At 45.1% G+C, this 128,612-nt stretch overlaps 2 protein-coding genes across 7 annotated transcripts; one reads left to right on the forward strand and one right to left on the reverse strand.

Moving 5' to 3' along the window:
• Positions 1–5,733: 5,733 nt before the first annotated feature.
• On the forward strand, positions 5,734–34,641 carry GDI2 (GDP dissociation inhibitor 2). Its single transcript, XM_005311850.5, has 11 exons — positions 5,734–5,937; positions 18,244–18,351; positions 19,488–19,587; positions 21,215–21,349; positions 25,919–26,117; positions 26,595–26,726; positions 28,304–28,403; positions 31,645–31,816; positions 32,959–33,103; positions 33,522–33,576; positions 33,664–34,641. The coding sequence occupies exons 1-11, from the start codon at positions 5,893–5,895 to the stop codon at positions 33,817–33,819; spliced, it is 1,347 nt and encodes a 448-aa protein (XP_005311907.1). The 5' UTR covers positions 5,734–5,892; the 3' UTR covers positions 33,820–34,641.
• A 3,572-nt stretch (positions 34,642–38,213) lies between these two features.
• TASOR2 (transcription activation suppressor family member 2) lies at positions 38,214–115,297 on the reverse strand. 6 transcript variants are annotated; one of them, XM_042859493.2, is made up of 24 exons: positions 115,061–115,297; positions 97,891–98,036; positions 93,409–93,504; positions 92,527–92,599; positions 89,493–89,584; positions 86,893–87,030; positions 86,625–86,749; positions 86,497–86,516; positions 86,294–86,393; positions 83,140–83,240; positions 81,804–81,907; positions 78,688–78,760; positions 78,506–78,580; positions 72,110–72,898; positions 70,376–70,612; positions 67,422–68,334; positions 64,819–65,362; positions 57,417–61,154; positions 54,503–54,628; positions 51,662–51,815; positions 50,071–50,176; positions 45,834–46,015; positions 44,133–44,247; positions 38,214–39,027 (listed from the first exon to the last, which is right to left on the reverse strand). In XM_042859493.2, the coding sequence occupies exons 1-24, from the start codon at positions 115,290–115,292 to the stop codon at positions 39,024–39,026; spliced, it is 8,283 nt and encodes a 2,760-aa protein (XP_042715427.2). In that variant the 5' UTR covers positions 115,293–115,297; the 3' UTR covers positions 38,214–39,023. The 6 variants fall into 6 exon arrangements, with proteins under 6 accessions (XP_042715427.2, XP_065408738.1, XP_005311903.2 ...); XM_065552666.1 differs by lacking the exon at positions 115,061–115,297 and adding an exon at positions 114,177–114,725 and having other exon boundaries at positions 70,442–70,612; XM_005311846.5 differs by lacking the exon at positions 115,061–115,297 and adding an exon at positions 114,177–114,725.
• Between the last annotated feature and the right edge of the window lie 13,315 nt (positions 115,298–128,612).

The raw sequence follows: 128,612 nt of genomic DNA on the forward strand, positions 1-128,612 counted from the left end.
ATGCACGTATATATTCACTACACACCCTTTATCCATGGGCCATATCATGCTTTACCCGGTCCGTGACTCATGTGGCTTGGAGGTGCAGGCTCCCCACAATTTATCTAGGAAGCCTGGAGGGGGGCATCTTGCTTCCGTCATGCAGCTGAATAGTTATTCCATGGGTGTCCTGGTCCTCTCATCCAAAACAGCTCCAGGAAAATACAAATCTTACACTGTGTGCAGTTTATCCTCCTCCTCCTCCTTTTTCTTCTATTGTGGTAACACCTAAAGGCCACCTAGGTTAGGCCCCATTATTCTCAGCGTTGTATAAAATATTGAAAACGACAGTCCCTGCCCAAAGAGCTGACAATCTCAAAGACAAGGTGGATGAGACAAACAAGGGGGTGAGAATGTGAGCAGAGACAAAAATAATTGAAGGTGCTCAACTCTTATCCAGTCAGGAGCTGTAATTACCACAGAGATAGATGTTTAAACTCATTCAACAAAGCAAGGGGGGGAGGGAAATTTATGTTGCACTATAATATTATTATGTAACAATACACCTAGAGGCTCTAACCAAGATCAGACTCCATTGTGCATGCTAGACACTGTACACACATCGTAAGAGACAGCCCCTGCCCTGAAAAGCTTACCAGCTAAATAGACAAAAGAAGCATTTATTATCCCCCTTTAACAGACAGGGAACTCAGGGCATGTCTACACTTACCTCCGGAGTGATCGATCCTGCAGGGGTCGATTTATCGCATCTAGTGAAGACACGATAAATCGACCGCCGAGCGCTCTCCTGTCAACTCCGGTATTCCACTGGAGCGAGAAGCCAAATGAAATTAATGGGCAGCAGGTTTAAAACAAATAAAAGGAAGTTCTTCTTCACACAGCGCACAGTCAACGTGTGGAACTCCTTGCCTGAGGAGGTTGTGAAGGCTAGGACTATAACAGCGTTTAAAAGAGAACTAGATAAATTCATGGAGGTTAAGTCCATTAATGGCTATTAGCCAGGATGGGTAAGGAATGGTGTCCCTAGCCTCTGTTTTTCAGAGGGTGGAGATGGATGGCAGAAGAGAGATCACTTGATCATTACCTGTTAGGTTCACTCCCTCTGGGACACTTGGCATTGGTCACTGTTGGTAGTGGGCTGGATGGACCTTTGGTCTGACCCGGTACGGCCATTCTTATGTTCTTATGACCTACTGCAGGGAAGACACCGTGGTAAGTCGATCTAAATACGTCGACTTCAGCTACATTATTCACGTAGCTGAAGTTGCGTAACTTAGATCGACCCCCCCGCCAGTGTAGACCAGGCCTAAGAGACTGAATCACTTACCGAGAGTCACACGGGGTGATCGACCCTACATCTTCTGAGGGCCAATCAAGTGCCTTTCCCCACAAGACCTTACTGTTGATGTCTTACAGCAGAAACCTTATTTTTATTTTAGTGCCAACCTCCACCAATCACCGGAACATTTTCATAATGATTCCCGAAGAACATCTATCACGTTGAAGTGAAAATCCCCTTTGGCTTATTCTGTGGAGAGATCAATTAATACATCAAGCAAAACCCAGGCCCAATAGTCCCATTAATATTTTTTGGTACAGAATTTGCTTCTCCACTATCCCTGCCTCAGTGAGACATAAAGCAGTGATGAGCCTTGCCACCACTTTCCATTCTTCTAGGATACTGATTGTTTAATTTATATGGGCTGCATTTCTGTCATATTTCTTAGCATCCAGGTTTGCCGCTGTTTATACTGTAAAGAAAAAAAGAGAGGGGTGGGGGTGTCTTAAATTACAAACAACATAGGACTTTCCTGGATCTGCATTGGATGACTCATGATAGTAGAAGGTATTTCTCTAATTTAAGGTCAGTCTTTAGAGGAAACTGTTGCAACAGCTTCTCACAACTGACTAACTTTTGCATAACGATAAGCACAATAAACTAACTTTTGCATCATCAATTTTGCAACAGCTAAATCTCTGCTACCTCTGTTTATGCTGCACAGCACAGCCACTCATAACTGCATTGTGACTGTGGGATTGAACCCAAAAACTTTGAGCCTCTAAAGGAATATCTTTAGCACAGGGGTTCTCAAACTGGGGGTTAGGACCCCTCAGGGGGTCGCAAGGTCATTACATGGGGAGTCCCGACCTGTCAACCTCCACCTCAAACCAGCATTTATAATGGTGTTAAATATATTAAAAGGTGCATTTAATTTATAAGGGAGGTCGCACTCAGAGGCCAGTGATGTGAAAGGGGTCACCAGTATAAAAGTCTGAGACCCGCTGTTTTAGCAGGTATTAGTAGTATAGGGTCTATAACACACGCTTAAGTAGATGACTCCATCCAGCAGTGACGAGTGGTGTACACGTACACTAAGACGAGTGGTGTACACGTACACGAGACACTTTCTTGTGAGGACACCAACATGCTTTACGAACACTAATTAATAAGTTAAGCCCCACAGACCTCCTGTGAGGGAGGTAAGTGTCACTGTTTTCAATCAAGACTTTGTCTACTCTTTTGACCTGAGTATTTTGTATTTCAGAGCTCCCTGTATCTCTGCCATGTCTTATAAATAGTAACCGTTGTACAGATTAGTACTGTATACTGAGGCACCATTGGTAAGACTAACATTTTCTAAAATTGTTACCTGGAGACACCCTGTGTTTTAGCAGCAATGAGCACCCAAAGTTTGTGCTATTGTCATTTAGAGTTGTGGGTGGTCAGCACCCACGACTGTCTGGCCCAAGGTGCCCCACTGGACACAGAAACAGAGGCACCAACATTTTGAAAAATTGGGGCTAAGGAACTTCCTCAGAGTCACCCAGAAAGCAGGTAATAGAAACAGGGGTCTGGATTCCCAGTCTTGTGCTCTAACCATTTCTTCTACTCAATATAAATCACACAGGAAATAAATGTTTGTGCTGTTGACCATGCCAGGAGCTGGAAGCAAGATTTATGATAAGGGAAGTTCTAGGCCAGAGATTTTTATACCGTAATACAGGCTAGACTAGCTGAGGTGCTGAGCTCTTCAACAGGGAAGTATAACTAAGCACAAGGGGGTATTTTTTGTTTGTTTGTTTCTTTTGCTTTTTCATACTATAACTTCACACAAGGATAGGCAAATTTGCAAAACTAATTCTGATTATTCACCATATGGTTATACTTTTGCCATGTCCTCAGCAGAAATAACCTGTCATTGCCCCCACTGCAGCTGTTTCCTATAAAAAAAAACAACCCACTCCACAAAGCACATCTATGTATGCAGAAAACAGACAAAAAAACAAAACAAAAAAAAACCCTGAGCAGATGAGTTCAGACCCAGCAAAACCGTGCAGTCAGATATCAGTCAAGTCTTGCAGTTACCAATGATGTAAAAATGTGTGAATGGCTAGATAGACTGGTTTGATCTAGACCTGGGTCCTGAATCAGCAAAGGACTTAAGCATGCATTTAATTTTAAGTGCATGCTTAAGTCATATCCAGTTCAACAGGATTTAAGCACATGCTTCAAGTTAAATACATGCGAGTGTTTTGTTGATTTGGACCGTAGTTCTGTCTGTCCAACTGTAGAACAAGTGCGAGTAAATCAAAGGTGTCAGTCACATTGTAATCACTTAACAAATCATAAATAATATCTAGCTAAATATATCTGTCCATGTAGCCGTCATTTGTGAAATAGCAAATGCGTCTGTCTTTCTAGATCTGGGTGCCTGTCCATCTCAAAAAAAAGGATTGTCTCATCTTTTTCTCTCAGAATAGCTGATGGCTGGGGGTATCTTTGAAGCTACAGATAATATTTTGCAGTCTGCACTTAATCTGTAATCTGCAGAATTGGTTGATATTTTTTTCTGGTCCCAAATTTCTGAAAATTTCAACCACTGGTCAAAAACAAATGTTTTTGCAAAAAAATTTCTTTGCAATTTTGAAAAATGTCGACCATCTGTAAATATCAGCCTTTACACTACAGCCAAAGCCGAATTTACGCACAAACGAGTCCCTGAATGGGGAGTTGCAGTCAAGAATTGTCTATTATTCCACTTTAATTTCACCAGGTGATGGTTGTTAATATACTGTACACTCAAAATATACACAGTTTAAGTCCTGCTTTCATATTGATTTTAAAAGTCCCAGGATTTAGCGTCCATCATCTCCCTTCGACTTTCAAATACCCAACCTGTGTTCTTTACTTATGGCTCTAGATGTTGCCCAGTAAAAATTATATGAAGAAAAAAATTAAAATGAAATTCTCTGAATTGACTCTTGCAGTTTCATTTGCCACTTTATTTTAATTGTATGTGTTTGAGACTTTTTTAAAATGGCTATTTTCAGCATCTTTAATCTTGATAAAAGAAGTTGGAGGGAAGACCTGATAACATTCTTCAAATATGTTAAGGGTTGTTATAAAGAGGACTGTAATCGATTGTTCTCCATGTCCACTGAAGGTAGGACAAGATGTAATGGGCTTAATCTGCAACAAGGGAAATTTAGATTAAATGTTAGATAAAACTTTTTAACTATAAGGATAATTAAGCTCTGGAATAGGTTTCCAAGGGAGATTGTGGAATCTCCATCATCGGAGGTTTTTAAGAACAGGTTGGACAAACATCTGTCAGGGAAGGTCTAAGTTTACTTGGTCCTAACTTAGGTTTTGTCTACACTACCACTTTTGTCGGTAAAACCTTTGTCAGTCAGGGGTGTGAAAAAAAACACCCCCGTGACCAAGGTAAGTTTCACTAGCAAAAGTGCTGGTGTGGACAGCGCTACGTTGGTAGGAGAGGCTTTCCTGCTGGCATGGAGCGGCTACATGGGAGACGTTACAGTGGCACATCTGTAACGGTACAACTGTGCTACTGCAAGATCCATAGTGTAGAGATAGTCCCAGTGCAGAAGGCTGGCCTGGATGACTTTGTGCGGGTTGCAGTCCCTTCCAGCCCTACGTCTGATTCTATAACAAAGCCAGCTACTTCGTGTGGAAAATGGACTCTCCACTTGAGCGAGGATTCTACTATATCGCCAAGGAAGGCATTTCTGATGGGGTAGAGGGGGTGCGTTGCAAAGCCATATTTCAAAGCCAACTGGAACACCTTATCCACCCCAGTGGCGCTTATGAATGGCTGGCCGGTGATCTCAGCGCCCAAGCCGGTATTTCATTCCCGTGGGCTTTGGGATAGGGCGTTTGCAGGGAAGGAGATTTCTGCTTAGGGTGACCAGACAGCAAGTGTAAAAAACCGGGACGGGGGTGGGGGGTAATAGGAGCCTATATGAGAAAAAAGACCCCAAAATCGGCACTGTCCCTATAAACTCGGGACATCTGGTCACCCTATTTCTGCTGGGCCTTGGGAGCGAGACAGGCAGTGCAATCAATATATTGCCAGGCATCCCTGCAAATGCATTGTGCCCCCCCCCCCCCCCCCCCCCAACATGCCTCCGCGGAGCTCGGCTCCGCCCGGCAGCAGCAGGCGGCTCAGGAAGTGCAATTCTGTCTTTGCACCAGCGGCGCCCAGGGCGGCTCGCGCTGCAGCACTCGCGGCGGCTCAGGGTCAGCGCAGCACCCGCCTCCGTCCGCGCAGGCGCACACCCCCAGCACCACGGTGGCATTCCCGTTGGCAAGGCCGGCGTCCCGCCCCTTAGCGACGGGTGAGGGCGGAGCCTCCCGACTGACAGTCGAGCGGCCCAACGGGGGGAGCCGAACGGGCGCGATTGACAGGGGCTGGTGCTCGGCTCCGCCCCCTCGGTTCGTTGCGGCGGCCCCGCCCACCCCCCTGGCGCGGTCTCTTCACGGCGGCGGCGGCGGCGGCGTCTCCATTTTATCCTGCTTCTGTCTCCGCGGCCTCCAGCGCCCGACCCGCCCGAGCCCCGCGACCCGGACCCGCCCGCGACCCCGCCGCCATGAATGAGGAGTACGACGTGATCGTGCTGGGCACCGGCCTCACGGTGAGGAGGGGGCGCCCGGCCGGGCCTCGTCCCCGCTCCCGCCCCCGGGCCGGGCTGCGCTGCGGCGGGCTCCCGCCCCGTCCCCTCTCACCCCTGCCCCGCCCCTTACCCCATTCCCCCCTGATCCCCCCCCCCCGTCCTCCCACTTCTCCCCCTCACCGCTGGCCCCGCCCCTTCTCCCCTCCCCCACAAACCCTCCCGTCTCCGCCCCTCCCCCCGCCTCTTGCCCCCTGCCCCCCCCCGCTCCTGCGCCATTCCCCCCCTTCTCCCTCTGCCCCCGGCTCGCTCCCTCTCCCCTCCGCTTTGCCCCCTTCCTCGCATCTCCCCGTCCTGCTGCCGCTCTCATTCATCCCCCGGCCAGGAGCCGGGGCTGGGTGGGTCCCGCCAGGGGCCTGAGCTGGTGGCTGGTCTCCTGCCCAGCCCCGTTGGTGGGTGGGTGTGGGGGGGTGGGGGTCTCCCGTGCGACTGCGGTGCTAGGATCGGTAGTGGGGTCTCCCTTGCTTGAGGGGGCTTTGAATATTGAACTGGGAAATCAGGTTTCCTGAAGCTGCCTCTAGGAGGCCCCAGGAAATGCAATTGTTAGAAAAAACAATCCAACACCAACAGGGCTTTATTGCCTGGTGCTGATTGCTCCCCTCCCCCCCGAAAAAAATGCACGCGCTGGGGTTTAAGGATTTCCAGTTGGGACTCTGATCTCCGGGGGTTGGAGCTGGAAAGGCACAAGCCTAGCTTTAGGGTGGAGGCAGTCAGTCTTTCTCTCCCCCCCTCCCTTCCTCAATGCAGCGTTCATGCTCTGTCAATCCCTGACTGCAGTAGCAGGGGGTGGGGAAAAGAACAAGCAATTGCGTGACTGAGTTGTAAACAGTCAACCAATCCCTTCAAGGGATTTTTTTTTCTGCTTCTGCTCATAAATTGTCCCTTTTTTCTCCCCTGCTGAAATTTGATTATTGGTAATACTCGGTGCTCTACAAAATCCTTGGTAATCTCTTCCGTCTGGGGTGGAGGAGGATGCTTTGCAGGTTGCAGATGAGACGTAACAATGCTGCTGCTTCAGGGTCTGCTGTTACTGACTTCCTATTATTCATTCTTTGAACTGGGGGGAGAAATCTCCCTTCACCTTAACTTTCGCTAATGCAGGTTTAGTGAGGAAAAAAGTCTGAGATGGATTGTGAGTTGCACAGAATAAGAGAGACATGATTCTTTTCCAGGAATGGAGAAAGAAAATACAATATAGCTGTGAATGAATGCTTCCTTTACTGTTAAAACTGTCTGTCTTGCTCTTGCTAATCTGGACAGAGACACAATTTTGCATTTTGAGGTGGGTGGGCATTCCCCCATTTTCTTTCCCCTGCACCTCAGAGTCAGGGTTGTGATAATACCTTATAAAGAGCTGCATGCACTTCCTACCGTAGGCTAAATGCTGTTGTCACTTACATGCTTTGGGGACTGATGCTTTACCTATGGTGATAAATAGCCATATTTTTGCCATTTGAGATGGCCTATTTGTTCCTGTAGGCCATTCCCTGTTGGTACAGGATGATTCCTACAGTACTTGTGCCTTAGTCTGGCTAAATGTGTGAAACCAAGGCTTTCCACCCCTTTCCCTGGGGGAGATACCTTGACAGTTGCTACTTGTCCCACCTTCTAAAAGTGGTGAGTGAAACTGATACAATCCTAGTTGGTTTCATTCTCCATCTCCCTGACATTCTCCATCTCCCTGTTAGCAAGAGGGGATCATAGCAACACAAGCTGCTCCCTCTATTTTCCTTGGGAAATAGGGCTTCTGTCTTATATTTTGACTGACTTTAGTACTATGTGGTATTAAAAACTAGGGAAATGGCTCAAGTTCCAAATAACTAACAAGAGACTATTCAGAAACACTTCTGTATTCGGTTCTTCCTCCTACAGTAGTTTGACACTACTAATGCCTGAATGCAGCTCCCTGTGATTGTTGCATTTGAAACACAGGATGGTAAAGCTGAGTTGGCAAGCTAAGCACTTAACCTACATATCTAGTGCATTCATTGTGAACTTACATGACTGAGCTACAAGACGAAGTGGATTCTTCTCTTCTGGTTGTTCAGCTGCACCATCCTTGTGTTCATCTTATGAACACACATCTTAAGAGATCACATTGATCTTAATCCATTTAAGAGCTACAGGTGATCAACAGTTTTATTTGAATGGGTATACTTGAGTAACTGGCTGTATTGTTATAAAGTGCTTTGAATGAAACTTAGCTTGTGGTAAACTGTAGAATTTAACTGTTATTTCTTTGTACTGTAGTGCCTAGGAGCTCCAGTCATAGTAGGTATTGGATTTAATTGTGAAAGTTCTTCTAAAAGACTTTCCTCTTCAAAACAATACTATGAAGAGATAAAATTGAGGGTTTTTTTTGTAAGAACAGACTCAAATGTGGGGGAGTGAATGCATGGGAACAAGGGGAGGAATGGTATAGCTAAGGGATTGGGATCAATAAACATACACTGCAACTTTGAGAGGGAAATAGATTCCAGCTTTGATGTTTACCACTACTTTTGGCTGGTAATCTAATTCAGACTTGACTACAGGATTTCTGCTCCCTCAAATAAATGAGGTAACAAACAAGAAGCTTGAAATTGTTGTCCTATGGTCAATGTGGCTTTGAGTCCAGTGACTACTTGGGGTAGAGGCTTAGGGCCTGTCTACACTGGCAATTTACAGTGCTGCAACTTTCTCACCCAGGTGTGTGAAAAAACACCCTCCGCCCCGAGCGCAGCAAATTTCAGCACAGTAAAGTGCCAGTGTAGACAGTGCACCAGTGCTGGGAGCATGGCTCTTGTGGAGTGGTTTTTTTAAGAGTGCTGGGAGAGCTCTGCCGCAAGCGGTGCCAGTGTAGACTAGCCCTTAGAGAGTAAAGCTACAACAGAATGACATGAATAACCTCTTTGCCCTGTTGATCCCAAACCCCTATTGAAACATCACATGTTGGCTGGCCACACCCCCTTAGCCTCAAGGAATCTTCATCTGAGAGAAGCCGGATAGGGTTCCCTTCAGAGGCCGAGGTAGGAAGATGAGTAAGGCATGTTTTCTAAACTTTCTTGAGGAGGGTGCTTTATGGGATGGTTGAGAAGCTGTGTAAGAGTCTCTGGGGGTTCACATTTGGTGTGTGTGTGTTTTGGGGGGAATGGAGAGATGTCAGAGCTCCTAGAGATGAGGAACCTTAATATATTCTACATGGAAATACCCTTAACCTGCTTGTCAGAAGTAAACTGTAGAATAACTTGTATCCCTAGGCACTAGTGAAGTGTGTCAGCACTCGGGTGTCTGTACAGTACAGTGTTGCTATATTGCACCTGTCCTTCGGATTGCCATCATATCAGCACAACTTTTGGTGGTCTTACCTAATGTTGCTGAACTCTCAACACGGTGATGTCAAGAACTTTGACGTTCCAGTCTGTATAAAACAAAATATATAAAATCATCATCTTTGCGTTAATCCCATCAAATGGGATCCGCTTAATGAGTCCTCCCTCCAAAGTACTCTGTTCAATGCCATATCCTCTATCACACCACATGCTAACATGTCTTCCTTTATGACATCCCACCACCTTTTTCTTTTTACTAATTTAAAATCAAATATTGTTCTAAAGGCACTTGTTGCTTCCCCCTTTTGTCACTCACATCAAATGTGAAATAAAATCAATAAGTTGTCAGCTTTAGTATCGCCTAAGCCTTTATACTGGGGCATAAAAACATGCATTGTCTAGTGGTGATCATTCTAGACAGGTCGATAAGTTCACTGTTACATAAATGTGGAGAACTGCTAACCTACTGTATTGTCAAATAGTTAGTTTTGATACTTACTCAATTGAGGTCTTATGTCACATTGGGGGAAAACTTGCTGTACAAATTTTAAATAAGCCTCTCTTATGACTATTCAAAGGCATCACATCACTAACAGTTGAAACATTTAGAAACTGATTACATCCGCTAGTCAATTAAAACAAGCTAATTCCAGAGTTTGATTTTCCAAGGAGCCTGGTGGCATTGGTAGCCTATAAAAAGTAAACCAACACTTATACACTTATGTAAGTCAAATTGGTGGTTCTTTTATTGTTACTTTAGTGCAGGATGGATCAATTGCAATGCTGATTAGTCATGGTATTGATGAAGAGGTGCTGGGATGTTTGTGGAACCCTAAATTACTAGGAAACTTGGTGTTCCTAGAGTTAAAAGTACAGCTGAACATGTGAACACCTCATTCATGACAGGTTTCACAGACCTTTTGTCTGTAGGAATTAAAACTTAGATGCTACTTGTGACCTATCAAATTAAACATGTATGAGGATGGTGGGGGAGAAATGTTGATCCATCTTAAGATGTGGTGCCTTTCTGCCTACATGTGTACCAAAAGGATAGTTTGTATTTTCAGAGCTGACTGCTGCAATCATAGTTTGCAGCACAACACCAGAGCTACCACATGCCCTGCAGTTTTCTTACTATGTCCTAGAAATCCTGGTGATGAATGGCATTTCAAAGTTGCATGTCAGTAGGCCCCTAATAAAATCTAAACCTTAGTTATTGTAGTTAGAAGTTATGTGCTTAGAGTGCATGTTAGATTGAACCTATGTCTTGCTTCCAGCCTGGTATTGGCTGGCATCATGGGGATGGATCGCAGTGTCATTCCATTAAATGAATGTGATAGATCTTCAGAGTGTAAGAGCATGGGTTGAAGTGAAAGAGAGACTAAAGAATGAATTTTTGCTGGCCAGGGTTTGCTGTCAAAAATATTCCCATAGCATGCTTGGTTGAAAAGGTCTAGATAGGCTTATTCTAAACACTACGAAAGAACATGTCTCACTAATGCCTTTCAAGTATCTTGAAAATATTATTTTAAACAAAATTGATCCCAAACATCTTGTTACTAATGTTTTCCTCTCCTTATTTTCTTAGTTTAATCAGAAATTATGTAATGGCTTGAGCTCACTTCAGAAAGTAAAGTGTAGTTGTGGCTGGAGGAGTCTGGTTTGACTGCCTATCAAATCAATATACATTCAAACACTGTACTAGTCATAACAGTATCTCCATATGAGTCTTCACTCTGTGTCATATAGTAATACACCAAATTAGATTATTTTTTTTTCACCTTGGCAAAAATTATAGAACTAAATTGTAACCACAGATTAAATTGCTATACAAACACATCAGTAGATACTGGTCCTATAGAAAACAATTCAAGATAACTCAACTTTTCAGCCTGTCAGTTGATCTGCATCTTGGGGTTGATTTGCAACTGCATAGGTAACAACTTTGGTTTAGATTCCTTGATTAACCTCAATCTACCGTTGAGGGAATGTAATTTCCAAATGGATGGCATACTGTTTTGTGCACGTCACCTCTTCTGGTATCAAGTATCAGGGGGTAGCTGTGTTAGTCTGTATCTACAAAAACAACAAGGAGTCTGGTGGCACCTTAAAGACTAACAGATTTATTTGGGCATAAGCTTTCGTGAGTAAAAATCTCTTCTGGTAGCTGATTATGAGATGGGATATCCCATTAATCAGAGCTTTAAAATTAGCTGACTTAACGCTCTTCTACCTTGATATCCATTGGTTGGAATATATTAATGATAGTGCTGTGAGCTTCCTGGTGATTTTTTGGGGGGCGGGAGGGGAGAGCTTTTAATATACATGCAGCCAGCTAGTATACGTAACTTAAAGATGAGTATTATTTTCTCTAGTAAGTGAAGATCTTCACCTACTGATATACTGCCTGTCAGGATCACCTGGCTTCCAACTTGTTAGGTTAGAACACTTATGCCTCAACGTGTATTTTAGAGTGGATCTTAAAATTAATACGTAATCTTCTAAACTAGAGGCTGTATCACAAGATCACTTGAATACAGAATCTTTTCCCCCTATAGACAATGACACAATTGGCTGAAGTTTCGATCATTCTGGTAGTTTGAGGCTGTTTCTGAACTTGTCATACTTGGCACTAAGCTCTAGGAGAAAATCCATACAAACTCAGACCTTTTTTTTTTTTTTTTCTTGAAGGTTTTCTGTTTGAGAGTGAGACTCCTACCATGTTGGCACCAGCAGAGAGAAGCAAATCCTGTTCATGTAAACAGGGCAGGTCACTTGGTGTCCTTGCTTGTGAAAAGCTGTCACTAGGAAGCTTAGCTCAGAGGCACTGGGGCTTAAGTTATCTTTTTCGGTCCCTGTGTTGATATGGGTTCATATCTTTCCTTGCCTGTTACTGTATCAGACTATGCTGAATCACAAACTGGGCTCTTGGATGGATACTTAAGCATGAGGCCAAAGGGAATCTGCTTTCAGCTATCTGACAACTAGCACCGAAAGGCCCTCAACCTGTTTTGAAACCTGTGTGCCATGCCCTGGACAAACAGTCTATGCCCCAAGGAGCTTGCAGTCTAAAAAGATTTATCACTGACTGACTGCATATGCTCAATGGCACATTGCTGCAATGAGTATGGTTAATACTAACTTTCACTTCTCTGATTGTTCAAACTATCCCTTGGGCGTTCATCCTGATTTATATGCAGAATGAGCGTGCTAAGCCTCTTTCTCATTGCTTATTCATTCTTTTCTTACACTTTAAGATTCCCTGGGCTATCTGGGCCCCTTTCCCTGGCAGAAGCCTTGATGCAGTTTCAGCAATATTTTGTGTTCCAGCAGCCGCTCTAACTTATTTTAAAAACTCCATGTGGCAGGCTGAAGGGCCTGATTTGGTTCTACCAATAAAATGGGTGGAGGGCCACAAACTGCTCCACATCTTCCTCCCTCCCCAGAGGCTGTTCTTATTATGTTCTCTGACTAATTTCCCCATCTCGATTTGTCATATGGGCATAAAGTTTCAGCAGTGAGGTCCCAGGTGTGAACTGCTGCACCTGGGGCATGGATGTGGCCTCAAAAGCCTGGTCAGCCAACAAGTTCGCCTTTGGACAGTCTCTATCTGCAGCTATATTATCAGAGAAAAAGATGCCGTATCAGCCTGATACAGAACACAACAAGGCTTCATACAGTATGTTGCTGCCTCTTTCGCCTTCTCCATCTGACATAGGTTCGTGGCATTTGGGTACAAACTGCTTAAGTTGAACTCCAATGCTGTGTGCGAGAACCTGCTTTTGGTAGTAGTGTAGCAGGCCGTTTGTTGCATGGATTTTAATCTATTACAAATGGATCTTAAATGAAATTGTGTTAGTTCTTAAAGCCTGAACTACAAGAAGAATCCAGGTTAGACAAGTACAGAACTGAAGGAATGAGGCAACTAGAACACTTTCTATGAGTTCTGCCAAACTCCAAATTCATCTTCTGCTGCTTCCTCTTAAGATTATCTTGCTGGAAGTGGCATACACCTGTGAATTGAGAGAGATGAGGCAAAAAATACCTAAAATGTCTATTTGTGTCACTAATGGGGAGAGGAAGTCATCCGGCTTCAGATATGTTAAGTTGACTTTTTTTCTTTTGTTTTGCAATCCTACTCCGCTTTCTCATGGAAATGATCAGTGCTGTACCACCATCTGCCAGACCTGACAAGCCAGCGTTTTGGCAGATTTTAATTTTTCAAATAAGTCAGTGTAGGCACATGGCTGTTGAAGAGCAGCTGTAAAGACAAGCCATTCTGTTAATGAGGACCTGTCAAGCCAAATCCACAAGACTACAAATGAAGACTCTGCAGGTTAATTTAGTGAACCGAGTCCAGGGCTTCAAATCAGCCAGTGAATTAATTGCACTTGGTAAATCCTGTTGTTCACTGTCAGAATACAGCTTGGTGGCACCCTCTCTCAGGTAGGGATCACTAATCTTAAAGAAGCAGAGCTGGCAATCAGTGTGGCTTTTCTTTCTGGATTGAGCAGTAGCTAGGCTAACCCTCCTTCAGGACAAAGGCAATCTAGACATGTAGTTATGCATTCCATTTGGGTGGTATGTAACTAACCAGCAATAACTTCACTTTACTCGAAAGAGATTCACATCTTCCTGAATTCTGGCACTGGTAGGTGCTGAGGAATGTTGCTGCTGCAGTGTTACTGTTCTTAGTGCAACATCAGAGCTCCATCTGCTAGTGTGGCTAACATGTGAATTCAGCAGACCTTGATCTTACTATAAAGAGACCACAGGCTTGATTTGGTGGCGAAGACACTCAGCCGGGTTTATTGTTGACAAAGCACCATACTAGTGTCCTGGCTCCATGGTTACAGATCTAGAAACATGTATGACCACAACAATGGGACCAGCTCAGTGAGTATACCAAGATGCTGCCCCCTTGGCTGGCCAAAGATGCCCCTTCTATGATTTCTCCTTTTATACATTGATACAAACAAGTTACTTACACTCCAGATATTGCTAGTTACCACCTTCTCCTTGTATTGGCTGATTTGAACAGAACATCCTTATCCTGTCATCCCATCCCTATCTTATAAGGGATTGGTATGTTCCTGTACCATCTCTTAAGAATGTTTATGTAGTTACTTGAGAACTCTGGGTGTTCTTGTACCTTCCTCTCCTGTCAGGAATATGCTTACTTGGTTAGCCAAAAATTAGTGTGTGTTGCCAAGGCTGAAGAAAAAAACAACGCGCCCCCCCCCTCCCCCCCCCCAAACCCAACCAACGCAAGCTAGCATCTTAAGAGTAAAGTACCGCTTAACTTGAGCGTGAGACTGTGTATGGGTGGAAGTCCGGTTAGAGGCAACACTCCAGTTACAGCTTGACCTAAAAATGAAGTGAAGATAAGCCCTTAATGTGTTCTAGTTCAACATATCCATGTTCTGTCTACAAGGCTTGTTTAAGAGCAAACAAGGGTTGACTAGCAGAACATTCTAGTTCTGTAACTTTTTTATTTTTTATTTTTTTTGAGAGCCATACACTAAAATGTAGACCCAGAGTGGGCAGATGTTTGGACTGTTAACCAATATGGGTTAACAGGTTCACTTAGCATTGTGGAAGACCAGACTCTGGAAAAAGAGAGAGAGAGCAGTGGACAATGCTGAAAATAGCAAACTAATCACAACATAAGGTGAATGTTGGTGAAAGAGCCTGGCTAGATATGATGGCTTTTGGCTGACAACTACATGCAGCAGGTTTTCAGGAAGTTGGGAGAAGAGGCATTAGTTTCACTAAAGAAGTAAACTAAACCCTTGGCCATTCTAGAGGGCAACGTTTGACATCTGAATGTCTTAAGGATGGATGTTAGCATATCCAGCTCCAGGTCAGATAGCGTTCATCTGCCAAGCTAATAGGCATGGCCAAAAGACTTACCATCACTATTGATGCCTCTGACCGTGGATGTAGAAGTCAAGGATAGAATGTGGAGAACTACCACTTCACTCTGCAAGCTGTGATGGGATAAGAGGGAACGTCCTCTCGTGGATTGGTAACTGGTTAAAAGATAGGAAACAAAGGGTAGGAATAAATGGTCCGTTCTCAGAATGGAGAGAGGTAAATAGTGGTATCCCCCAGGGGTCTGTTCTGGGACCAGTCCTATTCAACATATTCATAAGTGATCTGGAAAAGAGTGAACAGTGAGGCAGCAAAATTTTGAGATGATACAAAACTACTCAAGATAGCTAAGTCCCAGGCAGACTGCGAAGAGCTACAAAAGGGTCTCACAAAACTGGGTGCCGGCAACAAAATGGCAGATGAAATTCAATGTTGGCAAATACAAAGTACTGCACGTTGGAAAACATAATCCCAACTATACATATAAAATGATGGGGTCTAAATGAGCTGTTACCACTCAAGAAAAAGATCTTGGAATCATTGTGGAGAGTTCTCTGAAAACATCCACTCAATGTGCAGCAGCAGTTAAAAAAGCGAACAGAATGTTGGGCATCATTAAGAAAGGGATAGATAATAAGACAGAAATTATCATATTGCCTCTATATAAATCCATGGTATGCCCACATATTGAATACTGCATGCAAATGTAGTCTCCCATCTCAAAAGATATTTTGGAAAAGGTTCGGAAAAGGGGCAATAAAAATGACTATGGGTATGGAATGGCTTCCATATGAGGAGAGATGAATAAGACTGGGACTTTTCAGCTTGGAAAAGAGACTAAGAGGGGGATATGATTTGAGGTCTATAAAATCATGACTGGTGTAGGGAAGGTAAATAAGGAAGTGTTATTTACTCCTTCTCATAACACAAGAACTAGGGGTCACCAAATGAAATTAATAGGCAGCAGGTTTAAAATAAAGGAAGTATTTCTTCACACAATGCCTGTGGAATTCTTTGCCTGAGGATGTTGTGAAGGCCAAGACTATAACAGGGTTCAAAAAAGAACTAGGTAAATTCTTGGAGGATAGGTCCATCAATGGCTATTAGCCAGGATGCATGAGGATGGTTTCCCTAGCTTCTGTTTGCCAGAAGCTGGGAATGGGCGACAGGGGATGGGTCACTTGATTCCCTGTTCTGTTCATTCCCTCTGGGGCATCTGGCATTGGCCACTATCAGAAGAGAGGATACTGGGCTACATGGACCTTTCGTCTGACCCAGTATGGCCATTCTTATGCTCTTACTCTGAGAGGTGGTCCCTGTTGAACAGGGTTGAGGCACAGAGGGGGCATGTGCCTTTGCTGCTCTCTGTGCTGGTCTTTGGCTATACAATTGCTTCAGGGCTGTAAATACTTCAGTTAGTTGGAGCAGAAAGGCTATGAATTTTTTCAAAGCTGGTTGGGGGTTTAGCCACAACTCCAGCTATCTTCAATGGGAGTTGCATAGCTAAATCTAGTTACATTGAGACTTTCAGAGCGAACATTTCTCTTGGAGGAACCCAGTTTCATTGATATGCTCAGCCTATCACTTCAGCTATTTCTCAACAGGCCAAATGTAAATGTGTTCTAACTTCAAACATGTGAATGGCAAGAAGGGCCACAGCTGGGTCAATGTTAAATGACTAGTGGAGTCCTTGGTCTAATGTTCAGTAACATCTCTATTCTTAAAGGGCGCATGCAGCAGCCGTATAAAAATTGTGTTGGCTTTTAAGTCAAATTCATAAGAACCGTGGTGTGTTGATATGCTCTTTTGCACATCAATCGGCTTGAACAGAAACAAATGGCAAAATAAGCCTTCAGTTTTAACTGAAGCTTACTATGGAAATATCAAGACCTTGAGTCCTTCAAAGCTTGGCTAGCACGTCTAGGGCTGTTATAGCAGCAGCTGCATCTCCCCATAAGATGGACATCTTTAAACTGTAACCTGTGGCCCCACAACAGGCGGCTTTCCTGGCTTGACACACATGCACTGTAAAACTTCCCAAAGATTATTGGGAGAGCCACTGTAGCTTCTGTTTTGAACAAAGCTCAGCAAAACTGTAACACAGCTTGGATCTTCTACAGTCCATGTCAACACTGATGCCAGGCACTGCTTTCCTTCTAACTTGATGGAGTGTGGGGACAACTACTACTTGTCCTACCTTTAGTGGACATGCTAATCTGCAGCAGGGGAGATTTGTGTTAGATATTAGGAAAAGATTTCTAACTAAGATCTGGAATAGACTTCACTGCAGGTTTTTTGGAACAGGTTAAACATCTGTCAGGGATGGTCTTGTAACATTACTTAATCCTGCCTCAGTGCAGGGAACTGGACTAGATCTATTGAGTGCCCTTACACAGAAATGTAGGGCTGGATCTCCCAGTCTGCCAAAAGTCACTTGCCTATAACAGGTTGACAAGCTTCACTCTGAAAAAGAGATGTTCACAACGTGGAGTGATACTTCAGACTGAATATCTAGAACAGCTGTTTTGAAACACTTGATATCAATGGCTTTTATCACGAACAAAAATGCTAAAGACTAGCAGGCTTGTATTGACTTGTCAAATCAACATTGGACTTTGAGTTGCTTGCATCTGTTCAATTTTTGCTGCTTATAAGTTGCCTTGCAATAAATAGTAAAATAACTACTTTGGCATATACTCTTTGTAACAGCATCTTAAAAAGATGCCCATTCCTCACGTCTGCCTGGTGGCCATGTTGTCAAAAACTACAGCTTCCTGGCATGTAGTGGCTACATACTCAAATATCTACCATACTCTTGCTGTCTATCCCATATTGTCCCTACAAGCCATCTTGCTTTGCCCATCCAACTTGTATTTATGGGGCAAAACGGTCAAAAGTGGTTTGGGTGCTGTTAAACTCTACCCAGGTGCTGCTCCTGTCCTTAGGGCTTTCATTAAAACAGTATGACTTGCTCCATGCTGTTTCAAAGAATTGAAGGAAAGAGGGTTGGGGGATGGGATGACCCAGTCCTATAACTGAAGCAAAAGACTTTCCCTGTATTTAAAACCTCCTCTTATTTGTACAGGAATGCATCCTCTCTGGCATCATGTCAGTGAATGGAAAGAAGGTCCTTCACATGGATCGCAACTCTTACTATGGAGGTGAAAGTGCATCTATAACACCACTGGAGGATGTAAGTACCTAGAATAATGCACTCTATTGTACTCACTCCTGTACCTCCATGGTCTTGCTTCTAAATTTTTGTGTCCTCTTCCTAACTGAAGATTGAATCTTGCCCCTGTTCCTAAGGGGAGGATTAACTGCACATCTTACCAGGAGTGCAGCTAGTACAGGTGTGGAAGAGACCAAAAATGTAGCTGACACCTAAAACAAGGAGCCTTTGGTCTTTATTCCTATGCTACTTGGGGAGCTTAACACTAAGGACAGTTCGTTCAGCGTCACGTGTCAGTTGTTCAGTGTTTATGCTAATAGCTAGTATTTTTAAACATGTCTCTAGAAACAACTTGATCCAAAATAGCTTCGTTTCGACTGTCATGGATATGACTTGGCTGTCTTTTGTATTGCTGTCCCGCTTACTGAGTGATGTGACTGTCATGAAAACGCAACAATGTGTCAAGATGTCGATCACTCCGATAGGATCAAAAGTAAAAGCACTAATGCATTTTAATCCAAAAGGCACTGACTGGGATAGACTTAATTGCTTAGCTCATTTACAGCATGAGGATTGCAAAGCTCTCTCAACATCCTAGCCCCAAAGCTGCAGTTGCTGCAAATCACTGGTCAATATTCTATTCGGAATTGGTCTCGGCAATCTCAACACATAATCCTACAATATAAGATGGACAAAACACTAATTCATATGGAAACTTTAGTTTAAAAATCAGGCTCACAAATACGGGTATTCTTTGCCCTTCTGCTCAGTGAGGCAACAAACTTGATCAGCGGAGTGAAATTATTCTTGCAGTATTATACAACTGCAACTTCAGTTCAACAGGCCACAAACCTGACAAGCTTGTCTCCAGTTTAAGGGCTCTGTATTAGAGGAAAATCAGACACTGAGGCAAGCAGGCTACCTGATGTTATACCTAAAGTAACAGCTTGATGTGACTTGCACATGGCATCAATTAGTCCAGTTTCCGCTGGCCCCAGGCTTGCAGTGGGAGGGCTATAGGTTAATGCACAAGAAGTTTTGGCATGTTCTGGGGAGCATAAGCATGTATTTTGATGAGATTATTGTAAGCTTGCAGATTCATTAATGAATAGAGCATGTTTTCTCCACTGTATATGAACATTTATCCTTTTTTAAAGCTTTACAAAAGGTTTAACATACCAGGATCTCCACCAGAATCAATGGGCCGAGGAAGAGACTGGAACGTGGACCTAATTCCAAAATTCCTTATGGCTAATGGTAAGTAACTTAACTTAAATCAGACCGAAGGTCCCAAGCTAGTAAACTTTCTACGTATCAGTCACTCTAACAGCTACTATTAAGGACTGGTTTCTTGCTGAATCTACTCCAGGGCTTGAAATACTGCCCATCCAAACCAGCCAGATACGAGAGTGTGATCTCGTTACTTGTAATACCCATCTATCCTCCAATGGCTAATTACACAGGTGTCACGGGTCTAGCTGTCTTTCCAACTGAGATGTTGCACATGAAGATCTGTCTCCAGTAGATGCGCTGTAGCATGCTATGCTACTCTAAAGGAATCCTAAAAACACAACTGAAAATCCAGTGTGTGTGTGTGTGAGGGGGGAAGTCTGTAGATGACAAATTAACACCTGTTTTGCACACCAGTTAATCAGGGGAAAAGTTGAGCCATGACTAGTGAAGACTTTATGGAAAAACACACTCTAAAATCTCTGTGCTTACTAAAGCGAGGTTTTCAAATTTTTAGGTAGAGTGGATGCCATAAGTACTGCAGCCTAATTTAAAAATTGTAGGAAGAAACAGTGACTGCAATTGTGTAGGGTGGGAAAATATTGAGTTAATAGACTATATAACAGCCTGTCAGTGGCTTGCATAGTTCTTGACTCCAGTGATTCCTTCCCAACTTTTCCAAAAACTTATTTCTATAACCACTGACAACTTCAGTAATACTGCATTTCCTGCTCCTCAGTCCTTATTGGCACTGATAAGTGTTCTGGAATGGCTTCCTCTCTTTCATTGGCAGCTGCAGAATTTTTAGGGTGCGGTTGTCTTATTGACTGGTCAGCAACTTGTCCTGTGGTGTGTCCCTGGGTACTTAATACTTTCAGTCCGACAGTGTATTACTTCTGGTGACTTTTTGTCGCTGAAATATATGTAAGGGGTAAGACACTACTAAGCATAAAGCTTGTCTTTACATAGTGAAACTACTTTGTGTGCAGAACACTAAACTCAACTAACCCGCAGACCCACATGAAAACAACTAGGGATGTGACTTTTTCTGTCAGTAGGCTAGGTAGTAGTATGTACTTTCCTGCCAGGGATGTATTCATGGGTTCTGGAGCGGGCGGGGCAGGGGCCCACCTTACAACTGCATACAAGTTTTTGTTTGGATACTTGTTCGTAAAACTGGAGTATTTAGTCAAGAGCTACTACAGTCTATTCTATGTAACATTATTTGCAAAGTTGAAACTTGTCTAAATGTTGCTATATGTAGCAGGCTCCATAATAAAATGTCAGGGATACTAATAGAGCGGGGATAGTGTTTGTAATATTCCTGTATACTTACCAAAGCTATAGTGAGTGTAATTTGTATCCAAGGAAGCTGTTAATTTTAGCCAGCTTACAGCAGTTTAATAGAATGTCAACATTTTCATAAATCTCTACAACTTGTGCAATCTCTACCCTGTGTGTGCTAATCTGGGAATGCTGTGGCAGAGCAGGGCTCCTAGCATTGCGGGCGCTCCTCCTAAACTACAAAAGCACTCTTCTACCATAATGGGGGCCCTGCAAAAAGAGGAACAGTCCTCTGTCCTTCAGACAGAGTAAATGCTCACTTGGCCACAGACTGCTGGCTGACTTTTCTGCTGAAACGTCTTAATTGCAGGTCAGTTGGTAAAGATGCTGCTTTACACAGAAGTCACTCGCTACCTAGACTTCAAAGTGACTGAAGGAAGCTTCGTCTACAAGGGAGGAAAAATCTACAAAGTTCCTTCCACTGAGGCAGAAGCCCTGGCATCCAGTAAGCAGTTATACGTCGTTATACTATTGCTTGTGTAGCTGTACGCTTAAATATTTGGCATTTCATCTGCAACCACACTCTAGTAAAGGGTAACACGAGTTGATTGATGTGTCAAGGTAATGCTGCACATTAGCAATGCTGTTTAGAACGTGCTCTGTTCCAGCAGCACGTGCTATGCCTGCGTATGGGGATCCTCCTCAGCTGCTCACTTTCCAAATGGGAAATCTACTTCCTGCTGCAAACACCAGACGTGGTCAATGTAGCTAACCCAGAGCTTTGAACTGCACCCCACCGTAGCACTCTTTTGCTTGGAGCCCCTCCCCCTTACAGTAGCAGTAAGGATGCTGCCTGCCATGTGGGGTTGCAGTGCCATTCAGATTTGATCCACATCCCCTCCAAGATAGCCAAACGCAGGTGTGTGTAGAAGTGCCTTCCAGGCAGAGGTGGTGGGGCGAGGAGGGCTTCAGGACACAGGCGGGTGGCTGCAGGCAGGTGCGGGACCTACATTTCAGTTTGGTAACTCATTAGCTGTTACCCTCCCTCAGGGCTGCATGTCCCCCATTCTGCCATAACTGGGGTGGGGGAGCCTAAGCCCCTCTGGGGGGCTGCTACTGCCAGCCTCCCCTGTCCTAGCCCCACTTACTAGACCCTCACTCACCCTCTCCCCGGCACAGCTGGGCAGCTGTAGAAGGCACAGCCCTCCAGGGTGCGCTCGAGCTGCTACTGCTCGGCAGGCCTGGCTCACCGCCTCTGGCAGAGGCAGAAATATATCTGGGGTGAAGTGTGAGGCCAGTGCCAGCAGGGCTGAATGCAGGTGGCGATGCTTCACACAGAACCAGAGCAAGGTGAGCCTCCTGGGGAACTAGGCCCCATGCCCATCGTAGTCTGACTCCCTTCCCCCCCCCCCCCCCCCCCACCTCATCATGACTGAAGAATGTCTGGAACAAATTTGAATGGTGGTGTAACCTCATGCAAGTCATTACGCCAAGTCCTAATTGGCTCTGACATGCTCTGCCCCCATTGGGTCTCTGAGGGATGGTCTCTCTCTAGAACAGGAGTGGGCAGACTTTTTTTGGCCTGAGGGCCACATTGGGGTTACAAAACTGAATGGAGGGCTGGGTAGGGAAGGCTGTGCCTCCCGAAACAGCCTGACCCCCTCCCACTTCCAACCCCCGCTCCTTGTCCCCTAACTGCCCTCTCCCGGGACCCCTGCCCCTAACCGCCCCCTGGGACCCCCCATCCAACCTCCCTACTCCCAGTCCCCTGACTGCCCCGACCCCATCCCCGCCCCCTGACAGGCCCCCTGGGACCCTATGCCTATCCGACTGCACCTCCCCTGCCCAGAACCTCCGCCCCATTCAACTGCCTCCCAGGGCCCCCCACCCCTTATACAACCCCCCCAGCCATGCCGAACAGAGCAGCATGTCTGGCTGCTGCGCCAGCCGGAGCCAGACACGCTGCCACTCTGTTCGGCAGGAGTGCGCCGCTCCGCCACCCAGAGCATGGCTCTGCGGGGCAGGAGGGGACAGTGGGGGGAGGGGGTGGGGGCAGGACTCCCCGGCTGGGAGCTCAGGGACTGGGCAGGACGGTCCCATGGGCCACATCTGGCCCACGGGCCATAGCTTGCCCACCTCTGCTGTAGTACAGGACTAGCAGACCAAACTCTACTTCTGGCTCCACCATAGACTTTTTACCTTGTAGCTTTAATCTTCCCATCCCCAAGTTTCTTCGCTACGAGCAGAGATGCTTATCTTGTATTGTAGGCAAACTAATGTTAAAATTCTCTTCCTCATATGAATGTGTTAAATACCTTTTCACCTGGCAAACCTGAACTTTCTCATTCCTTTAATACAAACTAGGGATCAGCTAGCAACAGTTAAGGTTAATGACTGAACAGTTTTGTCTCCAAATAGCATGCTAGAGATTAGTCACAGTCCAGTACAACTTGTTAGGATGGCCTAAGACAGTCAGGCACTCCCAGCATCTCTCCAAATATTAAAGCTGGGGTACTAGGTAATACCTAGAGCCCTGCAAATCCACCGATAGCAGCAGATCACTTTTTGCGGATCGCAGCTCCAATGCAGATACAAACTTTGTATCCGCGCAGGGCTCTGCAGCACACGCGAAGCTGTCACCCAGCCCTGAGGCTGCAGCTCTGTTCTCTGCATCACACAGTAGCAGCAGTAGCCTGCTGGGCATTCTGGGTGTTGTAGTCCCCCAGTTGGTTCAGACGGAGGTGATAAAATACAACTCCCAGAAGGGAGTGTGGCCATGCACTCCTGTGCAGTGAGTCAAGTACATTGTGTTAGAGCTGCGGCAGCTGCACTGGGGGGTGTTCAAGCCCCCCATTGGGAGGGTGGTGCGGCACATGAGGGCCCAGATGTAGGCTCCCTGCCCACAGCTGGGAAGGAGGTATGATGGGGGTGGAGTGTGCTGTGCAGGGCTGCCCAGAGGATTCAGGGGGCCTGGGGAAAGCAATTTCAGGGGCCCCTTCCATTAAAAAAAAAAGTTGCAATACTCTAGAATACTATATTCTTGTGGGGGGCCCTGCGGGGCCTGGGGCAAATTGCCCCACTTGCGCCCCCCCTCCTCCCCCCCGGGCGACCCTGGTGCTGCGGGAGGTCTCTGGGGAGAAGTGGGCGGTAGTTGGGGGTTTGGCACAGCCCTGTGTCACTGTTGCGCGGTGACCTGTGGAGCTGTCAGAGCCCTGCAAATCTGCAGACCATTTATATGGATCGGATGTGGATACAAATGTTTGTATCCATGCAGGGCTCTAGTAATGCCCTCTCCAGAGGAACAAGACAGCCCAGAATCTTTCACAGGTGCAGAAATACCCTTCCTGATGGCAAGCTTGGGGAGGCTCTGAATGTGCCAGGGAGGACGCTGCACGTGCTCCCCAGATGCACATCTCGTGCATGATGCAGGGGAGACCTCTTTGTCAGTAGCAGACATGTCTGCTAGCAAACCAGAAAGTCCAGATGCAAAACTGTATCCCTTGGTGACCCTGTCAAATCAGCCCTTTGTGGCTAGTTTCTTGTCCTGATTAATTGGCCTTCTAGAAAAGTTTTCTTTGGTGTTCCCCTGGTTCAAGTTCCTATTTAACTTTTTCAGCTTCACTGACATGTAAACTCCTGAGACTCCAGGAAATTGGTGTATTTGGCTTCTTGCTCAGTAGCAATGCCATTTCTTGGCACTTTGAGTCTTTGGGTATGTGTGCACTAGAAATGGCACCGCTGGAGCACTTAATGTAGACACTACAGCAATGGGCATAGTCTTGCACTGCTGTAGTACATACACCTCTCCTCCAAGAGGCAGTAGCTAGGTCAAGGGAAGAATTCTTCTGTTGACCTAGCAGTGTGAATGCTGGCGCTTAGGTGGCTTAACTGCATCTCTGAGGAGTTTTTTCTCACCCCCAAGCAAGGTAGCTAGGTTGACCTAACTTTGTAATGTAGACCAGCACTCAGACTCTTAAATGGCATTCAGCAGGCAAGATGCATAAACTGAGGAAGAGTTATTTAGGTAGCCCATTTAGTTATTTTTGTACCCATTGCAAAAAAAAATGAGTCTAGTCACTTGCGATCATATACGGGGTCCTCGTGCATTCCTATTGTGGAACACACCTGAATAATCTAGCCTGGAGCAAGACCCTCTCCCGCTTGCAGCTCATATCCCTGTAGTTACTACAGTTGTTTACCCAGACCAGCATTGCATAGCCATCTCTGGCAAGTATGGGGAACTAAGTCATAAAGTTCCTTAAAGTTGTTAAAAAATTCTCAAATGCGAACTGAATGCAACCAATGAACTGTCTGCCTAAATTTGCAGCCTGCTCAATGCTGCTGCTGCTCTGTCTAGCTCAGCATTGCTATCGGTTGACTGACTACCTTTTGCTTCTGCTCAGAACAGCAGTGGAAAGATCCTGTCTGCTTCATGTCTTCAATTTGGGGAAAGCTGGCAGCAACACAGGCAGTTGCTAGTCTTTTGGGGAGGAGCCAAATGTGGTGGAAGAGGGTGTCTGGTTTCCACCCTATTGGATAGGAGAGAAAGTTCCTTCTCCCTTAGCTAGAGGGTAATCGAGCTTAACGTAGCCTTCTGCTAGTCTGAGGCTGATCCCGAAAAGCTCACTAACATGGTCAGGTCAGTCCCCGCCCCTCTTCCAGTGACTGGAAGCCGTGGAAGCCAGACTACATGTAGGTTGTCTCTGAACTCTGGGTGTGGCTGTCATTATTCCTGCCTCTGAGTCGTGTCTGGCACATCTTCCAAGCCCTTAATAGGCAGTTACTATGGCAGCTGCCAGTATTAAGCAAACTGGTTTTCCATGCTTAGCTGGATTTTTGGCCTCTGTAGCCTGAATGGTTACTTCATACTCTGGCACAGTTAATTTAGGGGTACCTTGGAGAAAGATTAAAGTATAAACTTCTGCTGTCGAGGGCTAAACAAAGCCCTTCATCTCTCAATACTCCATGGTCTTTGCCGTGGAACTGGAGGAAATCTTACTTTGAAAGGACCTTCAAAGTAGCTCAAATGTCTCACTTCTGACCTCTGATCTGACTAATTCTTTTGGTGTTGTAGGTTTAATGGGCTTGTTTGAGAAACGCCGATTCAGGAAATTCTTAGTGTATGTTGCCAACTTTGATGAAAATGACCCCCGGACTTTTGAAGGTGTTGATCCCAAGAAGACCACCATGAGAGATGTGTATAAAAAGTTTGACCTGGGCCAAGATGTCATAGACTTCACAGGCCATGCCCTTGCACTCTACAGAACTGATGAGTAAGTATTCATTATTCAGCAGCTTTTCCCAAACTAAGCTAGTGGCCAGGGAGTTGGGAGAGAATGCTTCAGAGTAATGGACCACCTTCGTTAGCCACAAATGTACCTTTCTTGAAGTAAATCTCATGCAGCATCCTTTAGTGCTGCCTTTAGAATGGAGCCTTTAAATGCTGCGTCTTCAATGCTGCTTGGGTTTCTTTCACAAGCAGAAATATCCTCCTGAGTTACTTGGCGCCTAAGTGGGTTCTCCAATGGTACACTGAATAAAATGTTCTGTCAGGCTGAAAGGGAAGAGCTCTTCTGAAGCATAAGCCTTTAAGGGGAAGCAGTGGAGTTGGGGGAAGCATGGGAAACATAACTTCATGGGGATGAATGTTAACTCTTAAAGCACACCCGAATCCAAGGCCATCTTGGGTCTGAGTAAACAGCAACTCATTTCACCAAATGCATTGTACAGTCTCGATTCTCTTTTTGCAGCTACCTAGATCAGCCATGCCAAGAAACAATCAACAGGATTAAACTTTACAGCGAGTCTCTGGCTAGATATGGTAAAAGCCCTTACCTTTATCCCCTCTATGGCCTTGGAGAGCTGCCCCAGGGGTTTGCAAGGTGAGAACTGGGGGGTGGTGGTGGTGGTGTGAATAACTTGTCTCAAATGCATCAAGTGTGTTCGAGGATTCTGTTAGAATCTAATGCTCAGACTCTGCTGAGAACCTCTTAACTATTAAACAGCATTTTCTTTAGCGTCCCTCTCTTCTCTAGGTAAATCCCTCTGTGGGATGGGCAGCATCAGCCAGGAGCTGGGAGGGGCAGTGCTTCTGCGGGAGGGGTAGGGCAGGATGGTACTTGACTAAGCAGTGTGGATTGGGGGGGGGGGGGGTTGTTTCTCAGAGGGTGAAGGGTCTAGTGGGTCACATCTTAGTTCTCTGGCCGCAGGTTAACTAAACTGACTTGAAAGGGGAAGGTCTTTCCAACTAAACTTTTCTGCAGAGCTGAGCCAGGGTCGAAGCTAATTGTGTCGTGTCTGAGGTGCTGAAGCAGAGGTTGTTAATACTGGCTTCACTTAGCAATTAGCAGGCATCTGAAATACTACAGGGACTGACCAAGCTGTCTTGGGGGGGTGGGGCGTCTTTAACTAACACTGGAAATGACATTAAATGCAGTGAGTAGCATTTCTACTCTAAATGTGCCAGTGTTTGATGTGGAATCTCGCTCCAGCGTTTTCATAACTGAGGCCCTGCTGGCGGCTGATCAGAATTACTAAACCTTTCTCAGGGACACGGGGAGATCCGTATAAGCAGAGTAGAATTTGTTCAAAGTCCAAATGTTAAAGCTGAAACAGTATCCAGCATTTTGGAATAGACTTGGCTTTTCCGCCACAGAACTGTTCCCTGAATGCTGCAAGTCTTGGGGTTATTAGTGGCTTGAAGCCTAGTTGAGTTGGCCAACGAGTAGCAGATTCTGACCAGTCAGCAGATGTAAATCATGGCTTTGACTAGTCCCAAGCACTGGCTGGTGGCTTGATAGTTCACTTCAGTTTCCTCCTTTGGCCTTAAGTTGACAGTCTTGACTCTTAATCAGAGAAGTAAGTAGTGACGGCACATGTTGAGTCTCTGCTTTCAGTAATTCCCATGCAATTTCAACAGAAGTTGCTTAAGTTACCACATTATTGGCCTCTCCTCCTAATATTTGTAATAAGCAACTGCTCCAATAAGATGCACGTCTTGGCTAGAACTGCAACTGCTCTTAAAAGTTAATTGTAAAATAGATATTTGGGGGCTGGTAGGATCTGGGAGCAAGTCTCTCGACGTCACTGAAGTATACTCTTAATGGCATCCTGGGCAGTAAAACTGTGGCCCCAGATTGAGTTACAGGAATAAGACACTTCTGACTCCAAACTAAAGGTTCACTGACTGTTTAAATGGCCGCCTGAGGAATAGTCCGTCACCTAGACTTGGGCAGGGCATGTGTTCCCTGGGCAAGGTGGGGTGGGGGTGAAGGGGATTTTTCTTCTCCAAACCCTCCTGGCTTGGACTCCTTACGGAGGCCAGGGAACTGTTACCAGAAGCTCGGTCACTTCCAGCGCATGCAGCTGCCTGCTAGGGCAGAGGAAATGAACAATCTGCTATAAGAAGGCCATAGCAAACATGAAGCTTCATTATTGTAAAGTCTCCTTACTCTTGTAGGCTAAGTGCTATTTACGGAGGCACCTACATGCTGAACAAGCCAATTGAAGAGATTGTGATAGAAAATGGCAAAGTGGTTGGTGTGAAATCGGAAGGAGAGGTACAGTAATGCTTTGGATTATTTTCTCAAATATTTGCGGTTAGAGATCTCCTCCTCAGTTTAGTTCCTCAAACGCTACACTTGCTTTTGCGCTAACCCCCATCAGTTAACATTGGCTTAACTTAAGTTAGCACGGCATCTGAAATACTACAGGAACTGACTAAGCTGTCTTTGGGGGGGGTGCGTCAATTAGCGCAAAAGCAAGTGTGGTGTCTGAGGAACTCAGGCTTGGGTTGGTACACACACAAACGAGGTTGAGCCATCAGATTGTAAACTTGCCAGGATTTTTGACTCAATCTTAGGGTGGCTTTTAAGCTCCCAAAGCTGTGCCACTGGAGTGATGTGGTAAAAAGACAGTAAGAAAATCTAAACAGGTGAACTTCACGTGTTACTTGAAGCAGACTTAGACAATAACTTCAGAGGGATTTTCTCCTAAATCTTCACTCTGGACGTATGTCAGGATTGTTGTATTCCTTGAAAGCTGAGGAGGCAGGTCAATCGAGACAAGACACCTTTCCTTGCCGCTGTCAGTGCATCTAACCTAAATATAAAATTGGCCTTGGCCTTAAGATGCATTAGTTGTTTGTAAAAAGAACAGGAGTACTTGTGGCACCTTAGAGACTAACAAATTTAGTTGTTTGTATTTTTCTGGCACTGAATTTCCTTACCGTTTCCCCAGCTACTCAGTAAATCAGCCTTGCACAACTATCAGAATTTACCAGCCCAAGCAGAAAATCTACTTGCCCATATCTGACGGCAGCTCTAAAAACATTTCACTCATCTGCCGGTTTGCTTGCAATTTTACAGGGTGAATTTGTCACACTGGCTAACCATCTCTGTAATACAGATGCCTCTTAATCTTCAAATCATTAAAAAATGGCACTGTTCATACCAGGGTGAATCCAAATAAAACTCTACAAATGATGGATGCTGTGTGGGCTGTAGTCCACGAAAGCTTATGCTCTAATAAATTTGTTAGTCTCTAAGGTGCCACAAGAACTCCTGTTCGTTTTTGCGGATACAGACTAACACGGCTGCTACTCTGAAAGCTGTATAGACCAAATATCTAACTTGTGCTCAAATTCTGTTTCCAAATCTCCAGATGACCTCCCTGATTAGACATATGCAGTCATCACCATAATCCCTCTGATGCTGATGAGGCAACTTTTGTTCAATGTCCCTACATTCTTACTATTGATACATCCTCAAACTTCACATTTATATTGTGCAATCTTATGGAACTGTCACAGATTAAAGTGTCACTAGAGGAGGTTTCGGAATTAATTGATAAACTTAACATTAACAAGTCACCGGGGCCAGATGGCATTCACCCAAGAGTTCTGAAAGAACTCAAATGTGAAGTTGCAGAACTATTAACTAAGGTTTGTAACCTGTCCTTTAAATTGGCTTCTGTACCCAATGACTGGAAGTTGGCTAATGTAACACCAATATTTAAAAAGGGCTCTAGAGGTGATCCCGGCAATTATAGACCATTAAGTCTAACGTTGGTACGGGGCAAATTAGTCGAAACAATAGTTAAGAATAAAATTGTCAGACACCTAGAAAAACATAAACTGTTGAGCAATAGTCAGCATGGTTTCTGTAAAGGGAAATCGTGTCTTACTAATCTATTAGAGTTCTTTGAAGGGGTCAACAAATGTGGACAAGGGGATCCAGTGGACATAGTGTACTTAGATTTCCAGAAAGCCTTTGACAAGGTCACTCACCAAAGGCTCTTATGTAAATTAAGCTGTCATGGGATAAAAGGGAAGGTCCTTTCATGGATTGAGAACTGGTTAAAAGACCGGGAACAAAGGGTAGGAATTGATGGTAAATTCTCCGAATGGAGAGGGTGTCCCCAAGGGTGTCCCCAAGGGTCAGTCCTCAGACCAATCCTATTCAACTTATTCATAAATGATCTGGAGAAAGGGGTAAACAGTGAGGTGGCAAAGTTTGCAGATGATACTAAACTGCTCAAGATAGTTAAGACCAAAGCAGACTGACTAACTTCAAAAAGATCTCACAAAACTAAGTGATTGGGCAACAAAATGGCAAATGAAATTTAATGTGGACAACGTAAAGTAATGCACATTGGAAAAAATAACCCCAACTATACATACAATATGATGGGGGCTAATTTAGCTACAACAAGTCAGGAAAAAGATCTTGGAGTCATCGTGGATAGTTCTCTGAAGGTGTCCATGTAGTGTACAGAGGTGGTCAAAAGCAAACAGGATGTTAGGAATCATTAAAAAGAGGATAGAGAATAAGACTGAGAATATATTATTGCCCTTATATAAATCGATGGTACGCCCACATCTCGAATACTGCGTACAGATGTGGTCTCATCTCAAAAAAGATATACTGGCACTAGAAAAGGTTCAGAAAAGGGCAACTAAAATGATTAGGGGTTTGGAACAGGTCTTTTATGAGGAGAGATTAAAGAGGTTAGGACTCTTCAGCTTGGAAAAGAGGAGACTAAGGGGGGAATATGATAGAGGTATATAAAATCATGAGTGATGTGGAGAAAGTGACTAAGGAAAAGTTATTTACTTATTCCCATAATACAAGAACTAGGAGTCACCAAATGAAATTAATAGGCAGCAGGTTTAAAACAAATACAAGGAAGTTCTTCACGCAGCACACAGTCAACTTGTGGAACTCCTTACCTGAGGAGGTTGTGAAGGCTAGGACTACAACAGGGTTTAAAAGAGAACTGGATAAATTCATGGTGGTTAAGTCCATTAATGGCTATTAGCCAGGATGTGTAAGGAATGGTGTCCCTAGCCTCTGTTTGTCAGATGATGGAGATGGATGGCAGAAGAGAGATCACTTGATCATTGCCTGTTAAGTCCACTCCCTCTGGGGCACCTGGCATTGGCCACTGTCGGTAGACAGGATACTGGGCTAGATGGACCTTTGGATTGACCCAGTACGGCCATTCTTATGTTATGTTCTTATGTACACTAGACAAACATACTGGGGGCTTCATTGCTCTAAGCATGTACTTCTCTGCTGAGAAAATGTGACACGACACTAAACTGTCAAGCTAATCTACTGGAAACAACCACCTCATGGAACTAAATCTAAAATAGTTTTTTTTTGTTTGCTGGTGAGCAGCAGTGCATCTCATCAGTTCTGACTAGAGATGCGAAGAGGCTACTCTGTGCTTGAGAACATCTGGGAAAACTATTCTTCCAGTTTGAGGAGTTTAACTTTTTACTTTGTCTATCCTTGGCAGGTTGCTCGCTGCAAACAACTCATCTGTGATCCCAGTTATGTCCCAGATCGTGTAACAAAAGTTGGCCTAGTGATTCGAGTCATCTGTATCTTAAACCACCCAATCAAGAACACAAATGATGCCAATTCCTGCCAGATCATCATTCCACAGAATCAGGTCAACCGGAAATCAGGTGTGTGGGGAAGAGTGGCTGTTAAATGCTTAGCATGTCAGTGCATAAGTAGGTGTTGCTATAGACTGCACTTAAATTGGCATACTCATTAAATCCATAGTAAGTGGACTTGCCTCTGCTGGGCCAAATGAAAGTCTTAGGCTTCTGTGAAGTAATGAGCTTTATCAATCATCAAGGAAAACATTTAAACAGTTCATAATAAAACCACTTCAGGAAGCCACCCTCCCAAAGAACAGATCACCTTCCTTTTTAATGCTGCTTCTTGGGGTCCTCAGTGTCTTCATCTAGCTCCCTTCCTAATCCCACACTTCTCAAAGATGTCCAAGTGCTTTATGGACCCAAGTTTGAGCTGCTTGCTGCCCTCCGATAATCTAGGCAGGGACCTCTGTATCTGAAGCACCAAGTGCCAATAGTGCTACATGAAAAACTAAAAGGTTTAGGAGAAGTTTGTATTTCAGACTGATTTAGGCCCCAAACCTAGGCTTTGGATTCAGACAAGGGATTTAAGTGTTTGCAGTCCAATACTGTGCAAGGGCATGAGCCAGAATGTGAAACTTGCTGCTTGCAATTCAGCTTGGATCTGGAAACACTTTTTTATGCCTGAAACTTGCTTGAAGGCTTGTGCTTTACGTAGCTGTCCAATACTGGATGTAGTTGGATCCGCCCAGTTTGCAACTCAGTTGATTGGCCTGATGAGAAGGGGCCACCTCTTCGCTTATGCTGTCAGTTATTGTCTTCCTTTGCTCAAGCAGTGGAGGCAGAGGGCTGAATTCTGTTCCTAGTGCAATCAGCTGATGGGGGTTTGTGTGGCCAGAGATCTCTACTGGGTGTAAAAAATTAGTGGGATTTTAGATGGAAACCGCTACACTTACGCCAAGGGCTTGATGTATGTAGAGGTCTGAATTACATGTAAATCCTTGTCCCAACGAACTAAAACTAGATCTCGGACAAGATTCAAATGCAACAAGTTCTAGGAGGAAAAAGAGGGAAACAGAAATGTGAATGCCCATCCACATGGCCCAGCTATGTGTGCAGCTAGAGGGGTGAGTCCACTCACATCCGAAGTCACCGTCAGCATCTCCTAGCTCTTCTCAATTGGCATGTGGTGTAGATCAACTCTCATTACTTTCATGTTTTTCTAGATATCTACGTTTGCATGATCTCCTCTGCACACAATGTGGCAGCGCAAGGGAAGTACATCGCCATTGTTAGTACTACTGTGGAAACAGGCGATCCAGAGAGAGAAATCAAACCTGCCTTAGATCTCTTGGAGCCCATTGAACAGAAGTAAGGTTTCCACCTTGCATCAGCAATCTAGCAGCACACATGCATTAGTGATGACTAAACTAGCACAGTGGACCAGTTAACCATTACTTGCCATACAAAGACAAATCTGGGTGTCTTCTGGTTGTATTCTGACCTTGAGAGGTCATGGGGCAGATGAGGGAGGCCGGAAGGCCAATGACACATGCATCCTCCCCTACTGGAATATTTACTCTGCCTACTCCTCATATCCAAGACAACTGCTCCAATGCTCTGTCCTAGCACCAAAAACCTCCTCATGTGCACTTCTTGCTCTAGGGCTTTGGCATTTGATCATATTACAGGTTACCTGGCTCCTGTATTGGTTCACCTTTCGTTGAGGTGCTGGGATTCGAGAGGTTGGGTAACATTTAAGCATTCTGAAATATGTCTTCTCTCATAGGTTTGTTAGCATCAGTGATCTGTTTGCACCTACTGACTTGGGAACCGAAAGCCAGGTTAGTATGAAATGGCAAACAATCAAATTGGTGTGCCCATGTAAGGGGAGAATCTCCAGACACTAAGCCTGAAAACTTATTTTCCAGATCTTTATTTCTCGCACCTATGATGCTACCACTCACTTTGAGACGACGTGTGATGACATCAAAGATATTTATAAGAGGATGATGGGATCAGAGTTCGACTTTGAAGAGATGAAACGCAAGAAAAACGATATCTATGGGGAGCAGGAGCAGCAGTAATGAGCTAATGTCTAATTAGGAGAAATTAAATCGGCTAATATGAATATAAGGAACTTTAATGAACACTGTATGAAACTCAATATTGTAAGGCCTGCTTTTGTAATCACATCTGAGAGACTGAAGAGTACTGCACTGGTAAATGCTCCCCTTTTGGATATCATGTGTTAATTTCATTCTAGTAGGGCTGCTGTCCAGAATCTGGCTAATTACTGACACTGATTTAACTGTTCACTAACCTTATAAGCAAAAAGCAGACTACTGAACTTTTTTTTGCAGACCTAGACTTTGGTGCAAACTGAAATAACTCATTGATACGTTACCTTTGTATTTTTAATCATTTGTAAACCATTTCCCAATGATGTGCTTCTGGTGGATCAGTGAACTTGACAGATGCCATTCAGACCTGATACCAAGAAAACTCTAAACTGAGCACTCCATTATTGTGGACAGCATCCCTAAAGTCTTTCCCATCAATCTTAACTTTGTGGCAAGTTGTATTATGGACAAAGCCCACATCTATTGTAGCAGCAAATGTTGGCATAGTTTTAGGCACAGAACCTAACCCACCCTTAAGCGTCTAAAACTGTTTACATCAGTTGGGACAACTGTGCCTAAGGTTCCTTTGTGTGTCAATCTAATAAAATTGAGAGAACAAATTACAAAGCAGGCATGATGTGAAAGTATTTTCTGTACCCCATGTGGCTTTTTGGATGGACCAAACTGCACTGCAGTATTGATATGACAGAGCCTCTGCTTCTGATGTCTCTTGAAAAGGCTCAAATGATTTCTGTACTGCAAAGTAAAGCCAAATTCTGGAAACCAGTCCTCTGCTCTGGTCTGATTCACTCCACTTTGTACAGATAGCGTCTGCTTGAGCTCTTAAAAGATGCATGCCTGCCAGAGAGGGACACTTCTATGGCTTGGAATCCAACCATTCAAATACAAGGAAAAACAATGGACTTAAACATCCTTGGCTTGACTTTCAAAGCTGCTGTGCACTTCCTTTCAGAGCAGCTGATGACCATGTAAGCTGTAAGCCCATCTCCTGGACATTCAATCTGTCCCTACTAACCAGCAGTAGGGGAGTAGAGCAGATAAATCGCTATACATGGAGGGCACTGTAGCACCTGGGCTAAACACATCAGCCCTTACTTGGCCCTATCCTCACTCTCTAAGCGGGAAGTTTGACAGCTTGGTGTTTCAAGCTGGCGTGCAGCCAGATTCCTAGACTTTCTATCCAGTCTCACCGGGGCTGCCTACTTTCATTTGCCCCTCAAGTACCACTGTTGCAGTTGAAAACGGCACAGCATCACCTTGGTCCTGGACTGCAAACTCCTGTCTAACTTGATGCCCATTAACAAGCCTAGCTTTGGCCGTTTTAAAGATTCACGGGTCTCTCCTTTTGATGGGGGTACTTCAAACTTTAGCCAGATTGCTTAGTACTTCTCATTTCAGCGTTCACACAAAGTAATCCTGCATTTACCAGAACAAGCTTTGCTGGGTACAGCACAACGTGTTGGACTAAAGCTATACGGCTACTCAGACCTCAATGGGAGGTAGTAAAGCAATTGCTGACCTAGGTTTGGTAACTGGCCGCCGAACCAGAACGCTCAGTGGATATGTAGGTTAGGAAGTGATAGGAGGTTGTCACTGATGTAACAGATTTCTGTTACCAGTCTGCCTGAGGCGGCAGGTGATCAGGCTGAAGCCACAGGGTTTTTTAGGGGAGGAGATGATGAAATACACCAAGTGACTGAGTTTTATTATTTTATTAATAAAGCTTTAAAATAACAATGGAGGGTGATGGGAGCTCGCCACATCACTCAGAGGAAGGAAAAAAAGCGTTCGTGCCCCAAGCCCTAACTCTCTTTCATACTCTCACACACTCTACCCGCAGCTGGCCAAGCCTGGGTGTAATGTAAGAAGAAGAGGGGATAGGGTGGATGGGAGTTCTGACCTGGGCCCAGGTCCTCTGGGGTCCGCTGTAATCTCTGACTTGCTTTCCCTTTCGGGAGGGTTTTTAAGTCCTGGGTTCTTTTGGGGGTGTTTCTGTTTAGGGCCCTCTGTTCCTGGTACCAATCCAAACGCTTTCTGTGACCACCTTAGCTTTCCCCAAAACACACCAGCTCCAGGGACGCACAGCTCTGCTTCCTGTGCGCGCCCCTCCCTTCGTCGTCTCCTTTCCCCTTTTGACCTCTTGCTACCTTTGACCTTCCCTCCCCCCAAAATGCCTTGCAATGCTTACACCCACAATAGCACCATACAATGCTAATGTGCCTTTCCGTGGGACCCCCTGAGGGAGGGAGGGAGTCCTTGGCTCTGTGACACTGAGACAGTGGTGCTGGCTATCCGCCCTAAAGGTGAGCCAAAATGCTTGTGGAGGCAACACGTGGCATTAGTGACTGGCCAACTGCACAACAGAGCCAGAAGTGCAAAGACCCCCTACTGCTGCATGCTAAATTGGAACAAAATTCTGAGTTTCACCAGTACCTCTCAAATGCCTCGCAGTGCTTTTGGAAAAAGTCAGAAATGATCGTTTCTGACATAGCACCACAATAAAACTAATGTGCTTAGTTGTAAACCAAGGGACCCGGCTGTCCGTTCCATTCCCAATCCGTTTCTAGGTATTCCAGTAATGTGCTAAAAGTGGGCGTTCCTCCATTGATGTGGTGGAGATGAACAAGGAATAGAGTGACTTACCGTGCTCTTTGAAGACAGGGCTTCTCTGGAGATTAGTGCATGGTTGGAAGCCTCTAGCGCCTAATAAGTAGGTAGTAACAGTTGTGCTTGGTAGAGCAAGAGCCATTTCCAGATGTATTCTCGCACATCTAACTTGAACTAATGCACCCTGAGAACTTGCATGAGTGGTTAGTTCTTACCATCACATCGCAACCACTAACTGAGGGGAGAGATTGATCTCCAACTAGTCTGTTTTTATTCTCAATAGACTAATTTCTTTTTGGATGCTGTCAGAGCTGGCCCCACTCTTCACCTTTCAGCAGCCAGAGTCTCCTCTCTTGTCTGATTCAACTGCTTTTGGAGCCTGGTCTTAATCTTAGGTGGTGATCAAGCTATGGGAGGAGTAAATCTTGCCTTTCCCTACCTTTGGTCACCTATGCAACTGCAGAGGAGTGTGTAAAGGTAAGTTAATGGACCTAATTTGTCTTCCACTGAAAGCTCAGGATATAGGTGGTGGACAAGGAATGTAAAAACAGTGCGTTTCCTGTGCTGTTGCTATCCGTCCATTTAGTTTGCAGCTTCAAACAGTGAACTGGAGTTTGGCCATTCTGTGCTCCAGAATTTGTTTTTAGAGTTGTTAGAACCCTGAACTCTCCCATTGCTGCCAAGAAACATTTTTCCCTCATGGTTCTTAGCTAGTGGTTTTGGCATGAAACCTTTTTCATAAGTGCTGTCTGGCTGCAGCCTCCACTCCTCTCTGGAGGTATTAAGTGAAGAGGCTTATTTCTTAAGCTATGTCTGATGAGTGCTCTCCTCTCCCTTCTCCCCACAACTGGGGAAGGAGTAGGGGATGGCCCTGGAAGCCTACATCAATAGTATTGGAGTATAGTGTTTTGCTTCATGTGGGTGTCCTCCGTGGGAAGTGTCGTCTTCTCCCTGCCCTGCAATACCATGAGGAGTATCTTCCTCATGAAATCCTTCATCTTTTAAGGTACAAGTGGGGGGAGAGGTGCCCACCTGGACTACTATTACTTGAAAGATGTAGGCTTAGAACTCCATCTCAACTTGGTTTCCCTTGCTTCTAGCACCCTTTTAATCATGGAATGTGAGAGATTCATGGACTTCTGCAGACTATATGAGCCATCCAAAACCACAGCCGGGCAGGGCAGCACCCTGCCATGACAAAGGACTAGAAGAGTGAACTTTCATTGGAGACACTAAATACACCAGGAAGGGTAGGATCACTCCATTGCCCAGTGCAGGGGGGAAAAAGTCAGGTCTTTCCTAGAACTATTGTCTAACTCTACTCCACCCCTTTCCGTCGGCCGCCCCAAGCACCTGCTTGCTGCACTGGTGCCGGGAGCCAACCCTGCCTCTGGAGGAAGTGAAAGAGCAACAGCACAAGCTGCTTGGTATCCTGCATATCTCTACGTCAGCAAAGAGAACCTTCCCTATCAATAAGGCCCTTCTGGACCTGGCCAAAGTTCTTTGGCACACCGCAGCGTTGATCCTGCGAGCCGGCAGCTAAGAAACATTACAGCCCTCCTAAAGACGTGGAATTTCTCTTTTCCCGCCCAACTCCATTTGTCAATGCACTTCACCAGAATGATTTGTATGGGGGAGGTGGGGGGGGGAGTCGGGGAGCTATACTCATTTACAGGGAAGAAAGTTTGAGTGCTTTGGTAAAGTCCTAAACCAACAGCAATGCACGAGACTTTGAATTGTCTTGTTTTATTAGTCAAACATCATACAAAGTCATCCTGTACACAACAGCTTTATTTTTCGTCTGCTTTATTTTAAAAAATGATTAGTTACAAAACACTTCCTCCCAGTAGATACCTTAAGTATCTTACAAATGTTGTTTGAGTGCTGAAGTTTCCTTTTAAAATCTATTAGTTTTTAGAATACTATAAATATGCTTTTTGTTCCAGAATCCTGACATTCTGCTATTTACAAGAGTTCCATCTAGTGGAAAACAGAAGTCCCACAAGTCAAATGGTACCATTAGAAAACCAGTGAGAACTTAATGTAGTGTTGATTGACCAGTCGCAGACTTAGTGATCTGGAGAAGTAATCTTGAACACACTGAAAATGTACAAAAATCCTGCTGCTCATATACCACATGCATGTTGTGTATCTTATGTACATAAACACGCATTTATAAAAAGCACTTGCTAAAATGGACTAACATCTCTAAGCTTCAAGTAAACTGTTCTTCCCCCTACTGTTTCCATATGCAGCTGTACTAACTTCAGAAAACAAATAATTTAAAATACTGTATACATTAAAATAGCTCTCTTCCTATGCAGCTGGAGTGGGGTGCATCTGCTCCTCTACTAATACTCATTGGCTACCCTCAAATAATTAACATCCTACTAAAAAAGGGAAAACTACTACCTCTGCCTTTGGTGCCGAGAGCTTTAGTCTGTAACAGCAGAACCCCAGCAAGTTACCTTTATCTAAACTATTTTCACAGAAGCTTCATTCTTTGTCACTGGAACCACCGGTGCTGTCCTTGAATTTCATCACCTGCAACACATGAAGTTTCACGAATAGTGTTTAGTAGCTGTTTCCATGGCACCGGCTACCCACTCTATGCTGTGTGACAGGAAGGATGTTCTATACGTTTACGTGGGCTAACCACACTATCAAAGCGGAACAACATCCAGGCATCTGGTCAAATGACTGAAACTACCAGCTGGTGGTACCTCCAGTAGTCTCTCACTATGGGGAAAAAAAAACAGGAGTACTTGTGGCACCTTAGAGACTAACAAATTTATAGAGCATAAACTTTTGTGGACTACAGCCCACTTCTTCGGCTGCATACAGAGTGGAATAAATATTGAGGATATATATATATATATATATATACAGAGAGCATAAACAGGTGGGAGTTGTCTTACCAACTCTGAGAGGCCAATTAAGAGAAAAAAAAGTCTGAAGTGATAATCAAGCTAGCCCAGTACAGATAGTTTGATAAGTGTGAGAATACTTACAAGGGGAGATAGATTCAATGTTTGTAATGGCTCAGCCATTCCCAGTCCTTATTCAATCCTTTGTTGATTGTGTCTAGTTTGCATATCAATTCCAGCTCCGCAGTCTCTCGTTGGAGTCTGTTTTTGAAGTTTTTCTGTTGTAATATAGCCACCCGCAGGTCTGTCATTGAATGGCCAGACAGGTTAAAGTGTTCTCCCACTGGTTTTTGAGTATCAGGATTCCTGATGTCAGATTTGTGTCCATTAATTCTTTTGCGTAGAGACTGTCCGGTTTGGCCAATGTACATGGCAGAGGGGCATTGCTGGCACATGATGGCATATATCACATTGGTAGATGTGCAGGTGAACGAGCCCCTGATGGTATGGCTGATGTGATTAGGTCCTATGATGATGTCACTTGAATAGATATGTGGACAGAGTTGGCATCGGGCTTTGTTACAAGGATAGGTTCCTGGGTCAGTGGTTTTGTTCAGTGATGTGTGGTTGCTGGTGAGTATTTGCTTTAGGTTGGGGGGTTGTCTGTAAGCGAGGACAGGTCTGTCTCCCAAGATCTGTGAGAGTAAAGGATCATCTTTCAGGATAGGTTGTAGATCTCTGATGATGCGCTGGAGAGGTTTTAGTTGGGGGCTGAAGGTGACAGCTAGTGGTGTTCTGTTATTTTCTTTGTTGGGCCTGTCTTGTAGAAGGTGACTTCTGGGTACTCGTCTGGCTCTGTCAATCTGTTTTTTCACTTCAGCAGGTGGGTATTGTAGTTTTAAGAATGCTTGATAGAGATCAACCTCAGCCTAGATCAATCCACACAAGCGGTCCATTTCCTGGACACTACTGTGCTAATAAGCAATGGTCACATAAATACCACCCTATACCGGAAACCTACTGACCGCTAAACTTACCTACATGCCTCCAGCTTCCATCCAGGACACACCACACGATCCATTGTCTACAGCCAAGCTCTAAGATACAACCGCATTTGCTCCAATCCCTCAGATAGAGACAAGCACCTACAAGATCTCTATCAAGCATTCATCAAGCTCGTTCACCTGCACATCTACCAATGTGATATATGCCATCATGTGCCAGCAATGCCCCTCTGCCATGTACATTGGCCAAACCGGACAGTCTCTACGCAAAAGAATTAATGGACACAAATCTGACATCAGGAATCATAATACTCAAAAACCAGTGGGAGAACACTTTAACCTGTCTGGTCATTCAGTGACAGACCTGCGGGTGGCTATATTACAACAGAAAAACTTCAAAAACAGACTCCAAAGAGAGACTGCTTAGCTGGAATTGATATGCAAACTAGACACAATCAACAAAGGATTGAATAAGGACTGGGAATGGCTGAGCCATTACAAACATTGAATCTATCTCCCCGTGTAAGTATTCTCACACTTCTTATCAAACTGTCTGTACTGGGCTAGCTTGATTATCACTTCAAAAGTTTTTTTCCCTCTTACTTAATTGGCCTCTCGGAGTTGGTAAGACAACTCCCACCTGTTTATGCTCTCTGTATGTGTGTGTATATATATATATCTCCTCAATATTTATTCCACTCTGTATGCATCCGAAGAAGTGGGCTGTAGTCCACGAAAGCTTATGCTCTATAAATTTGTTAGTCTCTAAGGTGCCATAAGTACTCCTGTTCTTTTTGTGGATACAGACTAACACGGCTGCTACTCTGAAACTATGGGAAAACATTTTCAGGCAGTCTGCTCAATTCTCCCTGCCCAGGGCTCCTCCCTTGCCCACAAAGGGCTCTGACCCCACATCCCTTTTTCTCCTTGGGAGTGTAGGAGAAAGGGGGGTGCAGCTTGTCTCTGCTTGGCCACAGTAGTGCAGGCTTCATCACCCCTGCCCCCAATCCCTCTCTTTCCACTGCTCAGTGTAGGGGAGGGTGAGCTGGATTCCAGGTCTCCATTCAGGGCACGACAACCCCCCTCACTCAATTCCTGCCACCCTGACCATCGCAGCCAGCAAAACGGGCCCTCAGCTCAGCAGAGGCTGCTGCCTGCTGTCAAGGGAGAGGCTGTTCCTATTCCACACCTGCTGTCCCAGCCGAGCTCAAGGGGAACACGCTGCAGCCCCCCCCCCCACTGTATAATTACCATGACAACCCTTCATCCCTGGAAAGTCTGTGCCAGCAGTTCTCAACCTACAGGCTGCACGTGGCCCAAATAGGCCGCAGCTTTGGCCCAGCTGTGCGCTAAAAAAATTCAAAATTTGCCGCTCTGGTCTGATAGGGGGGCAGGGCCGGCTCAGGGAGGGCTCCTGCCACCTGGGGGCTGGTGAGTGGGTCTCTGGGCTGTGAGGGAGTGGAGGACGCTGGGAACCAGAGGTTTGTGGGGTGCCAGCTTTTAGATGGGGCTCTGCACCTAGGGACTCGGCTGCCGGCCTGCCTCTGGCGCGCCACTCCTGGACCGGCGCAGGAGTCCCAGCTGCCCGGCCCTGTGTGGCGGGATCCCGGGGTCAGGCTGCCCGGCCCCACGCCACGGGGTCCTGGTCCAGCTCCCCACGGTGGGGTCCCAGGTTCTAGCTGCTTCCCAGGGCTCCCCTTCTGGTCCCCTCTGTGGAGGGTTCTCTGGGGGGCAGGCGCTGGGCATAGGGAACTGTAGGGGGGAAGGGGGGAAGGGCTGTGGTTATCAACCTGCGGCCCACAGTGATAAACAGGTTGAGAACCACTGGTCTGTGCACTAACAACCTGCATGTTAACACAAGGTTTGTGCTAAGGGCTTATCTACACTGCAGTGTTAGCGTGAGTTGTCACCCCAATCTCTAGCTCCTGGGAAATGGTGCTTTGTACCTGAGCTAGTTGGTCTGTCCGGGAGGAGTGGGCCTTGGTTTAACGCTCGACGGCGGCTCCCGCTGGAGCAAGTGAGCCAGCAGTCACTCTGCCGCTCCAGTGGCTTGCAGCGTGCGAACGCTCAGCAGAGCTATGCTAGCTCCAGGAGTTCATTTGCTAGCACAGCAGTGAAGCTAAGCCCTGCGGCGTTACATGCGCACCAAAATAATCAGAGAGTTCAAGCTAACAAGTGCCTGACTTTTGGTTGCATAGTCTTACAGAGTTCTTTCATCAAGACCCCCTGCTGATCCTGGTTTTTAAACTGGGGGAGGAGTGGGGAGCAATCAGGAGGACAGTGGCCGCAAGACAATTAGGCAGGGAAGGCCCTGGTGGCAGGGAGCTGGAGAGGTGGCGAGGGGAGGAAGAGATGCAGGGGCAGGAGAGCAGTGGGGTGCAGAAGAGGTGGGAGGCCAGGCGGCTTGCGTGGCAAAGTGTTGCAGAACAAGGGGCGCAGACTGGGATTCTCAGGAAGAAGACAAGAGCCTAGCGGAAGGGTTTGCTGATACAACTTCGCTGTACCCGTTTTATTTGTGCGCAGTCCAAGAGTCAGCACTGCCCTTCGACAGGCTCAACTCTCTGACCGAGGGAAGCACAGATACTCCGCTGACCACTGGAAACATGCAGGCTGGGTATGAGGGGCGCTGCCTTGACCTCAAAGCTTTAAAAAACTGCACTGGAGTCAACAGTGAGCACATGACAAGGCAGGTAAGCGAGTACGTTCCCTTCCGGAGCCCTACGATGCCTTTATTTGCGTTCTGGACCCTGCAGCTGTTCCCTTTTTCAGCTGCTGGAAAGCAGCTGCCACTCGAGCAATCCCTGGCTCGGCTGTGGCTCCCTAGCCCTTGATGCAAAGCACTAGTGCAAAAGACAGCAGCACTCGGGAGTCCCAGCTCCTGGGTCTTGGACACACAAAGGGTTTAGCTACAAAGGTAACTCCCTCTCCCTCTCCCAAAGCACCAGATGGAGCCATTGAGTAGTCAAGCTCCTGCAGTGACTGGGAGGAAAAGAACAAGACAATGACAAGCTGTAATGCCCTATCGCCCCCTTGTGGAACAGGCTAGATCCGCCTCATCTGAGTAATTCTAAACTCCAGTATCAGAGGGGCAGCCGTGTTAGTCTGAATCTGTAAAAAGCAACAGAGGGTCCTGTGGCACCTTCAAGACTAACAGAAGTATTGGGAGCATAAGCTTTTGTGGGTAAGAACCTCACTTCGTGACAGGTTGGATCACAGAAACCCCCTTGGGAGCTGCCACCCGATGTGCAAAGACTACCCCTGCTTCTGTTTTCCCTGCCAGCTCAGGACTCCAGCACCCTGGCTGGCTCCTGGCACAGACCCAGGGTCTGAATCACTTGTCCCAAAGCTGCAAGTTTACCTGAAAACAGCTCACAGTAGTGTGCTTGTCTTTAGCACTCAGATGCCCAACTCCCAATGGGGTCTAAACCCAGATAAATCTGTTTTACCCTGCATAAGGCTTATGCAGGGCAAACCCAGAAACTGTTCGCCCTCTATAACACTGATATGCACAGATTTCCATTACTTGCATCTGAAGAAGTGAGGTTCTTACCCACGAAAGCTTATGCTCCCAATACTTCTGTTAGTCTTAAAGGTGCCACAGGACCCTCTGTTGCTTTCTAAACTCCAGGACTCCACTCTCTCCCCACAGAGCACTGATCAATTCCCTCTATTATTGAGAAGTCTGTTACTAGATTTGCTGCTTCTGCAATTCCCAGCATGGGCATTAGCGCACTTCCTGATAGAGGGATTCACATTGTAAGCATTCATTTGCTCTTACCAATAGCTGCTTTGAAATGGGGCAACCACGTTCTGCACCGTTCCAGAGAAGTTATTTACATCCGTGACTAGGATCCCTTTGCTTTCGAAGACCTCTCTGCTGACACTGGGCTTATCTGCAAATGGAAAAGCAGCCGTGAGAAGAATTCCCTTGAGGAGATGAAACCGTTCTCTTTGCTCAGGGAAAACCTCAAGTAACTCAGCAAAGTCAAACGGACATGTCTAACCAGCAGGTATTCCCTTCCTCATGTTCATCTCCCTGGTGAAGTGACGGATTCCCATTAGTATTTGCTGTTTTGCAAATTTCAGCAGCTAATAATAAAATGATCAATTATAAGGAAACACATCAGTGCATTAAACAGCCTTGAAAAATTGGCACCCAACATTTACCAAAGCAGGCAGAAAATTCCCTTGCCCTTTACTGTGACGAATGATAATGAAACATTTTATCTGCCTGACCAAAAAAAAAAAGTGCACTGAGCAAGTGAAATTTTGCAATACAGTACAACAATCCCGAGAGCGGCGCTGGCATGGGAGACCTGGTTCATATTCCTGCTCTCCTTGTGTGACCCTGGTCTATGCATCAGCTTCCCCAGCTCTAAAGAGCAGGTAACACTATCGCTTCACGAGGCTGTTCTACGCTTTAATTCCTTAAATGCTTGTAAAGCACTGTGAGATGATCCGAGCGAAGGGACTCTAGAGTATGCTACACCAAATATAGTTATTAGCCCTGCCTGGTCCATGGACCCATCTATTTTCTACCCTCCTTGACTGAAAGACGGCACAACGCTTTGTGCTTACAAGCAACCACTCGGCTACGCAAACCTCACAGAGCACGTAGGCAAGGCAGATCAGTATTAGCATTATCACATCATCACGCTCCTTTGGAAGAAGGGTGAATGGAAGCCCGGAGGTCAGATGCATCCTTCCAGTAAAAAAGCCAGACAGTAACAAAGCTGGGAGGACAACAAGATGTCTGTGCTTCTGGTCCTCTACGCTATAGATGCATCCCTAGGGTGACCAGATGTCCCATTTTTATAGGGACAGTCCCGTTTTTTGGGACTTTCTCTTATATAGGCACCTATTACTCCCTACCCCCATCCCGATTTTTCATGGTTGCTATCTGGTCACCCTACACATCCCCCTTTATCAGGATAAGAGGACGCTACAGGTGCTTGCCTCACAAGCTTTGAATTAATAACAGTTCAACTCCCAAAGGAATCTTTTCTTATTTTCACCAATTATAATTCATGTCAAAATCTGTTTGTCATAAAAAGGGAATGTTTAATAGAATCCATAAGAACATTAGAACGGCCCTACTGGGTCAGACCAAAGGTCCATCTAGCCCAGTGTCCTGTCTTCCGACAGTGGCCAATGCCGGTGCCCCAGAGGGAATGAACAGAACAGGTCATCATCAAGTGATCCATCCCCTGTTCCTCATTCCCAGCTTCTGGCAAACAGAGGCCAGGGACACCAGAATTATGTGCAACCGGACATCCCTGTTTTGTTACCCTGGCCTCGTGCTGTGTTTCACACCCTCCTACCGTGCCTGTCCTTCGTTAGCACATAAACAATCTGAGGGCAGACACTGTCTATTTGCCGATTGTAAAGCAGCCAGCACAATGAAGCCGCAATGCCGACTGGGGCTAAGGGGTGCTACTGTAAAACAAATCAGTCGTGGGGTCCTGAGCTCAGCTCTTACCTGTGAGATACACAGCAAACCTAGCACTGATCTGCTGAACCTGCAGGTTCAACAAGCACTTCAGATGCTCGGATTTTGTGCACGATTTGGAGTCACACTGATGGTAGTGAAGAACTTCAATGGTATTGGCTTCCTGGCACGATTTCAGTAGCCAGTTCTTTTTGTGCGCAGTCGAATCCACCCTGTGGGAACAGAAACAAGTTTTACCCCCTGAATCATGGCGTCAGTTTACGTTCAGACCGAATAACCCTGGATAATATTTAAAGCCTTCGTTCTACACACCTGTTCCTTTCCCCTTGACTTTCCTGCTTTTTAACCTGTGCCAATACAATTCCGTTAGTAATTGTCACTCCAGCTCACCCCCACCCCGCCACCTTGCAAGGAAGTTCCCCAAGGGAGCTCCCAAAGCTGACCACTGCTTAGCTGGTCTTAGGGTGGCTTGTTATTGTCAGCTCAGGTGTCTTGTTACCAGCACTGGAACAGGACTTGAGAAGGGCTGCTTGAGTCTAATTGGAGTAATGGTTCCATCGATGTAGCTAACACCTACACATGTTACACACTGCAGGATCCTGGTCTAGTAGATTCTGAAGAGAGAGCCCAGTGAGGGTACGTCCATGCTGCAAATAAAACACTGCAGCAATGAGCGTCCCGCTACGGCACTAAAAATAGCAACCTAGATGCTCCCACTAGGGCAAGAGCCCGGGCTCTGAAAGCCACCTGGGCCCGAGCGGGAACGTCTACATGGCTGTTCATCACTGGAGTGCGAGCTCGAGTCTGTAAACCCAGGTTCTCGGACTTGCGGCCGTGGCCTTTGTTTTGTTCTTTTTGCAGTGCAGACGTCGGAGACCCAAAGTTTCTGATTCAAAGGGACGCACTGTCCAATGACCAATCACATTTCCTGCCCTGTGTTCACGCGTTAGGTCGCCGAAGGTGAAAGAATTTTAAAAATATATTTACTTTTCACCAATTTTCCTTTCTGTACTTCTCTCTGCTCGGGCAGTGAAAACAGACTGCTCAGTTTTCACCTTTGATTCTAGTAAGTTTCACCTTCTGTCTCACTCACTAGCAGGAAAAAACACAGCAGGGGAATGTTCAAATCCAAACAAACTGTTTTCATTTTAAAAAAACACAGAAGCAATACTATTAAATGGACATTGTAAACTTTAAAACAAATTACTTTTTAAAAAACGTATGGGTCTTACAAGTAGGGTGACCAGATGTCCCGATTTTATAGGGACAGTCCCGATTTTTGGATCTCTTTCTTATATAGGCTCCTATTATCCCCCACCCCCATCCTGATTTTTCACACTTGCTGGCTGGTCACTCTACTTACAAGTAGCACCTAAAATGACTGACTGATCGAGATGTTTTTTCCAGCATGCATAACTTTTTGTCCATTTGACAGTACTTCCTGAATGGTTGGTGTCACTGTTTTCCTGGCACAGTCAAGTCCCCTCATTGTTTGTGTGAGTCTTTCACACAGCAACAGGGGGAAATGTTTAAAAAAAAAACAACAAAAAAACACAAAGCCACAAACATTATTCCGGAAACTTAGTGGCTGACCTAGGACCACAAAATACTTGGAACTCTTTTTTTTGAAAACCGACTAGATTTCAGGTTGACAATGTCCCTTTAACTTTAGCTTTTGTAAAACTCTGCCTTTACAAAACTTACGTTGAGCCTAATTTGATCTGACAGTTTAATAATAATACAGTCCAATCCACTTTATCTGAAACCGCTTAAGGGAAATTTGTAAAATTAATAATTTCCTTTTGAATATCAATTGAAAAGACCACAACCCACTCCAAACAGCCCTCAAAAAACCAAACGTTGACGTCCTTCCACAGGTAACGCTCCCAAAGATTTCAATGGGAGCTTTGCTCAATAAAGACTTCAGGATCTGGCCCAATGCCAGTAACTCCAGTACAGATTGTAGTTTTATAATTACCTACACAATATAACTTTATTTTCAGTGTAGCTGCACAGTTTGTATGTGCACTGGATGAGGCAGGTCTGGTGGAAAGATAGTATGTGATCATTTAATTAAAGACTATCCCCATATGCACAAGCAACCTTAATTCTGGCATTTTCTAACTCGAGAGTGCTTGACTTTGGAAGCATAATCTCTTTTACCACCGTTGTGTGTGCTTTCACTGAATGAGGCCTTTTTTTCACACTCCCCAGGTTTAACCGATTAAAGAAGTGTTTTTGCTAATCTGTATCAGATGATTTTTTAACAGATTTATTTGGACGTAAGCTTTTGTGGGTAAAAAACCCACTTCTTCAGCATGCATCTGAAGAAGTGGGTTTTTTACCCACGAAAGTTTATGCCTAAATAAATCTTAGTCTTTAAGGTGCCACCGAACTCCTTGTTGTTTTTGTGGATACAGACTAACACGGCTACCCCCGATAGATGATTTTTTATAACCTTTACTTGATTTATAGATGGTCTGGATTTAAGATTTTAATTATAAACTTGCTGGAACTGGTCCTTGTCTAACAAAAAATTGCTCACATAAACATAAAGGAACATGAGCAGAACTTAAAACCCTCTAATCAGTCCAATAAAGGACCAAGACAAAGTTTTAGATGCTTAACTAGCCCTGTCAGTCCGTACTGGACTTTCTGAAGACTGTGATGTCAGGCTGTATCACTCATACAACTGATAAAAGGCCATGCAGAGGGGCTGGAAGCTAAATGAATCTGATGGGGCCTGGTCTACAAGGTGCCACAGTGCGGACTCCGGGGGTGTGATTTCTAGAGCACTCCAACATGTTGCGCTCAGACTTCTCCATAGACCTTGCTGGCGTGGTCTTAAAGGTACCTAATGTGCATGAATGTAGTCCTGTTTGAAATAGGACTACATCCCCACAAACAAGAGATCTTGTAGTTCGTGCCAGCAGAGGCTACATAAGGCAGAGTGCTCTAGAAACCACACCCCTGTAGTCCACACTGCAGCACCGTGTAGACAAGCCTTGGGAAACCAGCCAGCCAGTGCTGTCATTACTTTAGAATCTCAGACTCGTAGGACTGGAAGGGATCTCGAGAGGCCATCTAGTCCAGTCCCCTGCACTCAAGGCAGGACTAAGTATTATCTAGACCATCCCTGACAGGTTTGTCTAACTGGCTCTTAAAAATCTCCAATGATGGAGATTCCACTATCTCCCTAGGCAATTTATCCCAGTGCTTAACCACCCTGATGGTTAGGAAGTTTCTCCTAATGTCCAACCTAAACCTCCCTTGCTGCAATTTAATCCCATTGCTTCTTGATCTATCCACAGAGATTAACAAGAACAATTTACCTCCCTCCTTCTTGTAACAGTCTTCTCTTCTCCAGACTAAATAAACCCAATTTTTTCAATCTTCCCTCATAGGCCATGTTTTCTAGACCTTTAATCATTTTTGTGGCTCTTCTCTGGACTTTCTCCAATTTGTCCACATCCTTCCTGAAATGTGGCACCCAGAACTGGACACAATGCTCCAGTTGAGGCCTAATCAGCGCAGTGTAGAGCAGAAGAATTACTTCTCGTGTCTTGCTTACAACACTCCTGCTAATACATCCCAGAATGATGGTTGCTTTTTTGGCAACAGTGTTACACTGTTGACTCATATTTAGCTTGTGGGCCACTATGACTCCCAGATCCCTTTCCGCAGTACTCCTTCCTAGGCAGTCATTCCCCATTTTGTATGTGGGCAACTGATTGTTCCTTCCTAAGTGGAGGACTTTGCATTGTCCTCACTGAATTTCATCCTATTTACTTCAGACCATTTCTCCAGTTTGTCCAGATCATTCTGAATTTTAATCCTATCCTCCAAAGCACTTGCAACCCCTCCCAGCTTGGTATCATCTGCCAACTTTATAAGTGTACTCTCTGTGCCATTATTTAAATCATTGATGAAAATACTGAACAGAATTGGACCCAGAACTGATCTCTCCCTGGGGACCCCACTTGTTATGCTCTTCCAGCTTGACTGTGAACCACTCTCTGGGAACGGTTTTCCAACCAGTTCCAGTTCCGCACCCATCTTATAGTAGCTAAATCTAGGTTGTATTTCCCTAGTTTGTTTATGAGAAGGTCATGCAAGACAGTCTCAAAACCCTTACTAAAGTCAAAATATACCACATCTACCGCTCCCCAGCCCCCCCACCCCATCCACAAGGTTTGTTACCCTGTGAAAGAAAGCTATAAGGTGGTTTGGCACTATTTGTTCTTGACAGATCCGTGCTGACTGTTACCTTATGTCTTCTTTTAGTTTTTTACTTTCTTTGTAGTGAAGCAGCCACTTCCACTTTCCATGACAGTTCAGCTTTTCCAGTGTTTTAACTATTTCCTTCAGCTGACCTGTGGGAATAAAACATTTCAGTATGGAGTCTGAGAATCAGGTGGTGTCGGCAAACCAGATGTCCAAGTATTACTACATATAGAAGGCACATTATCGTGTTCTTAAAGAGCAAAAAGTCAAAAAGAGTTTTGTATTATTTTCAGTGAGAGTTCAAGGGGTTATTAGAACAGAGGCATCTTTCATCTCCTTCTCGCCAGTGGATCCAGAGAAGGTTGGTATCGGCCAAAAGACATTACCAACTAAACACTGTCCTTTGGCCTATGTAAAATCAATTAGTGGGAATCTCTGCCTAGTTTCTAGTGTACAGATGTTCACACCACAAAACACTCCCATTCTCATTGGAATGAACTGACATCACAGCTGTCATAAGAACAGCCATACTGGGTAAGACCAGAGGTCCATCTAGTCCAGTATCCTGTCTTCCGACAGTGGCCAATGCCAGGTGCCCCAGAGGGAATGAACAGAACAGGTAATCATCAAGTGATCCATCCCCTGTCGGCCATTCCCAGCTTCTGGTCAACAGAAGCTAGGGACATCATCCCTATCCATCCTGGCAAATAGCCATTGATGGACTTATCCTCCCTGAACTTATCTAGTTCTTTTTGAACCCTGTTATAATCTTGGCCTTCACAACAGCCTCTGGCAAAGAGTTCCACTGGTTGACTGTGCATTGTGTGAAGAAATACTTCCTTTCGTTTGTTTTAAACCTGCTACCTATTAATTTCATTTGGTGACCCCTAGTTCTTGTGTTATGAGAAGGAGTAAATAACACTTTCTTATCTACTTTCTCCAAAGCAGTCGTGATTTTATAGACCTCTATCATATCTCCCCTTTATTGTCTCTTTTCCAAGCTGAAAAGTCCAAGTCTTATTAATCTCTCCTCATATGGAAGCCGTTCCATACTCCTAATCATTTTTGTTGCCCTTTTCTGAACCTTTTCCAATTCCAATATATCTTTTTTGAGACGACCACATCTGTATGCAGTATTCAAGAGGTGGGCGTACCATGGATTTATATAGAGGCAATATGATATTTTCTGTCTTATTGTCTATCCCTTTCTTAATGCCCGTGACCGGCCACGGACACTGAACTACCCTCTCAGCCCTAGAGATGATCTCGCATTGTCATGGTTAAGAAAAATTGGTGATGGTGCCCATTTTGTGGACAGAGGGAAGCCAATCTGATGCCTTTCACAAGCATTAAATTCAATACACAAAAGAAAAAAGCCTCTGGCAAGTTCTCTTCTGGGCGAAAATGCTCCATCCTGACTGGCTTTGGGAATATTGGCATCTGCTACAGACCAACATCTCTCGACAGGCTCCTGACAATGCCAAAGCCTTTTAGAGCCACATGTTTCCCTAGATAGCCATCGTAAGCCTGTGCTCTATTTAAGTCACAGTTATTACAGTGCTGTAATCATCCTCTTGCAACAACTACCAACGATTTTCATGGGTATAAAGGGGGTGGGGGTAATTAAGACTCACCTAAAGTTACAGTTTCTAACACTTCATCATCAGAGACCACAAACCCCCCCATGTGAAACAGCTCCTGATAAGTGTGATCAGTTACGTCCTCTGGGCTGTCCACTCCAACAAAGGTTACGTTTGGGCAGTGCTTTAATCTCAGCAAGGATGGGATCTGTTAAAGGCAAAAACATTCTTCATGTACAATATGTACCTTTTAACTGGTGAGACTTCACACCATGTAACCAGGGACTTCTCTCATTCTTTCTTTTTCCAGGAGACGGTGTCCCCCTGCTGGACCCTTGAGGATATTGCCCATTTCCTACTGTTTTATGCACTTCATCATCAAGTCTCCACAGCATAGCCCCTCCGGGCTGTGGATGACTCAATGGGACTCTGTAGGAACCTTTTAGGCCTCTCTTTAATTTAATTAATGGAGATATCCTATCTCCTAGAACTGGCAGGGACCTTGAAAGGTCATTGAGTCCAGCCCCCTGCCTTCACTAGCAGGACCAAGTACTGATTTTGCCCCAGATCCCTAAGTGGCCTCCCTCAAGGATTGAACTCACAACCCTGGGTTTAGCAGGCCAATGCTCAAACCACTGAGCTATCGCTCCCCCCCAGTGGTGATCACTGGGAGGAGATGAGGTACTTCTCGCTCATTCCGAGCCACAGGGCTGAACCCACCACACTGCTCCAGCGCACTGGCAGCAATGCAAGAACTACGAGTATGTCTACACTGCATGCGAAGCCCAGGCCCTGCCTCCTCCTGACCACAGACACAAGACGCAAAGCAGCCGGACTCAGGTCAGCGAGCACTCAGAACCCGGGTCCAAAGAGGCTGCTAAGGGGATGTGTCAGAGCCCAAGTCCTGCCGTGACTCAGGTCCATGTTCTATTGTCTTGCAGAGCGGACGCAGCCCAAGCCGCAGATCTGAGTCACAAAGTCTGCACAGGGCAGTATGAACGTTAGCGTGGCCATGAGACCCGGGTCCAGCAATTTGAAACCCAGATTTACAATGCAGTGTGGAGGCGTAAGCATGGGCTTGAGAACAGTGAGTCCACAGACCTGGGCTTAGTGTGCAGTATAGACATGAGACCGGATAGAGTAATCAAAACTGGGTCACAGGGTACAGTGAACTCTAGTACGTCTTAAAACATGCAAGCTAAAAAAGACAGAGAAAAGCTGGAGCTGTGGACAGGAAGGGGGTACTTTGATAAATAGTCTCTGGTCACATCTTAGAATTAGCAACTACTGGGATAGGCTAACAGGTAACACTGAGGAAATGCAGGGTTTACAATTACCACACAGGCCCCAGAGAAGTATTCTAAATGCCACTCTGCCCTAGTATAATGAGAACATAATTTCAGAAAGTGGTAATTCCTGTGTCTATTCAGTGCAAAGTGACTTCAATGAAAGCCTCACCTGGGTCTTATACCTTGTGTACAGAACAGTAACTCCTCACTTAACGCTGTAGTTATGTTCCTGAAAAATGCGACTTTAAGCGAAATGATGTTAAGCAAATCCAATTTCCCCATAAGAATTAATGTAAGGGGGAGGGAGGGGTTTAGGTTCCAGGGAAATTTTTTTTACCAGACAAAAGACTATATTATCTATCTACACCCACACACCCACACACACACACACCTACCTTTAAACAAACAATTGAATACTGGTACACAGTGACGATGATTGTGAAGCTTGGTTGAGGTGGAGGAGTCAGAAGGTGGGATATTTCCCTTACTGCTAAATGATGAACTAGCAATTGGCTGAGCCCTCAAGGGTTAACTCACTCTACTGTACAAGGCAGCAGGAAAGGAGGGAGGGGAGACAGAGACACACACCCTGTGTGTGTGAGAGAGAGATGTGCATTGCCCCTTTAAGTACGAAGAGGGGGGTCAGAAGTACACTGCCTTGTTAATTAGATCAGCAAGCTGAGGGCAGCTGCAGCTGCTGCTGCCTGGAAGCTCCCTCTGTCATGTCCCCCCCCCCGCTCTATGGAAGATGGGGTAAGCGAGGTGCAGGAGCAGGGGGGAGGGGGACACACTGACATTAGCCCCCCGCTTCCTCCCCCCGCACAGCAAGCAGGAGTCTCGGGGAGCAGCTCCAAGGCAGATGGGAGAAGCAGCACATGGCAGTAGGGGGAGGGACAGCTGCAACTGCTAGCCTGCTGGGCAGCTGCTGCACAGGGAACTTAGGGGGGCTATCGGTCCACCCTGGTTCTAACTACCCACCAGCTAGCTCCACCGGGCTGCTCTTCCTGCAAACAGTGGACAAAGCAGGTGGCTGCCAAACGACGTTAGAAGGGAGCATTGCACAACTTTGAACAAGCATGTTCCCTAATTGATCAGCAACATTAACCGGGACGACTTTAAGTGAGGAGTTACTGTACTTAGACTCTGCAGTGTTTGGTGCTCCTGGAATGCTGATGGGATCTTAACCGGGGCCTATGAGTCAGGAATTCCTGCATTCTAACCCTGGCTCAAACTAGTTTACTGTGCAGACTTGGAAAAGCTAAACTTGGTTAAACCAGACAACCCAGACTGGTGCCTTGCCTGGTTTGTACTGACTTCTGAGGTCGCTAGCTATTTTGTGATCTAAAGTGGAGCAATGGCAGTGAAAGAAATGGGCCCTCTGTTCTTTTTTTTTTTTTTACAACTCCATAGCCATGTACCTTGCATAAGTATTAGGTTAGCTTTACACTGCAACATCTTTAGGACATCACCAATAGGTATGCAGACATGAACAATTAAAAATAAAACTCTGGATAGGTGAACAATTAGAAACCTGTTTAAAAATGGACTGTCGTATTTAGAAATGGCGTTTCCAGTTTTGGCACAAGAAAGATACTTCTGAACCTACTTTATGAATATGCAAAGATATGTCCTCATTTCTAATAATGACCATCAGTCCGTTTGTCTCCAGGTGTTGTGTTTTACAGAAATTCAAAGGTTCAATTTCAGTGTGGCCACTTTTCTTCAATAAGCTCTGAAACACAAATAAATCATTGCAATAAAGTAAGAATGTTTGTATGGCCAACATATTTTACACCTTACCAAAAATAGGCCATTTAAAATGATTTCCAGTTGTGTGTGAAAGCGATGATTTATCTGCAAATAACCTGGATATTCAGACCCTGGATATGCTAAAGCCCAGCATGAAAAATAAATCTTGTTTTGTTTAGTTACTATTAGATGGGTTTTCTCCCCAATCCTGCAAGCAAATTTATATGAAGTTTGAATTTATATAATCCAGGCTTGTTTGATGAGAGTACCAGTCAGGACTGGAAAGAGTAAGCTATTTTATCAACATGCCTAAGGCAGGGGTTCTCAAACTGGGGGTCAGGACCCCTCAGGGGGTCACAAGGTTATTATATGGGGTGTCGCGAGCTGTCTGCCTTCACCCCAAACCCCACTTTGCATCCAGCATTTATAAGGGTGTTTGTTAAATATATAAAAAAGTATTTTTAATTTATAAGCAGGGGGTCGCACTCAGAGGCTTGCTATGTGAAAGGGGTCACCAGTACAAAAGTTTGAGAACCACTGGCCTAAGGTGTATTTCTGTTATTGATTATTTTGTTTCTAAAATAATCTAATTATCTGAACATTCAACTTACTGTAAATATCAACAAAAAACTTTAAAACTAAATTGATCACTTACTCAAACACCACACAGGCAAAGAAAGAATAAGAAAAAACGGCAAGCGTTTTGCAGTGGACTCTCCCTGTGCCAACCAGTCTGCAGTGAAGAGAGATTCAGAACGGCCAGCACCTATATCATCTCAACTCATCAGCACAGCAAAATCTATTTTCGTACGCTAATATACTCTTGGTTAGATAAACATCTCCATCTGTATATTACATGGGCTCTCGGGGAAGTACGCTACAGCCACAATGCAGAGAGTAGATGACCCAGTATTGAGACAGCATACTAGCTGATTTAATTTTACATTTTTTAAAGTTCGCTTTATAGACAAACTCCACTGCAGAATTAAGTTGCTGAGGTAAAAAAAAAAATGCACCCAGTCAATCACCTACATAGAAAAGCATGAGTAAGCAGATGGGCTTTCCACCACATCCTGGAAGTCAGGCTATGGTTCTGTGGCTGTCTACGAGAGTCGGCCGGAAAACAGATCTACCTTCCTGCGTAAAATGTTGCATGTTTGAAATTTTTCTTTTGTCCCACTCTGGGACAAAAGGCCAAAAATGCAAAATTTTTCAGGGGAAGGGTGTTCAGGAAATATTCTCTTTCGGGAGCACTGAAACAGAATCTTTTGGCTTCCTGGCTGTCCACTTGTAAGACACTTGTCAACGAAATTCGCAAGAGCCTGCCTGCCGGAGAGGGAGAGAGTCTCCAAGTGACATAGTCTGGCAGCCCTCCAGGAAAACTTTTGTCAATGTCACGGGTAGAAAGGGCACTTGACCAAGGCCTTGCCGTCAGGCAGCTGGGGAGCCCTTATTTTGATTTTCCCAATGGAAAAAAAGTCTCTTTTTTTCCCCCTGCAAAACTGACATTTTCTTGTGGAAAATTTTGTTTTTGTGAAAAAGCCCTTTTTTTGGGTCAGAAAAGGCACAACTGGGAGCACAGAGAAGGCCCTGGCACACACCATTGTTTTACCACCTGTTTTCTAGACCAGTTCAGAGCTGGTATAGATAACAACAGTGGTAAAGATGCCAGGGACTGTCTACACTAGCTCTGCAACGTTGCCACTTCCAATGCAGCTGAAACGGAGAGATTTCCCCGCCAAAACTCTAGAATAGATAGAGTCTAATTGGGGAAACAAATTCTAGTGTCAAAGACCCCCCACTGAAAACCACCTTACAGTAGCACACAGATGTTCAAAACACTCGGACTCTCGGTTAAACTTGGCTGTCACAATCAGGTGCAGTGAGATAGGCCGGTTTCTCAGGTTAAAAAGGAATCAAACCATGGACTGTAAGGTTTTTTTTAAAAGCACCATCATAAATGTCTTGAACTGTGATCAAAAGCAATCAGAAGACGCCAGTGCAGTTTATGGACCACTGGTGCAATGTGCTCTCTATGGAAAGAATTGGCCACCACGTCACCGGAGCAAGTAAGCAAAACCTAAATCAGAAACAGTCATAGTTGTGCCAAATGCAAACAAAAAAAGGCATTTCAAGCCAGAGAAGCCACCTGAGACTCCGGGACAATCAAGGAGCCAGGATTATTCCTAAACTGTGCAAAGCCATGACAAAGGAGGAGCAAAGGTTGCCTCACATTCTTCCCAGTATAAACATTTTTAAAAGATGATGAAGCATATACAAACGACTGCCACGGTACAGCCTGGCAAACTCAAACCGTAGTCATCTGGCACATGGTTTTGTGTGGTTTGCCAATTCTTTACTATTATGAACAGAAAAAATTTGAGGAGCTGGATTAGCCTTTAATGCCTGAAGTCCACCTCTTTTCTTTGATCACAAGTGAAAATGAATCAGTGATCGCTGATCCTAGTTCCCTCTGTGTATGCATCACTAAACTACCACACACTTTGGCATAATTTGGTTTGAATTACAGCTCCAGAGAGCCAAGATGAAGTAGCAGAAGGTGTTACTGATCAGGACTGAAATCCTCTAGGACTGACACAGCAGGAAGATACTGCAGGTCAGCATTAAGAAGCATTGGCCAAATTGTGTGAGGAAGCTTGCATAGAGACCGCCTGTGTCATAGCCACTGGTACCAGTTCAACGTTACAAGAAGCACTAAGATCACTCACAATTTTAAATGAACTAGGAAGATTTAGAAATTGCCACATTACCTTCATTCTCACAAAGAAAGGATCATCTTCTGTTTCAACCAGGTAGAACATACAAGCATTTTTGCAAGCCTCTTTAACAACACTTTTCAGTCTGTAGTGTAGAGTGTTGCATAAGTCACTAATCATGTTCTCATAGGAGGCTGTTCTTTTGGGGAAATTTGTGCATTTTTTCCTTTTGCCTGCAGTCTCTTCTGAGGTAGTGCTCTGACCTCTTCCTTTGTTACCCACATGTACATTGTTCAACATCACCCTGTTGAACTCAGCATATTCATTTAAAATGACCGAAATATCCCCCCGGGATTCTTTTAGTTTATCATCATATTTTAACTTGCTGAGATGTAAAGGAATACCATAGTCACGGCCCTGGCTTTTGACTTTTGCAGCATTTCTTTCATTGCTAAATTTATCCTGCCATGGCACAAAGAGAGGTGGTGCGGCAAAATCTGTGTATATATCGTTTCTCAGGTGCCAACTTGAACTACGCTGCCTTGTATCTGAACGCACAACAGTTACCAGAAGGGGACTCCTACTCCTGGGTGGTGCATTTAGACTAGGGGCTTCAGGAGCCTCTCTGAGGGGCAAAGTCTCAGGCATTACCTGGGCAGAAAACTCTTTTGGAAACATACTGTTGGAGGTAGAAAGTTGTGATTTCTGGCTCTTTATTACTTGTTTTAGCTTATAACTGAAACGCAGACATTCCATATCTAAAGTATTCTGGGTAAGATCATCAATAACCCTCCAGGTCCTAATCAATGAGCTTATTAAGTCCGATCGTTCCACAGAATGGTCATGTCTCTTTGAAGACTGTAAAGGTCTAGTTTTGTCTTTGTGTTTTTTGGTAACAATAAAGTTGGTATAATCCCTCAGGGTGCCCTGATCATCTTTAATATTGACAAACGGGGGCACATACCTATCGTCTTCCCTAAACCCAATGGGCCAGCCTGACTCCACAACTGAAAATCTTTTGTCTGCTTCCAAGGAGTCCCAGCCATCCCTCTTCCAGTTTTCATTCTCTGAGCTTATACGTGAATAATTGTAATTAGTCCTTGTAACTGCTGTTGCACAGATCGCACCAATGGCTCTTGTACCACAAGAGCCCCTACATTTAGCTGTGGGATGGACCGTACCTCCAAAGTATTCCTGGTCAGAGTCTCCAGAAAAAGACTCATATGATAAACTTTCAAAAGTCAAATGCACACCTCTCTCTCTGTTAGGGAATTCTGTACCTTGGTGGGCCAGATGTTCCTCCAAAATATTCTCAGTATCACTAGGCTCCAGAGTCTCTCTAGAGTCTGGGTGTGCACATAATGTTGTAGGCATTTGAACAGAGGAACCAGGGATTTCTTCCCTAGTGACATCGGAGTCGGTCTGATGTAAATCAGCAAACAGATTAGATTCTTCCATCGTACAATCACTCTGCAGTTCTGTTATTTCACAAACAGAACTCTGGTCACATGCTTCTGCGAACTGTTCCTCCTCCTCTTCTAAGATAGATGCAGGGCTCGCAGCAGGACTAGTGCTTCGTAGATCAAATTCCTCACATGAGGTGGGTTCTTCTTTGTCATCATTCTCTACTAAGTCTGCTACTTTGCCGACAGGGATTTCATGTTCTAAAAACATGTCTTTCTTTGCCCGTTCTGTGTAACAGGAACCTGAGAAGTCTTCCACAGCAGAAGAAGCTATCTCCATCACAGCTATTTTATCAGTGTGGTCAGAATTCATACTTTTGGAAAATACTGGATTCTTCTCACTTTGCTTTAATAAACTAGTGTGCACATCTGTCTCTCTGCTGATGGGGATACTATGTGGCTGAAAAGCAACAGCAGTCAACAATTTTGGGTTAGTACAAGTGGGCTCATCAGTTGGAGACATCTCTTCCTTACTCCCCAGTAAGTCTGCTCTTTTAACTACAGAGGTTTCGTGTTCTAGAAATGTGTCTTTCTTTGGTCGTTCGGCGTAACAAGAACTTGAGGAGTCATCCCCAGCAGACAAGGGTATTTGACTCTCAGAGATGGAGCACATTTCCGTCGCATCTCTTTGATCAGTGTGGTCAGAATTCATATTTTTGCAGAGCACTGGATCATGGTCACTTGGCTCTAATATACTTTTGTGCAGTTCAGTCTCTCTGCTAATAGGACTGCTGTGCTGCTGGAAAGGAGAGCCAGTCATCCATTCTGGGTCAGTACGAGTGGGCTTGTCAGTTGGACTTGTCTCTTCCTCACTCAAAATAAGACTGTGCGTATGCTGATGATTTGCCAAATGAATGTGTTTCAAGTCCAAATGTTCTTTAGCAAAAGATTTTTCATTATCCGCTGATATGATACAAGCTGATTCTACCAATTTGCAAAGAGAGGCCTCATGTTCTCCATGTGTAATAAGCATAGTTATCTGGTTTAATTCATCATTACATGGTGACTTTTTAGTCACAGAACAGACTCCAGTATTCTTAAATTTGTCACAGCTTTTCTCAGCTTCAGAGTCAGCTTCCAAATGTGTATTTTCAAAGACTAGGCATGAGCTTTCACTTGCTCCTGAAGATTTGTTCGGCAGCTCTGTTGTGTCAGTAGAAGGGCTCTTTTGCTCTCCTTGAGTTGCTGTATTGCTTTGTACTTGATTTGATTCTTTAATACTCAGAGAAGTGCAATCGGCAGAATCAGTTCCTCTGTCTTCCTGAGAAATGCAGCTGTCCTCTACTGAATCACTCTGCGCTGATGACTTAATTTCTTCAGCTGGTTGGACAGTGACTTCTTGGTTCTCTGGAAGCGCATCTGCAGATTGTGTTATTTCATCAGAAGGTACGTCCTGGACAGGACTTGCACCAGGTGATAATGTCAGAGTTAATACACTATCAAAGGGTTCTTCCAAGTCAACTGGACTGATCGCTTTGCTCTCGTCAGGTATGCAAATTTCCTTAGGAAGTGCTAAATTGATTGGATCCCGGTCCATAGCTGCATCATTAATTTCTTCAGCTGGTTGGACAGTGACTTCTTGGTTCTCTGGAAGCGTATCTGCAGATTGTGTTATTTCATCAGAAGGTACGTCCTGGACAGGACTTGCACCAGGTGATAATGTCAGAGTTAATACACTATCAAAGGGTTCTTCCAAGTCAACTGGGCTGATCGCTTTGCTCTCCTCAGGTATGCAAATTTCCTTAGGAAGTACTAAATTGATTGGATCCTGGTCCATATCTTCATGTTCCAGATCTGCATCATTACTTTCAGAAAGTGCTAAATCAATTGGTTCTACATTTATACTTTCATAGTCAAAATCTTCCTCCTCCTCCTCCTCCTCTCCCGGGTTTTCTAATGGATCATACGCTTCTCTCCCTTTTCCACATGGGCTATCATGTTCTGTGCTCTTCATAGTCCCTTCTAATTGAATTGCTTCACAGAGACGTTGTGATTCATCACCACCACCCTGGCAATGGTCTTTATCCTCTGCAGAGAGAGTGATGTTGTCCAGTGTCTTTCTTTCCTCGGAAATGACAGTATCATCACTAATAATCGCTGGCTGTTCATCTCCCTGCTTCTCTGGAAATTCAGTCTGTGAAAACGCAGAGTCACTCTGTGAAACTTTACTTAAATCAAGGGCTTGGTGTGCTTCATCGGGGTCATCAGTGGAAAATTCTTCAGGTCTTATCCTTGTATCACTGGGTTTACCAGAAGGGCTGCAGGTAGAGCTACTGATGGAAATTACAGGGTCCAGCAATTCCTCTCTTTTGCTCTTCTCTTCATCAACCTGAAATTACAAAGTTCGAAATTCAACTACTGAGAAAGACAAATGTAGGAAGAGAAACATTCTCTAGTTGCAGAGATCTATCTTTTTAAAGCCTCAAACTTTCATAAGCCAATCTGGTTTAAAAACCCTAGAGAAATGATTTTAAATTCACATCCCAAACATTTTACTGCCAAACTCTGTCTTCAAAATAGACAAATGAGCCCATTCATGTCCCCTATCCTTCCAATTCCCCCTCAACATCTGCTTCTTCTGTCATACTTATAGGATGTTGGCAGCTAACAACAGCTAGGGAGATGGCAAGTAGGAATTCCTGATTTTTTGTTTTGTTTATTTGTATTTTAATATTTATTTTATAAAAAACTGCCTTGAAACCATCTCATGGGGCACATAGCTAATCTAACCTCACACTCTTATCTCTATCACCTTCGTCCTCTCTTTCCAACTTTACTCTCCCTTATTGCGTCTTGTCTGGAATTAGATGTAAGTTCTTTGGAGCCTGGAACTGCCTCTTACATTTGTACAACACCGAGCATAATAGGTTCCTGATCCCAATTATGGCCTCTGGGTGCTATTGCAGTACAAGAAATAGTGAAATCAACAGACACTGTTTACATTAATCTGAGAGCTGAATTTGGCTGTAAAAGCTCTGATTTTTGTCCATGTGGGGCTTGATTACCTGGTGGGGTAATGGGCTCTCCAGGGGAGTGATTTCTAAAGCACACTAATGTGTTGTACATTAATTGGTCTGTGTAGAGCCTGCTGGTGTGCTTTAATGTAGTACTGTTTCAAACAGCACTATGTTAAAGCACACCAGCAGGGTCTACATGGACCAGTTAGTGTGCAACATGTTAGCGTGCTTTAGCAATCACTCCCCTGGAAAGCCCATTACCCTACCATGTAAACAAGTCCCGGTGGATAAAAGTAGTATGATGTAGACCCAGCAGGGTCTACACATTGTATGGACCAATTACTGTGCAAGACATTCGTGAGCTGTAGAAATCGCACCCCCATAGAACACATTATCCCACCATGTAGACAAGCCCTTGGGTTCCTCCCGAAGTACTTCTAAATTTATAGTACAATTCTAAACGTGTATTAAAAACCTTTGGTACGTCCTTTAAAATGCAAAAGGGGACCCCATTCTATAGTTTCGCAATTTGTTCAAGATGCTCCAGGAGACCCAGTCTAGGGGCTGGGTGCTCTATCCCAAAGCCGAAAAGACTATCAAAAGGTAGCCCAGAAACAGGTTGGGAACAGGGCCCACAGGGTGGGCTGAAGAGACGCCCTGAAGGGCAGAAGAGCCCTTTGGTTTGTTTGGATCTTTGTAGTTTGGACTTTTGCTACCATGGAACAGGTTATGTTTGTTAGTGACTTGCCCATGGGGCTTCGCCACATCTCCAGCACAGACTGGTGTCTGGAAGGCTGAGGATACCAACCCTGGGGAAAGAAACTGACGCAGGGAGTGCCATGCTCGGCCAGTAGGGGGCATTACAGGGCAGCCATACCCCATGACACACACCCTAGAGAGACCCCCCCACCCCAAACATAACAAGCTATCCCAACCTCAACAGTTAAACCACTGTCCCTGTCCCCACCCCAACCCAAAACACCCCTGCAAACAGACAGCCTTTGCAAGGGGACAACGAAGTCCAGCTGTATTGGACTGAGGGTGAGTGAATTCCAAACACAAAGGGCCTTCATGAATGGAGAATGTCTGGACAGAGTACACAGATGGGGACTCCATTGGCCGAGCACAACGTGGCCGTATCCCATGGGGAGACAGGGTGCCTCTCAAGTAAGCAAGTCTCAAGCCACTTGCAGTTTTGTCTCAGCAGTGAATGAACGAATGACTGAAACGCCGGTCAGCTTAAAGAGGCCCTGTAAAGCTTTTTATTTTTTTTTTAAAAGGATGGTTTATGATCCTGAAATCAGCATCTATAGACTTAAAAAGGAACAAAACCATCACCCACACGCCTTCTGCCAATCCGTCCTCATTTGTCAGCCAGGTCATGAGTTCATCAGGGTCCACAGTGCTTCATGTGCAACAGCGAACAGCTTAATTAGGGTCTAAGCAATGAAAATCGGGGCGAACATGCTCCCAGCCTCTGCCTAGGTGTCTGTGATCCAGGGCCGGCTTTAGGCCAATTCCACCAATTCCCCCGAATCGGGCCCCGCGCCCAGTGGCAGGGCCGCCAGGGGGTTCGGGGGGAAGAAGTGGCCGAGAATCCCTTCCCTGGCTAGAGGCTCCTTTTTAATTTTTACTCACCCGGAGGCGCTCCGGGTCTTCGGCAGCACTTCGGTGGCAGATCCGTCAGGCGCCAAAGACCCGGAGCGAGTGAAGGACCCACCGTCGAAGACTAGGAGCGCCGCCCAGTGGGTACAAGCCCCGCGTGTTTTTTTTTACGTGGTGTTTTTTTTTTTTTTAAAGTCATCCCTGCCGGGGCCCCGTCAAAACTATTCAAATCGGGCCCCGCACGTCCTAAAGCCGGCCCTGGTGAGGTCAGGAGAGGCTCTAGGAGAAACTGAGGCCTGAACGGGGGACTTGACTGCCTGTCAGGAGTGCTCTAAGTCCAGTGGATTCCACTTAATAGAATCCTGGTATTAGCAACGTCTGCTTCACGGCAACGTATTGCTGGGAACTACCCCCAGGACCCCAGCCCATGAACATCAAGGATAATGGAGTTCGGATGTTGGCACCGGCAGGCCGCTTACGAGCAACTCTTTTTTTTTACTTTAAGAGTGGCCGCACTGCAGGCAGGCTTGTGCAGCTGCAGCAGGGAAGGAAGTGCTGGGTGCCTGCTCTGGTTGCCCCCCCAACCCCGCCCCCGCAAACCTGCCTGCAGCTGGTGCTCAGCCTGTCACAGCACTTCCTTGTGGGCTGCAACCCGGCAAACCTGCTGGCACGCAGGGACCACGCCGGAGGTAAGGGGCTGTGGGCAGGGCTGCAGGCTGGGTGGGGAAGCAGTGGGCAGGGCAGGGCGGAGGGTGCAGCCTGGATACCAGAGTACCTCTCCTTGCACTCTCCAGGCTGCACCCTGCTGGGGGGACTGCACGAAGCGCTGGGATGGTGGAGAATGCAGGGAGAGGTAGGATGCAGGCCCCCTGCTCCCCGTAGAAAGCCCCAGCATCTGGCCTGCAGCTCCCCTCCCCGCTGCTGCCCTGTCTGTAGGCAGGTTTGCAGGGCTACAGCCAGGGAACGCTCATCCCTGTGTTTCCTTCCCTGACTGCTGCTGTACAAACCTGCCTGCCACTTATTAGCAATTGTTGGATAATGGCAACTTTTTGCTGGCAACAGAAGGGTTGCTAATCAGTGGAATCTACCATATGATTAGCTCCCACCTGCAGGGCATGCTCAGAGCCTTCAGGACTCCTCACATTCCTCCGCACTCTGTTACCTTCCTCTCCATCAACAGATTCACTGTTGTGACAACGTTCCCCTCACAGGGATGGATACGGCTACTTCCAGCTCCCACGCACACTGGTGGTCTATGAACCCAGCAGAAGGAGCAAGGGTCACTAGTGTGGGAAACAAGGCCCCCTTGTGCCCCCTTTTTACATTACTTAGTATGGCCCTTAGAGACAGGTGTTTGTTACAAACACTCCCTATGTCTTTCTTGTGTTGTATTTCTTACATTACGGTACCAACTGAAATCCATCATCTTACCTTATTGAACGCCTGGACGAGATCTACGCATCCATCGATAATCACCTCTTGTGGCCCATCCTTCAAAGGCGGGCTGCTCGGATCACGGCAGTCGTCGTTTGAAAAGCTCTTGATGCAACTCGTGGATGACGGTTCGTCACAAGAAAGCAGTTGCTCAGAGGAATACGATACTGTGCTGGGGATACTGCTGGAAACCTGATTGACCTCAGACGGAGAATCTGCAGGACATGTTTCCAAGCCGAAAGCTCCTTCACAGTCATCGCTCAATTCAAAAGGATGCAGAGTAGTGCTGGAAGTCTGATTGGCCTCAGACTGAGAGTCTGCAGGGCACTTTTCTAGATCAAAAGCTCCTTCACAGTCATCACTTAATTCAAAAGCATCCAGGCTACTGTTTATTGATACATATTTTTCAGGGTTACTGTGTTCTACCACCTTTCTCGTACTGCTTAGGAATTTGTTTGGTTTGCTATAAAACAGAGCCACCCACATGTGAAGTATAAGCTTCATTTCTTCCACATCATCGGGTATATCAGGGTCCCAAGGCCTGGAGGGGAAAACAAATAAATGTAATTTCTCTAGCTGGTTGTGGAAAATTAATTCACATCAGCTCAATGGATTCAGAAGTCTCAAATGCAGGGAGTTCTTAGCAGAGGTCTAAATTATAAATTAGGTGGTTGATTGTTTTTGTTTTTCCTTGTCTGGAAAAGGGTGGAATTTGTAGCCATAAATCAGTGGCTATAGTTTCAGATTTTCAATTAATTGGCTGTGGACACCAGCCGGGAGGAATCTGACCAGAGTCTGGTCGGCTGCCGTGCTCCCTGTGGGAGCCTGGGTAGCAGCCTGGCTTGGAGCTGAGACCTCCCCCGGGGGAGCTGGTATTCTTGTCAATTTCAAAGCCCCAGGAGAGCCATGAAATGTACAAGCTAGCCAGCAGCCATTGTAAGGAACGCAGTGTCTACACAGACGCTGCCTCACCCTAACTATACCGACACAAGCCCTACGCCTCTCGTAGAGGTGGAGTTATTATTAGGGCTGTCAAGCGATTAAAAAAATTAATCGTGATTAATCGCGCTGTTGAAGAACAATAGAATACCATTTATTTAAATATTTTGGATGTTTTCTATATTTTCAAATATATTGATTTCCATTATAACGCAGAATATAAAGTGTACAGTGCTCACTTTATATTTATTTTTATTACAAATATTTGTGCTGTAAAAAACAAAAGAAATAGTATTTTTCAATTCACCTCATACAAGTACTGTAGTGCAATCTCTTTATCATGAAAGTTGAACTTCCAAATGTAGAATTATGTAAAAAAAAAAAAACTGCATTCAAAAATAAAACAATGTAAAACTTTAGCGCCTACAAGTCCACTCAGTCCTACTTCTTATTCAGCCAACCGCTCAGACAAACAAGTTTGTTTACATTTGCAGGAGATAATGCTGCCCGCTTCTTGTTTACAATGTCACCTGAAAGTGAGAACAGGCGTTCGCATGGCACTGTTGTAGCCGGCACTGCAAGTTATTTACATGCCAGATGCACTAAAGATTCATATGTCCCCTCATCTTCAACCACCTTTCCAGGGGACATGTGTTCATGCTGACGACGGGTTCTGCTCAATAACGATCCAAAGCAGAGCAGACCATAATCTGAGTCAGACGCCACCAGCAGAAGGTTGATTTTCTCTTTTGATGGTTCGGGTTCTGTAGTTTCCATATCGGAATGTTGCTCTTTTAAGACTTCTGAAAGCATGCTCCACACCTCGTCCCTCTCAGATTTTGGACGGTACTTCAGATTCTTAAACCTTGGATCGAGTGCTGTAGCTCTCTTTAGAAATCTCACATTGGTACCTTCTTTCATTTTGTGAAATCTGCAGTGAAAGTGTTCTTAAAATGAACAACATGTGCTGGGTCATCATCCGAGACTGAAATACATGGCAGAAAGTGGTAAATTGTCTTAGCAATTGGCTGAACAAAAAGTAGAACTGAGTGGACTTGTAGGCTCTAAAGTTTTACATTGTTTTGTTTTTGAGTGCAGTTATGTAGCAAAAAAAAATCTACATTTGTAAGTTGCACTTTCACAATAAAGAGATTGCATTATGGTACGTGTATGAGGTGAATTGAAAAATACTATTTCTTTTGTTTATAATTTTTACAGTGCAAATATTTGTAATAAAAATAATAATATAAAGTGAGCACTGTACACTTCGTATTCTGTGTTCTAATTTAAATCAATATATTTGAAAATGTAGAAAAACATCCAAAAATAGGTAATAAATTTCAATTGGTATTCTATTATTTAACAGTGCGATTAAAACTGCAATTAATTTTTTAAATCGCGATTAATTTTTTTGAGTTAATCACGTGAGTTAACTGCGATTAATTGACTTCCCTAGTTATTATGTTGGTGTAGTAGGGCCCTTACATTGTCAGGAGCAAGGCTGTAGCGTAGACACTGACATAATTAGGTCAACATAAGCTGCCTTTTGTCAACCTACTTCTGTAGTGTAGAGCAGGCCAAAGAAACCTCTTTTCAACAGTGCTCCAGAAGTACTGTAGAGAAGTTAGGGCAAGAAATTTACCCACCACTGAGCCACTTACCCATGCAGAGCACGAATTACAGTTTTCTCTAAAGAATTGTTGGTGTATTTGCTATCTAAATTGAAGAGGTAGTCAGCTTCCCATTGACATGTCACCGTAACAGCTCCATCACAGCTCTTCACTGTGTGAGACTTGGAGAAGTCTTCCTTCAACCTGGAAGAAAGGACACCTCTTCTGCGTTTTACTACCAAGTCGTCAAATGGCTTCTGCGTATGAGTATTGTTCTGCTGATGCCGGAAAGGCAGAACTTTCCCAACTAGAGGACCCGAGTTAGCACTTTTAGCTCCATTTCTGAAGGCAGCAGGACCCTGTGCTCCTTTTGGGAGGGTGTGTTTTTTAGAATGTTCTGACGTCTGTGAGGCGTAAGAGTGCTCAGAGACAATAGAAGAATGCTTGTTCACATCTAAAGTATCTAGCACCTCCTTGGAAAGCAATGGCCGGGCTTTTGCAGAGTTAGGGCTTGTGCCGTTCTTCTTGCTGGAAATTACAGGGCTTTTCTCTCTTGGGATAGCAGCTGAGTCTTTTCTTAAATCAGATTTTACAGGAGAAGGAAGTTTCTGATTCTCTGTTTTGCTAGAAGAGGATGCTCCCTTTAGATGTTTATCCACCCTGTGGTATTCATGATCTGAAGCAATTCGCGAAGGCTTCCTTTTCCGAAGAGAGCGTCGCTCTTTTGACAGGTCATAAGGAGAGGCAACTCTACTCTCTTTATGATCAAGTGGAGGAATGCAAGAGCTCAGAGCTAGATCAGCCAACAAATTCAACCCATGTGATTCACAGTTACTTCCTTTCAGAGTCAGGTTGACATCTTGAGCAGAAACACTTTGTGTGTAAGTCTCATTTGCACCACTGACTGTCCCTTGACTTTCTGATGGGATTTCATTTGATGACAGTGACAAAGTCTCTTTCCTTACTGCATAAGAAAAATAAAATCAGATAATATATACTGAACCACAGATTTCTATCATGAGAAATACTTAAAGTAGAGTTCTGCTCTTAAAAGTGACTGTCCAAAATGGCATCATGGGATTTATTACTTCTCAATTATTTCCACATCAAATATACCCCGTTTGCAAGTAAAAAGATATTTACTGAATGGCAAGTTTGCAAATTTAAAATAAAGTTCAAGAAATACAAAAGTTAATTTTGCTATTATTATTGTTACAGTAGCATTGTAGGATTGGAGCTCTGTTGTGCAAGGAGCTGTACATACAGAGAGAGGCTGTGAGTTTACAATGTAACAGAACCTTAACTTGAGCACATGCACATACCGTATACACCTCTACCCCGATATAACGCAACCCGATAGAACACGAATTCGGATATAACGCGGTAAAGCAGTGTTCCGGGGGGGCGGGGCTGCGCACTCCGGAGGATCAAAGCAAGTTCGATATAACGCGGTTTCACCTATAACGTGGTAAGATTTTTTGGCTCCCGAGGACAGTGTTATATTGAGGTAGGGGTGTATATTCAAGTATACATTTAAACAATCCAGCCAGTAAGGAAAAATACTACATATATAGAATGTAATGGCTCTGTGAACCTTACTTTTACACTTCCTCTCTTTTTTCATTTTAATTTGCAATCTTCGTGTTGCATTAACAGTGGTTTGCTTTTAATTCTCCACATAGTTTGTAAAGTCTTTAAAAAGAGGAAACAAACCCCATTGATGCATGCTTCCAAGCAGTGCATAATCAGTTCTTCCAAGTGCATAATAGATACATGCATCTCAAAGACTGCATTTTATACAAACCCAGGCACAATTAGGGTGCCCTCTGGAAGTCAGCCAGTGACACAAAACTCCTGAGCATCAGGAATATTTATTTTCCCAATGTTTAAAATGCACCCACCACCACGTCTCTGGGCGTGTGCATAGAAAAACAATACAAAAATTATATAACATTACATAAAGTAGACGCATAATAAAAAACAGTACCAAAAATATCCCTTCCCACCCTTCATGCAAAGCCATGGAAAGATAAGCTCTGTATAGTGTCCTGGGGGCTAAGCGCTGGCTCTGTAGCAAGGCATTTAAGTTGTGTTTCTTCTTTCTAAACATTTCCCCCTTTTTTTGGCACACGCTGGGACTCTGCTGCCAGCTTCTTTCCCTAAAATATTACATACCTACGTATTGTGTAACCGAACCAAGACAACAGGATGTCCCCTCTGGGGACATAAACAAGACACTGGAGAGGCTCGGGGCTCAGCCTTGAGATGCCACCTCATCTCCGCCACAGCCAGTCCACAGGCGGGAGAAGAATGCTAATCTAACAAACGCTGAATGAAGTATATTGCTTACAGCACAGACAGCACGGCTTATTTTTTATGGTCTGGAGTAAAAGAATAACGATTCATAATTTGAGTCCAGGGAGTGAGATTACTCTCCAAAACCTCCTCTCCACTTGGCAAAGGGGCCAGAGAGAAAGCAAGACTGGAGACAGAGAGATCCAGAGAAGGATGTTGTAAAACATGGTGAGTTTAAAAAATGTAAGGGCTTTCCCGTTCCATCATTTATTTTGGCACTTTAATACTAGTTCTCAGTTGTAGACAGAGAGTCTTTGCAAGCCAACATTTGCACATGCTGTATCAACAGGCTTTCCACGCTGCTTTTTAAACTCTCTCTAGTTTATTCTTTTGGGTTGTGGCAATTTCACTATTTTGAAAAGCACTGGATGGATAGTGTAATAAGCTAAAAATCTGGTCAGGTGCCAAATATAAATTGGGCTTATAAAACACATTACACAATTTGCCCTAAAGCTGTTTAAAAGCATGAACGATTCTGAGATGTGAAAAGGGCAGTTTGAATGATCAGAGAACTGCACATTTTCCAAGCTTACTATCTGAGTGATTATGAAGTGTCTCAAAGAGGCCGGAACTATTTACAAATCAAATCAGATATTCATGATAGCCCTAATATTTTAGACGAAAATTTACACAAAGAACAACATTCTTACCAGGTTCCAATTGCTTTATGGCTTTCGGCTTACAGCTCCCTTTAGGTACGGTTTTTATTGTCTTACTTTTTGTTTGCTTTGCGACTTTCTCAGAAGTTTGAACATTTTTTTCATCTGGTTGCTTCAGTTTCCTTGGTTTCTTGGTATCCAAACTAATATCTTCAGGCGAAGACGTTCCTTTAGTTATAGGCTCAGATTGTGTTCTGTGTACAAATTCTGCAGACAGTACCTCAGCACCTTGGATAAAGAAAGGTCTTTTTAAAGGGGGTTAGTTAAAAACATTTTTTTTTTAAAAGAAACACTAGTTTCAATAGTAAAAGATACTGCTGACAAATAAGCACTGGTGACAACACGATCCTGATGACAATTGGTTTAAAATATTTGATTTTATAAAGAGGAGTACCGTATATGATTGAAAGTAACCAGCAAATGCTTATTAAAATTTAAGCTTCAATTCACAATCTTATTAGTGCACTATTTCTCAACACTTTCACTGTCCAACAATCAACACTTGATCAGGTCCCGTATGATAAGTTACTGTACTCCTCCAGCTTGGCACACCTAGATGTAAAGCCTAGATGTATCTGTTTAGCATCCCAACTGGCTTCTGAGCGCTTGTCTCTTATTGCTCAGAACTGTTGCCAGGAGCAGAGGCTTTTGGGTAACTGCCAAATGGAAGGCAGCGCAGTGCAGGAAGGAGTTTGGCATGTCAGTTGAACAGGTGCAGCCAGGGCCGGCTCCAGGCACCAGCTTAACAAGCAGGTGCTTGGGGCGGCCGAGGGAGAGGGGTGGCACCTGCGGCAATTCGGGGGCGGCAGGTCCCTCACTCCCTCTAGCAGCGAAGGACCTGCCGCTGAACTGCCGCCGCCGATCGTGGGTATTTTTTGTTTTTTTTTTGCTTGGGGCGGCAGAAATGCTGGAGCCGGCCCTGGGTGCATCCATATTCTTTGGGTACGTCTATACTTACCTCCGGGTCCGGCGGTAAGCAATCGATCTTCTGGGATCGATTTATCACGTCTTGACTAGACGCGATAAATCGATCCCGGAAGTGCCGGTACTCCTGCTCCGCGAGAGGAGTATGCGGAGTCGACGGGGGAGCCTGCCTGCCGCGTCTGGACCCGCGGTAAGTTTGAACTAAGATACTTGGACTTCAGCTACGTTGTTCACGTAGCTGAAGTTGCGTATCTTAGTTCGAAGTGGGGGGTTAGTGTGGACCAGCCCATTGTTTCCAATCCACATGGGGGAGAAACCATTGTAGACTGCACAAATTCAGCCCAACCCGAACTAAAGACCAGCTCCAGGTGTTGCAGCTACTGATACAAACAACACTTGTAAAACGTCTGGAACGACTGTTGTGTGTGGACATGTATGACAATGGCTTTGTATGCCCAAGGCGTTTTGGTTGCAAGTTCATCACCATGTGTTTTCACCTAGTGTCATCAGGGTCAGAGTGAGAATGAGAGTCCCCTGTAAGGAAGCCAGAAGGAAAACCACGAAAGGAAATTTTTCAATCAACTAGCAATAAGTGATGATTCAGCAACTGATCTACCTGCTTGAGATATTGAAACCTGTTTATTATTATTGTTAACATTCTCACCCAAGGCAGGAATCGAGTGGTGTTCCTTAAGTATATCCGCACACAAACAAGGTAAGACAATTGTGATAGTTTTAAACTTCAGATATGGATTATATATGATAGGTTTTTTTGAGCTGGTTGGTTTATATGGTGCTTACCTCTTTTCCTTTTATGTGGAAACTGCAAATTTGCTAATTTAAGTGTGGGTTCATTAGAATTTGTTGTGAGTCCTTGTTTTTTGGGGAAAGGAAAAGAAACATTCATCTTTTTCTTTTTGGTCCCTTTTCTGTTGCTGTCCACCACAGAAAGAATTTTCAAAGGGGCCCATTTCTTCTTTGTGCTAGTCACAATGGCTCTGCTGGATTTCCTCTTATTCTGCTGCATCTTCAGGTTACCTGCTGGGTTCATTTCTATCTTGGTATCTTCCTGGAACTGGTTCAATTCTGGAGTATTCTTAGGTTTTTCAGTTTCAACTCTTATCTCTGCTGCTATGTCAGGAAGCACCGAGTCCGGTGGCAAAACGAAAGAAAAGTCAGCCTCACAGGTTCTGTCAGAAATGCCGCACAGGGACTGAGGATTGCCCGCCAAACAGTCTAAGGCCACGGACATTTCCAAAGAATAGCTGCTGGGGTCAGAAATGTAAGACTGCAGTTGGGAAAATGACTGTTTTTGGCATTTTTCAGAAGGAGAAACACTTTCAGACTTATTTGGTGATAGATCACAAGAAAGGGACAAATTGTCATTTCTACCAGAAGCTGCAAGTGAATTTTTATCGAGTTTTGCAAATTTCTGGAAGTACCGCTTAACCAAAATGCTGGAATGGATTCCCGCCTCAGGTGGACATGTTGTAGCTTCCTGTATGGCATAGCGAAGGCCAGGCAAAATAGAGGTTACTTTTAAAGAGATCTCGCTGAGTTCGTTTTCACAGTTCAATTCTTGATTTTTTACTGTAAAGAAAAAAAGTACTTCAATAATATGACAATATAATCACGCAGACACACAAACGTATCAATGCTAAAGTAACGTTAAAGGTCTGAAAAACACACAAAAAGTTATCCCCAAAACATTCTCCTCACTTTGATGGATGCTTTTAACTCCTGCTAAAGATAAGGAGAGTTCCACGTGGATAACAAACATAGACTAGACCCCTCAGAGTCAAAAAAGAAATTCTAAGCTAATACTCTTTCATTAGTTTGCCCCGTTGTGCAAGTTATTCCAGAGGCTTTAGAGAAAAGAGTGTAACATTACATATCGTACACAGATCAAATTCAGTTATCTGAATGTTTCCAAGGAAATCTGAAATGTTGGGATAAACAGAGGTGTGAATAAATGAATTTCTGGTTCCAGACCAATTTAAAATTTGAGATATCTCAAAATTCAGTTAACGGGGGTTGGCCTGTGTTGTTTATCTCCCTGTTTAGATGCTGCCTTCAAGAGTATTTGCATCTTTATTATGCAGACCGCTGGAGAAAGTAATTGGCTTAGAAACTACAGTTCTATTAAACAAAAGACATATCGCATGTTGTGCAGAATAGGGAAAAGAGGGTATAAACAGGACGTGCTATAGTAATACAAATAAATAATAATAATGCCAGAATGCTACTCTCAGCTGGACACACTGGGTGAAATCCTGGCCCCATTAAAGACAATGGGAGTTTTACCATTGACTTCAATGGGGCCAGAATTTTACCACCCATTGTCTTCAACGTTAGGGAAACAGATGTCTTGCTGAAGGTACGGATCTCCATTTGTTAAGTGTCCCTGCTGTTCGAGGGAATTAATTTGAGCATAGAGTCAGATGTTTTTCAGCCACACCCTTTCCATGAATAACCAATGTCAGACGTGGCTTGCCGGGTTTTTCCAGATGCACAGTTTGTGCAACCTGCTTCATTATTTAGCCTGCTGCAATCTCACAACTGCAACACAAGCCCTTGTAAGCACACGTCTTGATTGACATCTGTCACTCTTAGCAAGGCTCCCAGCAGTGCCGCTCTGCTGCCTGTTGCTTGTTCAAGAATGCGGTAGCACAATTGCTCGCTGGGTTGAGCAATCCCAATCGTATTACACTTACCCTACATTCTTCACATTGGGTGGGCTTCAGAGCCCCACGCTCCAACTTGAGCCGAAACTTCAAAGCGCTCTTTACTCAGCTATTTTTAGAGATTAGCACCAGCCCTGCAAGCCCAAGTTGTTGACCAGGGATGGGAGGCTTGCTGCCAAATGCGGTGTAGACAAACCCGCAGGTAAGCTCACAATAGACATTGTTGATTTTCAAAGCCTTTAACCCTCAGATCTTCAAGGGCATAAGAATGGCCGTACTGCGTCAGACCAAAGGTCCATCTAACCCAGTATCCTGTCTTCTGACAGTGGCCAATGCCAGGTGCCCCAGAGGGAATGAACAGATCAGGTTATCATCAAGTGATCCATCCCCTGTCACCCATTCCCAGCTTCTGGCAAACAGAGACTAGGGACACCATCCCTGCCCGTCCTGGCTAATAGCCATTGATGGACCTGTCCTCCATGAACTTATCTAGTTCTTTTTTTAACCCTGTTGTAATCTTGGCCTTCGTAACATCCTCTGGCAAAGAATTCCACAGGTTGACTGTGCCTTGTGTGAAGAAATACATCCTTTTGTTTGTTTTAAACCTGCTGCCTATTAATTTCATTGGGTGACTCCTAGTTCTTGTGTTATGAGAAGGAGTAAATAACACTTTCTTATTTACTTTCTCCACACCAGTCATGATTTTATAGACCTCAATCATATTCCCCCACTTAGTCATCTCTTTTCCAAGCTGAAAAGTCCCAGTCTTATTAATTTCTCCTCATATGGAAACCATTCCATACCCCTAATCATTTTTGTTGCCCTTCTCTGCACCTTTTCCAATTCCAATATATCTTTTTTGAGAAGGAGCGATCACATCTGCAAGCAGTATTCAAGATGTGGGCATATCATGGGTTTATATAGAGGCAATATGATATTTTCTGTCTTATTATCTACCCCTTTCTTAATGATTCCCAATATTCTGTTCGCTGTTTTAACAGCCGCTGTACATGGAGTGGATGTTTTCAGAGAACTACCCAAGATCTCTTTCTTGAGTGGTAATAACCAATTTATCCCCTATCATTGTATGTGTATAGTTGGCATGACTATTAATTCTTAGAATTCTAAAGTGAGAAACAGCAACTGAGTAAATTCAGTGCCCACCTCTCTCCTCCTCTCCCTTTGCCCTTCCTGCTTTTCCCCTTTTCCATCTTGCTATCTTTATAGTCTCACAAACCCCAGTACAGAGCCAACCAAAAGGCTCTCCACTCTTCCCCTTAGAGCTAGGAGAGAGTCTATAACAACATTATTTTTAACACTGGGAAGGAGAAAGTCCAGTTCTGGCAGGAAAGCAAGATTTGAACTTGGTTAACACAGGTCTACAATAGCTCATTCAGATAAACTGAAATTAAACAGCAACCTAAAAAGGAGCCCTGTTGAAACCAACTACTGGAAGCTACTAAATGTTAAGTATCAGAGGGGTAGCCGTGTTAGTCTGAATCTGTAAAAAGCAACAGAGGGTCCTGTGGCACCTTTGAGACTAACAGAAGTATTGGGAGCATAAGCTTTCGTGGGTAAGAACCTCACTTCTTCTTGCATCTGAAGAAGTGAGGTTCTTACCCATGAAAGCTTATGCTCCCAATACTTCTGTTAGTCTCAAAGGTGCCACAGGACCCTCTGCTACTAAATGTTAAAATCCTACAGTGCAATCTAATTGAAAATACACCATCAAAATAATTTAAGAACTGTAATATAATTAATACTCTAATTCAGGGGTCGGCAACCTTTCAGAAGTGGTGTGCCGAGTCTTCATTTATTCACTCTAATTTAAGATTTCGTGTGCCAGTAATACATTTTAACGTTTTTAGAAGGTATCTTTCTATAAGTCTATAATGTATAACTAAACTATTGTTGTATGTACAGTAAATAAGGTTTTTAAAATGTTTAAGAAGCTTCATTTAAAATTAAATTAAAATGCAGAGCCCCCGGACCGGTGACCAGGACCCAGAAGCGTGAGTGCCACTGAAAATCAGCTCGTGCGCCGCCTTCCGCACACGGGCCATAGGTTGTCTACCCCTGCTCTAATTACTATACATTATCCTCTTCCCTCTTTTCCTGGCTTGGAACCAGGAAGTAATGGCAAACTCCTTCCCACATCCATGCTGTGCTCAAACCCTGCCACTTCATTCTCCACCACACATCAAATCTCTGTTCTTTCTGCCCTGTTCATCTGGGCCACGTTGGGCTCCAATCATTTCCTGCCTTGACTACAGCAAAATCCTCCCCTCTGGCCTCAGTGATACGCACATCATCCCCATTCCCGTCTCTCCAAAATATGGCCATCAAAATGATCTTCCTTGACAGACTGACCATCTCACTCCTCATTCTGAATCCCTCCAGTAGCTTCCCTTTGGAGACATATCAAGTTTAAAATTCTCACATTCAGCTTCAAAGCTATCCATAATTCTGCCCCAGGCTACATCTTGGATCTTGTCTGCGATCACATTTCCCCCTTGTTGTTCTGCCATTTTCTGTGATTTCCTTCTCTCACATCCATCTCCGTATGTCTCCTCCCACCCTATGCATGGAATGCCGTTCCCAAAGCAGTGTGCCAAGCTACAATCGTCTTTTCATCCAAATTACACCTCTACCCCGATATAACGCTGTCCTCGGGAGCCAAAAATCTTACTGCGTTATAGGTGAAACTGCGTTATATTGAACTTGCTTTGATCCGCCGGACTGCGCAGCCCCGTTCCCCCTCCCCCCGGAGCACTGCTTTACCGCGTTATATCCGAATTCATGTTATATCGGGTCGTGTTATATCGGGGTAGAGGTGTACTTTTAAACGCCTATTTCTGTCACAGTTGCCTGAAGGAAGAGAGTTTATAGCTTAGTTCAAATTATAAATACAAGCTAAACTCCCCCCACGTCTGGATTTCCAATTGGGTCCTGTCTACTTTCTAAATTATGAGCTCTTTAAGGCCTGGTTTATTTTTATTTGTGTGCTATATGGCACTGAAGCACATTGTCAGCACAATTCAAATAATCACTAAAACAAGAACAGAATAAAAAACCTGATAGTGTGTGTTGATCTAATGTTTTACTGGCTTGACTTTAGAATGAATCACCAAAAACAAAGCCAAAAGTTATACAGGTCATTTAAAAGGAGAAGCAAATACAACTTTTCTACCAGCACCATGTATTACATTCCCTATGTTTAAAAGAAAAAGTCGTTTCAGAAACGATTTTAGAATTGCAACATTTTTAGCGCTACGATTTTTTTGTATCCTTCCAACTGTGCAGTCCAGTTAGTCGCGTTACGGTACATCGTCACAGCAAGAAAAAAGCCTACGGCAACGAGTCTGAGAGCCTGGGTCACCTGACTTGGGCTCGTGCTGCAACAGTAAAAATAGTAGTTTACACGTTTGGCCCTGGGCTGGAGTCCGGGCTCTGAAACCCGGTGACAGGTGAGGGTCTTGCAGCCTGGGATCTAGCCCAAGCATCTACCTGGCTATTTTTAACCCCGCAGGATGAGTCCTGAGAGCCAGAGTCTTTTTTTGCTGTGTAGACATACCGTTCGTTACTATGCAATGAATGCTACAGGTCTCCGAGGAAGAGAAAAGTTATAATACATTTTTAAACATTTGACTTAAATTGCTTTACTGTTCATTGGGATTACACAGATCTATAGTCCAGTATCTTATGAGCCACCAGAGAGGATATGGGGGTGTGTGTGTGAGGGATGTGCGGTCATGTGCCCCCCCATTTGCTGCTTGCCTTGTACTGTTCAGAGGTTTGCAATATTAGAAGTATTCCCTAATGAGGTGAATTAGTGAAAAGAAAGCAGGTGGGGCAGTAAAAAGTGAATAACCATTTTTTCACATGATTAAATAAATAAACTTTACACATTAATGCCATCACCTTCTAAAAGGCATGGTATAAAATGAATATACAGATATAAAATGTTATGTGAATATGACATCGAAGAAGTTGAAATTGTATTATATTTCAAGATTTGTGTGTGTTTAAATTTGCAACCTTCATTTTCCATTCATTTGATTTTTTTACATAATATAATATATGGAGATATCCTATCTCCTAGAACTGGAAGGGACCCAAAAAGGTCATTGAGTCCAGCCTCCTGCCTTCATTAGCAGGACCAAGTACTGATTTTGCCCCTTCAAGGATTAAACTCACAACCCTGGGTTTAAGCAGACCAATGCTCAAACCACTGAGCTATCCCTCAAAGGCAAATCTTAGAGACCACAAACAGCAGTAAACGTAAGTAATGCTTTACTCAACAAAGCTCCTAGATAACTTCTGGTTCTTACTGAGAATATCATTCAGAGATTTATAATAGGTAAACCACAGTTTATAATTCCATCAGTATTAGATTTCTAGAATCTGCTGACAAAGAGACCTAAAGGGAATCATATAATCAAAATATAAATGCTATGTTTTATACTGGTTCAATATTTTCACACAGATAATAGATGCAAACAGAACACCCTACCTGTCAAACATACTGATCTAGATGAAGTGAATAAAAACAACGCTTGGAGACTAATGGGCTCGTCTAGGTCAAAATCTGTAAAAAAAGAAAATGCAGTTTATTTATAAAAAAAGAGAGTGTTCTATAATTTAAAAAAAGGCGTACAATGGGAAGTATTTATTTAGACCTTAATAAATTCTTACCTTTGTCCCCTGTTAACGCAGAGGATGAAAGTAAAATAAGAAACCCTTGATCTTGTAAATATTTGATGATTGCCTAGAATAAGTGCATATGAAACTATAGTGAGTGTTTTCTTTTCCTTTAAAGCAAATTCATTACTCGCTAAAGACATACTGCATAGTCACCAGCACTGCAGGTTTCCCCACCAATGTGTCTCAACAAAATCTTAGCAGCACCACCTCTAGAGATGAGGCAACAGTTCAGAGGGAAGGGCGGCCAGCACATCCCTCGGCCCGCGCCACTTTCCGCAGCCCCCATTGGCCTGGAGCGGCGAACCGCGGCCAGTGGGAGCCATGATCGGCCGAACCTGCTGATGCGGCAGGTGAACAAACCGGCCCTGCCCACCAGGGGCTTTCCCTGAACAAGTGGCAGACCGGCTTTGAGAACCACTGCTCTAAGAAATAGACCAGCACGATCAACTCATTTCTTATAGATGAGGTCAATGAACCACAGATGGTAAAAACGTTTCAGTCAGTACCAGCCTGTGCAAATTTGAGCGAGTGACCCATAGATGAAATCTTCCATATAGTCTATTATCAATCCCCCAAATTCATCCACTCCCCCTTATTTCTTAATAACATATTATTTATCCAAAAGGCATGTAATAATTAAAAAGACATCATAGTTTGAGGCTCTCAGGTCCACAAGCCTCTAAGCACCTTAACAAGAAATAGTTGTAAATATATCACAACTAAAAAAACGTGTCCAAATAAAGCCAAGAGTAGGAGCGAAATAAAACTCCAGTATCCTGCTAGCATACAATAAACCGTTCCACCCACATCACCAAACTAAAGTGAAAATAAAAGATTACATACGTTTGACTTATTAATATCAGCAATATAAAATGGGAACTGTCAAAAAACCACATTCACAATGAAAATACAGTAATTTAGAAACATTAAATAATTTCACTATTTAATGTTTAAACAAATTAATGTTAAAACATTTTATAGTTGTACAGGAAAAGAATAAAAGCCAAGTTAATCACAAAGTTATTACAATGCACGTCCAAATAAATAAAACAATGACATTTCTTATCAGTCTAAAGGCTGCAAGCAGGAAGGATGAGGAAAGCCAAACTCTAATTAGACATCAGAGTTTAAAATACAGTTCAGAAATGTATATTGAACAAAATAGGTGCAGTTTGATTTCAAGCAGCACAAATTACCCCAATGGCACTTTCATTTTTAGACTGCAAGAAGAGTACTGTACGGACACACAGTTGAAAGTGAAACTATAATGCTGGTCATTTTAGTTTCACTTTCAATTAGGTGCCAGTGAAGTAAAATCACCAGCAATTAACTAACATAAATAAATGGTAAATAACAATCATATAATAAAAAGCCACAAAGCAGAGCGGGGCAATGCTTGTTGCCTCCTCCTTGAAACACAGAAGAGGTTTTTCAGCCCAATTTGACTATTTTTTGATACTTTAAATACAATTATGAAATGTTCTTATTTGCACTCAATTCCAAATCCCCATTCACCATCACTGTGAAACCTTGACTTCATAGGCTCCTCTGAGATTCCATTCTACCCAATCCCCATTCACCGACACTGTGAAACCTTGACTTCATAGGCTCCTCTGAGATTCCATTCTACCCAATCCCCATTCACCGACACTGTGAAACCTTGACTTCATAGGCTCCTCTGAGATTCCATTCTACCCAATCCCCATTCACCATCACTGTGAAACCTTGACTTCATAGGCTCCTCTGAGATTCCATTCTACACAATCCCCATTCCCCGACACTGTGAAACCTTGACTTCATAGGCTCCTCTGAGATTCCATTCTACCCAATCCCCATTCCCCGACACTGTGAAACCTTGACTTCATAGGCTCCTCTGAGATTCCATTCTACCCAATCCCCATTCACCGACACTGTGAAACCTTGACTTCATAGGCTCCTCTGAGATTCCATTCTACCCAATCCCCATTCACCGACACTGTGAAACCTTGACTTCATAGGCTCCTCTGAGATTCCATTCTACCCAATCCCCATTCCCCGACACTGTGAAACCTTGACTTCATAGGCTCCTCTGAGATTCCATTCTACCCAATCCCCATTCACCGACACTGTGAAACCTTGACTTCATAGGCTCCTCTGAGATTCCATTCTACCCAGTGCTTAATTTATAATGAAAGAGGTGCCGGGGCTCAAGCAATTTTTTTACATTCAAAACTGACGCGGCAAGCCCAGAGGCGCCAGGGCTATGAACTGCCAAGCCTAGAGGTGCCAAGGCTCAGCCCTGGCAAACCCCGGCACAAATTAAGCACTGATTCTACCCATGTCACACAAGATCGAAATCCAGCTATCAAACTCTTCAGCCTTTCTGAACAATGAGAAGTTACAGAAGGCTGCAGACCCTGGGCCAGGCCTCAGCTGGTATACATCAGCATACCGTACCTGAAGTCAACAGAACCTTGCCAGTTTACATCAGGTGAGAATTTGGCCCCCTAGCTTTGAGTCAGGAGGAGAAATTGCAGAGGAGAAATTCTTTTTCAGATCAGAGCATAGCCTCCACAATTTCACAACTCAGGAAGCCTATGAAGCTTTTAGAGGGCAGCTGCCAAATATCTGGTTAGATTGGGGCTCCCTATCAGCCATAAAGGAGAACTCTGAGAGTGGGGCACCTGGTATCCTTTGCTCAGTAAGTGGGCATTCTGCTTGCCCTGCAGCAATCAGTCTCCACCAGCTTAATACATATAATGCACTAAGAGCCTTTTAACTATATGATTTAGTGTGCAATAGTAAAAAAAAAAAAAAAAAACATCTCGGCAAGACATAAAGGAAGACTCAAAGGCCTTGAAAAATGCATTGTATTCAGTGCTGTGTTTAATTCATGCTAGAAATCAGGTCACAACTTGTACCCTGTAATCTTCTGTCAACCCTCCATAAATTGCAGTCCCTCACCTAAAATATACAACATGCCACTTTTCAAAGTTAAGTAACTCAGATGCCAATTTGCATTATTTAGGAAGAGGCCTGTAAACCACTTTTAAAAACTAAGAATCTGAACATAAAAATTAAATATGACCATTTTTCCCTGGACTACAATCACTTAAAATAATTCTTACCAACTCCTTTTCCTTGAGGTTTTCTAATAATGGATCCATTTTATGTTGGTCTTTATTTGAAATTTCCACTTCATACAAACTGAAGTAAATATCTTGATAACAGACTGGGAAGGAAACAAAGAGCACTTTATATTGAAATAACTGACTTAAATGAACCTCTGACATAGAAAACAGAAATAAAAAAGTAGTACTACACATGGACCAGCATGATTAGTATTCAGAGAATGAAAATCCTGGGTTTTAAAAGAGTAAATACTGCAGAGATTTTTCTAAACAGTTGCATGAATTCACATCACAGGAGCAATCTACTGCTATCACCAGTTTAAGAGGAAGTTCACGGTTGAAACACTGCAGCAGACAAAAGCAACTTAATGTATTTTCATTGATTTTGCAGCGCTTTGCGGAGGTGTCCAGAGGTATGTAGGATGCAATATAAAATACAACAAGTTGTCATAAAATGCTCGTGAATGCTATCAACAACACCTATTTTATATCCTGGATTCCATACGCGGTCTAGTGGACACTATCTAACAGCTACTGAGGTCAATAGCAGAATTCCCCATTACAAATTAATGTTTAAATCTGTCATTCGGCATGGTAAAAACTGGTCGTAAGATTCCATAAACCATATCCTAATGGTCAAAATTCCATACCAAAAGAAATATAAACGAACGGACCCAAACTTGAAAACAGGAACACATTTCTTCTTCACATTTGTTCTCCCTCCACCCACCCCATTGACTAGGGCAGAGGGAGAGAGAAAAGAAGAAATCCCTATGCGTATACTTTATACCACAGTGACAAGGGCAGTATAAATTACTAGTCTAGTCAATATCTTCTCTAGCCCCTTCCTAAATTTGCTCTGATATGAGGCTTCCTCACACTTGACTTAAAATGGTATCTTCCGAGCCTCTCCCAGAGCCCTGCGGATCTTCCCATTTAATTTGTCCCTCTCACGGACACCCAAAGTCACGGTAGCACTCCCTTAGCAGACAGCCGGATGCTGCTCCCTGCAGACTGTGTTCTTTGGGCTTACCGAAGGTTGCTAGATTGTGCCATGAGGCCTACACTTTGGCTGCTGAATGCCCCTTGCTGGCTCAGAAGCGAGTGACTATGGGTTTGATCAGGCAGCATGTAAAGTACCCTGAGATCAACGATCGATGAGGATACTCAACACTGGGCAGATTCAGGCTCCAAGTTTGGATAAGCAACTGCAGAAGTATCTTGTGCTACCCTCTGTCACCCTATAAAAAGGGCTGCTTTAAAAGAAAACAAGCCACATATGAAAAACTATGAAATAATTACTCATTCATACTGTGAGTGATTGTACACGTACCTTCGTTTTTTGTGTAATTACTTTTTCCAAATGCAGCTTCCGGTAGTTTTTTTTTCAAATCAGACACGCCTATGATATATTTCATTTCCAGTTTGGCTGGCCTATCAAAAGAAGGGCAAAAGTGGTCAAGATGAAATATATGTATAGTTCTAACTTAGATTCCTCATTTGAGGTTATTATACCATTGTAAAACTGAAAAGTGGACAACTGCTCATTCCACTGAACCGAGCTCTGACATATGGCTTATTGTTTGCAGTGTTGTAGCTGTATTGGTCCTAGGATCTGAGAGAGACAAGGTGGATGAGATAGTGTCTTTTAATGGACTAACTTCTCTCTCTTTTACCAACAGAAGCTGGTCCAATAAAAAGATATTACATCACCCACTTGTCTCTCTCCTATTGATTACTGGCTCCCAGAGAAAAAATACTGAAGTGGACCTAATGGAATTAATTAGTTTCAGTTGACAAAACAGAATAGTCTTCCCAAAAATTACTTTTTAAAAATAATACCAATTTATGGCTTCTTTGACTAGCTTGACAATGATGCCAAATGAGTAATAGTCTCCAAAGACCAAAGCAGACATCAGAAAGAATTAACAATCCTGGATACAGGTGATGTCACCTAATAGCGAAGTGTCCAATCAGATGTCTCAAAAATAAAAGCATGTCCCTCGTGAGGTATAAACGGTTAGTATACAAAGCCACATGGATGCCTACTGCAGGAACAGAAAGGTGGCATTGTGTGTTCTGTACCAGACTTTGGCCTGGACCAGCATCAAGTGGTCTCTACTGACCCAAAGGGACCTTAAACAGTGGCATGTTACTGCAAGTCATAGGGCATATGTTGGAAAAAACAGCTTTTGACCTGAAGAGTTATAGCCAATATCCTTCCTGTCTGGATACTGGATAAGAACCTACGTAAAGCAGAAGACAATTTATTCTGTTCTCTCCCACTTTAAAACTTTTTAAAAATATATTTTTAGCTTAGAGGCCAACACACACTCCCCACGAAATTCATAAAAACCACAGCAAACCTGGGAGGAAAGTATGATCAGAAGAAAATGAGTGACTAGCTAATCCCTAGCACCAAACAGACTACAAACCCTCTAACTTGTTAAATTCTTCACCGTTATCTAATTCTGATTAAATATTTTAAACACTTACTTTAATATCTTATTCACCATTTCCCCAAGCTACAATTCAGCAGTTTGACTTTATTAGTATAACAACAAAGTCTATTTGCCATAGGAAAAAGAAAAGGAAAAACCAGGAATAATGTATTGGGCTCGATACTCAAAACTAGACACCTCATGTAGCACAAGCAAAATATGCCCTTTCCCTGATGCAGCTCATTTTCCTCGCTGTGCCAGCTCATCTGGCAGTGGGGGTGGGGAGGCAGCAGAGCCTGGGGAAGGGAGAGGAAGGAAGAGGGAGGGAGGGTAGAGGGGGGCAAGAGCAGCCACTGCTACCTCTGTGCATGGTAGGATGACCAGATCAGCAGTATAAAATATCGGGACGGGGGGGGGAAACAAAAAAAAAAGGGGGGGGGCGGACCAAAAAAAAAAAGGGAGTTTAAAAGGGGCCGGGGGCATTAGCAGGCCCTGGCCGCACGCGCTGCCCTCCCCGTGGAGCCTCCCGCCCCCCGGCCCGCCACGGGCATATGCGGCGCGCAGTGGGTCTGGGCGGGGGCAGCGCGGAGTGGGCAGGGGCTGGGTGGGCAGCGCAGGCCAAATCCCCGCTGCTGCCAGGGAGCCCCACGCCTCTCCCTCCCGCTCGCGGCTGCGGCTCCTTCCCGGCGGGACGCACCTCACGCCGCCCCGGCCACATGCGGCGCGCGTCCCCCGCTCCTAGTCTCCCTCCCGCTGGGAGGGAGCCGCTGGATGCGCGCCGCATGTGCCCGGGGCGGGCCGGGGGGCGCGTCCCGCCGGGAAGGAGCTGCAGCCGCGAGCGGGAGGGAGAGGCGCGGGGCTCCCCGGCAGCAGTGGGGATTCGGCCCACGCCCCCGCGCCGCCCACCCGGCCCCTGCTCGCTCCGCGCTGCCCCCGCCCGGACCCACCGCGCTGCCTCGCGGGCTGCAGGGCTGGAGCAGCCTCCAGGCTGCGCTCCCGGCCCCGGCCCCAGTGTACAGCGGCCCGGGGGCTGGGCAGGAGCCCGCTGGTGCAGCGGGGGGCTCAGAGCTGAGCCCCCCCGTCTCCCTCCCTTGCCAGCCCCCCTTTGCCCGCCTGGTGCCCGGGTGCCGGAGCTGACTCACCAGCTCCAGGCACTGCCGCCACCCCCTCTCTCCAGGCTTGCGCCGCCATGCTGCAAGCCTGGGAGGGAGGAGGAATGCTGCGTGGTTGGGGAAGAGGCGGGGCCAGGGCAGGAATTTGGGGAGGGAGCCAATGGGGGAAGGAGGGGGCGGAGCCAGGGGGAGGGGCAAGAGTCCTTCCGGGAGGGCAAAATTTCTTTTTTGTCCAGTGTCCCGACCAAACATTGGTCGGGACACGGGACAAAGAAGCAAATATCGGGACAGTCCCGATAAAATCGGGACGTCTGGTCACCCTAGTGCATGGGAGGGAAGTTGGAGGAGCGGCAGCTCAGAAACGTTAGTGGCTGCTCTCCCCTAACACGCCCCCTGCGAAAGTTCAGGTGATAAGGGACAAAGAGACTCCTGATCATTCCCTGTTATGTTCACTCCCTCTGGGGCACCTGGCATTGGCCACTGTCGGTAGACAGGATACTGGATACTAGATGGACCTTTGGTCTGACCCAGTACGGCCGTTCTTATGTTCTAAGGGGAGCCCATGTAGGGTGACCCGATAGCAAGTGTGAAAAATCAGGACAGTTTTTTGGGGTGGGGGTTTATAGTTGCCTATATAAGACAAAGCCCCTAATATTGGGATAGTCCTGATAATATCAGGATGTCTGGTCATCCTAAGCCGATGTAAGGGAGTAAGAGGGGCTCCTTACCCCCCTAAGCAGGGGGGAAAACTGAGTTTATGACTGAGCCTTTAGCTTTTACATCTGCTGGAAACTGCCTTTCTAGCTAAGGTGCCAAAGGATACATCTGTGATTCCCAGCATCAGTGTCAATAAAGCCTCAAATTGTGGGTTTTTTCCATTTCATTCTGCGGCTCCCCAAGCATTAAAAAAAAGGGAAAATATACTTATACTTACAGTTGTGCTGGAATCACAGCACTATATGGGGACCTAAGGGCTATATCACACAATAGGTGCCCCTGGATAGAAAGCTGCCCTCTCCATGGGCAATAATATACTAAAAATAAAATTAGAAAAAGAATTGTCATGTGAAAATGAAAACAATGCAAATAAAGCTACAGTTAAATACAACTTTTCAAACCAACAAGAGGTTCTCTTACCTTTATTTTCAAGCTCAATTCTAGAGAAAAAAGGGCAGGGGAGGGAGGGAGAAAAGAAGAATACTTAAAAATGGTCAAGGAAAAGCGGCACGTGACTGAATGTTGTACAATAATGTAAAGTCGCTTACATTCTTTTATGATTTAATGTTGACATTATTTTAGGTTCCGTGTACTGAAAGGCTATTATTACATAGGGACAGATCTGTCTCGGGCGTTCAACAACACTGTCACTGGAAAATTCATATACGTAATACTGGAAAGAAAAAAAAGGAAAAAGAGATGAAAGAGAATGACTTCATTCAGCAGTGCCTTAATGCCGTCCTTCATCCCACCCCCATCTCACATTAAGTTCAGAAATATTTCTTCAAGCCGTTTCTTCGTTGCCAGCCACTGTACCTGACTCAATTCGAAGGCCCGAAAATGACTAGTCTCCAAGGAAATATTGTTTATATTCACAGAGATGTGGCAGTCATAGCCAGGAGTCGGATTGGTGTAATTCGCCGTGTAATTCTCTGGCATGAACTTGACCTTTCCCTGTGACAAACACATTTGCCAAAAAATAACGCTGGTAAAAATGCTTTAAACAGAAGCAAACCACCCGCGAATTTGAAGGTAACTTTGCCATCCTTCCCAGAATCTCAAAGCTCTCTATAAAAGGTGTTGCATGCACATCCTCCACAACTCCCTGAAAGAGGGAGACCAACAAATCGATCTCCACATCGGGGTCCTGCTGAGCAAGGCAAGCAGATGGTGGGGAGACAGGGAGCCTATGTCCTCCACCGCACACTCGTTGCGGTGAGTGCAGGGGCGGAGAACCAGAAACAGGGCACTGGGGGCAGTCTGGGGCTGTGTGGAATGGAGGGGGGCTATGGTTAGAGAGTCTGGCTCAAAGCGTGGGTGGATTGCTGGGAGCCTTGGGAGTGGCAAGGAACTTGGAGCTGCCTTTCCCACTCTGCTCTCCTATTTCCATACCCCCCCCCCCACCACTGCTCTGCCACCAATGCCCCACCGCTGCCACCACCACCTCCCTGCTGCCAGGAGGGCTCAGAGAATGCTGGCCAAGCACCACCTGGAGAACCACAGAGAGGGGAGGCAAGAGAGGATGCCTGAAATCCAGCATCACAGCAGTGCCCAGTGGCCAGGAGGACAAACTTCAACGTGCTGTGCCACAGGCACAGCCAGATATGTGACACTGTAACAGGGCTGCAAGCTTGCGTGACACGCATAGGCGCCGACTCCGTGGGTGCTCTGGGGCTGGAGCTCCCATGGGGAAAAATTGCTGGGTGCTCTGCACCCACCGGCAGCTCCCCGCCCCCCCGCCCAGCTCACCTCTGCCTCAGCCTCTTCTCCTGAGCGTGCCTCGTGCCCACTTTTTCCCCCTAGCTCCCAGCGCTTGCACCACGAAACAGCTGTTTCGCACGGCAAGCGCTGGGAGGGAGGGGGAACACGGTACGCTCGGGGGAAGAGGCAGGGCTGAGGCAGGGATTTGGGGAGAAGTCCAATAGGGGCAGGGAGGGGGCAGAGTTAGGGCAGGGACTTTGGGGGAAGAGGTTGGAATGGGGGCGGGGCAGGGGTGGAGTTGGGGCAAGGCCTGGGGCGGGGGGCGCGAGCACCCACTGGTGCCGGGAAAAGTTGGCGCCTATGGTGACACGGCTGCCGGAGGGATCAGTGTCACGCCAGATGCTTAACATCTGGAAGTGATGTAATTCTGCCTTTGGATAGGAGTATGTGTGCCGCTCCAATCAGCTTCCATGGAAGCCCCATCTTTGCACCCAAAAGCTGAGTTTGTCATTTAAGTCTAACAGCGTAGTAAATAGGGTGACTAGGTGACTGGTTTTCGACCAGAACACCCGGTCGAAAAGGGACCCTGGTGGCTCCGGTCGGCACGCTGACCGGGCCATTAAAAGTCCGGTCGGTGGTGCTGCAGAGCCAAGCACCACCTGGAGAACCACAGAGAGGGGAGGCAAGAGGCTAGTCCCTACCTGTCCTGGGGCACTGCGCTGCGCCCCAGAAGCAGCCACCAGATCCAACTCCTAGGCAGGGGGGCTACGGGGCTCCGCGTGCTGCCCCCGCCCCATACACCAGCTCCGCACTTGGGAGTTGGGGGGGGGCGCGGTGCTTGCGGGCGAGAACAGCACGCGCCACGGAGACTCCTGCCCCCCACCGCCTGCCTAGGAGCCGGACCTGCTGGCCACTTCCGGGGCACAGCGTGGTGCCCCGGACAGGCAGGCAGCCTGCCTTAGTCCCGCTGCACCGCTGAGAGGGAGCCGCCCAAGGTAAGCCTGCACCCCAACCCCGAGCCCCAACTCCCTGCCTCAGCCCTGAGCCCCCCCTGCACCCCAAACCCCTCATCCCCGGCCCCACCCCAAAGCCCGCACCTCCAGCCCTGAGCTCCTTCCCAAACCCGGAACCCCCTCTTGCACCCCAAACACCTCGTCCCTGGGCCAACCCCTGAGCCCGCACCCCCAGCCCAGAGCCCTCACCCCCTCCCGCACCCCAACCCCAGCCCAGTGAAAGTGAGTGAGGGTGGGGGAGAGTGAGCCACCGAGGGAGGGGGAATGTAGTGACTGGGGGGGCGGGTCCTCCGGGAAGGGGCGGGGCAGAGCCTCTGGGAAGGGCGGGGCTAGGGCGTTCACTTTTGTTCCAACAGAAAGTTGGCAACCCTAGTAGTAAATAATGCATCGTGGAACAAATACTGAAAGCCTTTCTCAGATGAAACCCTCAGTGATATCCACGCTTCTGGAGTAATATCAAGGCGCTCTTTGATCTCGCCTTTCGAGAAAGTAGGCCTTTGACCATACTTTCATGGTGCACCGTGCCCCTAATCAATATGTACTAAATACCTGGATTCCAAAAAAAGATATCAATATAGTATTGATTTTATATCATATCAATATTAAGACAACACACCAATATTAACATTTTTGTCTTGCCTGCTGCTGTATGGGAACTTTCATTAACTAGACTGTGGGGAAAAAAAAAGATTTGAGTTTTACCTTAATTAGTTTAAAAATTACAATACAGCCAGATTTTCCATGATACCAGGGCCTTGGATGAAGGCAGTCTGAGTACTTGGAAACATAAGCCCCTTTAAAAAATAAAATAAAAATATATTTAATATTCTTTTTGGAATTCTGGATTATAAATAATGACTAAATAAGAAAATCCCGATGAAAAACATTTTAGTAGTATACTGTATGATTTGTTTTTTGAGTAAAACCTTAATTTTGAGCCTAAGCTACCTGAAAGTGTCCCTTAAAGGCCTGAAACTCTGACGGCTCAGTGTTTGCTATTGTAGATTGTGGGTTCTGCATTATATTGTTTGTATGATACCCAAGCATACCATTAAGACCGCACGATTACTTCGCACCCCTCCCAAGAACCTCAAGCCTCACAGAAGATGTGTATGTTATAAGATTTTCCAAGTCAGAAGTGTTTAAATACATTTCAAAGTTAAAACTAAGGGCTATGGATTTATTTTAGATCTGATAGGGTTACCATTCGTCCGGATTTACCCGGACATGTCCTCCTTTTTGTGCTAAAAATAGCGTCCGGGGGGAATTTGTAAATAACTCAAAAAGTCCGGGATTTCCCACCTCCCCGGCAGAACAGAGCGAGCGGCTGGGAGGGCTGCAGGAAAGTCACGGGCTGGACTCCGGAGCAGCTGTAGAGGAGCTCCTCCCCCCCTGCATTCTGAGCCGGCAGCTCCTCCTCCCCGGCAGCCCCGCTCCAGCAGCACTGTGCAGGGGCAGGGACCGGGTTTTGTGTTGCGCTGGGGAGCGCAGCCACGTGTCCGGCTCGGCTCGCACAGAGCCCAACACCCTGTTCTGAGCAGCAGGGTAAGGGGGCCAGGGGGCAGGAGAAGGGGCAGGGAGGTTCTGGAGGGGGCAGTCAAGAAACGGGGGGGGGCTTTTTGGGGGGAGTGGAGAAAGTTTTGGGCAGTCAGGGTACAGGTAGGGGGTAGGGTCCTGGGGGGCAGTTGGGGGGGGTCTTAGGAGGGGGCAGTTAGGGGACAAGGAACAGGGAGTCTTAGGTAGGGGGTGGGGTTCTGGAGGGCAGTTAGGAGCAGGGGTCCCAGGAGGGGGCAGTCAGGGGACAAGGAGCGGGGGGGGTAGGGGGCTGGGAGTTCTGGGGGGGAGCTGTCAGGGGGCAGGAGTGGGGAGAGGGATCGGAGCAGTCAGGGGACAGGGAGCAGAGGGGTTTAGATGGGTTGGGAGTTCTGGGGGGGGCTGTCAGGGGGTGGGGAGTGGTTGGATGGGGCGTGGGAGTCCCAGGGGTCTGTCTGGGGGTGGGGGTGTGGATAAGGGTTGGGGCAGTCAGGGGACAAGAGGCAGGGAGGCTTAGATAGGGGGTGGAGTCCTGGGGGGCAGTTAGGGGCAGGGGTCCCAGGAGGGGGCAGTCAGGGGACAAGGAACGGGGGGAGGGTTGGGGGTTCTGGGGGGGCGGGAAGTGGGAGGGGCAGGGGCGGGGCTAGGGCGGGGCTAGGGCGGGGCTCCTCCCGTCCTCTTTTTTGCTTGCTGAAATATGGTAACCCTAAGATATGACTGGTTACAATGCACCTCATGCACTACCAAATTTAGGGCCTACTCCTGTGAGTAGTCCTACTGACTTAGTAGGAGTACTTAGAGTACGCGTTTGCAGGATCAGGACGCTCTATGGTGAAACCTGATGAAAGGTCAGAAAGAGCTGCATATGTTGGCCTAGCGTTGAGAGGGTTAATACATGCTGGGGTTATCAATTTGGAATTTACATAAGTAGGAGAGCTCAGACCAGATGTAATATGTGGTGTTTTCTGAGGGCTTGTTTTTATTCAGCTTTCACCTGGGTTAACTAAAGCGGGACAGTCTGTGGTTCAGACCAGATTACAACCACACCTTCCTACGCCTTCTCTGTAACCTCTACATGCCCCTCAACTTCCAGATGAAATAACTCTAAAGTATTTCATGATACAAGGGAGCTTTATGTGAAAGTCAGCACCTCCTACCCCCTTTCTCTGTGGGGAAAATCCAACAGTGCTTACAACCAAAAACACAGATAGCTACCAGCAACAGTCAAAAACGATATCTTCCAGTTCATTGGCTGCATTTATCCCTTGATTTCCATATACAAAAGGGTGGCAAGGGAAGGGAGTGAGATTATGTGTTTCAATTCATATAGGCAACAATTTCTTGGCAGCTGCTAGCGTACAAAACATCAGAAAAAAATGAAACCACAACATATCTTGAATTACTTTCAATAGAAGGAGCTATGTTCAAAAATATTAGGTCAAGCAGGAGAAAAAACACTAAGAAATTAAAATACTTCAGATACTTTCTATTTTCGCATTGCTTTCATGTAGCCCCCTTCCCGCAAAAAAACAAAAATGCATGTCTAAATTCTCAGAAACGTGTGTGTGATTCACTGCCACACTACTTCAGTTTTACGCCCGTTTGAGTCCACTGACTCCAGAATGTACGATTCCTGAGCAAGGAGGTGTAGTTACAATAATATCACTTTCGGTGGAACCAAAAATCTGTTTCACCTCCCTGATACTAATAATAAAAGTAGTTTAAAACAAAAGATATAATGCTAACAAATAGGTCGCCTTAGTTTCAAATTTTAAGTCAACTTCTCAGGGTGTCAAGTATCAGATCTCCAGACTGATTTTGGCCTGCATATTTATACCCGCCTCTGGAAATTTCCACCACATGCGACTGACCAAGTGGGTATTCACCCACGAAAGCTTATGCTCCGATACGTCTGTTAGTCTATGTTGCTTTTTTCAGCATGGTTTTTTTTGTTTGTTTGTTTGAACTTGAAAATGTAAAATTGATGTAAGCCTCTGAATTATGCATTTGATCAGCTATACAGTTGGGTGTGTAAAACAAGTTACAAATATCAGTGGCCCTAATCATCTAGATTTGCTTGTACTATTTTACTTTATAGTGAACAAAATGTCATAAAAGTTCGTTTGTATGTTTCTTTTCAAGAAACTGCTTGCAGTTCATTATAACAAGTCAGATATTTTCCCCCTCTGTACTTAAATCTTACCTTTCGCTGGATCACCTAGCGTGGTAAGGGATCTGGTGTTTATACGAAGTCCACTCTGACACACTGCTTTTGCCTTCAAAATAAGTTATAGCCTCATTTATTTTAAAGATAAGATGTTTAGCTATCATGTCACTATTACAACACTTAGCAAACATACTTTCAGTTAATAAATGTATTTAAGTATTGCAAAAAAGTTAATTATTTTCACATCCACAAGACACTTATGATCTGAATATAATTACGGACAGATCCAATGTTCATTGAAGTCAGGGGAAAGAGGGCCCTAAATGCTGAGAGCCACTTATCAGGTCTGGCTATGACATTTAATGAACATTTTATATTCATGCAACACACAATGCTTTGGAAGTTTTTGGAAAATTCCACCCCCTCAGAAAAGTCTTGGCAGACAGATGGCTGACGTCTTGCACTTTCTTAATCTTCTAGCACTTTACTTCCACAACCTACAGAGTTTCTTCAAAAGGATGCTTGTAAACTCCTGTTTTCTGTCACTGAGGTTCTTTTTCATTCTAAATGTATCTGAGCTGTTTTGCTCATGTCTAAACTAGACTGTAAATTCACTGGGGGAGGGAAAATGCCTTTCCCTCTGTTTGCACAGTCTGTCAGCACTCAAACAATAACAACAACAGAGTTTTAAAAAAAAGATCAGGAGTCACTGTCAAATCCTTTTTATCAGATAAATTCTCCTCTGGGTTATTTATACAGCAATGATCACAATGAAGAGGCAGTGCAGATTACAAAGAGAAACTAAACCATTTAAGAATAATTCTGATGGACTTCCTTGGGGAGGAGCCTCTTTGAAAATGAAAGTATTCAAAGATGCAGCATCTCAATATGTTATGCTGAACAACTTTTCCACGTTACCTCTCTTTCACTATCAAACAGAAGAAATGCATAGGTCTCGTCAAGTTCCTCCTTGGTATAGCCACTCGCTTCCTTTTCTTGGCTAAAAGTTTTGTACTGTAGAAGACACAAAAAGGCTGCTTCTTTTATATATTCCAAGTACTAGACTCATATTAATATTGTGACACAGGGAATATTATGCATTTATATAGCACATTTCATTTAAAGATCTTAAAGTGCTTTACAAACATTAACTAAAGGTAACTAAAATGCTTTTTTCTTTAATTAAAAAAAAAAGCATTTAAGGTTTTCCAGTCTTGAAAGTATACATACTTAATATGTATTAACAATTATATTTTATAAATCAAAATATGGTAGTTAATAATTAGTTCCTCCTTTATTTATGTAGCAAGACCCAAGTTCAGGGTCTGTGATTTCCCTACAAATATCAGTGACATCACTAACACCCAAAGCAATGCAAGGAAACATCTACCTGCATTGTTTAGATGCTAGTAAGATGCACAACTGCTGGTGCAGGGGAAACAGATCATGGAATGCCTAAAAAGCCTTTCAACACAAGTATTTATAGACTCAAAGACTTTAAGGCCAGAAGGGACCATCATGATCATCTAGTCTGACCTCCTGCCCCTGTACACGGAAGGCCACAGAACTTTGCCCACCCATCCCTGTAATAGACCCATAACCTCTGGCTGAGTTATTGAAGTCATCAAATCATGATTTAAAGACTTCAAGTTACAGAGAATCCACCATTTACACTATTTTAAACCTGCAAGTGACTCGAGCCCCATGCTGCAGAGGAAGGTAAACAGCCCTCTGGGTTTCTGCCAATCTGACCCAGGAGAAAATTCCTTCCCGACCCCAAATACGATGATCAGTTAGACCCTGAGCATGTGGGCAAGACCCAGCAGCAGTGTATTTGTATTATTTGTTCATCTCTTCATCATAGTCTGTTAATTGCTTGAGGCCTTTTTTATTATTATTAAAAGAATTGCAGCAGTACATTTTTTACCCTCGCAACTTCCATGTGATGTAGGCATATGCTATATCTGTTTCACAGAAGGGGAAACTGAGGCATGAGGCAGTTGGAATACTGTATAGCCTAGGAGTCTTGGCTTCCAGTCCCCTGCTCTAAACACACTCCCTCTCTAGAACATAAAACATATTTAAAACGGACAGAATTCAAACTGACCTGCTTTAACTACAACATTTCCCAGGTCTAAGCAAACCAAAACAAAGAATTCTTCAGTCTTGCCCCTTTACAGAAATGCTACAAATCCCCGCCCTCGCCCCGCCTCTTCCCCACGCATGCGGCCTGCGCGCCAATCAGCTGTATGGCGGCGGCGCAAGTGCTGGAGGGAGGCCAGACACCAGCGTGTGTGGCGCGGCCGCCACGAAGTTTAAGAAGGTGGTGCGGTGCAGCAGCTGCGCCTGGAGGCCAGCGGAGGAGGGATGGAGAGAGGAGGGTCGGGCAGTTGCTCCGAGTCCGCGCCTCTCTCTTGGCGCGGCGGCTGTGGGGGGTCCGGGGTGTGGGTGCCGTAACCCGAAACCTCCTGCCCGTGAGTGGAGCAGAGGCGGCGGGGGAAGAAGGAAGTGGCTCGGCTCAGCTCGGCAGTCCCACACACACTCCCGGCCCCGGGTGTGTTCTCGCTGCCCCCTGCTCCTGCGGCCTTCCCGGCCCCAACCCCCGGGACTTTGCCTCCTGCACCAGCTTTCCGTGCGGAGGAGGGACAAGCCTGTGCCGGGAGGGAGGCTGGCTTTCAGGGCAGAGGAGCAGCCGAGCGCTGCATCTCTGATTGCAGAGCTGGGGGGCCCAGCCAGCGGCCTTTTTTTTTTTTGCTCCGCCACCCGGCGTCGCGATATTTCATCTTTGGCATCTGGTCACCCTAGACAAGCGTGGCTGTGCCTACTCTAGCGATTTTCTCAAAATCTCCTAATGGTGCATTACCATTGGTGGTATCAGTAGCAGGAGGCAAGGAACAGTTATTTTTACCACTGTCTCATCTGTTTATTCTCGGAGAAGGTTTAGGTGACAGGATAGTTAAATGCTGGTGCCCAGTCGACACGACTCTCCTACCATTAGAGAACAAGGAAAACGGCGCTGCATCTGTTCACATCTGGAAGGATTTCTTCACTGGCATCTGAGCTAACACTTCATTTGAAAGCATGGTTTGACTCCCCAGTAGAAAGCACAGGAGTGTGTTTGTCAAGGCTTGTGAGAACCCTGGTCCAGGTGTACAAAGGGACTTGCTCAGCATTGCATGGGGGGAAGGATAGCTCAGTGATTTGAGCATTGGCCTGCTAAACCCAGGGTTGTGAGTTCAATCCTTGAGGGGGCCATTTAGGGCTCTGGGGCAAAAATCTGTCTGGGGATTGGTCCTGCTTTGAGCAGGGGGTTGGACTAAATGACCTCCTGAGGTCCCTTCCAACCCTGATATTCTATGATTCTTTCTACTGGCCAAATGCAATTATGGGTGTTTATAGTTTGATTATATAGATTTGATCTTCATATATTATTCTTTTAAAACAAATTTATTTCAGTGCCAGGGCTTTGGAGCTGTGCTCCGGCTCCGCTCCAGCTCCAGGCAAAAACCTGCAGCTCCACTGCTCCGGAGCTGCTCTGCGCTCCAGGCTCCGCTCCAAAGCCCTATTTCAGGCTCTTCCTTTTTTCTAGTGATTTAGTATTTGTATAACTCCAACACAGGATGCTTTAAATTGAGCCCCATGCTACAGAAAATGGTACCAGAGCCTAAATGATCAGGCAGGGAGCTAATTTCTTCACATTGCTTTTCTTTTCTCATGGAATTGATTTATTAGATCTCCTTAAAAATTGTGGGAGGAGAGAAAAGATTTAAGATGAGATTGCAAGTTAGAAAAGCAGTAGGCTGAATAGCACGCTTTCGTTTTTGTACTTACGCCCATGTGTGACTGCAGCATTGAAGACGGTTTGATCTGATTTTAAAACAAACGTGGATGTTTGCTAAATTATTGTTAAATAGCAAATGAACTGATTTCTAGTTTAGGAGTCCATGACTGGGATTCCCAGGCTACAATAATATAAATAATAATATTCATCTAAAAGAGAAACTGTTGTTAGGTTGACAAAAGAATTCTGCCGGCAACCTAGCTGCGCCTACGGTGGGGGCTAGGTCGATCTAACTATGTCACAGAGGGCATAAGGCCATAAGAACGGCCCTACTGGGTCAGACCAAAGGTCCAGCTAGCCCAGTATCCTGTCTTCAGACAGTGGCCAATGCCAGGTGCCCCAGAGGGAATGAACAGAACAGGTAATCATCAAGTGATCCATCCCCTGTCACTCAGTCCCATTTCTGGCAAACAGATATTTTTTCACAACCCTGAGCCATATGGCCAGGTTGACCTAAGATTTAGGTGTAGAGCAGGCCTCTCAGAGCCTTGGACTACCTACATCAATGGAAAACCCCTTCCATCGATATAGGAAACGTCTGCACTCTACAGCGTAGCTGTGCCACTCTAATGCAGTGTGACAGCGTCAGAGCGGCCTAAGCCTGATTTGGCAATCATCCCCATGTGCGTCCAGTTGAGGAGATAACTGGCTAAGGACAGGATGTTTAACCAGTTAACAAGGCGATTCAGCTCCTCAGCGGAGGACAGTTAAAAGAGAGACAGGAAGAGGAAAGAGCAGGGAGGGGTTGACAGGAAGGAAGAGCCAGTGAAGCCCAGGATCTCTGGGAGGTGTGAGGTCTCTTCCTTCCCCTCCATCCCCCACCCCCCTGCTTAGAGGGAATGTAAAAGTTTTATGTTGTTGGAGGGACAAGGACTTGTCTACCGTAAATAAAGCACTTGGTGTTGAACTTGCCACTGGGTTACATAGCACTGCTTGCAGAGAGGAATCCAGGGTGAGGGAACCCTGCCCTGTGACGTGCTGACTAAGATTTCAGGTCTATTTTTAGTTAATGACAACAGAAGCCCTGGTTCCTGGGGGCTCAGAGAAAAGAGTCATCTGCAGTCTTCAAAGAATACAGCCTCAAGCACAATACAAATGAAGATGGTACTGGAAAGCCAGGGCCAGGAGAGACATCCTGATTTAACTTGGGGCTCAAGTCAGCGGGAAGCAGCTCACGCTCCATACGAAAAGCCCTAGAAGCAGCAAGCATCGCATTAGCATTTCAACCAGTCCTGAGGGCCCCCCATGACTTGTAGAGGAGGCCCTGCAGCTGCAGGTTTGGCAGCCTTTATTCCACAGTCAAAGGAAGGAGCGGGGTGGGGAGCAGAAGGGTCAAGAAGAGAAAAGAAAGAAACTGCTCGACTCATTTAGGAATTGTAAATTGGGCAAAGGTCACAATGGGATGTATAAATTAACTGAACGCTGGAAACGAAAGAATCCAACATCTGCCACAAATGGCAGGCAAAAAAACAATGGAACATAACAGAACCCTGGAAGACCTGGAAGGAATTCCCTCCTTTGCAAAACCTTTAACTAAACCCCTCGCCCACGAAACTTACCTCCTTTAAAAAGACATCATTATTCACCAAAGTCACTCGACTGTACTGAAAGCCATTCCGAGATGTGGAATCCAGATATGAGTTATGCAGCACTGAAACTGCTGTCTGGTAAAGGGAACTTGAATCCACTGGCATTTGGTGAAAAGCTGTAAGTAAAACAATAAAGAAGTGAAAATATTCATGAAGACAATATGTGTACACAGATCACCACAAAAAGCAACAGGGGGTCCTGTGGCACCTTTAAGACTAACAGAAGTATTGGGAGCATAAGCTTACTTCTTCAGATGCAAGAAGTGAGGTTGCATCTGAAGAAGTGAGGTTCTTACCCACGAAAGCTTATGCTCCCAATACTTCTGTTAGTCTTAAAGGTGCCACAGGACCCTCTGTTGCTTTTTACAGACTCAGACTAACACGGCTATCCCTCTGATACAGATCAGCACAAGAGTCTCTTCTGATTTTGGTAGCAGCTGAGCAAAACAATAACAAACATTGCTAAACTTATTGATAATTCAACAAACCCTAACATTAAATTACAATTAAAAATGAAAAATAAAATTGAGTACATGGGGAAGTGAGGTCTCAACTCATTTCCCTGGTGCATGCAACTCAGTTCTACGTCGGACTTGTATATCAAGCTCTCTCTAGTTTCTATTTGAATTGGGAAGTCTCTTGGTAGCAACTACCCTCAAATTCATGCAATCTACAATACTTTATAGCTGCAGTTTAAACTACTATCAAACAGGAAGAACATGAGTTCACTGATCTCCTCTAGCTTCATTAATAATCTCTAATGACTACTGAGTTCAGTCCTCACACTTTTCTCACAGGACCCCTTCTCTCAATCCTCTCTAAAGAGACATGAAGCTGAGGAAGACTTATTTTATTCCAACCAGGCACACCTTCAAATTCCTTTTCACAGCCCTGTTTTTTTTTTGCAAATTATATAAATGCAAAACCAAAGAGAATAACATTTAAATAATAGGGACAAATGAGACCTTACAGCAAATTATGTTTGTGATTCCTAATAATGCCAGATTTGATCATAATATTACAAATAATATCTTAGATCTGTTGTCCCTCTGCTGAGCAGCAGTGTCTGTTTGGACCTTGGGGGTCGGCTTTGTCTTGGAAGAGAAGTCAATGATGTGGAGTCAGGGTATTTTCTCTGTGTAACTTGTTTATTTACACTACATACACCAGTCATTGAACAAAGGTCACTAACCACATGCAGGCAATCCCAATCCCTCTTTAAGAAATCTCAGGCCAAACACCACTGCCCATTCCCAGGAAGCCACTCTTCAGCAGTAAGAATTAATTCTAGTTAGAGAGAATGATTAAAGCAGAAAAACGCATTGTTTACCACTGCTCCCCCAAAAGAACTGTGGTAAACAGCCAGTCACAAAACGAACATTAATACAGTTTCTTCAGACTGTATACTGCTCACCTGCTAAGAAAAGGCCCTTGCAAACCCAGGTGTAACGGTAGCAACTGGTGATTCATGCCATAACAGATCCCAAACTTTACAAACTATACGTAAATATATTTGACTAGGAAAAAACAGTGTATTATTATAGAGCTATAGTTGCTAAAATCCATTCAGAGAAAACACAAACACTTAACATACAGGAAATCCTGAATTAAGGTCCTAAGACTTTACAAATCTTTATTACCGGTGAGGGTGCACAAGCTGGGGGCTTCAGTTCACAGATTTAGTTTGCAGTACAGACAAATTAGAAAAGACGTTTTTGACTTGTGAACTGAAAATAGAACATGAGCTCGAAGTCACTGAAAGCTCACAATGCCATTTTGAGAGTAATTTTTCAGTGTACAGTGCTGCTTTAAGAAAGATACCAGGAGATCTGTAAAGACAAGGGGTTAGATCTCACGTGAAAAGTATTATCTTCATCATAGCTATGACTAAGTAAGAGATAATTAGTCTCTGTCACACCACATTTTTCACTTTTATGATCTCGTTTTTTTTCAAGTGAGTTTGACGGTTTTTCTTTTTTGCTTCTTTGCAATAAAAAACCTCCCTAGTCCTCAAATCCCATTATCCCTGTCAATTACTCAGATCCAAAAAGATCTAACATAAGGAAAATAATAGCCCAACACTTCCAAACTGGCAAGCTTTTAATTTATTTAGCATGGGCAATGTTGTCTATAGCCTCTGAGTTATTTGATTTTGCATTTCTGCAGCATATGATTTACAACAATAAAAGGGAGATAAACTCTAGTTTTATGTGAATCAAATGAAAGGTATGAAGAAAGGCAATTATATCAGTAGAAAACCAGAGTTAAATAATTGTTGTAATAAATGCATTTAGAGGACAGACAAGAATGGACATCAGGTGTATAATTATGGAAATTAATTATTCGGAAGTGCCTTTTTCTCTTTTAACCTTCCTGTGGGAAAGTTACCTCTTTTTTCCCTGCTCACATTTGCCCTTTATCTATCCTGTATTGTACTAATCACTCTGTTGGGATTATTATTTAAAAAGTAGAAGTAAAAAAGTAAGAAGCAGAACTATTTTTCCTAAACACACAAAGATGAAAAATATAAACAGCTTAAAGAAAAACATCTGAAAGATATTAAATGTATTTTCTCTTATTGAACCTAATGATGATGATAAAGAGGAATATATTAGTTTGTTTTTTCCTGCCCCCTCTTTATTTTGCTTTGTCTATAGCTTTTCCTCTCACATCTTGAAGATATTAAAAAGATAACATGGGAGGTCAGACTTATTTCTGTAAATCAGATGAGGTAATTTTATTCTACCTATATAAAATTCCTCAGTGGTTTCAATTGAAATATACTAGCTTTCTTCCCTTCCTGTCCCAAATTTTACATTCCACCTCCGTGATGGCTGAATTTCATTGGTGAAGGAAGTAAGCTCGTAAATCATTTTACTCACACAGGTCGTCCCTGTGATTTTAATGGCGCCGAGGCACAAAACAAGATTAAACTGGCTAGAGACACAAAGAGTAACAAGAAAACATTCTACAAATACATTAGAAGCAAGAGGAAGACCAAGGACAGGGTAGGCCCATTACTCAATGAGAGGGGGGAAACAATAACAGAAAATGTGGAAATGGCAGAAGTGCTAAATGACATTTTTTGTTTCAATTTTCACCAACAAATTTAGTAGCAATTGAACATCTAGCTTAATGAATGCCAGTGAAAATAAGATAGGATCAGAGGCTAAAATATGGAAAGAACAAGTTAAAAATTACTTAGACAAGTTAGATGTTTTCAAATCACCAGGGCCTGATGAAATACATCCTAAAATACTCAAGGAGCTGACTGAGGAGATGTCTGAGCCATTAGCGATTATCTTTGAAAAGTCATGGAAGATGGGTGAGATTGGAAAAGGGCAAATATAGTGACAATCTATAAAATGGGGAATAAAGGCAACCTGGGGAATTACAGACCAGTCAGCTTAACTTCAGTACCTGGAAAGATAATGGAGCAAATAATTAAGCTATCGATTTGAAGAAACCTAGAAGATAATAATGTGATAAGTAACAGTCAGCATGGATTTCTCAAGAGCAAATCATGTCAAACCAACCTAATAGCTTTCTTTGACAGAGTAACAAGGCTTGTGGATGGGGGGAACTGGTAGATGTGGTATATCTTGAGTTTAATAAGGCTTTTGATACTGTCTCACATGACTTTCTCATAAACAAACTAGGGAAATACAGCCTATATGGAGCTACTATAAGATGGGTGCATAACTGGTTGGAAAACCGTTCCCAGAGAATAGTTATCAGTGGTTCACAGTCAAGCTGGAAGGGCATATCGAGTGGAGTCCTGCAGGGATCAGTTCTGGGTCCAGTTCTGTTCAATATCTTCATCAATGATTTAGCTAATGGCATAGAAAGTACAGTTATAAAGTTTGCAAATTATACCATGCTGGGAGGAGTTGCAAGTACTTTGAAGGTTAGAATTAAAATTCAAAATAATCTGGACAAACTAAAGAAATGGTCTGAAGTAAATAGGATGAAATTCAATAAGGACAAATGCAAATAACTCCACTTAGGAAGGAACAATCAGTTACACACATACAAAATGGGAAATGACTGCCTAGGAAGGAGTACTGCGGAAAGGGAACTGGGGGTCATAGTGAATCACAAGCTAAATATGAGTCAACAGTGTAACACTGTTGCAAAACAAGCAAACACCATTCTGGGATGTATTAGCAGGAGTGTTGTAAGCAAGACATGAGAAGTCATTCTTCTTCTCTACTCCGCGCTGATTAAGCCTCAATTGAGAATTGTGTCCAGTTCTGGGCACTGCATTTGAGGAAAGATGTGGACAAATTGGAGAAAGTCCAGCGGAGAGCAACAAAAATGATTCAAGGTCTAGAGAACATGACCTATGAGGGAAGATTGAAAAAACTGGGGTTCTGGTCTGGAGAAGAGAAGACTGAGGGGAGACATGATAACAGTTTTCAAGTCCATAAAAAGTTGTTACAAGGAGGAAGGAGACAGATTGTTCCCCTTAACTTCTGAGGATAGGACAAGAAGCAATGGGCTTAAATTGCAGCAAGGGCAATTTAGGTTGGATATTAGGGAAAGCTTCCTAACTGTCAGAGTGATTAAGCACTGGAATAAATTGCCTAGGAAGGTGGTGGAATCTCCATCATTGGAGATTTTTAAGAGCAGGTTAGAGAAACACCTGTCAGGGATAGTCCAGTTAATACTTAGTCCAGCCATGAGTGCAGGGGACTGGACTAGATGACCTCTCAAGGTCCCTTCCAGTCCTATGATTCTACTCACAAGAGTCACTCACCTATGCGTTTGTAAGATTGGGGTGTTGGGGCTTCAGTGAGACTCCACACGGATCTAAGAGTCTGCTTGCATAGATCCAATTACAGTATTGGGACCTGTGTTTGTCTAATGCCTCGGGATCGTTTCGAATAAAAAGCACTATTAAAATGTCTGATACTTATGTATTACTCGCTGAGGGAAGCTAGACCTTACACTCAACTCGATGGCATTTCTCTGTCTGCCTGTAAAACAATCTCTTTTGAATGCCACATTTTGTAATTATATTTCTCGCTTTTTCTCTAATTCTCATTTAAACACTTTGGATTTACACCTGGTTTCAGGACCAGCGGTAGCCACTTGCAGGAAGCTCCTATAATTTTCAGAACCTAATCAACAGAGGTAGTGGGCATTAAAGGGAGGGTCGTTGGCATAAGCCTACGGGACTCAATACTGAAATTCACAGGGGGAAATGCAGCCATTTGTATTTCACCACAAGTCAAGTGAAAATAAGCCCATTAGGGGTGAGAAGCCTTGTACAGTGCTTTGCAAGAGAGGGGCTCAACTGGGCCCAGAGACCCCATAAAGAGGTTGGGGGGCAGTGGAAGAGAATTTGAGGGGCAAGTCAACTGAAGGGTTAATCTTCAGGAATGTGGCTTTCTAAATCACAGAATAGAATAACAGGGTTGGAAGGGACCTCAGGAGGTCATCTAGTTTAACCCCCTGCTCAAAGCAGGGCCAATCCCCAACTAAATCCCCAAATCACCCCCTCAAGATTGAGCTCACAACCCTGGGTTTAGCAAGCCAATGCTCAAACCACTGAGCTATCCTGGTTGTAGGGGTTCATCGGACAAGGTGGGGGCAGGGGAAATAAATTGAGGGAACGAGGTCTGAAAGGGGGGTTGGGAAGATAGGTATGTGGGGCTGGGTGGGCAAAAGAAGAAGGGTGTGGGGCGGAGAGATGGAGTCCTAGGGTGGGGGAGGCTGGGGACAGAGTGTGGAGGGGAGATGGAGAGCTATGGTTGTGGGTGGGGAAGGCTGGGACTGGGAGCAGGGCACATGGGGGTGCTAAGTGGTTTTGGTGTGGAGGCATGGGGACTAGGGGGTTTGGGGTAGGGTTGAAAGGTGGGATGAGGGAAGATAGGATGGATGAGGTAGGGTTGGGGGCACGAGGGGGCTGAGTTTGGAGAAGATGGGGGCTAGGAGGGTTGGGAGTAGGGTCAAGGGGCTCAGGACTGAGTGTGTGGGTGGAGCCTGGGATTTGGGGGTAGGGCTGAGGGGGCAGAGGGCATTGAGGGAGGCTGGTTGTGAGGGCACCGAAGGAAGGAGAAGGGTGAGACTGGAGGCGATGAGACAGTGGGGCAGGGGGTTTCCCCTTCCCCTCAACTGCAGGCCTGGCTGACTCCCCGGAGGCTGGTTCCTCTCCCACTCAGGCCCAGCCGAGGATGCTTACCTCTCTCCGAGTAGCCTGGCCTGTCTGTGGGCAGCAATCCCGAGTGAGCAGGTGACACCGGCGACGCTAAGTGCTGGGAGAGGGACCAGCGGTGCATGCCCCTAGCGACGGAGACTGGCTGGAGTGGGGCCACTTGTGGGGGGAGGGTGATCTGGGGGGCAGTTTTGGGAGAAAGGGGGCAATTTTTACAGGGGGTGGGATTTGGGGGCAGTGGGGCAGTTTTCAGGAGGTGGAGGCAGTTTTCACAGGGAAGGGATCGGGGGCCATGCCAGCATCACCCCATGGCGCAGCCTACACCATTGGAACAGGTTTTCCGTTGCTATAGGAACACCTTCTCCCCCAGTGACGGTAGTGTTCTTCTGTTGCCCTGGCTGCATCTATTGGGGGGTGGGACTTAGGTCGGCACAGTTACAGCCCTCAGAAGTGGGAACTTTTCACACTCCTGACCACATATCTATGTCGACCTAAACATTAAGCATAGACCAGAGCTCGTAGTGTAAGACACACTTATATATAACTGCAGCCACCCTGGGCGATTGAATTGCTTGAACTGTACCAGCCAAAAAGATTCACCCCCCTAACAGACAGTTATACTCATACAAAAGCAGTGTGTGGACCAGGCCTCAGACTTCGAACAATAACATCAGGAGACTACTGGGCGTGTCCAACAAGTCCCTCTGCGCCAACTCCCACTGAAGTCAGTGCCCGTCTTCCTACTTACTTCAAAGGGGTTGGATTGGACCCTGCAAGTGGCTACAGCCTGGTGTTTGGCTTTTCTCTGAGAAACAGATCTTCTCCTAAGGTTCACCAGAGAGCAATTGGGCCTCGTGTACTGTTGTGTCTTTGGTCGGAAAAGGAGCTGATGGTAAGAGGATTCACCCAGGTCTGCCATGAATGACTTTTCCTGGCTAACTTCAGAAACATAATTGAGTTAATCTGCTAAAAAACATCATGGGCCCCTTTATGGCTTGAAGATTCAATCCCCTCTTTCTTGCCGTACTTCCAAATAAAGCCCCGCACATTTATGGGGAGCCTCCCACCATTCCTCTGCAACACGACCTGTCTTTTAAGTAAAAAAAAGAGCCAGAGGAATGGTGCATTGACACCTCAGCCTGTCTCTCTCATCACCCAGGTTTGCAGAATTATTAACATATTCCTTCAGCAGTACGTTTTCCCTGGTGTCCAAAACTAGCGCCACAGTCTGCCTGGAGGAAAGGCAGCAGCATGCAGCTAATTCAAGCCTTTTAGTTTTTGTGACCAAATGCTACATCCAATGTGGGCTATTTGTGGCTTGGAAGACACAATTTGGCAGACAGCAGAACTCAAGTGAACAGCAAAGACACTGAGTTCAGACTCCACTGGCTTGTTTCAGCTGCAGAATTAGCTCAGGTGATCAGCACCCAGGTTAGCTTAGCCCTGGTGCGAGCAGCCGCCCCGCAACGCCCTACCCGAGTGACTGCGTCCACACTGGTGCTGCGCTCCCCCAGACTTCTGGGGGCACATCCCACGGTTCTTTGTGCAGCAGTAAGCTGAGCTCCCACTGAATTGTGGGAGAACGTGTCCGTCCTTCTGGGTACACGGGGGGAATTATGGGATGGCACTGGAGGACTGAGAACTCAAGTGGTTTAGCTTGTGTCTATACTGCAAAGTGGGCAGGTTACCTGCCTAAGTAAAAGCAGAATTCAGGCTCTAACCCACCCCCTGGCTGAGCCAGCTAGCCCCGGCTGAAAGCACCACTAAACTCAGGTGAGAGGCTTTTATGTGTTGAGGGGGAGGTGGCAACGCCCAGGTAAATGCCTCATGTGGCCTAAGGAACCACATAAACCAGAGTGAAACTGATGGCAGACCTTGTCCTTAAACACATGAATGTTTAAATGATATGCTGCAATCACTACTAGCCTGTTGGTGGATTTATTCTTGAATCACTATTGCTTTAATAATCGTTTAAGGAATTTTGAGTGATATTTTTCATTATTAAAAACCCTAAGCTACAAGTTTGCCACTGGGCCTTGCGTGTCCTTCTCATAAGTCTCAATCCTGCAAATATTACCAGGCACGGTGCTTACTACTGAGCGTAGCATCAGAGTTTGACCAGACTGGCTGCATTAATAAAGTTACTTGTATGTGTCAGTACTTGCAGCATTGAGAACCTTAGACCATACCTAGCTGGTGGTCCTTATATATAAACTAAGCAGCAGGTGAACGACACACTGAGCCTAAAGAGAGATAATATAGGGTCATAAACCTGTACGAGAAGGCGAATGCATTTTAAGGGCCTGATGGACTGAAATCAATGAGAATTTTAAGTGGTTGGCATCTTTCAGGATCAGGTTCAACAAGGCAACCTCACAAGAGCCTGGGAAGCTTTCTGAAATGTGACAGAAACAGAACATTTATAGTTGACTAGAAACAAGGAGTTATGTTACCTAAAGCATAAGCTATTCAGTAAAAACTGGGGAAAATTTAAAAAGTTAGTATGTAGATATGTATCAGAGGAAACAATTACAGAAAATGCAACAAATCTGGAAATTCAGTAAAATTCTCAGGTTCTCTTTAAGGCTAAAGGGGCACTTTCAACCATATTTAGGCCCGAATTTAGACTCTGCATTGAAAAAAGGTTGCAAAACTTAAAAAATTGAAAGCTTTTTTCATGTTAATGTAAACAGCCGTTTCAGCTTTAAGCATTCTCCTGTAGTGTCTGCACTGTACCGAGAAGCTGAAAGTGAAACAGAGAAGAATAGAAACAAAAGTGAAACTGTCTATTTGCCACGATCTTAGCTGAGTATAATAAGAGAAAGAAAAGTAACCGCATAAATGGTGAAAAGGAAATTAGATTTGTAACGCTAATTGTTTTAGTAATCCCAGGCATCCAGTTATTATACAAGTTGTACTGAGAGTTCCTTGAATTCTGCAGCATAAAATGAGTAAGTAGTCTTACATACTTGATTAAATCCTTTTAACTTTGAGTCTCTAGCTATATTCTGTAATCATACTTCGCTATTTAAGGGCCAATCCTGGAAACACCTATGCGGGTGAGTAACTTTACTCACCCACCTACTCCTATGGGTATCTGTGGGGTTATTCACATGTGTAAAGTTACTCTTAGGCATCAAAGTTTGCAGGGCTGGCGCTTCCATTTATAAATATATTAAGTCTGTAAGGCATTGAGATATGTTAATATGAAAGATGCTACTTTTTATCATCTGACTACAACAAAGTATTCCTAATTAGTAAGATAATGTAAAATTCATTTAGGTCATTGCTCCAAGAGTAGTAATACGCGTAGAATTAACAGACTGTTACATGGTTAATTGTTATTATGGGTACTTGGAAATTGGCCACCAGAGGCTAACCCAGGACGTAGTCTACCAATCATTTCATGGATCAGGTGACATGTTATTACTTTTATAAAGCATATAGTGCAGTGTTTTGGAACAAACACTTACTGCACTGCAAAGAACAGATGCTTAGAAATTAATTCCTTTGCTGTATGTCAGAATCTCTACCTGTAGAACAAAACACTATAATTACAGGGAAGGCAAATGATTTCAGCCTAGATTCATATCGATATTGACTGTCTACTACTTCTAAGTACAGTTCTGCATGGTTAGATTCTTGCCAGGGACTCAGCAAATCACAGTATAGGGGAAAAAAATATAATTTTCTTTGATGAGTCTGTATATGCAGCTCCGTGGCACCAGAATGTTTCAGAAAGCAAGATGGATAAAGCTCCAAGCATCTCCAATAGTTAGGGCACTTGCCTTGTCATACGCAGGCCCTCTTTTCCAAGGCAGGCAGCATTCATTTCAAGAAATTTGCTTGAGTGGTACAGAGTCCCACCCTTACAAGAGTGAGACAGATTTTTGAGAGCAAAGTTCCTATTCCAACGTTGTTCCTTCCTACAAATTGGACAATACCACTGTCTCTCTCTTCTTTTCTCTACAGCTCCCCTTTGTCATCTCCTCCCTTGTTACCTGACCTATTCTCTCTCCCTTGGCCATTACCCCTCCCCCACTTCTCTCCCTGAGCTCTCCACTATGAGACACTGGCAACAGTACTAGTATTGTATTTCAGACACAGGTAGCACTGAGTAGGGTTTACAGTGCCTAGTGCGTCTAGTGATCACAGCTGTAGGGCCAGGGGGATAAACATGACATAAGAGCTCGAGGGTATGCCTAGGAGACAGTCATGCCCCTTGAGGTGAACCCTGGGGATGGGAGTACTTGCAAGGCTGTATGTTCCGATCCCGGAGCAAGGGCGTGCCTGAGTAATCGCCCTTGCCTGTGAGATCAGCGTTTATAATTTCTGGAAGAAGCCAGGGTAGTTGCAGCCACCTGGATGTTTTGAAGGAAAGGAAGAGGATTCCAACAGTCTTTTTATATTTCACATTTTCCTAGGCCTATTCCAACCTCCATTAAAGAATCATAGAATATCAGGGTGGGAAGGGAACTCAGGAGGTCTTCTAGTCCAGCCCCCTGCTCAAAGCAGGACCAATCCCCAGACAGATTTTTGCCCCAGATCCCTAAATGGCCCCCTTAAGGATTGAACTCACAACCCTGGGTTTAGCAGGCCAATGCGCAAAGCACTGAGCAACAGGAGTCTTTCCATTTACCTCACTGTGCCCTGAGTCAGGCCCATGGTGAGGCGCATTTTAAAAGAATATGTAATTATCACATTGGCGTGATTGTGGCATGAAGGTATCTCCTATTCTAAGATGGAAAAAAGCCTTAACGAGTCAGACCAGTAGTCCAGTATCCCATCTGACAACAACCGATAGCACTAGCAAATTCCTGTAACAGACAATTACAGACTAACCTGTCCATAGGGGCAGTTTCTTTATAACCCTAGGAAGCTAGAGGATGGCTTCTGTCTAGATTGCCAAGCTTTGATATTCCTTGGGCTATTTTTACCCACATGTATGAGCACCCATACTACCCAAATCGAGGGGAGCTGCAGGTCTTTACCACTTGGGAAGCTCAGGCAGAAAGGTGTCTCAAGTCAGGAACCCAAAATCAGTAAACACTCCTGGAAAATTTTAGTTCCTTATTCTCAAATACCTCCCTGGGTGGCTTCACTTATTCTTTTGTAGTTGGAATAGGGAGATAATCTCCTTTGATGGTCCAGTAATTGGTTGCTATCCTGTTGTGGATTCACTTAACTGCAAATACTTATCCGATTGAGTATTCCCAAATCTACCACACTTTCACCAGGACTTAAAGACCTTTTAGCACTTAGGAAATTAGTGATACTTTTCCTTGCAGCCTACACATCTAGAAGAGTATGCTCACAATCTTCTGATCCTCAAATAACATGCCACATTTCTTATTTCTAACTCTTTTTCAGGCCTCATGTTTCTCTTTTGCTCTGGTTCACCTGATTCACTTTAAATGTTTCCCTGTTCCTTGCTCTCTGTATTGGATATCTTAGGGCACGATTTAGCTTTCTCCCTTCTGGTTCTTCTATGACATGGGTCGGCAACCTTTCAGAAATGGTGTGCCGAGTCTTCATTTATTCACTCTAATTTAAGGTTTCGCTTGCCAGTCATACATTTTAATGTTTTTAGAAGGTCTCTTTCTATAAGTCTATAATATCTAACTAAACTGTTGTTGTATGTAAAGTAAATAAGGTTTTTAAAATGTTTAAGAAGCTTCATTTAAAATTAAATTAAAATGAAAAGCCCCCCCGGACTGGCGGCCAGGACCCGGGCAGTGTGAGTGCCACTGAAAATCAGCTTGCATGCCGCCTTTGGCATGCATGCCATAGGTTGCCTACCCCTCCTCTATGATCTTCCTCCAACAAAACAAAACTGTTTCATATAGCCCTCCTGATTTTTCTGAATCACACCAATGTAGATTTAAGTTAGATATTAGGAAAAACTTTCTAAATATAAGGATAGTTAAGCACTGGAACAAGTTACCTGATATTGGAGGTTTTTAAGAAGAGGTTAGATAAACATCTGTCAGGGATGGTCTAGGTAAACTTGCTCCTGTCTCAGTGCGGGCAGATGGACTAGCCCTACACTTCTAAGATTATGGCTCACCAAAATCCAGTCACCACTTTTAGCAGCCTCCAGTTTTCTGTCCTCCAAATCATGTGGGTACAGTGTTAAACAAGTTAGAGTACAGTAGAACCTCAGAGTTATGAACTCCTAGGGAATGGAGGTTGTTCATAACTCAGAAATGTTCGTAACACTGAACAAAACATTATGGTTGTTCTTTCAAAAGTTTACAACTGAACATTGACTTAATACAGCTCTGAAACTTTATTATGCAGAAGAAAAATACTGCTTTTAACCATCTTAATTTAAATGAAATAAGCACAGAAACAGGTTCCTTACCTTGTCAAATATTTTTTTTAACTTTCCCTTTTTTTTTTTAGTAGTTTTATACTTAAGAGTATTTGCTTTTTTTTTTTTTTTTTTTTTGGTCTGTGCTGCAGCCTGATTGCATACTTCTGGTTCCAAATGAGATGTGTGGTTAACCAGACAGTTCACAACTCCGGTTTTCATAAATCTGAGGTTCTATTGTATTCCCTTTCATTTTTGTGTCTAATCAGTTTCACTTTCTGATTCACCTGCAGAAGCACAATGATGAAGAATTTGGGTATCCAGGGAAGCCAGGGGAAGGTTAAGCCCAATAGAAGGATATTTTAAAGAAATATTTTGGATAGATTTTGCATTAAAAAAAAAACACAACAAAACCCAAACTTGGATTTTGGGCCTATACTTCCTATTAATGTAAGAGGGGAATTGATACTAGGGTGAAAATGCAATATTTATACCTGAATTAAACATGAAACAGCATTTTCTTGTGGTAAGAGCAGAGGATAGGGAGTCTAAAGTCCTGGATTCTAGTCCTGGCTCAGAAACTGACATCCTTTGTGACGTTAGGCAAGTCTTTACACCAGATATTTCAAACTTGGGTGCCTAAAGTTAGGCATTGACATGCGGGCTGATATTCAGGCGTGCCAAGTACCCATGTGGCCCTGTCAATTTAAATAGGAGCTAGTGTGCTTAGCACCCCTAAAAATCAGTCCTTTGATTTAGCCACCCACATCTGAACATGTTGGGTGAGGCTCACAAAGGTCCTTAGGTGTCTCAGTCTGGGGTTTAGACACCTAAGTCCCAGTTTTAGGCCTCACTGCAACGCACAAAATTCCTGGTGAACCCTGTAGGCGCCTAAACACACTCGGTCCCTACATTTTCAGGATAGCAGTTGCCCCAGTATCTCAGTTTCTGCTTCTGGGCACGTGCATTCCTGCCTCCTTCTAGGCATCGGGACACCTATCTCCCTCCTAAGCCCTAGTGATTCACGAACCAGGAGGCGAGAAGGGCCCAATCCAGCGGGCGTGCTTAAGGGCCACCTACTAGAACGGGTCCCATTTACAATCTGGCAGAGGGAGGTTGTAGTGGAGGTGGCCACCTTATAGCTTTTACCTCAGTGGTTAGAGCACTCCCTGGGGATGTGAGAGACATAGGGTACGTCTTCACTACCTGCCGGATCGGCGGGTAGTAATCAATCTATCGGGGATCGATTTAGCGCGTCTCGTGTAGACATGATAAATCGATCCCCGAACGCGCTCCCCGTCGACTCCGGAACTCCACCAGGGCGAGAGGCGGAAGTGGAGTCGATGGGGGAGCCGTGGCCATCGATCCCACGCTGCGAGGATGCGAGGTAAGTCAATCTAAGATACGTCGACTTCAGCTACGCTATTCTCGTAGCTGAAGTTGTGTATCTTAGATCGATCCCCCCCCCCTCCCCAGTGTAGACCAGCCCCTAGTTTCAATTCCCCTGAAGGGCGGACAGAGGAAAGGATTCGCACTGAAATCCCCCACTTCTCAGGCTACTGCCTCTAATCACCGAGCTGTGGGATATTCTGATGTGGGGGCTCCCCCACTCTCTCCTCTTGAAGCTGTTCCACTGTGGGCACCATGGATCAGGCTGACCTAACTATGGAGCTCAGGGTGTGAAATTTTTCACAAGGCTGAGCGACGACGCAGCTGGCTGGATCTAATTTTTAAGCATAGACTAGGCCCAAGTGTTTCTCCCACACAGCCCAGCTTCTCCTCCTGCTTGACTCAACAGTGAAGATATAATCATGTGCTTAAAAGTCCTCAGAGGAAATTACTTTGCTATCATTGAGTCATACTTACAGCTTCAAGTAGGCAGAAAACCCAAGCTGTGAAGTAGCAGAAAACCCTTCCTAACGGCAGCGTCCAGTTGCAGTGCAGGTAATTTATTCCACCTATCACATACAGTGTATATTTGATAAAATATTCTTCACCTTCCCTCCAAACCTGCTGTTCGTTGACCAAACAGCTGTTGTGTTTCAACCCAGATGTGGTATTCCGGTGGTAGCTGAAGTAATCCATATCTGTTGTGCCTACCTGCAGAAAACCATGTCATTTGGATGTGTAAGGAACTCGGTTTCCTCTTTAATTTTTTTTTCAATTGAATATATTAGATGTGCCTGAGTATTGAGAGAAGTCCTAAGAGTAATGGGAATCTCATGCCTAACTGAAGAGGAAAACAGACCAAACATTATATAACATTGCAGGATCAGGTTGAGAGAATATGGACTCTAAAAGGTACGTCTACCCAGGAGCTGGGCGGTGCATTTCCCTAATTGGGTAGGTGCTTTAGCTAGCACACTAAAATAGGCAGTGTGGCCACGGTGGCAAGGACTAGCCACCCGGGTACAAACTCACTTGACCCCTGTATAACAAATTACACACTCTTTAGGGCCGCAACACTCTCCTTTGGCTGTCCCGTACCTTTATAGCACTGAACAAATAATCCATCCCTAAGCAGAACACTGAAGTGACAAACGATAAACAAAGAATGGATTTTTCAGACTTGAGTTGTGTGTAAATTGGACCCTTTACAATTTTTTCTGGTTTAATGTCAATTTATAAGCACCTCTTATGAAATGCTGGCTGAGTCTTACTGCCTCGGAAGTGGCACTGGCAATAATAAAAGAATCTGAAGCCATTGTGCAAAATTAATAAATAACTCAGGCCTTCATCCTGCAACATGATCCACACAACAGGCCTCTCCAGGGGCAGAGAATCAGCACAGGAGCAGGGGGGGGTCAGCCAATGCATATTGCAGACTCGGGACCTAAATAATAAGTGTCCAATACACAAATAAGCTGACCTCCGAGCTCTCTCCCCAAAACCCACTCACTTATCACAACCAGGTAACTTTCTTCACACAAAAAACCTTCCTGAGACAGCAGGGCGGTACGAAGATTTTGCTGTTCGTCTCCAGATGAGAAATGTCTGTTTAGAAATGCTATACATTATAATAATTCAAGTAAAGGAGCAATTCCTCCATGGAAAAAGTGAAGCTACACAATTTCTTTTTCACGTGTGTGTTTTTCAAGAGGTCACACTGGTTTGTGACCTTTGCACAGATTTTTTGGTTTGTTTAGATTTGCCCTTTTCTTGCATTGCATTATCAACAGGTAGCTCAGTGCCATTCTCTTTCTTTATTCAGTGACCACGTTGTTTGCCTGTTTAAAGGATAACCTCTTGGGGATAGGCTCCTTGGCATGGTTAATACAGCATCGAGCACACAGCCCTTGCTTTACTTAAAAAAAAAAAAATCTCTTTCCTCTTCAATCCCTTTACAAGCAATAGTTCTGAGTTAGGCATCACATGGTACAGGCTCCTTAAGACACCAATGCAGATTTAAGGATAAAACCACCCCTGCAAGGAGACTGGACTGTGCCGATGGCTAAGGCGGCCTGCAATCTGCAAAAAAAAAAAACTCCCCCAAACCAGGATAATTATCTCTGAAGGGAACAAATCCACATGCCCACGTGACTGCCTCCCTTGGGCACTCCAGAGGGTTAAACAGTCCAGCCAAGCTGGGTGGATGGTTTGATATTATTAAAAAAAAAAGACCCCCCTCCCACCCACCCCCCACACACTTTGACCCCCCCTCCCACCCAAATGACCCCCACGCTGACCCCCTTGTGCAGGGAGTAGCCTGCCCTGTTGCCTAGATCGGCCTAAAGGGAAGACAAGACCCTGCCCAGAACCCCCTCGCCCTCCCGATCAGCTCACCTGTGCCAGCCGGTGCGGTGCCACGGTCCCGCGGCTCTCCCATGGCAGGGGGCGTCTTCTCGCTGCCACCCACCCGCTCCCGGACCCTCACTTGGGCAGCCGCCCACCGGGCAGCCCTTCCGCGCCGCTCCGCATCGCTGCAGCGCAGTGCCCGGCCTCCGCTGCCTTTGGGGGGGCTTGGACCTGCGCCTTCCCGGGCAGTGAAAAACCAGGGGGGGCTTTTCCCGTCCCGGGGCTCAGATCCAGGGATGATGGGAGGGGAACTGGGGAAACCACTCATTCAATTGCGGGGCAAAGGGGGTGCCTGGGGTTTCCCTGGCTTTCAGGCTGGCGCTAGGATTGCCACACGCTGCCAGGGAAGCGGGGCGCAAGGGCCAGGGATGACTGGGAGGTGGTTGGTTTTTTCCCCCCCTCTCTGATCCGGATGCCCGGTCTCCTCTTCCATCACCTGCCCTGGGCAGGCGAAGCTACATCGCTAAGCAAAGGGAAACATGTCCGACGCGGGGAGGTTGCCCACACCATCCGCCAGCCCCAGGAAGTAAAACGGAGCTGGGGAGGAAAAGGAGGCAGGAGAAGGAAGGGGAAAAAAAAAAGGGAGAGAGAGAAAGTGAAAACTGAACCGGAAAGCTAACGCGTTATACTTCCCGCAAGGTCACCGCGCAATCCGCCCAGGAGCTGCGCTTGCAAACCAGCAAGGGGGGGAGTTGATTCGCCTTAGTGCCACGAAGCCTTTAGTTTATCCCCGTGGCCATCATCTATGCTGAGGAGTGGAGGGATTGGGGTTTCCCCTCCTCTCCCCCCCACGCAGGAGCAGGGAGCCAACCCGTTGGCTGAGCTTAAAAAACCATGCGCCACAAAAGTTGATCCTCAGAAAGAGGTGTTACCGTGTGAACGGGGTTTTCGTTGTCGCAGGCTTTGAATACACACTGGAATCCGCACTTCGCCTTCCCAGGCAGCCTGGAGGGGATTGGGAAGGAAGAGAGAGAGCTGGCACGTTTCAGGAAAAGCCTGCCTCGTTAGAAGGAATGGTGCATCCAGCTCTGTAAACCCACCCAGCGCGTGGCGTGGGTGAGCACAGTAAATGAATAACATTAATCCGAAGTCTAGAGTCTCCATCTAAATGAAAGTCTTCGGCCTGCGGATCAGGATTAACATTTAAAGAGAATAGGAGAGTTTAAAGGGGAAAGGCAGGAAACATAACTATTAAAAAGGTGAACAGGAGGACTTGTGGCACCTTAGAGACTAACAAATTTATTAGAGCATAAGCTTTCGTGGACTACAGCCCACTTCTTCGGATGCATATAGAATGGAACATATATTGAGGAGATATATATACACACATACAGAGAGCATAAACAGGTGGGAGTTGTCTTACCACCTCTGAGAGGCCAATTAATTAAGAGAGGTGGTAAGACAACTCCCACCTGTTTATGCTCTCTGTATGTGTGTATATATATCTCCTCAATATATGTTCCATTCTATATGCATCCAAAGAAGTGGGCTGTAGTCCACGAAAGCTTATGCTCTAATAAATTTGTTAGTCTCTAAGGTGCCACAAGTCCTCCTGTTCTTCTTTTTGCGGATACAGACTAACACGGCTGCTACTCTGAAACCTTTTATTAAAAAGGTGTATTTTGAAAATGAATGCCGTACATTTGGTCAAGGTATCATAGGGAATCACTTAATTTTACATGTCCCTGTTGAAAACATGCATATATTTAGGCTTGGAAAGATTAGATTTTTATAAATGTCAGTAAACATGGATTTCAGTGCACACCCACAAACCAAACAAAATATATTTCCACTGATAATCATTGACATTACAAATTGGCAAAGTAAGAAAACTGCTGTTTGAGAATTTACTAGACTTTTGAATTAGGCTTGTTACAAATGGTCTAGTGAATAGATACCAAAAGCAGGTGTGATTTATTGATTTAAGCATATTTACTGTGTATATTTTGCCATGTGATGTTGACACCTTGTGTTTGAACAGTTTATAAAGCTTTAACTTTTTTGAATCTCAGTGTCTACTGTAATTAAATAAAAAGAACAGGAGTACTTGTGGCACCTTAGAGACTAACAAATTTATTAGAGCATAAACTTTCGTGGACTACAGCCACTTGAAGTGGGCTGTAGTCCACGAAAGCTTATGCTCTAATAAATTTGTTAGTCTCTAAGGTGCCACAAGTACTCCTGTTCTTTTTGCGGATACAGACTAACACGGCTGCTACTCTGAAACCTGTAATTAAATAATTGTTCGACCCCTCACAACTTCCTGCAAGTGTGAACATTTAAATAGATCAAAATTGAAAAAAAAATACTTAAAAATAAACATTGATATTATTGGACTGAATTATAAAAAAATAAAAATCAAATTCTGCCAGCCCTACATATACTGCTATTAAAAGTTAGGATCAAAGGCCCGGATCCTCAAAGGTCTATAGATGCCTACCTCTCTTGAAATCAATGGAAGTTATTACCTTTGAAGATCTGGGCCAAATCTAAGACTTGAAGTAGGCTGAAATCAAGCATACAATGGCCCACAATTATTTTTTTCCCTGTTCAAAAGAAAATTATCATCAATCCCTCACCCCCGCTTTCAGCTGCCCTTCTTCCAGGGAAGTATATTTAAATGAAGAAATACAGATAAATAACATCATTCACCTCTATCAAGCCAAATTCTGTCCTAGTAAGACTGCTGAGTGAAAATGAAAAACAGTAGATAAATAAGACATGTATTTCCCTCTACCACCAAGAGCCGGCTTGTATCAGTCCATGTTGGAGTTGCGTGGTTATTTTTGTAGCTGCTTATCTTATAAAAAGAGAGTGGAGTGAAGTAGGGCCTAGTATCAGAGGGGTAGCCGTGTTAGTCTGGATCTGTAAAAAGCGACAGAGGGTCCTGTGGCACCTTATAGACTAACAGACGTTTTAGAGCATAAGCTTTCGTGGGTGAATACTCACTTCATCCAGAGGCAGGTATAAATATGCAGGCAAGAATCAGTCTAGAGATAACGAGGTTAATTCAATCAGGGAGGATGGTTTGGCTCTGACCCCCACTTTCTCCACCCCTTTACATTTAATTAGCAGATTTCATTGCTCCTCTGTGCCTGGAATGGGCCTGGCAAAATACACTGGGCAGGGAGGTCTTGCTTTACTGAGCCGCTCATGGTACCTGTGGACGCCTATCTTGTGTTTGCTCCTGTGAATAACTATAGTTGGGGTAAGGTTCATTATTATTTACTGAAATGCTATCTATCTATCTGGGGAGTACATTTGAAGACTGAGGTAACAGAGCCCCTTATAGATGTTGCAATAGATAGCCTATTCTAGACAGTACTGATATAGGGCTTGTGGTACCTGTAATGGGCTTCATCATCATTCACCAAATTATTATTGCCTGGAATCTTCAACTCATGACCTCTTTGCACTGGGCACCATACAAACATGTAGTAAACACCATCCTCATTGATTTGAGTTACAGCAGTGTGTAGAGGTCCCAGCTGAGAGCAGGGCCCTATAGGTGCTATACACAGTCATAGTATAGTAAGAGAGTCCCTGCCCCCAAAGAGCTAACAAGAATAGACAAGACAGACAAAGAGTGGGAGAGGAAACGGGGGCACCGACAGATTAAATGACTTGCCTGAGATCACACACCTGTCAATGGCAGAGCCAAAGACGCAAGAGAGTACAAATAATTCTTTCATCTAAGGATCTCAAAGCAGCTTACAATTAATTAAACTGCATGGCCTCTGAGAGATAGGTAAGTGTTATATTAGCCCCATATCATTACAGAGGGCAAAACTCAGGCACACGGGGGCTAAGTGACTTGCCTCGGGTCACATGGTGAGTCCGTAGCAGAGTTGGAAGTATGACGGTGGAGTTCTGACTTCTAGGACATCGCTTTCTCCATTGAACAACATAGCTCAGGCTTATCAGAGCCTTTCTAGACCCCATTGCCTTACCAGAAATCTACCCATTGGCATTCATGGCCCTAAATCCACCAAGTAAGATTAATTTTAGAAATTAATTTTAGAAATTTTAGAAATCTTTCCAGATCCTAGATGGCTTGGGGGTAAAAATAGTTTTCCAAGTTCCACTGGTCTCATGCCAGGGTCAGATGATTTAGAAAAACCTTCTCCAGGCCAGTGTTTCAACCTGCCCCTCAAGGGCATATAAAGTACAGTCCATGTATGTGGACCCTGCCACTGGGACACATCAAAAGGGCCATGAACTTCCCTGCTTTTTATTATAAAATGTAGAATCATAGAATCATAGAATATCAGGGTTGGAAGGGACCTCAGGAAGTCATCTAGTCCAACCCCCTGCTCAAAGCAGGACCAATCCCCAATTAAATCATCCCAGCCAGGGCTTTGTCAAGCCTGACCTTAAAAACCTCTAAGGAAGGAGATTCCACCACCTCTCTAAGTAACCCATTCCAGTGCTTCACCACCCTCCTAGTGAAAAAGTTTTTCCTAATATCCAACTTAAACCTCCCCCACTGCAACTTGAGACCATTCGAACTTGAGAACAAAATTGCGAGTCTATGTGTTTCTTTCGCAAGCTGTAAAGTGCTCAGGCATTACAGCAGGGAGTGTGCTAAAAACACAGGTCGTACTAGAATCAATTCTGGATTTCTAATGCCAGCTTCTGTTCTCAGTGCTCTGTTCCAATCTCTCTCGGTGAGAAGGGCATTAGCAATTCCTCTAGCTTATTGTTTTCTATGAGCTACATAGAATTTTATGTGGAGATGGCACCCTAATTAGAGCGACTGTCGCTTTTCTAAATGTTTGTTCGTGCCCTCTTGTAGGTGCATTTGTGCGACTTGAAATAATAGAAGCGGCTATCACCTAACTTTGATGAGGTCCTTATTACTGGCAGTACTATATTTTTTACTTCCCTGAAACAATGACTCATCTTAGGTTTTCGTGTTAAGTACAGCGAGGAAACCTAAAATAAAGAAGTCGTCATTTTTAGACCAAGTTCCTCTTTTGTTTAGTCAGAAAAACTGAATGACAGAATCAGACACTTTCAGCCATTCTGGAAAAAAAAATAAGGTTATGTTAAAATTTTTGAACTGGAGAGGAAAAGGGGGATATCTTGAAATCTGAAATTGACTTTGTTTAAAGGTGATAAGCAAGGATAAATAATGGGATGGCAATAGTATTGTGGTAGTATACAGTCATGGACCGGCATCCCATTGCTCTAGCTGCTGTGCAAACACAGAAGAAAAATTTAGTCCCTGTCCCAAAAAAATCACTAATATCAGGCTTGGTCCTTGGACCTAAAATTTAGGTCAATATGTTAGTTAATTAGTGTGAAAAATCTCCCTCCCTCAATGGCATAGCTACACTGACCCACCCCCTAGTTTAAAAGCAGTGTGACGGTACCTCCCATAAGGCTTTATGGGAATATGACATAACTGGAATATGTTTTGTGCTGCCTGTGCCATGTAACATATCTCCGTAAAGGTTATGGTCTACTATATCTATTCATCCTATTTGTACATATATATCATTTTCTACTTGAGGTTAAGAATATGGGCTGTATGCTTGCTTGGTTTCTAAGTAAGCTTTGAGAGGCATTTGGTCAGCTTCTTTAGGAAGGAATTCGCCAGGTTAAGTACCTGATCAGGAAACACTTGGAGAACAATGCATCTAGGAATGCTCCAATCCATGTAAGAAGTCTTCCTGGAGACATGCAAGATACCATGTGGACAATGGCTTCGGCCTGTAAACACTGAGTCATGCAGGGACATGTGACTTGCCCAGGTAACTCCAGAACTCCATCTTGGAGCTGGACTTTGCATAGGAGGAAGGAGGGGGGTCTCCACCCACAAGAGAGAGTCTATTTAAACCCGTGGGAGACCCCTGCATTTGGTCTTCAGCTGGCTAAGGAAGGAGACTCTCCACCCCCCCAGGATACTTGAAGGGAACTGTAACAAACGACAGTAACTACAGGGGGTGTGAGTGATTGCTGGACCCAGGCTAAAAGGAGATAAGCCTGTAAAAGAGAGCATTCTGGAACTGGTGAGGAACTTATATGTATTCAGTTTGATTAGACATAGATTTGCACATTTTATTTTATTTTGCTTGGTGACTTACTTTGTTCTGTCTGTTACTACGTGGACTCACTTAAATCCTACTTTCTGTATTTAATAAAATCACTTTTTACTTAGTAATTAACTCAGAGTATGTATTAATACCTGCAGGAGCAAACAACTGTGCATATCTCTCTATCAGTGTTATATAGGGGGAACAATTTATGAGTTTACCCTGTATAAGCTTTATACAGAGTAAAACAGATTTATTTGGGTTTAGACCCCATTGGGAGTAGGGCATCTGAGTGTTAAAGACAGGAACACTTCTGCTAGCTGCTTTCAGATAAACCTGCAGCTTTGGGGAAAGCAATTCAGACCTTGGGTCTGTGTTGGAGCGGACTGGAGTGTCTGGCTCAGCAGGACAGGGTGCTGGGGTCCCGAGCTGGCAGGGAAGGCAGGGGTAGAAGTAGTCTTGGCACATCAGGTGGCAGCTCCCAAGGGGAGTTTTGTGATCCAACCCCTCACAAGCAGCTAGGTCAATGTAAGAATGCTTCCATTGATGGAGATACTATCGTTCAGGGAGCTGTTGTTCCTAGACTGGCCTGGTCTGCATTACAGAGTTAGATCGACCTGTTTGTGCATGTGTCTATGCTCAAATTTGTCTCTGGCTGATGTAAGACCCAGTTCCAGTGACTCAGTAAAACCACCTCTCTGAACAGTGTTGAGCCCTGGTTGACCTACTGGGGTCGACGCAGTGCTAGTGTAGACACTGTGTGACTTGTGTCAACCCTAGCAGTCCTCTGGTGGCTGTCCTACAATGCCCCACGCCCCGCGACAGTGACTGCTCGGATCTCAATTGTGAACTCCACTGCCCAGGGATCACGGAGACTGGAAGCCACATCCTCCCCCTTAATATACCCTACGTATTCCTGAAATGCTTTTTCCAGATTGCCCACGTTGGCAAGCACAACCAGCAGCTCTTCCTTCTGCCATGCAGCTGCCTATGCTGGTTTCATGCACTACATGCTACTCCTGCCTGGAGTAGACAGGAGGTTTTGGATCTCCTGGGCCTATGAGGAGAGGACAGCCACGGGCCAGCCACAGAAACGTGTACATCCATGAAAAGTTTGCATAGGGGATGCAGGCAATGGGGTAGGACAGGGATCAGCACCAGTGCCGTGTGAAAGTGAAGGCACTCTGGAAGGCAGCCACAAGGTCAGGGAGGCCAACAATCGATCTGGTGTTGAGCAGTAGATCTGGCGCTTTTGCAATGAGCTGCATCCCATACTTGGTGGAGACCCCACTAGCACCCCACAAACCACCACAGATACCTTCAAGGAGCCCGAGACACAGACCTTTGTTGTAAACAGTGAGGCGAGGACGAGAAGGGGTCGGGGGAGATGCGGCGGGGTGGCGGGGTCTGGCTATGTCACAAGCCAGGATCTGTTCAATAACTCATTTAGATAATGGCACAGAGAGTACACTTATAAAGTTTGTGGACCGTACCGAGCTGGGAGGGGTTGCAAGTGCTTTGAAGGATAGAATTAAAATTCAGAATGATCTGGACAAACTGTCGAAATGGTCTGACGTAAAGAGGATGAAATTCAATAAGGACAAATCCAAAGTACTCTAGTTAGAAAGGAACAATCAGTTGCACACATACAAAAGGGGAAATGACTGCCTAGGAAGGAGTACTGCGGAAAAGGATCTGGGAGTCATAGTGCATCGCAAGCTAAATATGAGTCAACAGTGTGACATTGTTGCAAAAAAAGCAAACATCATCCTGGAATGTATTAGCAGGATTGTTGTAAGCAAGACACGAGAAGGAATTCTTCCGCTCATACTGCACTGATAAGGCCTCAGCTGGAGTATTGTGTCCAGTTCTGGGTGCCACATTTGACGAAAGATGTGGACAAATTGGAGAAAGTCCAGAGGAGAGTAACACAAATGATTAAATATTTAGAAAACATGACCAATGAGGAAAGGTTGAAAAAAATTGAGTTTGTTTAGTCTGGAGAAGAGAAGACTGAGAGGGGACATGATAACAGTTTTCCAGTATTGTTGCAAGAAGGAGGGAGAAATATTGTTCTCCTTAATCTCTGAGGATAGGACAAGAAGCAACGGACTTAAATTGCAGCATGGACGGTTTAGGTTGGACCTTATGAAAAATTTCCTGTCAGAGTAGTTAAGCACTGGAATGAATTGCCTTGGGAGGTTGTGGAATCTCTGTCATTGGAGGTTTTTAAGAACAGGTTGGAGAAACACCTATCGGGAATGGTTTAGTTATTATATAGTCCTGCCATGTGTGCAGGGGACTGGACTAGATGACCTCTTGAGGTCCCTTCCAGTCCTATGATTCTATGATTTTAAGACTCCACCACAGTGTAGCCAGCGAGTACAGACGAGCCTGAAGAAGGGGAAGAGACCTCAGGTGAGAGTATGTGTGCATTTTTCCTTGTAATGTTCAAATGTAAACCTGGTGCCCAGCCCCAAGTTAACAAGCCACAGGTATCGACTTTCAGTTGTTTTACTCGTATGAGAAGTAGTATTGGTACAACAAACAGTGGTAGAGTTGACATCTGCTGTTCATTCTCCTGAGGGTCAGGCTGGGGGGCTGGGGGACATGCAGAGCAGTTTGTCTCTGTTACTCCTGAGGGCATTCTGTGCCAAAAAAATAAAAATTCTGAGCACAATATTTTAAAATTCTGCAAAATTCCGTGGATTTTATTTGTCAAATCAATGTGGAGGCTCCAGCATGGCATTGGGGAGCACAGGCCACTGGCTGCACAGAGGTGGGAGATCACTGTGCAGCTCCCCTCGGGACCCGGACTCAGCGGTGGGGCTGCACCCAACCCTGACACAGTGCAAGGACTGCCCCAGAAACACCCCAGGGCCCTGCCCCTGTGTGCAAGGTGCATCAGGTGTGGGCAGGCAGGCTCAGCCAGGCAGGATCCAGGGGTGGGGGGATCTGGATGCACAGGAGCTTGTTGGGGGGGGTTCTGGGTGCAATGGTAATGGGACTCTGCAGGGGGATCCAGGTGAAAGTGGTTGGGGCTCAGTGTGTGTGTGGGGGGTCTGGATGTGGAAGGGATAGCGCTCGGCAGGGGGGCTTGGGTGTGGGGGCTCAGTTGGGGGGTCCAGATGCAGCTGGTTGGGGCTCGGTGGGGTGAGGATCCGAGTGCAGGTGGCTCATTGGCGTGGTCCAGATGTAGGGGGATTGGGGCTCATCGGATGGGGAGGTTCTATGTGTGTGTGTGGGGGGTGAGGCTCGGTGGGAGGGTCTGTGTATGAGGGGGTCTGGATGCCTGGAGGTTGGATAGATGGGGGAGAAGCTCCCTGTACAGGGGTCCCTCCCCCTTCAGCTGAGGAGCGATGGGTACAGGAAGTGTGTGTGTGGGGGGGAGTTTGCAGAGCTTCATTCAGCTGGGGGAGAAATCTGGGAGTGGGTCTGATCTGGCCCACCCCTAGATGGGGGAAGAGGAAATCCTGTCCTCTCTAACCCAGCCGGGAGTAGTAGCTGAGCCTGGCACAGGATAGGAGCCACCAGCTGGGTCTTCCTCAGTCCCACCTCCTGCCCCACAGTGATTTACCTCTCTGCTGGCTGCCCTGGGCCCCCTGAAACATACTGCTGTGGAGGGTCGCATGACCGCTCTTGTGGCTTGCTTTTGCTTCCCCGTCAGAAAGTCATTTTTCTGCGGGGAAGCAAAGAAATCTGCTGGGAACATAAATTCTGTGCATGCGCAGTGGTGCAGAATTCCCCCAGGAGTAATATTATGTACATGGGGATGTCTCTTATATCCTGAAAGATCTCAATGAAACTTTCATGGCGAGACTCTGCAATCCTCTCCTGAAGGTTTCTAGGGATGGCTGCCTTATTTCTTCTTCTGCAGAAGGACACTTTCCCATGCCACTCCACGATGACTTCGGCTGGCACCATTGCAGTCAACAGGCTAGTGGCATACGGGCCTTTGCGGCTTCAGGATGCCAGCAGCAGCTGTGCTCTCTGTGCCTTTGTTACCCTCATGAGTGAGATATCCACTACAGTAACCCCCACCAGCCGAGAATTGTGCCAGTATCCTGTGCCATAGCCCTATACTCATTCCCCTGGAAATAGGGGCTGAAATCTTATTGTTTCATGCAGCCGAGAATCTTAATGTCTTCCTCTTTCCGCCCCTCGCTCGCCCCTGGTGGGCCACACCACTCACCCTGGCTGGGACACAGTGGTGCTGTGCAGAGGCACTCCAAAGCTGAAGTGTCAATAAGCATGTCTTACTAAAACATTTTCGGGAATAGGGGAAGGGACGTATCTTTCCCTTATCATTGTGGCTGCAAATCCAATGATACGTCTGCCTGTTTTATCTGTAGCTGCTGCCGTTGTGGCCTTGAGGGCCCCTTCACAGCCCCGGAACGCCTGGCCCTGATAAGGAGGAGAAAGAAGAGAACTAGGGAGGATACGTTCACCGAGATCTTGCAAGTCAGTGTTGCCTCAGACCATGAACAAAAGGCCAACATGGCAGCAGGGCTGGCTCTAGGTTTTTTGCCGCCCCAAGCAAAAAAAAAATTTTGGCTGCCCCCTGTCACAGCCCTGGGCTCCTCGCCGCACCTCCCTGCTGCCCCAGCCCTGGGCTCTCCCCCACCACTCGCACCCCCTGCTGCCCCAGCCCTGGGCTCTCACCCCCCCCCCCCCAACTGCACCCCCCTTCCGCCCCAGCCCTGGGCTCTCACCCACACACACACACATGCCCTGCCGCCCCAGCTCTGGATTCCCCCAGCCCCCCACCATTGCCCCAGACACACATCTCCTGCCGCCCCAGCCCTGGGCTCACCCCCCCCCCCAACCTGCACCCTCCTTCCACTGCAGCCCCGGGTCACTGGTAACTCACTCCCAGGGCAGGTCATTCAGCAGGAATTTTAGATGTGCACAGAACACAGACAGGATCGGTTCCCATATGGTTACAGAACTGCAGTAAAGTGGAACAATTTTCAGCTTGTGTGATTGGAAGATATCTGGAAGCATATTATAAGACTGTCCTACATAAATGAGGAAAAGTTAAGGTGCCTTTATTATTCTTTTGTTCCACTCTTTCTTTCTATGGGGAATTTGCCAATGCAATATCACTGTCTTCCTTTTAAACAAACCAACAGAAAAAAGGCAATGGCTGTTGAAAATAGCAATTCCAGTCCTAATAACCACTGGGAAGCATTTCTTGCTCAATTTTATCCTTCTTTTTCTACAGCAAGTTACAGTGGATCAGTATATTTGATTTGGGAGAAATGAAGTAACAGCCGCCCAAACTGAGCTTGAGCACTCCTGAATTTTGAGGTGTTCAAATCTGGAAGGCAGGTGCTGGGTAGGGGGGAGAAGGGGGCTGTGGCTCCACAGGGGAGCATGGCAGCATGTATGCAGCAGTGGGTCTGGTGCTGCGCAGAGCCAGACACGCTGGACTGAGCGGCACGGTAAGGGGGCTGGGGGGTTGGAGAAGGGGTAGGGAATTCCAGGGGGGCAGTCAAGGGACAGGGAGCAGGGGGAGTTGGATGGGGTGGAGGTTTGGGGGGGCTGTCAGGGGCAGGGAGAAGGGGGGATTAGATGGGTCAGGGTTCGGGGGGGCAGTCAGGGGACAGACAGCAGTTGGATAGGCATGGGAGTCCCAGGGGTTTGTCAGGGGACAGGTAGGGGGTGGGGTCCTAGGAGGGAACTTGGGGGGGGTCTCAGGAGGGGGCAATTGGGGACAAGGACTAGTGCTTAGATAGGGGGTGGGGTCCTGGGGGGCAGTTAGGGGCAGGGGGTGATCAAGGGACAGGGAGCAGGGGGGGGTGGATGGGTTGGGGTTTCTGTGGGGGGCAGTCGGAGGGAGTGGATGGTGGCAGGGTGGGGCTACCCTCCCTCCCCGTGGAGTGTCCTGTTTTTTGAAGGTTAAAATATGGAATCCCTACTCACAGTGCAGCTCTCCATTCACGGCAGGCTGCAGCATGAGGTCTCAACTACCTCCCTCCCCCTCTTTCCTGTTGGTAGCAGCCAAGGGAATGCTGGGAAATGTAGTTCTTTCCCTGCTCCAGGGCTGACTCTATAGGCAGGGAGCTAACCAAGGAACTTCAGCTCCCAGGGCCCCCGGTTGGTTCTCAGCTCCCATGCTGGATCCCTGCCGCCACTGCAAATGGGCTGCCCCAAGCACCTGCTTGCTTTGCTGGTGCCTAGAGCCGCCCCTGCATGGCAGACATGGAGAGGGACAGAAGAGGACAGGAGAAAATGGAGAAAAACTCAGGAATCCCAGTAGGACAAAGAGAGGGACTGAGAGATGCACCAGGACATAATGGGGCTTCTCAGGCAGCAAACAGAAATGCTGCAGACTCTGGTTGATCTATAGGTCCAACAATCAATGGCCTTGCTTCCCTATGCTGTCTCTGGAGAACTCCACTGTAGTAGCCAACATTCCACGTCCCTTCCCTACCACTCCATGTTGGGGGACAGTGAGGACAACCGCAGCTTCACATACACTGACCCATGATTGCTACGGTCCGTGTACGTGCAGCCACAGTGGGCTGCATTTGTGTACTGAAATGGACAGAAATGTTTGCTGCCTTTCTAATTTTAAAGCTCTGTTAACTTATGTTAGAAGTTTGTATTGTATTGTCTTTTTTATTTGCACACTGTTTCTTTGCATTGTTTTTGCCACTCAATACATTTCTTTTTTTTTTAAATAAATTCATCTTTATTAGTTTTCAACACATATTGCAGAGCAGTTACTCAAAGCACCAAGTACTTGTAAGTGTCCAACACCACAGAACTCATGGGTTCAAGAAAACACTCAGGCATATGTGTACAGGTACAGCCAGCATTGCAGAATCCATAGGTTCAGTGCAACTCACAGCGTAACATTTATGAATGTATACTGAACACTACCCATATCTTAACAACCCAAACACCTTCAGGGCCAGTGCGCAGTCAAACACAGCGCATTAATGTGACTGACAGTTAAAGAGCTCTGTCAAAGACTGCCGCAACTGCATGGCTCCACGATGAACTCTTGTAATGGGTCCTGTGCCTGGCTGCTCAAACGTAGCAGACAGCTGCTCCACCTCCACTCTGGCAGCAACTTTTCCCTCTTTGCCTCACTGATATTACAAAGCAAGCAGCTATAACCATTGGGATATTTTTCTGACTGCAATCCAGTCTTGTGAGTAACCATCGCCAGCGACCCTTCAATCTACCAAAAGCACATTCAATTGTCATTCTGCACCTGCTGGGTTGGTTGTTGAATCTGTCTTTGGTGCTGTCGAGGTGGCCAGTGTGTGGCTTCATGAGCTAGGAGTCCCAGGATCACTATTGGCATTTCAATGTTACCAGTGGTAATCCACCGGTCAGGACACAATGTCTCTGCTTGCAGCTTTTGGAACAGTCCTGTGTTCTTAAAGACATGAGCATAATGCGCTTTCCCTAACCAGCCCATGCTCATGTCAGTGAAGTGTTCCCAGTCATCCACCAATGCTTGCGTAACCCTAGAAAAGCAGCCCTTTCTGTTGATATACTCTGTAGCAAGGTGTGCTGGTGTCACCCCACTGCATTCGGGAACACCATTGCTGAAAATCCAGCCACTAAGTCCTGCACGTTGCCAACAGTCACAATTCGGCATAGCAGGAGACAATTAATGGCCCTACGTACTTGCATGGCCCCCACTGTGGATTTTCCAACTTCAGAATGATTCCCATTGACCGGTAGCAATTTAGCGTTGCCAGCTTGCAGAGAGCAATCGCCACTAGCCACTACTCATCCTGGTATCCCTCCACTGAAGGGCTGAACTCAGCACACAGATCCAGGAATGTCACCTTTTGCATCCAAAAGTTATATATCCACTGCTCATCGCCCAAAACCTGCATCGCGATGTGATCTTACCAATCAGCGCTGGTTTCTTCAGCCCACAAGTCTCTCATCACCGTCTGCAGCTGCTGCATGAATGCTACCAATAACTGTGAATTGTTTTTCACAATGTCCCTCTCCATGAAGAAATCAACATGTCCTCTATTGTTGTGGTACTTCCTGTGGGTCTGCAAATAGCAGAAGATCGTGCCTGCTGTATTAACAATGTTCATGAAAACAGTGCAGAACTCTGTGAGCTCCAGGCTTCAGTCTGAGATGGCAGACAGCAAAAAGTGCCTAGTGGGTTTGCCCTGCGTGAAAATTATGGGATATGGATGGCATTATGGGATGGAGAAAATTCAACAATGGGAACTTGGTCCCCTGACTCCTAGAGATCCCTGTGTGTCTCATTTCTATCTCACAACATATTGTGAACATTTCCCAAAAGGCATTGCACCAGTTGGTGGCACGTCACACTTGTGGTACACCTCACTTTGCACTGATGCAAGCACTCCAGGTAAGTAAGCGCCATGCCAGTGCAAGC

Source organism: Chrysemys picta, chromosome 1 (assembly GCF_011386835.1).
Source record: "Chrysemys picta bellii isolate R12L10 chromosome 1, ASM1138683v2, whole genome shotgun sequence".
Taxonomy (NCBI): domain Eukaryota; kingdom Metazoa; phylum Chordata; order Testudines; family Emydidae; genus Chrysemys; species Chrysemys picta.

What these genes read in the sequence shown, in the direction of transcription:
- GDI2 (XM_005311850.5), top strand. Translation starts at nt 5,893, where the DNA reads ATGAATGAGGAGTACGACGTGATCGTGCTGGGCACCGGCCTCACG. An exon ending in CTATAACACCACTGGAGGAT is followed by an intron (nt 18,352 to 19,487) that starts GTAAGTACCTAG and finishes CCTTTTTTAAAG; the next exon opens with CTTTACAAAAGGTTTAACAT. An exon ending in GCACTCTACAGAACTGATGA is followed by an intron (nt 26,118 to 26,594) that starts GTAAGTATTCAT and finishes CTCTTTTTGCAG; the next exon opens with CTACCTAGATCAGCCATGCC.
- TASOR2 (XM_005311846.5), bottom strand. Translation starts at nt 114,456, where the DNA reads ATGAGTGGTTTCCCCAGTTCCCCTCCCATCATCCCTGGATCTGAGCCC. An exon ending in CATAAAGCAATTGGAACCTG is followed by an intron (nt 68,335 to 70,375) that starts GTAAGAATGTTG and finishes TTTCTTATGCAG; the next exon opens with TAAGGAAAGAGACTTTGTCA. An exon ending in AAACTAAAAGAAGACATAAG is followed by an intron (nt 46,016 to 50,070) that starts GTAACAGTCAGC and finishes CTGTTCCCACAG; the next exon opens with GGTGGATTCGACTGCGCACA.